This window comes from Ictalurus punctatus, chromosome 17 (assembly GCF_001660625.3).
Source record: "Ictalurus punctatus breed USDA103 chromosome 17, Coco_2.0, whole genome shotgun sequence".
NCBI classification, from domain to species: domain Eukaryota; kingdom Metazoa; phylum Chordata; class Actinopteri; order Siluriformes; family Ictaluridae; genus Ictalurus; species Ictalurus punctatus.
This window is the reverse complement of record NC_030432.2, coordinates 23,583,395-23,718,394: the sequence shown is the minus strand read 5'-3', so window position 1 is coordinate 23,718,394 and position 135,000 is coordinate 23,583,395. Positions and strand designations below refer to the sequence as shown.

The window sequence follows — 135,000 nt, the reverse complement described above, 5'->3', positions numbered from 1 at the left end:
GAGGAGTTTGCTCTTTCTGGTTTCTTGGTAACATGAAAAGCTGCATTTTTTTTTCTTCAGGAGAGAGAGAGAGAGAGAGAGAGAGAGAGAGAGAGAGAGAGAGAAGAGAGGATGGTGAGGGAATGACCACGGAAACTTATTTGTCATATGCACAGTATGCCGGAGACGATTGTACATAGAAATACTTGCACACAGACCCAACAGAAAAGAACACACAGACCTTCTTTAAGAGAAGTGAAAAGATCGATACCAATAAAACATATAGAATAGAATACAATATTGGAATGTGGTCAGGTGGTAAATGTCCTATCAATCAAATTAAAGTGAATAACGCGCTTAAGGTGACATGCAGGTGTTTACTAGTCTGATGGCATACCAATAAAAACTGTTCCTTAAGTTGAATCGAAGCTTCGAAAGCACCTACCAGATAGTAGCTTGACGAACAGGTTGTATGTTGGATGAATGCAACGCACCATACCATTGTGAGCCTTTATCAGACAGCAAGTCTGGTAGATGTCCTCTAATTCCGTGAGTTTACTGCCTGTTGTTCACTTTAACTCTAACTTTACCACACTCTGCAGGGTCTTGCGATTGGTAGCAGTGCGACTGCCAGAACAGACAGTAATCCGGCCACTCAGGATGCTGTGGTAGACATCTAGTGTGAGGATCTTATAGGGCAGACCAACTTTCTTCAGCCTCTTTGGGAAGTAAAGTCTCTGGCAGGTGGACCCTGCGATCTGGTCTAAATGCAGAGTTAGAGTAAGGTCTTTGGTGACGTGCACACCCAGGAACCTGAAGTATGTGACTATATCGATGCCTTCTGCGTCTTCCGAAAATCCACGATCGTCTTCTTAGTTCTGCTGACTTTGAGACGGAGGTTATTGTCACAGCACCACTGTGACAGCGCTCTGATCTCATCCCTGTTGGTTGATTCATCCTTGTTGGTGATGAGGCCTAGCCTGGTAGCGTCATCATCAAATCTCAGGATTTGAGCTGTGCACCGTGACACAGTTCTGAATGAAAAGGGAGTATAGAAGGGGGCTGAGCATGCATCCTTGTGGGGTGTCTGTGTTTCGAGTCAGCATGGAGGACATAGAGTGGACATTCTTCACTTCCTGAGGTCTGCCAGTCAGAAAGTCCAGTATTCAATTAAACAGGTGTGGGTCCAGGCCTAAAGCATTAAGCTTGATGATGCTATAGCCAATGAACAGCATTTTGAAATAGATGTTCATACATAGATCTGTTTGACCGGTATGCAAATTGTACAGGATCAAGGATGGCCATAAGTACTAAACATACGTCGGCCTTGACTAATCACTCGAATCGTGTGACTGTTGGCCATGGATCCCAAGTCCTGGTGCTTGGACGGGTTGGAGGGTTGGCAGTTTTGAAGGCCTTGATCACATCTGGAGTAGAAAGAGTAAGTGTGTGGCTGTCTGTGTTCTATATCTGGGGTTCTCCAGGGTTCTCTAGTGTCCTCCCACCTCCCAAACACATGACAGGTGTAGATGGAATGGTGACTCTACACTGCCCTTCGTTGTGTGTGTGTGTGTGTGTGTGTGTGTGTGTGTGCATGATGTGACTGGTGTCCCATTCCCATCTCATGACCTTGACCTGGATAAAGCTCTTACTGAAAACGAACGAATAACGACTAAACGTTGTAGCGTTAAACAAAATATAAATGTTATTTATCTCGTTTAAATCACATGACCTGATAAATATCGGTGGTGGAGGATTAGAATGTGTAATAAGTCCGAGATTCGGCCGTGATGAGATCCACCCAACCTCAGTGGAAGTCATTTCCCATGCCACTTTCCCTATTGAGTACTGCATCATTAGTGTTGATGGATGTTATTACTGGAAAAGCACTAAAAGCCTGGAGATTATGGCTGTTCTTCCTTTTTCCATATTTCTCTGTCTTACAAGCAAACGGTAAAGCAACAATTCATCTTACAGAGAATAATAACATCATCGTACGAACATCGTACCGTAAATGAAACTGAACAGGTACGTTAATGCGGAAAGTATGTGAAAATGATTAGTAATAATAATAATGATTATTATTATTATCGATGTTATATAGATAAAGAAGTGGAAAGAAAGGAAGGAAGAAAAATAGAAGATGGCTGTAGAGAAAAGCGCGACTATACGCTACACGTCAATCAAATGGGCTGCCAAATATTTTATTTATAAGCATTTTATTTGCATTTCAGTTTAAAGCATCCGATCAAATTCATCAGTGTAATCGTCTGTGGTGAGCTGCCTAATTGAACCCGTCAACCCGTAATTATGCTTTAAAAACGAGCACCTTTTGGACTGTCACTTGAGTACATTCCACTTTTAACTGCGTTACATTTGAACACATTGTCAATACTTTCCTTTAAGTATAATCTCTCCGTCCTTTCTCCACCACCGCATACAGGTGATCTATCCATAGCTAACGAATTCGTGAGTAACTGTATTTGAATTGTACCTACAATGTGGTAAAGACAAATTTCTGACATTTACTTGTGGGAGATAAAAAGAAAAAAAAAAAAAATGCTGTAGCCTGAAGCTGAGATTTGTGGGGTGATTACTTATCTTGATGTGCTGAACATTTGCACTGCTCTTCTAGACACGAACGGTTTAGACGCAGGAGACACAGAGGTTATCCGATGGCCTTTGTTAAGGAACGTCTGCTGCCGATAGGTCGGTGTGTGGTACCTGTTACTGTACTGCCCTTTTTTGTTTTTCCGCAATAATGCCTTCTCAGCAAAATGGTGCTTTTAAATGAAAATACAGTGTGAGGTTGTTGGAAATAATTCTCTATATTAACTACTCTTTTTTTTTTTTTTTTTTAAACACAGATTGCTTATTAGGAGCAGTTGTGGATTGGCGGTTAAGGCTCTGGGTTAGTGATCGGCAGGTCGGGGGTTCAAGCCCCAGTGCTGCCAGGCTGCCACTGTTGGGCCCTTGAGCAAGGCCCTTAACCCTCTCTGCTCCAGGGGGCGCTGTATCATGTCTGACCCTGCACTCTGACCCCAACTTCCTAACATGCTGGGGTATGCGAAGAAAAGAATTTCACTGTGCTGTAATGTCTACACGCCCAATAAAGACTCATCATCATGATCGTTATATATCCGAGACCGTATTAATTGGAAGTGGAAGCTCGGTGGTTCAGGCTCTGCATTAGCGACTGGAAAGTTGTGAATTAAAATCCCAGAACAGCCGTAAAGCTCCTGTTGGAAGGCGAATATCAAAAGTCTCTGCAAGTCTCTGGAACATCTTTGTACAAGAACAGCCTTTTTGTTAGGAGAAAAAAAAAAAATCTGACATGATGTGTACACCATAAATTCAAATATATTACACTGTTATTTCACTTTCATGTGGTTTTTGAGCTCGCAGTGCTTGTTTAAACGATTAAAACGATTTCATAAACCAAGCAAAATATTTAATATATTGCCGTTGTCACCTGTATTCAGCCCTACTCTGGGGCTCGGCAGTGACTTCCCATACTCACTGCCATTTAGTTGATCTAACAGGGAATGTCAGTTCAAACGGCTACTCATAGACCATACATAATGGATCAGGAACAGTGTGTGGAGTAAGATCTGATATGTCCTCTTACTGCTTTGCGCTTTCTTCAGTTATCCTAGGTGCAATGATGCAACTGAAGGACATAGGGGACAGTACAACAGACCCAAATGCAGGTTAGTGTCGATGAATGGGTGTGTACTGTGTGCACAGAGAAAAGCCTGTCCTGCACATTGTATGCACTTAAAAGGCAAAATATTTCATTTTAATAACAGAATCTGCTCAATGAGCAAAAGCAGAGACCATACTGCCAACAAAAAGAAAGAACGAAATAGCGCAATATTGGCATTTCGTTGTGGTCGACATCCAGCAAAGGGACTGGAATTTGTGCATTGGGAATTTTAATGTTATGACAGTTTATTTTCAAGAACTTACTCCATGTATATTGCTATTGGCTGGAAGTGTACATAAAAAAATAGACTTAAAATGGTATAATGTCATCCATCTTCTACCGCTTACTCCTTCTTCAGGGTCATGGGGAACCTGGAGCCAATCCCAGGGAGGATCGGGCACAAGGCGGGGTACACCCTGGACAGGGTGCCAGTCCATCACAGGGCACAATCACATACACACTCACACACCCATTCATACACTACGGACACTTTAGACACGCCAATCAGCCTACCACGCATGTGTTTGGACTGGGGGAGGAAACCCCCACAGCACGGGGAGAACACGCAAACTCCACACACACAGGGCCACGGTGGGAATCAAACCCCCGACCCTGGAGGTGTGAGGCGAACGTGTTAACCACTAAGCCACCGTGCGCCCATAATGTCAAACTCATTAAAAATCCACACTCAAGTAGATAAAAAAAAGTACAAAACAATAACAGAGAAAGCAGAAAGAAGTAACGGCATTTATACAAAAGGAGAACAAACTATCCCACACTGTTCTATGTAACTGAATTTAAGACAGCATCTTGGCCACTTACAGCTTATAGACGTGAATGTTAAACGCATTACGAGGAATAAAACAGGATGGAACATCCTCAATAAACAACAACGGAGAGGTGTGATACAACCTGACAGAGTGTTTCAGTCCTCTTAAACCTCAGCGATATATCAGTGCTTGCATTTATTGGAATTAATTGAATAATTACACATAATATACATCTTATCTATGTATAGTTATAAATGTTATAATGTTATAAACAGTCATTCCAACACGCACCGGCTTCTTAAAAAGCGTCTTAAAACGTTAAAAAGACAAAAAAAATAAAAAATGCAACTAGTTACTAAGAAACCACGACATGCAGCATTCGATGTCCGCTGACTTAAAGTTACAGCTTTATCTGCGACTGTTACAAAGCACTGACACTGGAGACTCCTTCCATAAAGTTTTAAAAAAAATCTCTTTACACAAAACTTCAGCGTATCAACAATATATATATATATATATTTTTTTTAATTAATTAAAGTAAAACATACTTTTTAACCACTTATAGTTACATTTACTGTTGTAGACCGCCCAAAAAGCAAGTTTGTTCCTATGATCACTTGCGCTATAGCAGCTACTGCATGGCCATTTCTTCTCTCTTTTTTCTCTCTCTTGAAGTTAATAAGGCAAAAAAAAAAATTAAAAAAAAATTGCAGCTTGTCATGTTATTTGCCATGAGCAAGCGCTAATTATTATGTCCCGAATACTTTCTCATGTTGGAAAATGTAAAAAGTTACAGCTTTAACGATGACTCTTACCGACACTGGAGACTCCTTCCACAAAAGGTTAAATAAACATCTCATCACAGAAAACGTCATCATATCGAAAAAAAAAAAAAAAAAAGGTACGCTGTTACTACTAAAATGATTATAATCGCAAGGACGGTGTTAGAACAACCGCCTTTGTTTGGCCTTTTTTTTTTGTTTTTTTTTCCTGCGTTGTTTTTATTTTCCTAATTTTATTTCTGCTTCCGTCATTTCATTAATGCCTGCAACTTGCATGGAGGAGGTTGTCGGAAATGAACCGTCATGTTGGCTGACAGCATGCTCGTTTCCCCGGCGTTTTCAGAACTAATTTACAGTTTAGAGTTTTCAAGTCGGATCTTTTCTCTTTGCTGGAGGTAGCGATGCTGTGATGTGCAAATGTTGTGACAGTCAGTCTTGTGCTTCTCCAGACAAGAAAAATTACAATTGTCTACATTTTCCTTGAGCACTTGCTCAAGGCCCAGCTGGACAGTGGCTATAATTACGAGTGCAGCCAGCATGTGGTAAACAAGATAAATTTAGGTGCTGAAAATAGCCTCACAACTGCTTAGGAGTTTGTCATGTTGAACATTCTCACACTTCCTTTCTTCTGGCTCTCAGTGTGTAGATGTATTTTGGCATGGACACATTTGGTAATATGTTCCCAGTCTCCTCCTCATTGAATACCTGATACTGACACTGATTATCTGCTCTCTCTCTCTCTCTCTCTCTCTCTCTCTGTTAGAGGAAGAAGTCACTGAACACCTTTGGCTGAATGAGCAGAAATTTTGAAGGGGAAAGCGGTGGCGGGGTGGGGGTGGGGGGGGTTGGGGGTCTTAATAGCTTTCAAAACGGTGTTACTGTGAATGCAGACTTTAATATACTGTATATACTTAATATAATGGAAAAAGACCTCATTGGAAATTGGTTTCACTCCGCCCACATTTGACATTTTTTCCTAGCTTCTTTTGAATGTTCGTGGAATAAAATAAAATATCAGATGCCACGAGCGTACCTTCTGCCATCATTTACACATTTGAATGACGATGTAATACAAAGCAATGTGAAATTCAAAATGACCTTATATGGCCGTGGACGTTGTTTCGACTCGGGACAGCTGTCGTTTGCTGCTTTTGTCAAGCAACCGGGTAAAGCGGTATAGAAGATGGATGGATGAGATGAAATAAATTGTAATCCCAATAGTATTCCCATTTTTTTTAAAAACGTACCTGTAATCGGACGTAGCTCTAACAGTTACCGGTATTTTGTATCCAGATTACCGAACGCCATCGTATTCCGTATTGTATTTATAGTATTCCGTTACTTCCCAAGCCTGGCCTTCCCTGTGGTTCTCTGCAGTCTCATAGCCTTTGACTGATGTATTTCAATCACATTGTTCCTCATGATTTCTGGAATTTGTTTCAGTTTTGTCACAGTGTGTTACTGGGTAAGACCTTTTAACCAACTTCATGCTGCTGAAAAAGTTCTATTGAAGTGTCGATGTGATTGAACAGGGTCTCCGGTAATCAGGCCCGGTTGTGTCTAGTCCAGCCGAACCCCATTTTCACACAGGCCCAGTAGGTATGGGATAACTTTTTTGCCTCGATAAATAAGTATCATTTAAAGCTGTATTTAGTGTTTACTCCGCTCGCCTTTGTTTTATGGTAGATTTTGTTTCAATTTCTGAAACAATTTAGTATGAGACGCACAAAATCAGATGAAATCAGGACACACAAAAAAACCCCCCCAAAAAAAACAACTTTTTCACAGCACTATACCTAATTAAAATAACAAAGGGTGCATTTTTGCAGTTAACGATGGCAGAAGAGTTCAAACAATTAACAATATATTTTTGTTAATAACCCTTTTGCGCTCCACTGGTTCCTAATTTCACAAACGCACCAACTATTCCATAATGCCATTTCAATGAATGTCTACACATAGTAGAACGGAATAAATACTTAAAACATGTATACTTGTTTGGTTATTTATTGGGTATTGCTTAATGCATGGAATGTCTCTTTTTATTTGATCAATTTAGGCATATTGTTAAAATCTGTATATAATGTACAGTATACTGCGTCATCCATGAAAATGTTCATACTTTGATACAAGTTGAAGTTTGTCGTCCCAACATCTGTGTCCAGTCTGTCTCGCTGGATAGAGAAACTGCATAGAGAATAAATTTACACCAATTTGGACTTACACAGTGTTTACAATCTGATCAAAGTGTCCTTTTCCAACAGCTCCTGCCAAACCCTAGCCCACGGACATATGTCAGCAGCTGAGAGCAATTATGATGATGGGAAGAAAGAACCATCTCACCAACAAACCATCACCAAATAAAGGAGTTTCATTTTAACTCGTGGGAATCTGGAGCAGCGCTGGTAAACCATGTGCAGTTTTTTCCCTATAAGGTGATCTTTTTTTGTCCTTATCAAAGCTTCCCGTACCATAAAAGAACCCTTGTGTGGTGTTTGCATTTTTGTTACTCACACGGATCTGGTGGAGCCGCTGCGAGATCTGTCTTGGGAAACAACATATTCATATCATATTCTGCAGAAATACACAACAAATCATATCTCTACTCATCTCTTTTACAAACAGTACAAGCAAAATATGTTGTTCATATTTGCTCATTCTCTTATTTTTGAGAATATATGGAAAGGACGTAGACAGTAACAAGCCCCAGGCCCCTGGAAGGTATTATGGCCAACTCCTAACTCATCAAGACACACATCAATGTTGCAGGGCTTCACTGGTACACACATATGCACATGTAATGGTTATGGAAGCTGTTCAGTGTTCAGCTTTTCTGTAAGAAGATTTAGTTTTGATAAAAGTTGCTTTTCGAAAGAGAAAACACGTTTTCATCGGGCAAGCGGAACCTCTACTGCGCTTGTTAAGAACTGGTAACTAGCATAATGTAACAACGTTCGGTAAACTAGTTAGCTTGTTCAGCAAATTGATACAGACTAAAGGAAACAAAGATGTATATTGTATACCATCAACTAGATCATGCCACAGACAATGTGTGTAGTGCAGCAGGCTTGTAGGATTTGTAAACATGTGCTATATTTACAGCACTGAGGTGTGTCACATGACCGTGAGGTTCTTTTGTACAAGTCAATAGGAAGTATAGTTTATTTTTCTTGCTCTGGCTGTCGATCTTACTGAGCAACTGTGAACAAAATTCTAATAGTCAGGACACGAAATCTGCTTGTCCCCAGTGCCGATCTGTCCACCCTTGATATTGGTTTAAAATCTTAATGAGCTTGCTACGGCAATCTGTATGTTGTGGGTTACTCATAACTAATTACTCATATGTTTGCACTCAGTGTAACCTACTGGTTACACATATGCTAATGTTATCGTTTATGAATCATTTTGTATGTTTAAATCTACAATCATTAAATGAGATGATGTCCCTGACTGTCTATACAAAGCAGAGGTGTGATTCACATCCAGATAACTGCACTCCACTGCAAAAAACAAAACAAAACAACAAGCAAGACGCATTTAAATCTAGTCAAAGTGTACTAAAATCAAGCAAAAAATAAACGAAAATCTGCCAGTGGGGTAAGCAAAACATCTGGGTGATGCATGTGAACCTGTTCCCTGAGAACAGGTATCTGAAGCTTATGTAACATCATGCCTATTCATAGGCCTGCCGTGATCAGGTGACGTGGCAATTAGGTGCGTCGTGTGATATATAAACGACACCTGTGAACCGCGCCATCAGCCTCTATCATCTGAAGCGAAGATGCAATTCACAGGTATGCCCCGGTATGACAAAGCTACGCAATGTCTCGTTCCCTTATCAGGGAACAGCGTTACATGCATAACCCAGACGTTCCCTTTCAAAGGGAACTCCACATTGCGTTAGCTGAACGCTGTGGGAAAGAGAGTACCCACTCCGTCATACTGAGGGTACGGCCTGTTCAAAAAGATCCGAGCCGAGGGTCACTGCAAGACACTCGAAGGTATATCCAGGCTGTAAAATCGAATGAATTTGTGCATCGTAGACCACCCCGCCACAGTATCCTGTAAGGATACCCCTTTGGACAAAGCCTTAGAGGAGGCAACCCCCCCCGAAGTGGAATGAGCCCTTACGCCTAGAGGTGTAGCGATATAGAGGTTGCTTCCACTATCCAATTAGAGATGCGCTGCTTCAACACAGCATCACCTTTACTGTCGCCACCAAAGCCGACCAGCAGCTGCTCTGACTTACGCCACTGGCCGGAGCGGTGGACGTAAGTACAGACAGCCCTTACTGGACACAGCAGGTGCATTCTCTCTTGTTCCAGCATGAGGAACCGAGGAGGGCAGAAAGCCTGCAACACTACTGGCTGGGCAGCAGATGCAGGCACTTTAGGAATATAATCCGGCCTAGGATCAGGGAAGGCCTTGGCTAATCCAGGGGTAAAGTCAAGACTGGAAGAGGCAACAGGGAGCTTGTAGATCTCCTACTCGCTTGAGAGATGTCAGGGCTAGCAGAAGAGCTACCTTTAGAGTCGGAAGCTATTCAGAGGCGGACTCTAAGGGCTCAAATGCAGTTGCCATACTCGCCTTCTGCGCCTCGCTCGCATTAGAGCTGGCCGGGGCTCCACTCGTGGATGCCCGGGTGAACTCGACTCGACAGGGAAGGAACTGGCTGAATGCCGCGATATGTCGAGCTCACTCAGCGGGTCTGCTTGGAAGGCCTGCAACACTGTCATTGTCTGCAGTGACCCACAAGCAAAACCCAATACAGCATAGGCCTTGCCCACCGGCGCCGTTGTGGCCTTACATGGTTTGGATGGCAAAGCCGGCCCCCCTAAATTACTTGCCGTCGATGGAGAGAGGTGGCTCGCAAGCTCCTCCAAAACCTTCAGCATAGCTAAATCGCCATGGCGCTCATTCCCCATGATGACCGAATAATCCGACATTGCGGGCTTATAAATACGGCTTATGCATGGTTTTCCACCATAAGCCTGATATTTTGTCATGGAAGAAAGGGGAGTTTATTGCTGTGTAAGGAATTTATTTTCACTGGGGAAACAAACGCTCATCCAGCCTTAGTAATCACTTCAAGCAGCTCTTTATGTGCTTAATATTATGCAAACCGTTGCTGTAGCTTGTACTGCTTAAATCTTTCTCAATAATATCTGGAATATCTTATTAAGAGAAAGTTAGATATATTTTCTTAAAATGAGATCACTTTTCTCTAATGCAAAACATGTTTGACAAGATTATTCTCATTTTCCCAGAAAAAAGGCTGTATTTTATTATTATTATTTTTTGCTTTCTTGAAATTCCTTTTTTGCAGTCTCCAAGTGACAATCATTTTTATCACTGATCAACGGTTTTTTATCACAGAGCAAACCCCGAACAAAGGTTCCTTTAGGTTAGAAAAGAAAAACGCTGCTTACCATCACTATAAAAATGCAAATCTGCTCATCAAGTGCTCCCAAAGACAGCCACCCACATTGTCTATGGAAAGAATGCTGTGGAATGTGATTCAGAGGTACTCACATCTGCAGGAGGAGGACAGGTAAGCTCCAACCTCCCTCTGAAAATAATGTGTCAGAGTCTAAAAATAGAGCTGGACTGGCCAGGCAGACAGGCATGGGTTTTGATGTCTTTGGCTTTTGACATATTTTGACCAGATTGTTAATTATTATACAAACTGGGAAAATCCTGAAAAGGAGCTGAAAATCCCTGGTTATTATGCCGCACGTTGGAGTGTAGTATAATGGAACGTGAACGCTTTCAGCTTTCAATTTTCATGTTTAAAATATAAAGAGTGAAAGTGATGCACAGATCTGTACATGTGAACAGGGATGGCTAGTATAATCAAGCTAGCATTGCTAAGCCCTCCTGTCATTCAAAGATAAAAAGACATCAGTGTAGTTTTTTGGCTTTGGCATCCACATCAGCTTATTTACTGTCAGCAAGCTTTACAGCAGAGATTTTAATGACAGCAGCACCAACAACAAGACAAGGCTGGGGCTGATTTCCTTCTAGCCCAGACTGTAGATTCATATATATATATATATATATATATATATATATATATATATATATATATATATATATATAGTGCATCCGGAAAGTATTCACAGCGCTTCACTTTTTGCACATTTTGTTATGTTACAGCTTTATTCCAAAATGTATTAAATTCATTATTTTCCTCAAAAGTTCTACAAACAATACCCCATAATTTTTCACAACGTGAAAGAAGTTTGTTTGAAATCTTTGCAAATTTATTAAAAATCTTAAAACTAAAAAAAAGCACATGTCCGTAAGTATTCACAGCCTTTGCCATGACACTCAGAATTGAGCTCGGGTGCGTCCTGTTTCCACTGATCATCCTTGAGATGTTTCTACAACTCGATTGGAGTCCACCTGTGGTAAATTCAGTTGATTGGACATGATTTGGAAAGGCACACACCTGTCTATATAAGGTCCCACAGTTAACGATGCATGTCAGAGCAAAGCCACGAAGTCCAAGGAATTGTCTGGAGATCTCCGAGACATGATTGTATCGAGGCACAGATCTGGGGAAGGGTACAGAAACATTTCTGCAGCATTGAAGGTCCCAATGTGCACAGTGGCCTCCATCATTCGTAAATGGAGAAGTTTGGAACCACCAGGTCTCTTCCTAGAGCAGGACGTCCGGCCAAACTGAGCGATCGGGGGAGAAGGGCCTTAGTCAGGGAGGTGATCAGAAACCCGATGGTCACTCTGACAGCGCTCCAGCGTGTCTCTATGGAGAGAGGAGAACCTTCCAGAAGAACAACCATCTCTGTAGAACTCCATAAATAAGGCCTGTATGGTAGAGTGGCCAGACGGAAGCCACTCATCAGTAAAAGGCACATGACAGCCCGCCTGGAGTTTGCCAAAAGGCACCTGAAGGACTCTCAGACCAAGACCAAGACAAAGATTGAACTCTTTGGCCTGAATGGCAAGCGTCATGTCTGGAGGAAACCAGGCAGCACTCATCACCTGGCCAATACCATCCCTACATGGTGGTGGCAGCATCATGCTGTGGGGATGTTTTTCAGCGGCAGGAACTGGGAGACTAGTCAGGCTCGAGGGAAAGACGAATGCAGCAATGTACAGAGTCATCCTTGATGAAAACCTGCTCCAGAGCGCTCTGGACCTCAGACTGGGGCTCAGGTTCATCTTCCAACAGGACAACGACCATAAGCACACGGCCAAGATAACGAATGAATGGCTACAGGACAACTCTGTGAATGTCCTTGAGTGTCCCAGCCAGAGTCCAGACTTGAACCCGATTGAACGTCTCTAGAGAGATCTGAAAATGGATGTGCACCGACGCTCCCCATCCAACCTGATGGAGCTTGAGAGGTCCTGCAAAGAAGAATGGGAGAAACTGCCCAAAAATAGGTGTGCCAAGCCTGTAGCATCATAGTCAAAAAGACTTGAGGCACCTTTGGCACCAATTACAGCCTCAACAAAGTATTGAGCAAAGGCTGTGAATACTTATGGACATGTGCTTTTTTTTAGTTTTTGATTTTTAATAAATTTGCAAAGATTTCAAACAAACTTCTTTCACGTCGTCATTATGGGGTGGTGTTTGTATAATTTTGAGGAAAATAATGAATTTAATCCATTTTAGAATAAGGCTGTAACACAACAAAATGTGGGGAAAGTGAAGCGCTGTGAATACTTTCCGGATGCACCGTACACACACTCATATGATATAACTACAATATCATGAATTGTAACATCTTTTTTGAATTGTAACACGGTTACATCTCAATAACATCAAGATCATTCCTATTTTGGGACTGTATCTATCCCTATCAACATTGAAAACATCTCAGTCTGTTGTCTGGACCGAGTCCCATCCCATCTGCAATGAGAAAGCAAAGCACAGGCTTCCCATGAGTGAATATGCAAATGGGAGCTCAGGGAGAATTTCAATTATTCCACATTTGGCACAGTGGCATGACAACTGACATGAAACCACAATCGATTCTACACCGTGATAAACTTTCTCCTGGATTAATCAATATATGAATGTTCTTTTTTTAAAAAAATGATCTGATACATTTTTACTACTGGAGCCATAAAAGAATTTATTTGTGTGTGACACATGTGCTAAGTGGTGTGTTGTGGTCGTATAAAAACAGCGCTAACCTCTCTAGTAGCTACAGCGGATTTATTACAAATGTCAGAGAGGATTACAGACGATTCTCCTCGTTGCCAGATTCACAAACCTGCAGCGCTCTGATTCCGGTCACTATGTAAATATTATCCACACTGAGGTTTATATAAAGCATTGCACATTGGTTTTGCTTACACAACATGAGCTTGGGAGTTTCGTGCTCACGGACGATCTGTCAGCACCGTGAATCACAGCATCAGAAAAGAAACCGAGACCTAAACAGTTGTGAAATGGAACCACTTCTGAAGATGAAGCTGCATGTTGTTCTGCGCAGATTAATGTTGTCGTGAATTCTGACCTTCACACCAGTACGATAGCACGCATAGTGAAACCGAGAGGTGGTAAAAGTACTGAAATTCCTCACTCAGGTGAACGTATAATTACCCTAAACACATCCTCTGGTAAAAGTACGGCTTCAGATTCTTTATATGTATTCAAATATAAAAGAAACTCTTTCAGGTATCAAAAAAGATTCATGAAACCACATACTGATGTTAATTTAGTGACGGTAAATTAGCAAATAAATATCTTTTACAACAAGAAACCAAGATTAGCTAAGGCTAATTATAATCCTCAGCCGTCCAATACGAATTATTGCGATAAATACAAAGTGCGACAGATAGATTACACTATTAGGTCTCGTGCTTGATGTTACATCTGATGCTAGGCGTTACAAATCTATCATTATAGTCAAAAATAATGACGAGAAAGTAGAAAAGCAGTAGAAAGTAAAGTCAGAAGTTCAACACCGGGGAATAGAAATGCGCAGGGGTTGTATGATTGGTCCCCAGTCCGATGATGAACTCAGGTTACTGTCATTGCTCAGCTTCGGTGCATGTTCTTCCGGTGTCTGTGTGGCTTTCCTTCCACCTTCCAAAAACATGCCATTAGGTAGACTGCTTTATAGAACGTTTCCCTAAGTGTGAATAACGAGTGTGCATGGTGGTCTGTGATAGACTGCTATTACGTCCTGGGTATGTCCCCGCCTCGTGTCCAGAGTTCCTGTGAAATGCTCCAGAACCGTTACGTCCTTTTACATCCACTGAAAGTGAGTGAGTGAGAAATTCAGAATGCATGCGCAGAAATGGAGAAATGTCTATGAAACAGATCAAAGAAATCAAACAGTACCATGTTTGGTGTTTTGAACAAAGTCATGAAGCCTTCGCCAACTTGAAACGTCTTCATTTAAAAAGAATTAAAACGTTTTTAAATCACCGGTGTAGTCGCCTAACAGCCTTTAGGCATCGGTATGTGCGTGTAATACAGTAGGCCGCGCTGTATAATTCTTACTACATCATCAATGAATCCTTGTGATATAATTAATCCCTAATCCCTAATATATTCACTGTTGAGCTACCGATAACTTAATTTAGCAGCTCTATTAATACTGTTAAAGAAAAAAAAAAAAAATCATTCATAGAAATTACGAGCAGGATTATCACTCAAGTACAATATGTAGGTAAATAGTACAAGTAAATAACGTTAAACGCATTTAATAGAAATACATAGATATAGGAACTTTATTCTTTATTTATTGTAGTAACGGACGTTATATTGCCGTGTATAAGTGAAAATTTTTCGGCTTAGTTTAAAAACATTGATCCATAATTTTTTTTTAAAATGTCATTTGGTATCTCTTTTTCAATATTGACATACTGTTACCTTCTCTCTCTCTATCTCTCTTTCTCTCTCTCTCTCTCTCTCTCTCATGGCTCTTCTTATTATTATTTCATTACTTCGTTTTCAAGAGCAAGGTAAAAAAGTGTGTATTCCGTGTAATCCACTTCAGAGGATCCCTGAAAACATCCCTTACAGCTCATTCACAGCTCCCTTAAAGCCACCGTCTTTTATCCAGCATCTTGACCACCGAAGTAGTTGAATTGACCGCTTTTCACTCTGTATTTTGCTATAGACAAGTGGAGGAAATTACACAGCCTGCGGTCACCGTGTCCTTCCCATAATCATTGTATTGATCTGTCTTAAGAACCTGTAGAGCGCAAAAGCGACTATCAATCACTCATCAAGTCCATATCCGCTAACCTGCAGCACTCTGATTCAGGTCACTGTGTAAATATTATCCATGTCGTCATAGTTTATGTAAAGCGTTGCACGCTGGTTTACACAAGTATCTGTCAGCATCATGAATCACAGCATCAGAAAGGAAAATGTGACCTAAACAGTTGTTAAATAGAAACGCTGCTGAAGTTCACTGGAACTGAGTCACCTGTAGCATTTAACCCTGAACTGTTATCCGGAATTACTGTTCATTGTTCATTTATTTATCCTCAAGCGTATTATTTAAAAAAAAAAAAAAAAAAAAAAGGCCAATATAGTTCCTACGAAGAATTAGTCGACTTTCGCGACAGTGAAAGTAATCCCTGTGTATCCTTCGACATGACACCGTGTCATCAGGACCGAATGTGGCGCTGACTACATCAGTGTTATTGTTTCTGAGCTTCATTCAGAATATTTTTCATGTATACTGTTAATCAACTGCCCGGAAACACTTCACAACATACATCACATCTTCAACAAGCAGCCATACAGCAGACCGTCTCAGTCATGCTGCCTCATAGTTGTGTTAGCCAGTTGTGCAAACCGTTACCGGACAACTGGGTAGTTTATCTTGGCAACGAGTATTTTAACAGGTAGTTAGCTGATATCGACTTTTTAAATCCTGGTATCGTTGACCCACGGTGAAGTGAATAGCCGCCTGTGTACTTGAATACTTCGAGGCGATCTAGAATAGGAACAGGGGCTGTGTATGAGATAAAGATACATCAGGAAAACACAAATTTGGTGAGTTTTCTGCGAGTTTAAGTCGAATCGGCAGTTTGGGCGAAAGTACATGTGCATCACAGTCTGTTCCGTTTCAAAGGGAACGCACGAGAGGCGCTTCCCATGGTGTTATGCTGAACGCAACGTCGAAGTTCCCTTTGAAAGGCGACAGGGTTACATGCGTAACCCGGACGTTTCATTGACCTTGTTGATGTGCTGTTTATTCTCTTCTGAAGTAAAGATGAGTCATTTTAGCCATCTGTCACTTCTAGTTACATTAATATTGTGCAGCAAAGCCAGAAATTCTGTCTCAATACAAATACAAAACTCACATGACTGAGATGCTATTCAAGGAAATGTAAAGCCTCATTTGAAAGCCTTATATCAAGAATCCTTTAAGAATCTATGTAGAACCCTACTACAGGGGATTTTCCTATTGAGGGAGTTCCAGTTAGGACGCTTTCAGGACCCCAAGAACCATTGCGATATAAAAGACGCACAAGAAGCTTTATTTTTTCGACGAAATGTCTGTAAAATGTCCAATTTTATTTTATTTTTTCATTTGGTGTAATTTAGATCCCCCCTTGGATGGATGGATGGATGGATGGTACTTTACTTTTCATCTATACTTTCATAATATACAAAGTGGAGACTTCAATAAAAGAATAAATGAAAGCTGTAGATTCTTAGCAAGAAGGTTTCCATCGAGCACTGACTCATTTTACCGTTTTATTCACCAGGTAAACTCAACCGGACTCTGTTTCCAGGTTTCAAACACAATAAACTATTTCATCCGAATACAAAATGTCACAGCGGTGTAAGTTACAGCATTACCTGGTACTTAACATGTAGTGCTTTTACACCGTTAATCTGCCCATGTTGCTTAGATTGAGATTCTTATTTGTTTTAAAATAATGAACACGGTGAAATGCAGTGTAGTCCTTTATCGCTTTAAGATCCGTGTGGACGAGAGCTGACTGTGGAACGGTTCGAAGAGCAGTCTGTTTCCCTGACATTTAGAATAACAGAACTTCAACGTGACATAATTGAGTCAATTAATTCAGCATTAACGATCCGTCAAACAATGCCAGAAGGAAGATGAGGTCGAAAAACAACTGCTCTGAACACTGGTGCACAAAATCTAATTTATTATAAAACAACATGAAAGCCTCTGGACTGTAATCATTGTTGTTGTTGTAAGAGCTCCAGGGCTAATATTGTCTAACCTTCCAGCATTGCACTTATCAATTAATCAGATTTCAGTTGCTAAGTAACTTTGGGCTTATTATTGTTGCACACAAAATAAAATAAAGGTTTTTTTTTTTTTTTTTTTTTTTTTTTGGAACTCAAGAGCTCCTTCCCATGGTGCTTGTTCATGTTTATGAACAAAACACCTTTTTTTAAAAAAAAAACAAAAAAACAAAAACAAAAAACGATTAATAGTGAGAGCTTAAGGTTATTAAAGGCTTTAGTTGAGTCAGTTTAGATGGGTTCAGATGTTTCGAGCTCAACCAAAATACTTCTATGTATAATTCAGTCGATTCCATATTAAATACACTATGTGGCCAAAAATTTGTGGACACCTGACCGTCACACCCATCTTCCCCGAAACGTTTGAAGCACACAATTGTATAGAATGTCTTCGTATGCTGTAGCATTACAGTTTCCATGTGGAACTAAGAGGCCCAAACATGTTCCAGCATGACAATGTACATGGGCACAAAGTACGCTCTGTGAAGACACGGTTTGCTAAGACTGGAGCGGAAGTACCAGAGCTCTGACCTCAACCCCACTGAACACCTTTGGGATGAACTGCACCCCAGACCTCCTCACACGACATCAGTGCCGGACCTCACTAACGCTCTTGTGGCTGATTGGACACAAATCCTTTTTGGAAAGCCTTTTTAGCAGCTAAAGGAGGAGTATGCAATGGTCTGGCGCCCACATACTTTTGGCCACATAGTGTATTCGGCAATGAGGAAAACAAAACTGGCACAACATTTTGCTAATTTTTGGTTTTCCGTTCATCCTCCTAAACCCGTTGAGATAAGACCAGAAGTTCAGAAGTTTTCCCTTTTTTTTTTTTTAAACGATTGTAAAATCCTACTTTAATGTATTAGTTAAAGAAAAGTTAAAGAATGAAACAACCCCCCCCCCCCCCCCCCCCCCCCCCCCCCCATTGTGATTCTTGTTTCTTTTCCTCCACAACACGTCTCCAGTTTCGTATGCTCTTATGCTACCTTGTCAGGAGTTAATCCACCACAAACCGTGTTCCGACAACCTTCCAGATATCTGTGTTAGACTTCTGAAAAATGTTCAGATATTACAAAAGAGTCACTCAGGAAGAATCAGCATGGGAAATCAGGAGAGTATAAATGGACCAAAAATTGTTCTCTGATAATAATATCCACCTTCATGTCCGTTTCTCTCTCTCCCTCTCTCTCTCTCTCTCTCTCTCTCTGCAGTGAGCCGCATTTTGGAGATCTCCTGCAGAAGCAACAGAGATGAAACGTTACACATGTAACAGCACTAGTCGATAGCAATTATACACATCCTCCATCTGAATTGATCAATAATTTCCCACTGGATATTCACAAGCTGTTCCACTCCCATCTGATCCTGATGGGAATTAGATCAATATTTCATTTACATTTAAATATCCTCATTTACAAAGGATTTTACCCAACGTGACTTCCAAAGGAGGCAGTATCCGGTCCAGCTCGCTAATGAGCTAACTGTGATTATAAGAACTGCGGGACTGAGATCTGACTGATTTGTAGGAACACACACACACACACACACACACACTCATGCAACACAATGACACAGCTAACATAAAGGCTGGAGTATGTGCTATTACTTAAAAGAGCTGCAAACTCTATAGTAACAAAGCAATTAGTCCAAAATAAACGCTAATCTTCAGGTTGCTATAAATGGCCTAGCAGGGGTTTTTAGTATCCACAACGTCAACCATGCTTGCTATTGGGCATGATTACGGACTTGAAAAAGCATAAATGAATAGCAATCCTGAATGTTGCTGCCTATCGGTCTGCCAGTGAGTGTGCTCCTGTGTGCACGGATTCTAATTGTATGCCTATGATGAGGCTCTGTACTTCAAGGCTCAACCATAATAATCAGAAGAGTAACACAGCATTAGTGATCGACAGTAGAATTTTTAGCGCTCCCATTCAATATTGTCATCAGACGTCGTTGCTCATCTTAGGAGCTGAAGAGAATTTAGATTGCAGCAAAGCCCAAAGAACAGTAGGTCTTTTCCTCAGGTTTTAAAGACCCTGTTTAGAGCTCGCTGCTTTATGTATGTTGATGATCAAGATTACAGCGATCAGCCATAACATTAAAACCACTGATAGATGAAGAAATTCAATGACAACGTTAATGGTGGTTATGATAGAAAGGTGTCGGAACACACAGTGCATGACAGCTTGTCGTGTATAGGGCTGCGTATCTGCAGACCGGTCAGAGTGGTTTAATGTTATGGCTGATCTGTGTATATAGTTATAAATGCACCTAGGATGTATTTGAAACATTTATAACCAACTTCAAGGTCTGAGAAGTACAACCCGAATTCCAAAAAATTAACCTCCGGCTGTTTCCATTTAGTAACACTTACTTTTCCAGCCTTTTGTTGCCCCCGTCCCAACTTTTTTGAGACATGTTGCAGCTATCAAATAAAATATTACTTATTTATTTATTTATTAAAATGGTACATTTTCCTCAGTTTAAACATTTTATATGTTTTCTATGTTCTACTGTGAATAACATCTGGGTTATGAGATTTGCAAATCATTGCATTCTGTTTATATTTAGATTTTACACAGCGTCCCAACTTTTTTGGAATTGGGGTTGTATTTTCCCAACCACGTTTGACAATACAAAATCATCCTAGTACGTTATGTCCTAACGGTGAATGACCACTGAAGCTGGTCTTTTTGAAGAGATCAAAGACAGACCACAATATCACAACTACAAACAAGAAACAACACAGGAAGCTGGTTGTTAAACACAGGAAGCTGGTTGTTAAACACAGGAAGCTGGTTGTTAAACACAGGAAGCTGGTTGTTAAGCTGGTTGTTAAACACAGGAAGCTGGTAGTTAAACACAGGAAGGTGGTAGTTAAACACCGGAAGCTGGTTGTTAAACACAGGAAGCTGGTTGTTAAACACAGGAAGCTGGTTGTTAAGATGGTTGTTAAGCTGGTTGTTAAGCTGGTTGTTAAACACAGGAAGCTGGTTGTTAAACACAGGAAGCTGGTTGTTAAGATGGTTGTTAAGCTGGTTGTTAAGCTGGTTGTTAAACACAGGAAGCTGGTTGTTAAACACAGGAAGCTGGTTGTTAAGCTGGTTGTTAAACACCGGAAGCTGGTTGTTAAACACAGGAAGCTGGTTGTTAAACACAGGAAGCTGGTTGTTAAGATGGTTGTTAAGCTGGTTGTTAAACTGGTTGTTAAACACAGGAAGCTGGTTGTTAAACACAGGAAGCTGGTTGTTAAACACAGGAAGCTGGTTGTTAAGCTGGTTGTTAAACACAGGAAGCTGGTTGTTAAGCTGGTTGTTAAACTGGTTGTTAAACACAGGAAGCTGGTTGTTAAACACAGGAAGCTGGTTGTTAAGCTGGTTGTTAAACACAGGAAGTTGGTTGTTAAGCTGGTTGTTAAACACAGGAAGCTGGTTGTTAAGCTGGTTGTTAAACACAGGAAGCTGGTTGTTAAACACAGGAAGCTGGTTGTTAAGCTGGTTGTTAAACACAGGAAGCTGGTTGTTAAACACAGGAAGCTGGTTGTTAAGCTGGTTGTTAAACACAGGAAGCTGGTTGTTAAGCTGGTTGTTAAACACAGGAAGCTGGTTGTTAAGCTGGTTGTTAAACACAGGAAGTTGGTTGTTAAGATGGTTGTTAAGCTGGTTGTTAAGCTGGTTGTTAAAGTTGTTAAGCTGGTTGTTAAACACAGGAAGCTGGTTGTTAAACACAGGAAGCTGGTTGTTAAGCTGGTTGTTAAACACTGGAAGCTGGTTGTTAAACACAGGAAGCTGGTTGTTAAGCTGGTTGTTAAACACAGGAAGCTGGTTGTTAAGCTGGTTGTTAAACACCGGAAGCTGGTTGTTAAACACAGGAAGCTGGTTGTTAAGCTGGTTGTTAAACACCGGAAGCTGGTTATTAGTAAATTTACATGTTAGATGCTATACAAAAAGAGTTGCACACTTGGTGGAATTCCAAAGCATAACTGTCCACTATTCAGATCAACAGTGCTATCAGTTATCATCCAGAAAGGGCTGCGTTCCCTTTTGATTCTGGCTCCTCTGAAGGTTTCCCTGCATGTCGTCTTTGATGTCTTTGGTTTGTTTACCAGGAATTTCTGTAAAGCTGCTTTTCGACTCTATTGTTTAAAGGCACCATACAAATAAAAGTGACTATACTTGAAATGAATTGACGTGAAGAGGAGCGCCGTGATATGCGCTGTCGCCTCACGGTTTCATCTATTTGTATTTGATTTCATACTTGTACCGCTGCCATGCAGTTCAGCTCCGGCAAAAAGTAAGCACATGCTTCTTGAAAGCCCAAGCTGTTTTTCACCGAGAGTCAGAACGGGAGCAGGAACACACTGTGTAAACGAACACTGACTAGACTCGCTTTTCAGCAAGTGACATTTGTGTTTGAAATGCTCCAGATGGGACCAGAATGACAGACTGCACACCGACACTAGATTCAGCTTTTCACAGAAGCCCGTGACAGTTCTTCAGAAATGAACATCACCATTCTGATCTCATGAGAAATTTGCATATATGCACTGTACCCTCCCCCACCCACCCCATGAAAAACAGTCGTAGCAATTTAATAGTGCGCAAACACCTCCGTATTGTAACCAAAAACGGCTTTGTGGACAGATTAGCAAAGCACGCTAATTCTACTAGCTACGTACACCGATCGGCCATAACATTAAAACCACCTACCTAATATTGTGTACGTCCCCGTTGTGCAGCTAAAACAGCTCTGATTCATAGAGGCATGGACTCCACAAGACAAGCTGCGATGCACTGTGTGTTCTGAAATCTTTTCTATCATATCCAGCATTAACTTTTTCAGCAATTTGTACTACGGTAAATCTTTTGTGGGATCGGAACAGACGGGCTCGCTTTCGCTCCACACGCAGTGAGCCTTGGACGCTCGTGACCCTGTCGCCGGTTCACCGGTTGTCCTTCTTGGACCACATTTGGTAGGGACTAACCACTGCATATCGGGAACACCCCACAAGACCTGCCGTTTTGGAGACGCTCTGACCCAGTCGTCCAGCCATCATAATTTGACCCTTGACACTTGCCCATTTTTCCTGCTTCCAACACGTCAACTTCGAGCACTGACCGTTCACGTGCTGCCTAATAAATATATCCCACGCCTTGACAGGCGTCGCTGTAACGAGATAATCAATGTTATTCACGTCACATACTTCCTCCCAAGATTTATTTTGTCTAAAAAGCTATCTTTATATCCGTTTTTACGCACCAAATTATAAACGGGAACAAAATTCACAAGAACCGAATAAATAGGATTTTTCAGATGAATCATTCGAGCCAATGGTTTGAACTTGTTGCTTTGCCATGATATACCAAATCTGCACAAATTAAAAAAAAAAAAAAAAAAAGATCTCAATTCAGATCCACTCGCTAGCGTAAACATATAGTAACCCTGACCCTTGCTAACTTTTTATATGAGTTCTGTGAATTGTTACAAATCTGCAATCGTGAAGCCAGGTTGCGTATCACAGTGGTCCAGAAACGATGTTATTCTCGAGGTTTTTCCTATAGAAGCATGTTGTTCAGTTACAGTTAGGAACATTTTAGTAACTACAGTAAAACTATTAAAATCAGGGCTGCGATGTAATTACAATAGTGAGTAGTGTGACTTTGAATTCACTGGCAGATTGAAATGGGAAGCTTCATTTGAATTTTCCATAACTGAATTCAAATTTCTTTATCTTGATTTGAATCATTTTCTATAAACACAAAGAACCGGGCAGGTTACTGCTGTCTGGAGGTTACTGGCACGTTCTCTCTGTGTCCATGTGGGTTTCTTTCACACCCTCCAGTTCCAACTTCCTATAGACATCCTCGTAGGGGAATTGCCTATGCTGAATTGCGCATCTGTTTGAGTGTGTTTATTAGTCTGTGCACCTCAGGCCAAGTTTTCCCAGAATACACTCCAGGTCCACAGCGACCCTGAACAGGATAAAGCGCATCTTGAAAATGAAAGAATGAGCGAGTTCTTCGAATAGTCTTAAAGCACAATTTTTTATGTTTTTGTCTTTCATCAGGACGAACCATGAAAAAAATGAACGCTTACACCTGGGGCTCCAGGTGTCATTTTCTCCGGATCCGCTGCCACCTGTTCGTTTCGGGACATATTGTTCGTTATACCAAGAACAAGAATAGTCTCGGCAACAGAAGGTATTCAGAGAAGCTGGTTTGCTGCATCATGCTGAACCTTTAAATTCATTCAGCATTCTCGATGCCACTTAGCAGAGGTGCCTACACGTCACCCTCTGTAGTGATACTAAAGCGATTAAAGTCAGTATTAAAGTTTCTACAGCTGTAGTTTTATATTCATGAAGCAGTATGAGGTCTAAACAATCGCTTGGTGTGATTTCATGAGTCAGCGACATTTGCGACGCACGGACGGTGTAGGTTCTTTCTCCGGCTGCCGTTTGTCAAATCCGAGAACGCCCTGCGGGTATTGTTACCATGAATGTAATACTTTCAAAGACAATATAACGCCGCATCAAATGGAATTCAAGACCAAATTTGCGGCAGTGAGAAACCAAATCGAAAAGAAAAAAAAGAAAGAAAGAAAAAAACAAAACGCCCACGTTCCCAAGCATTTCGAAAAGAATCGATACAAAACGTTCACTCGAAACACATCTATAAAGGAAGCCTTGACGGCTTGACGCCGTGACTCCTTGTCCTAGTGAGCCAGCCACAGCGATGACGACAACAGAGACAGGTGCTGCTCCTGAACCTGATGGATGGCCTGTTTTTATTTTCTGCTGTAGCATTGTAACTGAAAAAAAAATAAATAAAAAGAAGAAAAAAAAATCAATCAAGAGGAACTCATCCATTAACAGGAAAGACATTCAGAGGAAAGAGGCCAGTGCTCACCTATAGGCTCTGTAAAAATCCCGTAACAGCCTTATAACAAACTTACAAAATAAATAAGTTGTGTATAACTAGTATAGACATTTGATACTAACATTATCGTAGCTCCTTAATATCACGTATGTTCTCTTAGCTAGCTAATTTGCAGACGCTAAGCTATATCGATGCCTCATGTGAGAACTTTGCTAACTAATACCATTATTATCCATCCATCCATACATCTTCTATACTGCGTATCCTTTTCAGGGTCACGGGGGAACCTGGAGTCTATCCCAGGGAGCATGGGGCACGAGGCGGGGTACACCCTGGACAGGGCGCCAATCCATCTCAGGGCACACTCACATACACACTCACACACACATTCATACACTACGGACACTTTGGACAATCAACCTACCATGCATGTTCAGTACACAATGCAAACATGAAGCTCCATTTAAGCTAAATGGAAAATGAGTAAAGTATTTGTATTCTAATCATTAATTTGAGCAAGTATATACACGCACTGGCCATTTTAATAGGGGGGAATTTCATAAACTGGGCAGGTGATGTATTTCTAATCTTCAGCCGCCGAGTGTCGGTGATCCCGTGCCCACTGCAGCCTCAGCTTCCTTTTCTTTTCTTTTCTGACATGATGGAACTTCTGCTGTCGTAACACGTCTGATTCAAGATTCGGCATTGTGTGTTCTGTTACGCTTTTCTGCTGACCACGGTTGTAAAGCGTGATTATTTGAGTCACTGTAGATTTCTTGTCATCTCAAACCAGTCTGGACATTCTCCTCGGACCTCTCTGATCAACAACTCGCTTCCAAACGCGGAACTATCCCACACTGGATGTTTTTTTTTTTCTTTTTCTGATCATTCTGTGAGAGCTCTACAGAGAGTGGTGCATGCAAATTAGCAGTTTGTGAAATACTCGGTCCAGCCTGTCTGGCACCAGCAGCCACGCTATGGTCAAAGTCAGCATGATTAGATTTTTTTTCCCCCATTATGATGTTTGATATGAACATTAACTGAAGCTCTCGCCCTGCATCTGCATGATTTTATGCATTACGCCGTTGCCACATGATCGGCTGTTTGGATAATCGTATGAAAGGGCAGGTGTAGAAAGTCCACATGTAGTCCTCACTCATCTTCTAAAAACAAAGTTGGACCTCTCTCAGATCCGTTTCGAAGAACACAATGATCAAGTATGTTTAAAAGACATGAAAAAGGTTTGAGTCACAGTGACAGCTGAAAAGATGACTATTGTGGTTGTAGCATGCTGTATGTAACACATGATACTGAACATGGACCTCAAATGATGTGTTTTTAGCAGCCAAATCAGGGTGGCGCAACGCTGACTTCAACTGGCCCTTAACATTGATACAAGTCCATTGTAAGTCAACCAGGCTGTTCCAGTAATGAACTTTCCAATTTGATTATGGCACAACTTGATTTCCTGGGAATATATCAGCCTGCATGGCAAGTTACTGACAATGAAATTCTAGCGTCTGTTATGTAAGCGTGGTGTCATGGTCTCAGGACAGAATTATTTTATGAGCGTTACAGTATTTAAATCCATCTTCTACACCGCGTATCCTTTTCAGGGTCACGGGGAACCTTGAGCCTATCCCAGTGAGCATCGGGCACAAGGCGGGGTACACCCCGGACAGGGTGCCAATCCATAGCACTCCATTCATACACTACGGACACTTTGGACACGCCAATCAGCCTACCATGCATGTGTTTGGACTGGGGGAGGAAACCGGAGTACCCGGAGGAAACCCCCGTAGCACGGGGAGAACACGCAAACTCCACACACACAGGACCACAGTGGGAATCGAACCCCCGACCCTGGAGGTGTGAGGCGAACGTGCGAACCACTAAACCACCGTGCCCAACAGTATTTAAATGTCCGTAGAAAATCAATACAACTTACTATGTCCAAGTCAGAACTCAATAATAAATAGAATAGCGGATAATAGTAATAGTGGATTGTGATTTCTGCCACTGTAACTATACAAAAAAATTAAAAAATTAATTAACAATCAATCAATCAATAAAAAAACAAACAGATCCCATTGAAGCACTTCACCTAGCGTCATGGTTGTCCAGGAGAAGCATAGAAGATCATGTTTTTCCACGTTCAAGGTCGCTTCAGTTAACTTAATTCACTGGTTACTCTAAAGCTGTAAACAAACAAACAAACAAACAAACAAGCAAGCAAGCAAGCAAAAAAAAAAAAAGATTATAAATAAATGACTTTAGTGCTTATACAATATATGGACATAACAGTGATTGCAGTAGCAGCCAGGTAAAGGGTATAGTGGTGAAGGTAAAAGATAAATAGCCTGCTAAAGGTACAAAAGATGTTCCATTAGTGGTACCACCACACTGACAAGGAAAGGAAAAGTTCTCCTTTTTTTTTTTTTTTCTTCTCCTGAGCATGTACAGGAGGTGAAGTACATGCAGAATTGTTTAGTGTCATGTGTTAATGAGGTCTGAGCTTCAAGGGGAGTTTCATTTACTACAGCAGTGAAATCCTGTTTATTTATCCATAGCCATTGAGATGCGTTTCCATGGTAATGCTGGTGCTTGTGTATGTATGCCTGCTCCGAGTTCACGCATTCATACACGAACTCATTAAACACGTGATTTTATTTAATTGACGGCGACGTAACACTAAATTTAAAATACACAAATAAATAAATAAATAAATACACGCTCTTGGTGAGCAATATTGGATGTGGATTCACTCAACAGGGTTAATGTGCATCTTGTCAGAGTTTGAACTCTTTAATTGTATGTTTTATACATTTATTTATTTATTTATTTCCATCATTATGGGCATGAGGTGCCAACAAGTCTACACTCTACGTAAGTGCATTAAACCGAATGGGTGGATGTTATTTCCGTGTCTCGTGCGCTGCTGCGTTTCACTAACCGGGTGTTTATCCGAGCACCACCACCAGTAGCACTTCTCCTCTTCTCCCTCCTCCTCCTCCTGTCCGTTTCTCAGATGCTCAGGATCCCGAGCTGACCGGGTGCGATGGCGCAGCTCTACTACGGCGGAGGCGGCGCGAGCGGCGGCGGCGGCAGAGGGAGCGCGTTCGCCTCGCGCCGCGATCGCATCCGTTTGCGCGTGGTGCGCGCCGAGCCGGAGCTGTCGGCGCTGGAGAAGGCGTACCTGAGCGCCGTGGAGAAGGGCGACTACGGCAGCGTGAAGCGCGCGCTGCGGGAGGCCGAGATCTACTTCAAGATCAACGTGAACTGCGTGGACCCGCTGGGGCGCACCGCGCTGCTCATCGCCATCGAGAATGAGAACCTGGAGATGGTGGAGCTCCTGCTGGCGCACGACGTGCATGTAGGGGACGCGCTGCTCCACGCCATCCGCAAGGAGGTCGTGGGAGCTGTGGAGCTGCTGCTCAACCATAAGAAGCCCAGTGGAGAGAAACAGGTCAGGAGCTCCACTTCATCTCACCTGGGTGTTTACTCCTTTACTTTTAAACTTTTATTATTATTATTATTATTATTATTATTATTATTATTATTATTATTATTGACACAGTAATATCTAATCCATTACTACCCTCTTAGAAATTAAGGTGCTAACTGTACTTTCCCCTGTCTCTGGAATGGTACCGGTGTGTATCTTTAACTTGTGAAGCTGCATACTGTATAATGTACCTTAAACAATTAAACTACTACTACTACTACTCTCTCTCTCTCTCTCTCTCTCTCTCTCTCTCTCTCTCTCTCTCTCTCTCTCTCTCTCTCTCTCTCTCTATATATATATATATATATATATATATATATATATATATATATATACACACACACACACACACACACACACACACACACACACACTATACTGCACTACATTCAACTTTTCAAGGTTAAAGATATATACTAAATGTACAAATCTATCGATACTGTACCAAACAAGAGACATGAAAAAGTCCAGTCTGGTACCTTTATTTCTAACAGTGTGTTGCAGTACACTGTACAGGCTACACTATAGCACTTATTAACTGATTAAGAGCGGAAGTTGTAACACTCGTAGCCCCTCTTTAGAGTATTCCTTAATGAGGTAATAATGATATAGGCCTATTTATACACAATAACGTAATAAACTAAAGTAATAACCACTAACGGGAGGACGTTGAGTACCTCGATTAAACTAACAAATGGAACCTTATAAGTCACAGCTTTCCCAAATTTAAGGTCTATGATTAAACCTTAACTTTCACTGTTCACAAAGCTTCGGTTTCTGAAGGATTCAAAAGCAATCGTGTATATAGTCATAATCTAAACAATATTTGATTTGAAAGTATATACTACCATACAGAATAACATGTTCATATTAGTATTATTATTATTTTTTAAAAATAGTATAGATTAATATATTAAATTCAATTCAATTCAATTTTATTTGTATAGCGCTTTTTACAGTAGACATTGTCTCAAAGCAGCTTTACAGAAATATCAACACGGTATACAGATATTAAAGGTGCGAATTTATCCCAACTGAGCAAGACACTGAGTGGCGACGGTGGCAAGGAAAAACTCCCTAAGATGTTTTAAGAGGAAGAAACCTTGAGAGGAACCCGACTCAGAAGGGAACCCATCCTCATCTGGGTAACAACAGTTAGTGTGAAAAAGTTCATTATGGATTTATATGAAGTCTGTATGGCGTTAAGAGCAGCCGTAGTCCCAGCAGTCTGGAATTAAAGAAGATTTGAGCTCCATCCAGAGGCAGAAAGGATCTGGATCTCTAGTATCTCCATAAATTCGTGTGGGGCTCGGCGAAAGGAGAGAGGGAGAAAAAAGATCATTATGACTGAATTATGATATAGATTAGCAATACCATATGTTTAATGTTTTGCATTGAACTGTCGTCTGAACTAAAGTGAATGTTAGTGATTAGGGATTTTTATTTTTTTTTTAAAAGTGACCCCCTTGTCTTAAATGACTAAAAAAATCATTAATCTAACTACAGTATAGGTAGTGAACTCTCCAGCGATGACTATGCTCTTACTGTGATGAATTAACACGTGCGTAGATGGACAATTAATGTAAGAGTTATACAATTCTGTACTGTGAGAGATATATTTAAATGGAGGATTTGGCTGTGTGCTTATTGTTAATACCGTTCAAATGCTGCGATGATCTCATCTGACATAAACACGCACGCATTATGATATATCCTCTCGGTTAGTACAATTCCCTAATGCCCTCCACCATGACTATCTGTTATCAGCTACACATCTGAAGTACTAAATATGTCCATTTCCTCTCTGAGTAACTCTCGGTTTACTCTCGTGCCTTCGATTAAAAGATTAGACGGCAAGGGAATGCATCGGTGATGTACAGCAGGTCCGGAAGCATTGTTTTTCTCTGGAGGTTAGACAAGAGCCGAGTGGGTGATTCTGAGAAACGGACAGGAAGGAAGGGAGGACCACTGAACCACTGGCGATTTAGAAAGACTGCAGATGTGATGCAGACCGTGTCCTCTAGCTCTGTGTCTCGATCGGATCCCGTCCCCCTGCTATTCTGGTGACCTTTTGATATGCAAATCGCCGTAATTAACATGTCTATAAATCACAAGCAGACGGATCGGTAGATGGTTTGTTCATTTATTTACTTATTTATTTATTTATTTATTTATTTATTTTTCAGTAGTGGGCGGATACGGAGGAACATAGTGACCGTCATGTGTGATATACCACCTCACTATGTGGCCTTGAATTTAGGCTTGCACATTTCTAACAGTCTAACAACAAACTGTCTCAAGCCGGTAAACACTTCCTACAACCCGGTAAACTTTGTATAATTCATATAAAAATAACGATCCATTTGGTAATTAATTCCGTTACCTTGTGACCCATATTGCAAATAAATACCCATGCTGAATTTGGATCTCCTTCTTGCCCAGGTACCAAGAGTGCCTGTTTGTAGCTATTTAAGCAAGACTATTATATGTACTGTTTATTTATATTTCATATCCAGCTTTGGTATGATACGCCTATGTCGGATTCAAATTGAATACATTCAATTAAAGTTTGTATAACGAGGCAGTTCCCAGAAACTGACCGACCACGTGATTAAATTTCTGGGAAATGCCTCCTTACTTAAACTGCATTTACTTTCTTTATGTCGCGTAACGTCATGTATTTAATTGACTACATTTCATAGATCTTAGAGCTGATTAGAATTATGCCGTTGTTGTTTTGGAACGATTAATCATCATAAAAGTATGAAGGGAAACCTTGACCTCTTGGAAGTATGTGCCAAATACTACAGACACCACACTGCCAAAACATGCGAATATGGGTGGAGCTACAACTCATAAGGATCACTGATTGCTCAAATACAATCATCAAGGAATCGTCATTATGATCTCGCTGGATATGACGGCGCCCAGTTTTGCCAACTTAGAGACTTTGTCGACCCCCGTAGAGACTTTAATTCAATAGAATGTGCCTAGCAACAAATCTGGAGACTTTTTGAGCAGATTCGACTACCTTGAACTCATCACGTCTCTCCAGCTCACATCACAGCTACTAATATACGAGGTGAGAGAGCAGGTTCGCTCGACTCATCGTGAGCATGTGATGCCTTGTGGCCAATCACCGACCACCATGTTTCCCAACGACCAATCACGGATCAGCACTGTTGATCCTACCCACGCACTTCTTTGTTCTTCAGTGTAAACTCTTCTTGGAGTTAGAAATAACATTGAGGGACTTTTAGAAAGTAAAGTATTTTGGTAATGCATAAACGTTTCGTCTGTGATGCCGTGACCGACGCTGACTTCTTTCTGTAAGAAATAATATATTTCTGAAATGAATTATAATCTGTTATTTTCTATTCTGACAGATTGCTCTGGATTCAGATTAGTAAACATAGTGCACCATACTGCATTGTACGGTGTGGGAAAAAAACACTAAAAAACATTAAAAAATATATATATATAATGCTTATTTGACTACTTGTTTACTGGCATAATTTTTCACCACGCTTGGTCATGCTAGTCTGGAAAGAGTCGTCATTATATTGTGCTTTTGCTTGCTAGATTGTCCTCATCTCTCTGGGAGTTCCACAGCTTGGGCTTCAGGATGGATATTGCAGAGAGATGTGCTAATCACCCCCCGTCCTCTAATCACCACTTGTCTCTCAAAGTCACAGCCGTGCACTCTTGGGGGTTCTGACATGCACACGCATTAATAACGTTTCTCCCACACACATTCCCCAACCTATTCTCCTCCATTTTCATTTCGTATTGTTCTATATTCAAATACCGTGTATATCTTTAACATCTCCACTGCTCCACTCTCCATGTGTCTTACAAAACTTTGTATTCGGCAGCACTGTTGAAATAGTGGAGCTTATTTATTTGAATTATTATCATTTAAAGGAAGGCAAGAATCCCTTTCTTTAACGTTCAAGGGTTTTTGGATATCCGTCAATCCATCCATTTTCCGTACCATTTATCCGACACAGGGTTGCAGGGAGATGGATGCTGTGTGGTGGGCGTTCTGGTGCACTGTGGCTGTCGTCGCATCATCCAGGTCGATGCTACACACTGGTGGTGGTTGAGGAGATTTCCCTCATACAATGTAAAGCGCTTTGAGTGCCTAGAAAGGCGCTTTATAAAATCCAAGGAATTAACGAACGTGCCATCAATACATCATGTTAGAGGATGGTGCCAATTACTCAAACTGGACAAATTGCGTAAAGTACTTTTCCCAGAGTATTATAGTGGTACTCTCTCTCTATCTCTCTTTCTCTCTCTCTCTCTTCTTTTTAATTTAATCCAAATTTCCTCCAATTGATTCACTGTAAAGCCCCACTTACTATCTTGCACTCTGCTATCACATACCATTTGCTCATTTGTCTAATGCTATCCAAAGTGACTCGCCTTACAACTGAGACAGGATATAACTGAGCAGTTGTAAGTTAAGGGACTTGCCCAAAGACTCAACACCGGCAGCTAGGGAACGCTGGGATTTGACCTTCTCATAACATTCCGAGCAGTAGTCCAGAGCCTTAACCAGTGAGCCAACACTTCGCATAACTATCAACCACATTGTTCCCATAACAATGTGGGAGGGTCAGCGCTTTCTCCAAGACACATTAAGCCAGCCACTGGATCTTTTAGAGTTCATTTCAGTTCATGCTGTATGGCTGCTGAACACGTCTGAAGGAGATTTCTGTCTGTGGTATATACAGTACATAAAGCAATGATTATGAATGTGATTGGATGTTATCTTTATGATTGACAGGGTGAGAGGTTGATTGCCATCCTTTTCATCCACAAACCACAAACAGTTATTCTCTCTTGGATGTTATTGTCCATGTGGGTTTGAACTCGCAATTTTACTATAATCCATCCATCCATCCATCCATCTTCTATACCGCTTTATCCTTTTCAGGGTCACGGGGAAACCTGGACATCCCAGGTTGCATGGGGCACAGGGTATTTTACTCTAATGTTTCAGAATATGCTTTAAGTTGCAGGACCTGTTTCAGTTATTTCAGCATAACTGCTAAGCTTACTGTAACTTTCCTTCACTTAATGAGTATAATATCTTTGAAACTTGTGCATGTATTGAATCTCCATCGATTTTTTTGGAAACTTCAAAGTGCAGCTAAGTGAGAGCACTTCAACATGATTTTGTGTCAGAGTCACGCCTTTTAAGATTGGCCTGCAACCTTTGAACTTTTCAGAGGAACATTCAGAACGCCGCTGGTGAATATCTGCGGCTGGAGCGAGACATTATACGCATATGTATGACACTTTATAAATGTTTTACCCTTCTGAGAAACTTTCAGGATAGGCACGGTGGATAGCGAAGGCTGGAGTGTGCAGTGATATTTAAATAGCGTGTACCTTTCAACTTTACTAGCGCACTGCAGACCTTATTTGTATTTCAGGAGTGCGCATTATCTCAACCAGCCTTTTATCAGCTTGCTTAGAGGTTTGGCTCGAGTTGTTTGAATGAACAGGAAAATATTTACTATGTATGCTGGCTCTTTGTGCTGATCTGTGTGTATACTGAAATTGGATTTAACAAGCATTCCAGAGGTGACATGACACCTGTGACCATACTTTAACTCATCGTGTTCGATCTAGAAAACCGCATCACGGTGCAAGTCAGGTCAGGAGTTTCGTGCGAGTAGTTTTTGGGGGTCTTGGGCAGTCATTTCTGGAAGTAAAATGTGTCAGAAAGTGTGAAAAGTAATACGGAGACTACACTTTGAAACATTCGATCTTGTGGAAAATTTGCAATCTAGATCCCAAAGCTGCTTTACAAGGACCCAAGGGTGACCGTGGTGAGGAGGAAACCATTTTAAGAAAGACTGAAGAGTCAGCAGGTCATGCCTGTCCTTTTCTGGCCAGCAGTGGGAATAACGGGTTCTTCCCGTTAGATAGAGCAGGAATTTTAGATGATAAAGAATATACATTGGTTAGCAATGAGTCCAGCAATCACTGTATAAAGAGGGAGCAAGCTTGTTGTGCTCTGGAGGAGACCAGGAGCTCATGGTTCATGGGATGGGAGAAGGGGCTTGTAGTACTCTGGATGGAAGAAGGTCATTATGGTCCTCTGAATGACAGCAAGCACGAGTGGTCCCCTGGATGGGAGCAGGAGCATATTGTGCCCTGGATGGGAGGAGAAATTTGCAGTCCCTTGGGATGGGGGGAGGAGTTTGTTGTCCGCTGGATTTGAGCTGGAGCTTGTGGTCTCTGGATTGTAGGAAGACCCTGTGGCGTCCTGGATGGAAGCAGTAGTGTGTTCAATTCAATTCAGTTTTATTTGCACAGCACTTTTACCAATGGATATTGTCCCAAAGCAACTTTACAGAAATATATAAATTCAGGATGTAGATGTAAAATGTATGAATTTTCCCTAGTGAGCAGCCAGAGGCGACATTGGCGAGGAAAAACCCCCTGAGACGATATGAGGAAGAAACCTTGAGAGGAACCAGACTCAGAAGGGAATCTGGGTAACAATGGATAGTGCGGTTATAAATAAGTAAATCCCTTCTATAAATGTCCTAATACTACATGCTGGTCCCTTGAGAGGAGCAGGAGCTTGTGGTAATTTGGATAGAGCAGGAGTTTGTAGTTCCCTGGTTGTGAGAAGGTGCTTGTAGTCCCCTGAATTGGAGCTTGTGGTATTTTGGATGGAAGCAGGAGCTTGGGGTCTCCTAGATGGGAACATGTAGGTGTGCTACTGAATGGCAAGAGTTATGTTGAAGGAATTTGTAGGCTTCAGTGTCAGAAGTGAGTAGTATAAACTGAAATGAATCAGTGTATTAAATGCCACAGACGGACAGAACACAGACAACCACAGCTTAGAAGTAGTCTTTTTTGTTGTTGTTGTTGTTGGAAGCTAAAAACAAGTCCCACCTTCCATATTACAACACATCCATTCACCTGCTACAGTATATACTGTATTGTATAAGCATTAAGTGTAAACCCATGCAACATTATCATCACGAACGCATCCCAGAACAGATTTTTACATCATCTTGTTACTCTATTTTTACTGTCCCCGGGATGACGGGATGGTGGTAGTCTGGAGCCTTGATTAAGTCTGTTTCATATAAGCGATTTCTTTTAAAAAATCCATAGGCAATTTGTGAAATCATGTGGCGTCACTGTTTTGCCAACGGGTTATTATTAAATGTTCAAAACACATGCTTGCAACCTGGCTAATTTTCCAGCTAGCTAGATAACAGTGTAAATCAAACATGCGAATTAGCTTTGAGTTTAGTGTCATGGCGTGGGCAGAGGAAATAACTATGAACTCGGTATTTTAAAAGAGGTAAGAAGATGGCGGTCTTCAGTTTGACTGTGTCGTTTGTCTTTACCAGAAAGGAATCAAATGATATATTTCATGTTAACGTTTGATATCGTACAAAATGTTCCAGGTCATATTAAGCAACTATATAAAACAACCAATGCTGTGTTCTATCCTCCAGCTCTTTTCATATAATTGCCCATCTTTCTTATTTGTAACAGGTTCCACCTATCCTGCTGGACAAACAGTTCTCTGAATTCACCCCAGACATTACGCCCATCATCCTCGCTGCCCACACTAACAATTACGAGATTATTAAGATGCTGGTACAGAAAGGTGTGTCAGTGCCTCAGCCCCATGAGGTGCGCTGTAACTGTTCTGAGTGCGTATCCAGCTCAGATGTGGACAGTCTCCGCCACTCGCGCCTACGCCTTAACATCTACAAGGCCCTGGCAAGCCCGTCACTCATCTCACTGTCTAGTGAGGACCCGTTCCTGACCGCCTTCCAGCTCAGCTGGGAGCTCCAAGAGCTCAGCAAGGTGGAGAACGAGTTCAAGGCAGAGTATGAGGAGCTGTCTTATCAGTGTAAGCACTTTGCAAAGGACCTGCTGGACCAGACACGTTCCTCACGCGAACTGGAGCTTATCCTTAACTTCCGTGATGACCTTAGTCTTCTGGATGAAGAAAGCAACAACGAGCTGGCTCGGCTTAAACTGGCCATCAAATACCGACAGAAAGAGGTGAGTCCCTTCTTGTAGGAACAGAGCATATCTGTGTTTCTGATATAACCTTATTTATTTATTTATTTTAAACCTTAACAAAAATGCTTTCGTGAGGAATGGGTGAGATTTGATGATGTTTTATTATTTATTTATTTTTATCAGAGACATGACATTTCCAAGATAACAGTCATACACAAAGTCCAAAATATAGTTATTAACAAAAACGATTTGAAGATGCTCACATGGGCGCGTCAGCCAAATATCTCGCGGAGGTATGCCATAAACTGTTATGTTAAAACAATCAAGAATAATGTATCGATCAGTAGAGAAGACGAACTGAGGAAAATTACCAAGAAATCCAAACACGCCTTAAATAAGAAATGACAGGACACAAATAACAACCTAGCGAGCAGCCAGGAATCGTGGAATGGAATCGTATCACATTCATAACACACCCAGAACTGCGAAGGGAAGACACAGATATTTTGAGAAATCTATATACCTTAAAATGATAGATATTCGCTGCCCGGTTTTCAGCACTGATGAAGTTCTTTAGACGAGTGCAATTTTAGGAAAAAAAAAAAAAAAGATTCAAATTAGAAACCTAAACTGTTTATTGGTTTGTCGCTCTAAGTGAACATTTCGTCTTTGTATGTAGTATCCTACCACAGATGGCTTCCTAGCTCAGAGGTTTCCAAGCAGTAAAACGAATCCAGGTCATTCCAAATGAGCTGAATGGCCGAAAACGTTTAGATACAGCGAGGCGGCAAGATAGAAGCTGACGAAACAGAAAGAAAGTCTGCATTAGAAATAAAATGTTAGGACGAGTAAGTATTGAATTTTCTTTGGCTCCCTCAGAGGGAACCCCTTAATGATGTGTGTAGATTTCTGCAACATAACGCATTCTAGCAGAGAGCATTTTCACGATTTTGTTTTTTATGTAATGCAGGTACACAGTATATGCGATCGGACCTGCGACCATACGTTCTATATACATGTATAATAAAGGCGGAATCGGTGGCTGTTGTAGCTCGTTTGTATGAGCAATGCAAAAAGTCATTTTCGTCACCAATGGTGTGGTCTTAAGATCAGGACCTTGGAGATCACATAATGGGCAGTTATTCCCTTCAGTCTCTTCTGACTTATTGCTGTGAAAACTGACCTCGCTCTAAGGTCTGACACCATGTGTGGTCATACTCAGGTCTTTTAGGGACAATTCTTCATTTCTTTCTTTTTCTTTTTTTTTTTTTTTTTTTTACATTTATGTAGCCTTTTTAAAGCCACGTCTTCACTTCCATAACTCCCGTTTATAGATTATAGTGTTCAGTGGGTAAAGAAACTACAATAAAGAAGATTTTTCTCTGTCCTCTGTCTGTATAATGGAAGCGATAGGCATTTTTATTGCTTATTAGTACAAATAACCTGGTAATTATGTCGAACGTGATTTTAAAAAAAAAGCATTGTTTAAGCAAGTACATAGGCACAAGCATATTATGTGGTTAAATAAACTCATTTGGAAAACCGCATGATGGGCCGTAGAGCTTGTTTATGTTTGCACGGCCCTCCTGTCAGTCGTTTTATTGACACGCCCTACACGCCCTTTACTCTCACACCATCTCAATTGGTTTGGGGAAAAAAAAAAACATGCCAGAAACCAGTAAGTGTCCAGTACAGCCACATAATTTTCCTGTAATCCTTTGGTAGTGCTTTTCCATGATGGAGAGACTTATTACTGGAGAAGGGAGTGAAGCGGGATGCAGAGTTAATAATATTGCTAATGGACATTGTGTAAATACAGAGTGTTCCAAAAGTCTCCATATATAGGGGACTACGTATGCTAGGATCACATTGGCCGTGCTTTTGTCGGTGGATGTTCGTACGTAGACGTCCACCTCACACCTCCAGTCTTTTTGAATTTGTCAATAAGATTAGCAACAGTGTCGAGTGTGACGTGCTTGCCATGTTTCTCTGTTAAAGTCCAACAGCTCTGCAACAGCTTCCTGATGGTAATGGATAGCTAAGATAAGGATAGATAATGCTAGCTAAATCCCATAGAACTAACAAGGCTAATTAGCTAACACCAGATGTGGCAGTCAGCTTAAAAGCTCATGAGAGCTCATTACAAAGAAAACAGGACAGCAAAGACTCTCTTAACCATTCTAGCTTTGGGGTTCAGTGTTAGCGAGTTCACAGTCTTATCTGCATGGGAGTTAGCTAACGATTCTAACTAAGAGAAGAGGTCGGCGGTTCGATTTCCGACCCACACGACTCCACTGAACTCCACCGAACCCCAAGTCGCTCCCGATGGCAAGTTAGCGCCTTGCGTGGCAGCTCTGCTACCACTGGTGTGTGTGTGTGTGTGTGTGAGTGTGTGTGTGAACGGGTGAACGAGACACAGTGTAAAGCGCTTTGGATAAAAGCGCTATATAAGTGCAGACCATTTACCATTTAGAAACCCGGCTGAGAAAACAGGATAGCAAAGGCACTCTTGACTATTCTTATAACTATGTGGTGCATTGCGCATGTTTATAGTGTGAGGGTATAGCAACACTGGGAGACAGACATACTGTAGAGTGCTTGGTTAATATGATGAGACAATAATTTGCTGGGGGTAATTTAAACGTAATGGCATGTCATACATTTTCAAATGTAATTGAATGAATAATGAACAGTCTATAGCCACAGTATTCACTGTTAACAATGTTAGGTATGTTTAAAGTCTGTTGATAACAAAGTACGGCAATGTCCATAATAAACAGCTTACCTCAAGACTTGAAAGTGATGGCATGATAATCATCGGTAAAGCTAATTCTCAATAAACCTTCTGGCTAGTTTCTGGGAGTGTGGCTTTGTGTTCAAAAGGATTCAATCGTTTCAGTGTTGTTGAACTCCTCCGAATGAATTCTGGAGACCCAGTGATCACAGATTCTGACTAATCTCAACAAATCGACCTTTAAGCACTAAATGTATTGTCTAGTTAAAAAAAATTCTGTATCCAGTTTATTTTACTTTACATTTAGAGCTAAATGTAAACGTTTTAGTTGATATCTTAGTTTGTTGAAAACACCCCCCCCCCAAAAAAAAAAAAAAAAAAAAAAAAAGTTAAATACTTACTAGGTTTCCAATAAAGTTTTCTCAGAAGTGTACTGAACGCTGCAGAAGTTTTAACATTCTCCCGAGTCGGGGCTCATTTGTTCCGATGCTTGAAGGCGGGACGGTTGATTTCCTTTCTCTAACAACCGTACTAAGCCAGGGAATTAACTACTGAGTTGAATCGTATGTCTTTGAGCAAGGAAATCAACAAACTAGGCTGGATTTCCAGCCTTCCAGGATCGGAATTGATGACCCCTGGTCTAAGCCATATGCTCTGCTGGTGAATGGCCCCTTTAGGGTGCAGATAGCTATTGTACCATTGAATAAAGGTGTTCTTTCACTGAAAACCTTTAAGAACAAAATGTTCGGGAGAGGAACAAGCAAAACTGTTTTATTTTGGAAACAAAGGGCATCGTTTTATCTTCATGTAAAGTCATAATAGCCAGTGTGTAATGATGGAAAATGGCCACCACGTTGTGATTTTTAATCAGTGTAGACTTGCAAATTTTGTCCACACGAGGCAGTCCAAGAGAATGCTCTTAATGCTTTCCGACAGGGAGTAGAAGTAGAAAGCAAAAGCCCACCTAAAAACAGCCTAGTTTCCAGTCTAGTCTCCAGCAAAGCACGTCGTAACAGAACAAACATTCGGGAGAGGCTCTGGACTAACTCATGGCAACCGTGAGAGCTTGGCACCTAATCCTGAGAAACATAAGGACAGAGCATGAATCCTATATTTGCCACAGAAACAGCTGCAAGAAATAAATAGGCTTGTTTGGGAAATTAATCAGTTCCATCATGATTATTTCAGGACAAAATGCAATGGCAATGCTGCCTGAAAATATACTTGACACGACAATCAGTATACTTAATGCACAATGGGGATATACACGTATGATGTAAGCTCTCTAAATCACTGCCAGACAGTAATAGTCTATAAATGTAGCTGTGAAGAAGTGCAGAAATAACCCCGGCGCTAGGATAGTCACTTCTACTCGTTTCCGCATGAGGACACACCCTCTCATATTATCACGTTATGGATCAGCAATGAAATTGCCAGAAGCTATGCTACCGACCACCATAGGAAATGAAACCTATTTTTGCTGCTATTTCGAACCCTTAAGTCTATTTTTCCTACTCCAAGAACATTTTTAATGCGCAAAAATAAACGTGTTTATAATGCTAAATCTTTTTTTTTTTTTTTTTAGAGCTCATCAGAAACTGTATTTTGATACTTTACATAATTTGCTTATTGCCTTTTTTTTTTCTTCCCTTGTCGTGGAAAGAACATCAACTGTCCCGACACACCAAGTCTAAACTCTTGTGGACTGTAAATACGGCACAGACTCAGTCCAAATCAATTACAAATACTGGGAAAAACTTTATCTGAATAAAGCTGTGCAGCTTATGATGCTTTGCATAATTATTCACCCTTCTGGAACTTTTCCATGTTTTTTTAGCCTGGAACTGAAATGAACTTAATTGGGATTATATGTCATGAATCTACACAACATAGACCATAATGCTCAAATGAAGGGGACAGACAATATTGGTCGTTAAACCGAAATATTTTATTTATTTATTTATTATAAGCTGGGCACGCCCCATTCTGGTGATACCCTTAAATTATTTCTGATGCAACTAGTTGCTAGCAGAAGTCGCATAATTAGTTGAATGGAGTCCACAAAGTGCTGTGTTTGCCAGAATCTCAGCATGGGTCATCACCCAAAGAACACTTTCCATACAGTGAATCATGGTGGTGGTAGCGTTGCGTTGTGGGGAAGTCTTTCATCAGCAGGGACTGAGAAACTGGCAAGGGTTGAGGGCAAGATATACTATGTTGCCAAAAGTATGTGGACACCTGACCATCAGTCCCATAAGTGGGCCTTTCCCAAACAATTGTCTAGAATGTTGTTGTATGCTACAGCTTTAAAATTTCCTTACACTGGAATTAAAGGGCCTAAACCTGTTTCATCATGAGAATGCCCCTGGACACAAAGCAAGGTTCATAAAGACATGGTTTGCCAAGGTCGATGTGGAAGAACCTGAGTGGCCTGAAATACTAGGTTTCTAATAAAGTTTTCTTAAAAATTCTCCCGAGTCAGGGCTCATTAGTTCCGATGCTTGAAAGCAGGACGGTTGATTTCCTTTCTCTAACACCCACACTAAGCCAGGGAATGAACTAGTGAGTTGAATCGTGTGTCTTTGAGCAAGAAAATCAACAAACTAGAAAAAATTAGAAATTTCCCTACACTGGAACTAAACTTGTTTAAGGTTTGTGAAGGTTGCCGTGGAAGAACCCGAGTGGCCTGAGCTCTGACCTCAACCCCACTGAACACGTTTGGGATAACCTACAACTCTGACTGCGCACCAGGCTTTCTTACTTGTCATCAATGCCTGACCTCTGATTCTAGAGAAAAGCCTTTTCGGGTCAGCAGGAGAATTAAGACGGGCGGACATTCACCTTCCAACAGGGCAGAAGGTGCCCTATCTGATTTAGAATCTGTGGCCCGTGACAAGAATTGAAAATAAATCACCATTCACCAGTGGTCTCCATCCAGTCGGACAGAGCTCGAGGAAAGATTGGCAAAAAGGAAAAAGAAAAATATGAGCTATTGGGCCAAAATATCCAGCATCCAGATGCGCAAACTGATCGAGACATATCCCAGAAGTCTTCCAGCTACAACTGCAACACAAAGAGCTTCAACCTAGTATTACCCCAGGGGTGAATACTTATGCAATACCTATGCAAGGCACATTTAAAAATGGCAACTTGAAAAAATGTCAACAAACCTGGATTTCAGAATTCTCATGTAATTCGGGTGCACTGAAGAGTCAAAATAGAAAAAAATAGAAACAGCTCAAATTGTGTGTCCTTAGGAACAGAATGAATAGGGCTTTTGGAGGAACTACACACATGGTTCATCTGTTTGCTGTACTGTTGTTGAGTGTTGAGTGTGCTGTGACAGATTAAGAGTACCATAAAATGAACATTTAGCGTCGCAAAGCAGACCCCTCATTTCTGGCCCTCACCCAATTCAATTACACTTAGCCATCTCCAGGAAAATCACAAAAGCAACGGTCATTAAGTTTTTTAATATCCATCAGTTATACATATAACAACACAACGGTTGTTGTTAAAAAAAAAATAATGAATGACTCTATATTACTGAATTAAATACTCTAATAATTGTGTAAAGTTTTCTTGCCTTGCTAATGAATGGATATGAAAGTCCCAGCCTAGGGGAAAGTCAATCAGTTACAAGAATGACATCATTCCAGTTTTTACCATCCATCCATCCATCTTCTATACTGCTTATCCTTCCGGGGTACACCCTGGACAGGGTGCCAATCCATCACAGGGCACAATCACATGCACCCATTCATACACTACGGACACTTTAGACACACCAATCAGCCTACCGTGCATGTGTTTGGACTGGGGGAGGAAAAAGGAGTACGCGGAGGAAACCCCCGCAGCACGGGGAGAACACGCACACTCCGCACACACAGGGCCACGGTGGGAATTGAACCCCCTGGAGGTGTGAGGCGAAAGTGCTAACCACTAAGCCACCGTGCGCTACAGTATTTACTGTTAGTTTGTTTGTCTGAGACAAAGCTCTAAGCCTTTGTAAAATTGCATTGAGGGGGATGCATTGAGATACTATTGGTTCTCTCTCGCCAGTCGTGACTCATGTGAGCAACCGCCTGGTGCATGCGCAAATAAATTTTGCACAAGGTTAATTTGGTAGAAATGAACCGAATTTTTCTGAAACGCTTTTGTTAGCGTGATCATACGTCATCTTTTTCCCGAACATGTCCTCATTTTCGGATTTCTACATTTGAGAAAACGTCCGGGATTCGTCTTTAGATTCATTATGATGCGCTTATGGTCTAATCGTCACGCCTGTAATTCCCGCCTTCTCACAACTATTGGTCAAATTCCTGCTTCTCAACCGTTAGCCTACTCTCAGCGACACGTGAAAGCGAAGCGCTGTTGTGTACGGCGTCGAATGGTTGCTCGACAATAGCTGCACATGACGATATCGAAACAACGCCCACGGCCATACAAGGTCATTTTAAGTTTCGTGTTATCATATTGCTTCGTATCACATCGCCATTCAGATGTGTAAATGATGGTAGAAGGTACACTCACGGCATCTGATATTTTATTTCATTCCGTGGAACAAATCTTAAAACGAATCCAAACATTGAACACTTTAAACATTGGATTTTATTTACATATGCGACCTTGAAATAATCCAAAAGTAATCAGATTACATGACTTCCATATTGTGATACTTGGATTACGTCACTGATGACATTTTTTATGCGGTAATTTATAACTGTAACGGAATATATTTTTATAGAAACCCTCCCAACCCTGCAGATCACCCAGGACGCATACCGACGCCAGGTGTGAACAGGGCCTCAGTTGTTCTGTCAGGAGTAGTCTGGTGTAATTAAAAGCTCGACACTGTACTTCTTCGGCATTAGCTTCATGTTATGGCCAAGAACATCCTTACCTCTGTCAGTATAACGCCTCAGATTGAGTTTCTTTGTTTTATTACGTTGTTAAATGTCACTTCCATCACAACAAATTGTATGGAAGAGTCGCGTAAAAGTAGCCTTTCCTTGTAACGACCCATAAAATCCATAGTTTGTCCACGACTGTGTGCCATGGTCAGATGATACCAAAACCTCTATATAAAGGTAAGCTCCCCCATCTAAACTGAAATATGGTTGTGGATCAGTGATGCTCTGGTTTTGCAGCAGCTGGTCTTGAGGTTTTTGTGGAAATGAACGGCAACATAAACTCTACCAGTACCAGGACGTATTAAGCCGAAACCCGGTTGCCTCTTTCAGTAGGAAACATAGCCACACGAACAAAGAAAAGGTTGTGGGAAGAGAAAATGTATGTTTTATCTGTCGTTTTGAGACCTATCGTAAATGATGTGCATGGAAGAGGACAGTCCACATGTGCAAACTTAAGAATATGAAGGAGCTTGGAATGGAGGACTGGCCCATTATCTCGCTATACGTTTTTCCAAGACATTGCAGAATGCGAATGTGTCATGCTCTCTATTGGGGGCTTCAGTATATTAATTGAGAGCTTGTTGATCATTATGAAATGAGTTTTTGTATATAGTAATAAACCCATGAACGGTAAATCTGCATTTTAGACAGCATGTGAAATTGTTTTTCGTAAAAACCTACTGATAGGTTCAGAGTGAATGACTATTTAACTGCCTACAGACACAGGGAATTGAGATGATGGAGCCTTTATCACTCGTGCAAGTCACACAAACCCTCTATATTAGCGCCGGTCTTGTTAATGTAATTGTTATTCACTCGAGAAATGTTCTTGGACTTGTTTCATTGGGCTTGTTAGAACCCATCTCCCACTCCATGTGTTAATTTGATTCTGAGATTAGCAGCCCTAATGATGTTGTCTTGAATGAGATTGTGAGACTCGTATTAAATTAAAAAGAGATCGTTCTTCGGGATCCAATCAATATTGTGACATTAGTGACACATATAATAATTGTAGGCATTTTTCACACAACCTGGTGTAAATGGCATTAACGCCGGGCTGGTTGGATGCTAGGCATGCTTTATGCTGGGCTTGTTAGCTCTCAAGAATGCGACTGGTTCATTAATATGTCATGTATGTGATGTGCTATCAATGTTTGTTTGTTTGTTTGTTTTTGAACAAAAACATGTTAATAATAGAGATCAGGAGTTGGTGGTCATTGCATTTGATTTTTTTTCTAAACATATTGTTATGACATCCAAGCAAAATTGTCCAAGTTTGTTGGAGGCTTATGAATGCTGCATTAAGTCAGAGTTTTGTAAAATTGCATCAGCAGAGGATGTTATATTCCTGTCCAAGGACAGAATCCTACAGCGTGAGATGCAATAATCAGACAGATTCACAGCGGTACAGGCACACTATACGTATACGTATTTGTACTTTTCAGTTTTCACCTGGAGAATCCCATCAGCAGCAACCCAAAGATGAAATAAAAAAGAAATGACTCAGTGATCGATACCGATTCGTTCACCATAAGTGACTCGTTCAAAAGGACCGAATCGCGTATGAACAAAACAACTACTTTATGCCGAGGTCATGAGACTTTGTTATGTTGAGATCACAAGAAAGGAAAAAAAAAAAAATAATAATAATAAATTAATAAATAAAATAATAATAATAATAATAATACATGACCTCTTAGGGCTTCTGTATATTTTACCCGTGAAGTCACTTTTAATTAGGTTTTAGAGGGACGCTTTAAAAAGGTATATCAGTAATCCTCAAGGTCCAATTATGTATCTTAAATGATAATGTACATTGTAATGTACATTACAATTACAATATACATTATTATATTCATATTATAAAAAAAAAAAAAACCAAACATACTAAACCAGGTGTCCGATCTGATCGGAAGCCAAGTGGCCACTGGTTGGTTGGAATGAAAACCTTCCCTTTGCAGATAAAATTGGACACCAAGGCACACAAAATGTACCCTTGATGGTACCATACCAGTGATAAGGAAAGGTATGGTTTGGTACATTTGTTTCTGAGATTGTAGGGGAATTTCCTTTGGAGCTTCGTATCAGTGATTGTAAAGTTTTTCTTGAGTGACATCGTTGAAAATGACCTGAAGCCATTACTTGTGTTCTAACTGAACGACTAGTCTTATTCGTTTTAAATTACGGATCGTTTCTTTCAAGTCATCAATACGAAACATGTGAGTGTCACGAGATCTTTACGACATCTGTGCGTATAATTGAAACACTGAAATAAGTGATTCAAACTTGTCACGTGACACGTATACGACGCCGAGCTGATCCGTTGAGGCTCGAACGTGAGTGAGTGTGTATGAATAGTTTCCACGAATGCCGCAGTTATCGTGTAAACGTTCTGGCAAATGGTTTACGGATCAACTCATTCTTATCCAGCTTGACAAATGAGGCACAATGTTTTTAAAAGACCTGTCTAATGGTTTCAAAGCGCTCTTGGCCGAGAAGGAGATTATGATTACGATTTTCCGATCCCTTATCGCACTTTCATGCCGCGAATCCATCACGGAGTGATGCACAACCCTTATTTTTGCGTTTGACGTCGCTCATGTTGTTCTGGGATCGTTTCTGTTATTCAGTCGTAACTAAACAATGCCGAAACGGCAATTTAAAGCGACACGTAGCCGCGTCATGTAAAATGATGAAAAGGGGGAGAAAAAAAATAAATAAAATACATCCGTGCACTCTCTCTGAGGAAGTGTTTATTTCTGAATCAGACCCACGAGTCCAGGCTCACGTCATCTAGCCGTAATCAGAGCTGATGGAGAACACTTAAAAGCGTGTTAGCTTTGACCCCATTACCCAGAGAACAACTGGCTCGGGTCTAACGAGGAATCGTTCGATGTAATTTACTTAGGCTCCAATTCACTTCTCCTGGGCTGAGCAGCAGCTCGGTTAATGCCTGGAGACAAATCTCAAGGGAGAAGTGATAAAAAGACATGAGGAAGAAATGGAAGGGATTTTTTTTACATTTCCTTTTTCAAAGATTAAGCCTACTTTGGAAGGAAAAAAAACACAAAAAAAAACCAACCCACAGTTTCTTTTTTAGCAGCGTATGTTAAGCGCTCATTCCTTCAAAATGTCATTTGATGGAAGTGAGAGGGCAAGGTGACTTCATCACAATGTCAGCTGTAATCGCAGAGGCTCAGCGGGGTTGAAGGGCAAAATGAATCAGCGCGGAAAAGACAGACCTCCTGCCTACTAGTCCATTACCACTTCATCACTAGTCTTATCTAACATTATTATGCACAGGCCATGCTGTTCCTGAACACTCATGTTTGAGAGAGAAAACAATTTTACCACAAAGACCCCCGTGTCTGTGAACAAGAGGTCCATTTTGTATCTCCGATGTGTGCAAAACAGCAGTAAGAAAACATGGAGGCAAAACTCTTGTGTAACGCTAGTTAACAATAAGCAGCTCGTCTAACTAGCAGCTCATTTAACTAGCCAAACGTAGCACAGTTCTGCCTCCTTGGTTTCTACTGGCTCGCAAAACTGCGGCTGATGAATTCTCCTGGATCAAGGGTCATAAACTGGGGGATCGACCTATACAGACCCAGCTACACTTTTCAGTAGTTTAGACTGAATGAAGAAGAAAGAAATGAAGCAGTATCATGCAAGCAAGTGTGCGGTTATACTGAATATTGGCACAGCTGCGATTCGGTGTAGGCATGTAGCCACAAGGCGAGTGCTGAAGCATTGCCGTTAAAGGTGCTCCCGGTGAAATGAGCGTCTCTTCTTCCCTTTTCACTTTCATCTGAACAGCTTTCATATTCAAGTCAAAAATGTAATTCCTAGAAAGTATATAATAGTAATAACAATAATAATAATAATAATAATAATAATAATAATAATAATAATAATAATAATAATAATGACAATAATAATAATGACAATAATAATAATAATAATAATAATAATAATAATAATAATGACAATGATAATAATAATAATAATAATAATAATAATAATAATAATAATAATAATAATAATAATGGAATAATATTATTAATAATAATAATAATAATCATAATAATAATAATAATGACAACAACAACAATAGTAATAATAATGATAATGATAATAATAATGATAATGATAATAATAATGATAATAACCACAATAATAATAATAACACCAACAATACTACTACTACTAATAACAATAATAATGATGATGATGATATTAATAATAATAATAATAATAATAATAATAATAATAATAATAATGGTGATTGATGATGGTGATAATAATAGTAATAATAATAATAATAATAATAATAATAATAATAATGATAATGGTGATTGATGATGGTGATAATAATAGTAATAATAATAATAATAATAATAATAATAATAATAATAATAATAATGGTGATTGATGATGGTGATAATAATAGTAATAATAATAATAATAATAATGATAGTAACAGTAATAATAATAATGATAATGATAGTAATAGTAATAATAATAATGATAATAATAATAATAATAATAATAATAATAATAATAATAATAATAATGATAATAATAGTAATGATAATAATAATAATAATAATAATAATAATAATAATAATAATAATAGCAACAACAGCAACAATAATAATATGATTATTTTATATAGTGTCTTTCTCAGACCCAAGGTCACGTTACACAATAAAATATTACAAACTTGAAACAACATTAAGAACAAAAAAGAAATACAATATAGAGAAACAGCCTAAAAAAAGACACGTGAAATGAATAGGCAGTACAGAGAGTCTAAAGGAAAACAGGATAACCTGCCTGATAGGAAAAGAAACTAAGCAAAAACAAAACTAACATTTTAAATGCAAGTGATTGGAAAAAAGATATGATAGAACGATGGAAGAAAGTGGGACTGAGGATTTACCGAGGGCTGGCAGTATGTTAGTGTAGTGTGAAGAGGTGGGTCTTAAGTTTAGATTGAAATGATAAAAAGTTTTAGCACTCCAGAGTTTCAGAGCAGCGGCGCTAAAAGAAGTTTCACCCGTAGAAGACTTGCATGGATGAGCGAGGAATAGAGAGTAGACCAGTATCAGAGGGACGGAGAGAGCGACTCAGTACAGTAGGTAGAGATGGAGAAGTTCAGAAAGGTAGACAGGAGCAAGACCCTGCAACGCTTTATACGTTAAACTGAATGCGGGCAATTATGGAAAGCCGGTGCAAATGGAACAGAACTGGGGTCATGTGGGCAGAGTTTGTTAGTGAGTCAGTAACCAGGCTGCCGAGTCTTGCACATACTGTAGCGTATTTAAGGACTGTGATGGAACAGAGGACGGTGGTCATCGAAACGCAAGGTAATGAAAGTATGGACCAGGGTTTCAGCGCCAGAAAAGCTGAGGGAAGAACGGAGGCGAGCGATATTACGGAGGCGAAAGAAGGCGGGATTTGTTGAAATATGAGAATTAAAGTTCAGTGATGAGTCCAAGGTTACGAACTGTGTCCCATGGAAATATGTCAGTGCTGTCGAATGGTCAGACAGAGGTCATTAATCTTACACGGAGTAGCCTTTGTTCCAGCAGTAAGGATTTCTCACTTCGCACTGTGTAGTTTAAAAACGTTAACTGACATCCAGTGTATAATATCACAAAGACTGTATATTAGGCAAGAGGGAGGAAGTGAAGTAGAGGGTTTGGAGCTGAAATTCATCTGGGTCTCATCTGCATAGAAATGAATTAATGGACCCGAGTAGAAGCATCAACAGTAGATCATAAATATTATATTAGCCAGTATGATTTGCCATGTCCATGACGTGATGCGCACGATGAAACGTCCCAGCGCAGATATAGGAAATATAAGCTCTCTTGGAACGCTGCTCGTCCAATCAGATTAGTCGGCCAGAAATAACTGTTGTATAATATAGCACCCTGTCCGGGGTGTACCCCGCCTTGTGCCCGATGCTCCCTGGGATAGGCTCCAGATTTCCCCGTGACCCTGAAGAAAGGATAAGCGGTATAGAAGATGGACAGACGGATGTATAATATAGCACAAGCGATAAAGACGTGGAAAAAAGAAAAAAAAAACAGGCTGTATATCAGTGCATCAGTTTTTTTTTTTATTTTTTTTTAAACATCTGAATGGCTCATTTTCTGTAGAAGATCTTTATTATGGTTTATCTAGTCACATGCGTTTATGTAAATGATTTAGCTGAAGGCAGCTCATCAGACCAGAGATTAGATACAGGGCTGGAGACATTCGCTCAGAAAGGAACGGAGTTTTCAGAGATTTTATTTCAGTTACACTGTCTGGTCTGATTAGACGATGAAAACCACGTGTAAAGACCAAAGGACAGAAGAATGTTTGACAGATGTCTCATCTGTTCAGGTCAAAAGTGGCCAAGTCAAATATGTGACTGTAGAAAGAAAACAGATTGAGCGTTTAGCGATTAATTGAATCATTAATGGTATAGTTTTATGTAAATGAACCGTTTCAGAGGGAAGCTCGGGTACGAGCGAAAGTAACCGTTACCTGAAGCAAACGCATCAATTACGTCTCGCATCATTTCCTGTTCAGTTACGTGTGGCGTTTGGCGGACGCCCTTATCCAGAGCGACTTACATTTATCTTATTTATACAACTGTGCAGTTGAGGGTTAAGGGCCATGCTCAAGGGCCCGGCGGTGGAAGCATGGCAGTGCTGGGATTTGAACTCACGACCTTCCAATCAATAGGCAGTTATTGCTTTTCTGCTTTTCAGATAAAGCAGTGGTCACACAACAGTGAATAAGAAGCAAGTTTTCAGGCGTTCCCTTTATCACCGTCAAAAACCGTACATGCTATGAACGAACCGTAGAGGTTAGTACCTCTGCCACGGTGATAACGTGCTACTGATGCCACATGTTATCATTTAGTAATATCAACGTCCCATTATGTTCATACACCCCATGCATAGGGTGTATAATAAGAAGGTTAATAGTGTACATCGTTAGCATAGCATTAGTACTTTCAAAGTCAAAGTACACGAAAGAAAACGTCGTGTGCCTGAAAATCGCACGCCGTCGCTATCCGTGACGACTCAGACGTGAGCTCGCTCGTTAGCTTCGGCACATGCTAGCGGCCACAATACGAACTGTACAGATAAATACAGAAGGCTACATAGCAGCAGATGGATTGTACGCCACTGTAGCAAATAAAAACATATCAGATTTCACCCAGTTTACATTTAAAGAAGCACTAATATTCAAAAACAAATCATTATTTCAATTGCAAGGATTCTCATACAAAAACAAACAAACAAACAAAGCCTAACAAACAAACAAAAAATCGAATTAAAACTCTACCGTACACTCATCAAAAATGAAATAAATAAATACATACGTGAAAATTAAATCTAGCATCCTAAAAGGTTCATTTTTTTTTTCTTTCTCTGGAAAACCCTCCAAGTAGAACCCAAAGATGCCTTAGCTATGGAAAAACCCTTGAGGAACTCTTTTCCCTCTAGGACCACATACACTCCATACACGCCACCTCTAGCTTTTAGACGGGACTATTTATTCGGTGATCCATCCTCATCTCAGCAGGGAATTCAAGTCGATCGGTGTGATACACTTCTCCTCTGCTTGTGTGTTGGTCAGTTTGTAGCCCAACCGAACTGTCAGCAGCTCCTGGCTTCACGATGGTACGATGAGTTCCCAGGCTGGAGGAGGCGCCACTGGGCGGGCAAGTTCATCACGTGCATCTTCATCGGCCTCCTCTTCCCCCTCTTCTCCATCTGCTACCTGGTGGCGCCTAAAAGCCGCATCGGACTCTTCATCCGAAAACCCTTCATCAAGTTCATCTGCCATACGGCATCCTACCTGACCTTCCTCTTCCTCCTCCTGCTGGCCTCGCAGCGCATTGTTCCCACAGACCCCAACCGCCAAGGCCCCAAGCCCACCACTGTGGAGTGGATGATCCTGCCGTGGGTTCTAGGTAAGACTTCATCCTCAATATCTAGATCATTCAAAGCTGGAGTCATCTCATTTCGGTGAATACCAAATCAGTTTCATTTGCTGAAAGGCCCTGAATTAAAATGTCTCCGGTGAGCATTTAGTATTTTTGGAAGGAGTCTCCAGTGTCAGACCTAACAGTTAGAGGTAAAGCCGTACCTAATTTTCTGACAAGGGAAACTGGGTAACATGACAACTTGAATTGTTTTGTCTTATTAATTTCAACAAAGATAAAGAAAAGAAACTGGTGAGGAAACAGCTGTATAACGTAATAGGACTAAATTGTTTTCAGGGAACTTTCAAAAAATTAATATCACTATAAACAAGTGTCATACTTATAAAATAAGGAAAAATGAAATCACTGGCAACCATTGCTCATTTGTAAGTATATATTTGTATGTATATATTTCTTAATGTATATTTCAAAATCAAAACGCACAATGAATACGATAAGGTGCTTTTACTTCAAATAAGTCTTTTTTTTTTCTTCCTTTTTTTTTTTTTTTTTTACTTGTGTACTTTTTTTTTTATTTGTTTCTACCAATCAAGCAGTTCATGTAAAACTTCTCCTAGGTGAAACTCTTTCAGGAAGCTGTTTGGGAACATGGCAAAAGTGTCCAAAAGCTTCATCAGGAATACTGTTAATAATTTAAAAAAAAAAAAAAAAAAAAATAGCTTTGATCCATTGAAGACGTTTCTTAGTCACTGCCTAATTTATATACGTGCTTGTTTTTTTTTTTTTAGTAGTATTAATACCTTCATTGTGAATCTAAACGAATAAAAACAAAATAAAAACAACCCACAGACACGAAACCCTATATCCGTTTCCTTGCGCATTTCTTTAACAAAAACGTGTAGGTTTTTTTTTTTATTTTTTATCCATCACAGTCACATCACAGACATACTGAGAATATTCCACATCCATAGACACCAGTGCCTCAATCTCGTGCCTTTTATGTTTGTATTACTATTACAAAAAATGACTCTAAGGGTTGATTTACCCCTGGAAGTACAAACTGAAGCGGTACAAGGATTTTGCAGCGCCTTCGCGTTAAACACCTGAAGCCGACAGTTCATCGATATCAGGCTATACTTCTGACAGCGTCACGAATCTCGCAATCATGACAGAAACCCTTCATCTTCTCAGTTGTCTTTCTCAAGCCTTATAAACTAAAATGCCTCTCAAAGGGGTTCAGATCTACTTTCTATGGAAACCATACGTTCAGATATATGTATGTAAGTGCTAGACCTTTTAGACACACACTCACACACACACACACACTGACCTAATGCATTAAATTGTTTGGCTCCTCCAATAGGTTTCATATGGACGGAGATCAAGCAGATGTGGGACGGTGGATTTCAAGATTACATCCACGACTGGTGGAACCTTATGGATTTCGTCATGAACTCTCTCTACTTGGCAACCATTTCACTGAAGTTGGTCGCATACATTAAGGTAAGTTGTTTTACCGTAATCATAGCCAATGCTAGGAAGACTAGTGACCCAGATAGCGAATGAGTGATGGCCCAGTGGCGGCCCAAACTTACCACATTCATCTGGCCTACATACAGCCATGAGCTCATCAGAATCAGGATGCCAGGACACAACCACAACCCAGCTTGCATGAAATAGACCAGAACCTATAACTGGATTGCTTTTGGCCTAATTTGAAATGCTGTATGTGAAGCAAATAAGGTTTCTTGTCGCGGAAGCACAGATTTCAAATCGCCATGGATAACACTTTACGTTAAGGTTCCATTAACTGACATCATTTCACTCATTAGTTCATGTGAATCAAACCTCAGCATTAATACAATATAAGTAACGTTAGCAAAGTAATTACGTTACATGATAAACCAAATAAGCCGAATGATGATCGACCGCATCGACGAATGTTCATATTAGGGATGCGTCAGTACTGATACCGATATTGGGTATTGGTCCAATAACGTGCTCATTGACTCATACTCATTAGAATGTCTCCAATAGCAACGTCCGATACCATATGATACCGTTTGATGTAAGGATAGTGTCCCTTGGTTATGCTAATGAACAGATGATACAAAATGACAGCGTATCTTACAATTAATCATGGCAATCAAAACAAAGCTGACTGCAAACTGTTCTACTGTCAGCTACTATTGGTCCTTGACAACCAGGGATTCTGAGACAGCGATAAAGCATGTTTTATTTACCTCGGTGCAGAAACATGTGTCCAAAATGGAACAAAACCCCGCTGGTCTCCATTACAACCCCACTGGATCCAACTTAGGTAGCTAGCTAATATGCTTCATGTAATATCTACTTGTTAATGTTATAAAGAATGAGCCTAGTAGATTAAGTGCATGAACACACACACACACACACACACACACACACACACACACACACACACACACACACACACACACGTGCACATTTCAAGGCCCGTATTTAAACCAAGGAAAATACAGCGCTTACGGGAGCGCTCCATGACATCCCTGATTGATTAATACCGAGTAGGTTGGTCATCTTGGTATAGGTATTGACATCGACAAGCATTTCCTATCTTCAATAAAAATATTTACTTGTACTTGGTCTGAAAAATAAAAAAAAAATGTTATCAATACATCCCTGGTGTATACGAGACTAAAGTGAAGGCCAGAGTGATAATGAACATGAACAAAATTCACTGATTTCCAGTGTTTACAACTGGAGATGAAAGTTCAGTAAGTTATCAACATTTTGCTCATTTACATGTGTGTGAACTTTTATTTAGTCGTGTCAGATGCGTTTGACTAAATCTCAATGTTAGCGGAGTGGGACATGGCGGTTTAGTACGTTTACCTCGCACCTGCGTGGTTGGGGGTTCGATTCCCTCCTCCACCCTGCGCTGAGCTTGCGTGTTCTCCCCATGCTTTGAGGGTTTCCTCTGAGTACTCCAGTTTAATCCCCAGTCCAAAGATATGTATCGTAGGCTGATTGGCATCTCTAAATTGTCCGTAGTGTGAGTGTATGTGTGCGATTGTGCCCTGCGTTTGGGCACACCATCCTGAGCCCCCCTGGGATAGACTCCAGTCCCCCCACAACCCTGTGTAGAAAACGTAGTACTGATGGATGGATGGATGGATGGATGGATAATGTTAATGGAGAGTGTTACCTTGCCAGGAAAACAATAACCTTGTCACTAGGGTGGTAACCTCAGTGGGTTTTTTTTTCTGGATCTATAGAAAGGTGCGTCTGTAGCAGACCTGTCTCTCAATTTCTGCTCTGCATTGTATCAATGAGACAGAACTAAAGATATGCTGTGTTAACCTATAAACTATCGACACAAAGAAAAATCCGTTTTGTTGCAGTTCACGTCCATGAACAAAAAATTCTATTGTGACAAGTAACATAAATAAATCTGAAGATAAACAAAGACTGAATGTTTTCTGGCTTCAAAGGTAATTCTGGTCTATTTATGTACCTTAAATCTTAAAGGTACACTTGATTCACATTTCCAGGTGAAAGATACTTATTAAAGGTACAAAAGATAAAGAACCACCCCAGCAACAAGGAAAGGTACAGTCTGTAACGGCCATTTTTCCCTGAGATCGTGTAGAATGCTGAAAACTTCTTTACACTCGAGCAGACGTTTCCAAGCTTAAACCGAAAGTTAAGGATAAGACTGACTGTAATAAGACAATCTACACCTTATTTATTGCAAATGCTAATGATGGTGATGATGATGATGATGATGATGATGATAAGACCATTCACAAGCCTTTCTGTCCCACAACAGTACAGCGAATGTAAATCCAGGGAAAGCTGGGAAATGTGGCACCCCACACTGGTGGCCGAGGCTGTGTTCGCCATCGCTAACATCTTCAGCTCTCTGCGCCTCATCTCTCTCTTCACGGCCAATTCTCACCTAGGCCCTCTGCAGATCTCACTGGGCCGAATGCTGTTAGACATCCTAAAGTTCCTTTTCATCTACTGCCTGGTGCTGGTGGCCTTCGCCAACGGACTCAACCAGCTCTACTTCTACTACGAGACCAAGGGCATCGATAACTGCACGGGCATCCGCTGTGAAAAGCAGAACAACGCTTTCTCAACGTTCGTATATCTACTCGACGCAAGAATAACACATGCATAAATTAGAGTTGGTGCGGTAACACTTTAATTCGAGGAACTTTAATTATAACCTTGTTCTATGTCTAACCCCAAATCAAACACGTATTACATTTACGGCATTTGGCGGACGCTCTTATCCAGAGCGACTTACATTTATCTCATTTATACATCTGAGCGATTGAGGGTTAAGGCCCTCGTCCAAGGGTCCAGCAGTGGTGGCTTGAACTCCTGACCTTCTGATCAATATACCCAGAGCGTTTAACCACTGAGCCGCCGCCACCACCACCGCTATACACGGCGTATTCGTTACGCATTAAACAATCGGTCTTACTGAATTATGGTTTAACGTCTCTTCTACACTTGTAGAACAGTGCTGATGAGAACTAGTGATGATTACAATCTACTTTAAAAAATGAACCACGTCTTGAATTATTAGTCACTTATTGGGCTCTGAAGTAGTAAACTGTAGAAGTTACTTAACACTATCTAGCACAGATAGGACTGATGTGTTGCCAGTTATACCTTAGGAAGATGTGCATTTACATGATGAATTTGCATAACAGTCTTAGCAAAGTGTTTATTGTGCATTAACACCAGTGGTTGAAAATAGTTGAGTAAGTATTATTGATACTTTATCTGAGTATTATTGAAATTAAATACTTGGACTCTTATTTAATTACATTTCTTGGGGGGGGGGCTTTCAAAGTATTCATTGTAAATCATGAATCTCTTCTTCTATCATCCAGCCAATGACTGTATGCTATATATTTATATATATATATATATATATATATATATATATATATATATATATATATATATATATATATATATATAGTTTAGCATCCAATCAAGTTCAGCAATGTAGAAAAAATACATTTAATAAAAGTACTCGTATAACATGAGGCGCCTCATTTTATACAAATTAGAACTTCATCTAATTTGAAAAATAATGTTGAAGTAAGTATCACTAATCTGCTAAAATGAACTAGCTCTATATAACAACGTTAGCTTGTTTTCTTTGCTAATGCCAGTTTAGACTAGCATACTGTAGAATCACTTTAGAAGCATAGAAAACATAACTGGCCGGGCAGCAAGTCAAATACATTTTAACCCTTAGTTATTGACGTATTTTGATATTCTACTACTGTGCATTAATTCATTAGCAAACTATGTACCATTAGCCCTACAATGTGTTGGCACCCTATCCAGGGTGTCCCGCGCCTCGTTCCCCAAGTCACCTGGGATAGGCCCCAGGCTCCCCGTGACCCTGTGTCGGATAAGTGGTACGGAAAATGGACGGGCTAGGTGTCATTAATCATGCATGTGATCAGTGAGGTTACAGATAGTTTTAGATACATAATAAAAGTTACTTTTCATATAAAAAACACAACAATTTCATCAGTAGAAAAATATATACTTTTTAACACTTGAATACATTCGAAACTTCATTTTTTTTTTTTTAACTTCCACTTGTGTAAATTTCTGGCTAGATACTTCCACTTTTTAACCGAGTAGGACTTTGATCCGTTATCCATACTTTTATTGAAGTCTCAATTTTCGAATACTTTTCCCACCCTGATAGAATTATTAGTCGTTTCCTGATATCACGTATCCGAGTTTGTGCTAACGTAGGTGGTAATGAATAAAGCCGAATGCATCGTCAGTTTGTGTTCCTTAAAATAAAGTGTTCCAGACTTGGTTGATCATAATTGATTTCTCTACTTATAGGTTGTTCGAAACATTGCAGTCTTTGTTCTGGTCCATATTCGGTCTGATCAGTTTGTACGTGACCAACGTTCAGGCCGACCACAAGTTCACCGAGTTTGTAGGAGCCACGATGTTTGGCACTTATAACATCATCTCCCTGGTGGTGCTCCTCAATATGCTCATCGCCATGATGAACAACTCGTATCAGCACATTGCAGTAAGTGCTATAGCCGACCCTATCTCAAATACTGACTTTATTGTCTTGACTTATTGCCTGCTTCCATTGAACGGGCCGAATTCGTATTGGATGAGCATTCTGCAGCATGATTTACCACGGTCTTTATTCACTATAGGATCATGCTGACATTGAGTGGAAATTTGCCAGGACTAAGTTGTGGATGAGCTATTTTGAAGAAGGAGGTACACTGCCACCGCCGTTCAACATTATCCCCAGCCCCAAATCTATGTGGTACCTCATTAACTGGATTAAGTTTCACATTTTCAGAAGAAGGTTGAGGAGTACAGAAACATTTGGCATGTTAGGGGTGAGCTGAATATCTTTTTTAAATAAAGTAATTGAAACTGGAGTACGCTCGCGATGGTTTCATAGATTATAGCGCTGTACGTTATTAATCATTTGTATCATGACACGTTGCATAAATTTGCTTGTCGTAATCGAATGCAGATGAGTGTAAGTAATAAATCAACTTTCGCATCCTTAAATAACCCGACGTAACGGCTCGGTGTGATCATTTGATGCTCTGCTTTAACGTTAGCACCGAATACAGGAGACTTGGAGCTATGTCCAGTTTTGAGTTCTTGCATTTGCATATCTACGTTTCTGTTTTTTTTTTTTTTTTTTTTTTTTTTTTCAAAAGCCAGACGAATCACTTTTCATGCAGATGTTTCAAACTGAAAAATGGTCAACAGCTGGACTGTGACTCCTTTCCGTAAGGAAAATGCGGGTGCGAGATGAGTGTAAATAACCCGTTGTCAGTTTCTGTCAGGAGTGATGAAAAACCTTCTATTAAAGACTAGACCATCCAAATTTCATTCCATAAGAGATTTAAATGGAAAAAACATGTGCACCAAATAACTACAGATTTGTTGGGTTGTTTTTTTCTTTTTTCTTTTTTCATTCTTTTAGAGAAGAGCTGCTGAAAAAGTAAGACTCAGTCACCAATATCAGGTATGTTAAAAGGCACTACTATCAGAATAAGAGGTGTTCACATTGACATGCCTGTGAATGACTTTTTTTTTTTTCATTTCCTTATGCAGGAGGTTCTGAGAAACCTGGTGAAAAGATATGTAGCGGCTATGATCAGAGATGCCAAGAAAGAGGAAGGACTCACGGAAGAAAACTTCAAGGTGATGAACGTACTCTCGTTACGAATGATCTGTTTTAGCTTCTTTTCAGGGGGGCAAAAATTATATTCGTGCCATCCTGGGAAAACCCTTCACCTGCTGAACCTTTGACATTTTCTACTATATATATATATATATAGCTCTGAAGACGTTCCTAAAGTGATTTTCTTTTCTGTAAAACACAAGTAAAGATCCAGCATTTTAAAATCTGCCTGCACCCAAAAGTGAAACGGGACAAAAAACACCCTTCTGACTGAGGTGCAGAAGCAATTCTGACAGCGGGTGTCTGACTACACACTAAATTTCGCTATCCAACAACTTGAACAACATTCACAGTGTCAGGAAATCACACTCGGCTAGCCAGGCTTTACACGTCAGCGTAATCTTTGAGATCCTGAGAGAGGCTAAAAAGTGAATGAAAGCATTTCCGCATTATTTTACCGAGATATATTTACGGGTTCTTAAAATCGGAGGTCTCAAAGTATGTTAAACGCTAAGGGTTGTCCACTAGCAGACAGCGGTCCAGATGTGGCTCCGGCGATCCGAGTGTTTCTATGGATTGGACCGAGTACTTAATAAATACTGTAGCAGAACCAATCGATGTAGGAATAAAGCTAAATTAATTGGCATAGCTCAGAGGCGAATACTGCAAACGTGAAGCATTGAGGCTTCCTAGGATAATCTCTGTTGTGGCTAATGACTTGTATTTAAGTAAACTGAAAGCAGGAAAGAGATTCCACAGGCTTTCGTCATGTATTATTTCCCTTTATCCTCTCTGCTTTACACAGATCATAGTGTATATGTGTGTGATGTCCCAGAAAAGCATATTGTGATGTAATCATGAAGATTATATTGTCATATTGCCCAGCCCTAACGCCACGAATGGGTTGTGAGCATAATCACCTGTGGATAATCACTAAGAACATGTAAACCACTACAAAATGATCACCGGTCAGTTTTATCTCCCTGCAGGAGCTGAAGCAGGACATCTCCAGTTTCCGCTATGAGGTACTGGGGATGCTGAAGGGCAATTCTCTGCGTGGGACCAAGATGGTTTCAGGAACGTCAGCCTCTTCACATCCAGGCTGTTTGCACCAGTTCAAGATCAAGCCAAGTTCATGTGAGCTGAGCTCCGAATGTGTGCTGGAGCCTCGGAGCAGCCTCCTCAACGGCTCGATCGTGTCCTTGCCTGAAACCTCTGCCAAAGAGAAGCACAGGAATGACATTTCCAATGACTTTGGTCTGTTCCAAAGCTCTAAGCGAAAGACAAATCACTGTTCCAACACAAATATCTATGCGGTTTTTGAAGAGGACCGGGAATTAGAGATCGAGCAATCTGATCGTGCGAAGGAGGACGGACGTGAGCGTCCGCTGGCTCAGGGACATACAGACGACGGGGATGAGTCTATGGAGGGAGAGGAAAGAGAGCCAGCTCCAGCTGAGACTGCAGATCAGATCTGCTCTCTTTCACCAACAGACACATAACGTGAAAACAAGTTGAGAGAGTTGATGAGTAAGATCACCTTTTAAGGTCAGAATCAGGTCGCTTCTCATGCTCGTGTGCCGAGGCGAGGTACGGTCAGGCTGGAACTGGCACACGTCCGAGAATAGACATCCTTCTAATCTGAAGTCTCAGGGAAAGGCCAAAGCCTGTTGCAATTTTCAGCTGTCTTTGAATGAAGAATGAATATCCAGCACCTTCTGAATTCAAGGCCAACACGGCGCTATCGCATGCTGTGTATCTCGGCGGAAAATGCTCGGTTTAATTACAACAAAAGTAGGTTGCGTAATCCAGGAACAATCCCATGTACTTTTCATTAAGCTTCATTGTTTGTCTTTTTAGCGTGTGCAAAAAAAAAGTACCCCCCACCCCCCATCAATCTCCTTTCATCTTCTGAGCACTTAGATAGCCGACTGTTTAAACAGTGTCGAAATTTCAAAATGCAAACGATTTGAGACAATAACATTGAATTGTGTCCGAACCATTTCTCATGTAACGTTATGCAGTGTAGCATCATCTACCTTACATTACATCACCTAGCGATGGCTCAACACGTTAGACTAAAAAAATAAAAAAATAAAAAAAAAAACCTTGATGCATATTTAGAGCTGTATTCAGAGTTGACTTTAAAGGATTCATGCCTGGAGGGTTGCCAGGTTTTTCTCATGCCAAGCTTTTAATGCAGGGTTTTTTTTTTTTTGTTGATGTTGTTGTTGTTGTTGTTGTTGTGTCTAGACCACTCTTTAAACGTGATAAAGCAGATTGCATTTCATGGGTTTTAAAATATGACGCGGTGGATAGACAGATACAATAATACGCACTTGAGAAGTTTCCCAGTATACAGTACTGTATGTATTCAGACTGATGGATGTTACAGCTGCGTTTGTTAAACTGGCTACTAAAACAACACGATCTTTGGAGGAGGACAACCAAGGCAAGGTTAGAAGACAACCTAAAAGAAATATGATGGTTTCCTAAAGTAGTGATGTCACAGTAAATTATACTGACACAGAAACTCGATTTGGTCAAAATTTGGCAGACTTTTTTTTATTTTTCTTCATTTTCATCCGTTTTCAGAATTCAGCCACGGGGTTGCCTGATGGAAATTTCCCAGACTACCGTGCAAAATGTGAATACCTTCAGGTTTACTGATTAATTGTCATGTCCTAATCGTGATAATCATATTTGTTTGCCATGTTTGCAGATTTGTTCATCAATTCAGTTCCCACTCATTGCAATAATAATAATAATAATAATAATAATAATAACAGAGAAACAGGACAAATGAAGAAAAGCTCAGTTTTATGCATGATGAACTAGAAGTTCTTATTACTTTCTAAGAAGTCCACTAAAGCACACAACGCCAGAAAGTGTGATATTTAGGGGTTAAAATGCTGCAGCTGTGTGGACCATCCATCCATCCATCCATCTTCTATCCCGCGTTATCCTTTTCAGGGTCGCGGGGAACCTGGAGCTTATCCCAGGGAGCATGGGGCACAAGGCGGGGTACACCCTGGACAGTGTGCCAATCCATCGCAGGGCAAAATCACACACACTCACACACCCATTCATACACTACGGACACTTTGGACACGCCGATCAGCCTACCATGCATGTGTTTGGACTGGGGGAGGAAACCGGAGTACCCGTAGGAAACCCCCGCACACACAGGGCCACGGTGGGAATCCAACCCCCCCGACCCTGGAGGTGTGAGGCGAACGCGCTCACCACTAATCCACCGTGCGCAGATGTGTGGACGATTCATACGATTATTATATATTTCCTAATTGCAGTTTTATATATTTCATATAATGCAGTTTAAATCCGATGTAGCTTTTTGTGCGTATTACTTTCAAAACACGGCTTTCCGTATAAAAGTTGGCACTGGAGTCGGTATAGCTACATGCCAGAGAAAAGAACACACGCAGCATTCTGAGCAACTGAGACATGCTTCCATTTACGGTCCAATAAATTCAACACATTGAAATTAAGAGTATAGACCATACCGAGCTCTGGATACAGATGTGCACAATTTCATAATAATAATAATTGAAGGTGTTCTTAACTCTGAATACAGGCCTCAGTGAAACAATATTTGGATTCTATCTACACTGAATATATCAAAAATACATCTTTTTTTTTTTTGTCCCTTTAAATTATTTTATGCTCGTGTTCTCTAAACAACTGTAGCACTGTATAACACCTGGAAGTTAGTCTACACACTAACATTTCGCATTATGAACTATACCTGGGTTTAGTATGTTATGCCTTACATATTATGCTCAATGGAAACTAATAAACATTACATAACGTACTAAAACAAATGAGTAGTATATCTTTTAACCTGTTTTCCAAGTCCAGTTTTGTAAGGTCTCAAACACTACACACTGTTTTATTCCTACTTCAGGACTCTGATCGTACTAAAGATCCATATTTGGTAACATTTCCTTTTACAGTCCCCAAGATCTAGGTTTTAACAGGGTTAATTTTCATCTTGTTACCTTTTTAGGTCGAATAGCGTGCAGGTTATCCAGATGTTATACAGTTTATCTTCCCGCTTAAACATGCGGTATTACAGTGACATTTTAGGTGAGGATGTTTCCACATACCACTTTGGTACTCTAAATAACCATCCAGCTGAGATGTTTTATGTTCATTTCTAGACCCTGTACGACATTTCAGTGTACTATTACAAGGTTTTGGTACTTTCCAAAAATAATAAACCATTACCAGAGTTTGGAGCACACACTTACACTGTTAATACGTAGAACTTATGAGACTATAAAAACAGGCATTAGACACACACACACACACATATATATATATATATATATATATATATATATATATATATATATATATATATATATATATATATATAATAAAACAATACGGCACATGTAGTTTATGGTTCAGCTTGCTCTAATCCTACAGATTTACTACCACCTGGTGGAAGCTGTATAAAAAATAAGGCTTTTCTGTAATGGAGGGCTTTCAATGCAGGATGTGAATTATTATTGTACAGTAGAAGTGATGGACCCCCGCTCCTGTCTGCTCCCAAAAGAATTCTAAGCAAGAATCTCACCTGTTCCCTCAGAAAGTTGACTAAACCCACGTGCTCCCTCAGAAAATTTGACCAATCTTGCCTGCTCCGGAAGGAATTTTGACCAATACCACCATTCTCTCAAAACGTTTGACCCACTCCCTTAAAAAAAAACAAAAAAAATCGACCAATCTCACGCAGAAGGTTTCACCAACCTCGCCTGCTCGCTCAGGATGTTTGACCAATCTTGCCTCAAAAAGTTTAACTAATCCTGTCCACTCCAAAATAAATTCAGACCACTTCCACCACTTCCGAAGAAACTGACCATTTCCACCACTTCCAAAGAAACTGACCATTCCCACCACTTCCGAAGAAATTGACTATTTCCACCACTTCTGAAGAAATTCAGACCAATCCCTCTTGCTCCCTCAGAAAGATTAACTAATTCCACCCACTCCCAAAGAATTTCTTAGCAACCCCTCCTTCTCCCAAAGGAATGGTATCACATCCCTCCTGTTCCTGAAACATTTCTGAGCAATGTCACACAATTCCTCAGGAAATTTGACCAATCCTGCCTGCTCCTTAAGGAACTCTCAACGATCCCACCCGCTCCCCAAAACATTCTCACAAACGACCAATCCTACTGTCTCCCTTAGAGAGTCTGACCAATCTTATCTGCTCACAAAGGAATTATGAGCAATCGCGCTTGCTCCCTCAGGAAGTTTGATCAATCCCACCCTGTCCTTCAAAAAATCTTGACCAATCCCACCCTCTCCTTCAGAAAGTTGACCAGCCAAATGTCCCCAAAAGTTCAAAACAGTCAAGTGTGTTAGATATGTCTGTGTGCGCATCATCTTTTATGTACATTTTAGCTTTCACTGACATTATAGCAGTCCTGTTATATTCTAGTCAACTACTGTTGAATAGTGCTGCTAAAACCACCCTGTCAGCACCATATAAACTCCTCTGTTTCGGAGGATTAGCACTTTCAGACCCGGATTTGTGATGCCAGCGATGTCAAAAACCTTTCCAAAGAGATATGTTGTGAAAATGTCTGGCAGAGCCAGATACCGAACCGTTCTAGATGAAATACTCCTGTCACCTTGTTTCTGAAATCCACAGGGTTTTAAGCACAATTCCTCCAGGAAAAGTATGACTGAGAGCATTATGCAGTAGGACGTATTGTACGCGGTGCCGTTTTTCACACGTCCTAAGATTTATTCTTCCATTCATCCTCTGTGTGTTTGTCATCCAACAGGCTCTTGTAAGAGCTTAAGTTTATCTAGCGGTTGGTCTCGTGGAGATATTTACTACCAGGGCCTTCATGTACAATCCCTAACATGGACAATGACACAGGATGTGCTGCATTCCAGTCCAAAATCAAAGAGAAACGCAGAGAAAAGGAGAAATGAAGGATCGGAAAGAAAAAAAAGGAGAGAGTGCTCCGGAGTTGCAAACGATTGAGCAAAGAGTATTGTGCATTTGTGTTCGAACATGTATACATTTCTAAGTGACAGATAATAACAAATATTCAGTGTCACTTTTTCCTCAAGCCTATCATTTAGCTGTAAGTCAGACACGTTCTGCATGACAAGGATTCTGGAAACAGCTGCTGGCAAATTTCCTCGAAATGTTAGCTTGGGTGAAACTATAGCTTAAACACATACAACCATTATATATATATATACAGGATAATGTACAATGTACTATTTTTTGTTATTATAGCCCTTATAGAAAAATTACACCCATTTCTCACGGTTATCAGATGATTATTTGAATAAATATGTAATATAGTGCATTTCAACACGTAATGCGTGTCTCACACATCTTGCGACATCTCATAATCATTAATAATCAAATATATGATATTATTATATAAATAATCATGAATAGCAAACATTTCATTGTAAAAATTGTTTTAAAAAAATAAAAAATAAATAAATTAATTGACCATAATCATGTAATAAAATCACGTAAAAAATACATGAAACATTAATTGATTGCGAAACAACAACAACAACAACAATAATAATAATAATAACAAAAAATGATAATGATAATAATGATGATAATAATAATAATAATAATAATAACAATAATAATAATAAGAAGAATAAGAATACTATTATTATAACTACTATATACTACTATTATACTATTATTACCAATAATAACAATAATAATTGAAATCTTAAAATCTGAAAATAAAGGAATGATTTGTAAAGAAAGAAAGAAAGAAAGAAAGAAAGAAAGAAATAGTATGTGAAAATAAATTTAAATGTGGAAAATAAAAGCAAATGCCCTGTACGTGTCTGGAAATAGATCATGAATCATGTTTAAAAAAAAGAACGATGATGTCAAAAAAATGTGAAAATGTAAAAATGTATGCTCTGTGTGTGATTGTTTAACATAACAAATAACACAAAATACATGAATCAGAATGAATGTGAATGATATGATGTGAAAATATGCAAAATAAACATATGCACCATCTGTGAAATCCTAAATGTCTGAAAATGAACTGATAATTAGTATAAGTTAAAAAATAAACCTGTAAAAAAAAACAAAAACAAATAAACATTTGAAAATAAATGAATTGCATGTAACATAAATGAAACCTGAAGTATTCAAAATAATAATAAAATAATAACTTTTCATAGACGGACAGTTTTACTGCCTACGTTTAAAACCCTGTACTTCTTGGTTTTATTGTTCTTTCCCTCGTCACTCGCGCTCGTGGCTGGAAACCTTACCAAAACTTTGCCACAAGAGGGAGCCGCTAGTTTAAGCCTCCCGTCTCACCTACAATCCTCCATCCTCACGCTTCTCAGGATCCGAACCGATCTCAGGCTCCTCTCTCCATCACATGCTGACGTCTGGTAAACAGATTTTCATCTTACGCAAGGATTTCTTCTCAACCTCCGCAGCATTGCACTTACAGGAGTCAACCTCACTCCTGCTTCTGCTCGGTATTTGCATGGAGGGTTTCAACACGTTGCCAAAAGGACAGATTTTCTTTGGGGGGGGGGGGTGTGTGTGTGTGTGTGTGTGTGTGACGGGACTGTCATCTATTTTCCTGGCAAAAATGAACAGTGTGAATGAAACAGTGCCAAGCTGGCAGATCAAGAGAAGCTCTTTTTCAGTGGCCACAAAAAGATTGATGGAACACAAACAAACTCGTAATATGTTATTACGAATATCCATTTGCATTTCTTGGAATGACCGTCGACCTCTTTAATCACGAGCAATCGTTTCTAATGGAGTTAAACGAAAAAGAAGTACAAAGCTTAGAAGAAAATAAAGAAAAAAAGTGGGGTTTTTTCTTTTTTTACTCCATAAATCTAATTTTATCCCATTTAGCCCTATTGAAGATAAACTAGCTCTAAAACAACCCCCCCCCCCCCCCCCCCCCACACACACACACACACACACAATTCATTTCCCCAAGGTATAAGTTTTTGGGCAAATCCCATCAAAATTCTGACAACCTCCACCCCTGTGTTCATTCTTGTCAGCCCTCTCCTCAGGGCACGACATATTATAAACTCATAGGTGAGCGTGAGCTCCAAAAGGCTCTCTGGTGAACAGGGGAGGCTGGTGGAGTCACGCTGAGCCAGACTATATAAGCGCCTCTTCTCCCGGCTGAAACCACTTCTCTGTCTGAGCTCCCTCTAAAGGAGGTGTCAGGATGAAGCTCCTTTTTGCAGCTGTCTTTGCACTCTTTGCGCTTTCTACCTTTGACCAGGTAGATTCCTCTGCTTATGATAAAATAGTGAGCCACAGCCGCATAAGAGCAAAGAAAGAAGGGTAAGAACTGATTATCATTCATCTTTAAGCTTTGTTTCTTTTTTCTTTCTTATTAATGTAACATTAATAAGATGTATGTAGTGATTAGTAGTTTTTATTTTCGTGCATTCATTCGTGAATAAAAAGTATATTTTTTTGCATTTTCTCTTCATATTTTTGCACTTTTGTCTCATTTGATCATCTTTACATATCGCAGTAATGTTCCTTTTTTAACGATATTATCTCATGATGCGCGGAATTAACGTTCCAAAATCCGCTCGCAATGTATAAGCCTTTTAATTTGAATGCCGTACCTTATCAAAGTAAAATGATTTTAATGAACGCATCCATGCATTTCATGCATTCCTAATGCATCTATTGTAGTGGTTTGACTCAATATTTAATCTTTCCTTTGCCATTTCCGCTCAGACCGAATGTGTGCGCACTCCAGCATGTGTTGGGAACCAAGAAGAAGTACTTCAGTACTTGCCGTAATTGGTACCAAGGAACCATCTGTGGAAAGAAAGCGTAAGTGGGACAATTTTTATTACTCGTTGGGCCTGTAAAACATGTCTGCTGGAACTTTCCATGGGTCAAAGGTTAAAGGTTCCAGCAGACCAGTTGTTTTCATACTGCAATAAAGAGCTGGGGATTCAAGCACGCTCATGACTTTCATGAAACCTAGGAAGACGTTTTTATTACCGTTATGATCTGATAACTAGATGAAATATCTACTAATATCGTTCGCTTTAAATGATGTGCGATGTTATGAGTAAGTGTTGAGAACAGGACTTGCTGCTAATGATTAAAACAAACCACACCACTGGCTTGGAGCATTGGGGCTATGTTCAAACAGCTCACCTTAAATTTCCACCCACAGGCAAAGCGCACATCTGGTTGCTAGATGTGAATGTAACCTTATATATATATATATATATATATATATATATATATATATATATATATATATATATATATATATATATATATATATATATATATATAACCAGAGCATTGGCTTTGTATTACCAATTAGGTGTTTGGGAAGCATCTCTGATACAGTAAGCTGATTGGCAAACTTCTCAAAAATGATGAAAAGGAAAAGCATAATCAAATCCATTATTGCAAAGCGTTCCTGTTCCAGCCATCGTGACATTTTCTCATGATGACTCTTTGATCGGTTCTGGTTTTTGGCCCACAAATATCGGGTCATGTCGAGTCTGTGATGCTTCTGGTTTCCATTTCTTTTTCCATGGTTGGAAACGGGGGGGAGGGGGTTGGGGGGAGGGGGTAGTTATGGGTTACTGAAAGAGAGACAACCTCACGTGCCATGAAGCAAACTGGCCGCAAAGAACCAGGATTCCGGCTCCCCCAGAGCTCTTGGTCTTGCCTCGGCGCCGCTCCTCAAACATGGAGCTCTGCCAGACCAGACGTTCTCATCAGCTTCAGATGTTCTACAGCTTCTCCGCTGGTCTTTTTCTGTAGACTCAGCAACCCTTCTTTTAACAGCGGAAATAACCGCATCTGTATCCACAACTCGATTATGAATATTCCCCTTATGTGCAGAGTTCCTCCAGAGCTGAACATGGTCCAGCTTTGTTGTAATACTACTGTACAGCAGCACCTACAGGGTTCTTGTTTCTGTAGATTAGTTTCATTCCCCATTTGACATATTTGGTCTACCTAATTAGCATCTTCAGACAATGCTAATGAGTTGGATCAGATTTTAAAGTTTTGATGTAGAACCCTGCAACACATAGTTTCTCTTTCAGAAAAAAAAAAAAAACTAGATTCTTTAACTATTCAAAGAACCTTTAAAGAACCTATTTTACTTTATGAGTAGGAAGGTCCTCTATATCAAGAGAGTTGGTGACTAATTTGAGAACATTATGTCCTTCTGGATAAATCCTTGGAAGTCTGAAGTAGAACCCTATTATACAATATTTTAATCTTTTTGAGTTCAACATAGAATCCCTTTATAATGCTAGATCCCTTAACTCTTCAAATAACCTTTAAGGAAGCTGTTAAGTTTTTTAAGAACGTACTTACTATTAGGAGGGTTGGAAACCACTGAAGTCCAAGAAAGGAAACCCTTAAGGGTTCTTTCATTGGTCCTCTGGGGGTACCCCTTAACTTTCTATATAAAACTCTACGACTGTTTCCCTATAAAGGGTTCTAGGAGGCTAAGAACCCTTAACTATCCAATGAACCATTAAATAACTCTTGAAAAACCCCTTGTTTTCTAAGAACTCACCAAGAACCATGAGCTAAATATTAAATACCTGACAGGTTCTAGGTTCTAGAAAATAAGTGTACCAATAATTTGGACTTTTGTACCACACATTTACCTGGAAGAAAAATGGTTCTTCAAGGGTTCTTTAAAGATTTGGAGAATTAAGCATTCTTAGCTGCCAAAAAGACCACCCGTGGAGCTTTTTTGAAGTTGAAAAACTTTCTGAGCATACTTCAATGGTTGCCAGTCATCCTAATAGAAAGTACCTTTCTAGACGTCTCAGATAGTTCATTCATCTAGCTTTAGATCAGAGTGTGGCTTCCGGTGACCCAAGAATAAATGCACAGACCGTTTGGTAACCGTCCGAAATATTTTGACATGTGCATAGAATATTTCACTTTAATACTTTCTGTAATTAAATGAAGAATAACCACTGCTTCCATTACTGACAAAAAAATAAAATTAAAATCTTATAAGGAAACTCAAGTGTAGCTGTGACAAAAATCCTACAGGTTATCAAAACAACAGTCAGGCCTTCCTCCTTGCATGGGAGAGATGTTTAAAACAGTCTTGTTTTCTTTTGGCAAGTCGCCTAGAAGCGTAACAGATACTGCAGTGATCTCATCACTGAGCCGCTTTCCTTCCTCCCTGATTTCTGTGCTACAAAGCTCTTTCCACAGTGAAGACTGGTACTCTGCCATGACTTCGGTGCTCTTGTTCCCAGACAACAACAAAAATAAGAATAAATGTTGCCCGATTCCTGTCTGTTGCTTCTGGTTCCTCTTTGAACCGCTCACTAATTTCTTCTCAACTCATGATTGGTGTTCTTCATGAAAGGACCCCTTGGTTTCCACTTTGTCTCGTAGACACAGGCCATCAATGGACCTTTTTCCAGGTTGGCTTGTATGCTTTCGTCTAGCCAGGTGTTCCAACACCCAGCCTGAGGAAACATATGGAATCATTTACAGATGTGGGGACTTTCCAGAACTGCAGCCCACTAACCCTCACCTCCTACGACCCCCGTGCACACACACACACACACACACACACACACACACACTATACTCCTTATGTTCTCATATGTTAATGTTTCTATAGTAGCAACTCATTCACAGGGACTTGTATAGTGGAGTATTTAACAAAGAAAAACATGTAAGCATTGATATGATGAGGTTTTTTTTTTGTTAGAAGTTGTTCTTGTAACATTTCTTTGAACGCTTGATAATGTTTGTTACATTTAGTGGCGTTTGTGCTTTCTGGTTTCTCTGTAACATGACAAGTTGGGTTTTTTTTTCATTAATTCAAATTAATTATTTTTTAGTTTTAAAAAGGTGTTTGTCTTATAATGTTTGAGAGAGTGAATAAAAGAGAAAGGGAACAACTGTTCATAGTTGCTGTATATCAAGGGGGGGGGGGGGGGGGCTGTAAAAGCTGGGCTAGACAAAGTAATAGGGATGTCAAAATATCTTGGGCGTTCGATTCCCGCCACTGCCCTGTGTGTGCGGAGTGTGCATGTTCTCCCCGTGCTGCGGGGGTTTCCTCCGGGTACTCCGGTTTCCTCCCCCAGTCCAAAGACATGCATGGTAGGCTGACTGGCGTGTCCAAAGTGTCCGTAGTGTATGAATGGGTGTATGATTGTGCCCTGTGATGGATTGGCACCCTGTCCAAGGTGTACCCCACATTATGACCCATGCCTCCTGGGATAGGCTCCAGGTTCCCCGTGACCCTAAAGGACAAGCGGTATAGAAAATGCATGGATGGATGGAAAAGCTATCGCAAACAATATACACAATTACAGCAGGCTAATTCTAAGCAAGGCTTGGTTTATATTGAATATTAATGTCAAGAGGGTAGGTAGAAAAGATTATGAATGCAGATTTTTATTATACAAAGTGCAAACAAATAACCCAAACACCAAAAACAACCACCATAATCCTGAACAGAAGATACAAGGCAAATCATGCAGGATAAAGACATGGCAACGCACAAACATAACAACACAAGCTTGTGAGACGGTGAAAACCAGGAACTCATATATTGGTGTCTAATCATGGTGAAACGAGACACAGGTGCGAATGATTGAAAACATGTGACATGCTGGGGTTGATGGGAAGTATTTCCAAGCCCCTTTGGTGCTATCATGACAATTCGCCTTTTTTTTTTCTTTCTTCTTCCTGGCATTCTACCTAGCAATCTGACTTCCAAACCAATGTTTCCTTTGGTTGGAAATTCGATTTTAGAACACAATGGCAAAAATAAATAAATTAATTAAATAAACACTACCCCTGTTGTTAACCACATTGGCTAAAATGCTAGAGTGGGATAAATGTTTTGCTTCAAAGAACTGTTGCGTGAAAGTAATGCTAGTCTGGCATGCTTGCTCAAACCACAGAGCCACGGGTCATATTTCTATAATTATACAGAGAGTTGACGGTTGATGGACAGCATATTCAGAAACACGGAACATGCCGAAGTGTCCATAAAGCTTATTCCGCTAGTTTATAGAGTCTGTAATGTAATGGGATTACGCTTCAGGGCTTTTTGCTGCATTATGATGAATTTACAGGAAAGAGGTTGCACAATTAAAGGGTCTTTATTTCTTCTTTTGTAGTACTGTAGTCTATGAATGCTGCCCAGGATACATGAAGTTGGACGGTATGCGTGGCTGTCCTGCTGGTAAGCAGCTTTAATTGATATAAACACAACCTCTTAGCCTGTAATGATACATCTTACACCACTGTTAAATTCTTGAATCTGATTGGTCAGAAGGTGTTGATTTAATTTTCAATGGCAGTAGTGCTAAGGTTTATATGAATGCACTCGACTTGTATGGCGGACACTCGAGACGATAAGTATAACAGTAAACCGATTTTAAAATGGTGCTATTTAACAAGTGTTCTGTAAGGAGACGTTTGTATAACATTTATGGAAGGAATATCAGGCATGAGCGTGTTGTAACGGCCGGTAAGTTTTCCACCAGAGAACCATCATCAGGATTTTGACACTTCAGCCTCTCTTTAGCAAGGGAGCGACAAAAAGACAGACTGTTGAGGGAATGCCTGTTTATAGCTGCTATAATGCAAGTGATAACACAAACTAATTGGTCTCTAATTGACTAATTGACTTCAGGGTGGTAATAGGTCTCTGCATCACACCTCCACGTCATGGTTATTTCCCGATAACTGCACGTCACCGACTGCTTATTCCTTACCCAGCCAAATAATCTATTGATGTATTGATGTATTTTATATCATTTCATTATTCTCAGGAAAGACATGAATCTGGCCAATGTGAAGAAATAGAGTTGTAATGCATATACGTGTGTTTTCTCCACAGTTGCTCCCATTGACCATGTGTACGGCACCCTTGATTTGGTTAATGCGATCACCACTCAGCAGTACTCGGCCTTGTCCAAACTGAGGGAGGAGATTGAAGGACCGGGATCTTACACCTTCTTTGCCCCCAGTAATGAAGCTTGGGATCTTTTAGATACGGTATTACTAGTATATTGACTTCTTTACTCTAAGTCCTGTTTAAAACCACAAGGTTTTAAAACAGGGATGAAATCCAGTTGGAATGTCCAGTGGCTTGTTCCTTCAGTTATCAGCTTGACATTTTCTGAATTTAATGAAAATCCTTAAATCTCCCAATTTATTAGGTTATTAGGTTGAATCCAAGCCAAAGTACGACCTGTTATCAATGTGGTTCCTTAACAATGATTTCTTCTTTTCTCTCTCCAGGAAGTGAGGGGTGCTTTGGTGAGTAATGTCAACATTGAGCTGTACAATGCTCTGCACTACCATATGGCTAACAAGCGCCTCCTCACCAAAGACCTGAAGAATGGACTCACCGTCAAGTCTATGTACAATGACCTTACTCTCTTCATCAACCACTATCCCAATGGTGTAGGTGTTTCAGAGACTTCTTTAAAAGGATGTAACAAAGTCAATCGATCAATTGGTTCACTAAATATGGAGTATGAAGTGCTTCATTCCTTCTCTGTTGTTCAGGTGGTGACTGTCAACTGTGCCCGGATCATTCATGGGAACCAGGTTGCCACCAATGGTGTGGTGCATGTCATCGATCGTGTCATCACTGCTGTTAGCAACACCATTCAGGATGTGCTTGAAGTTGAGGATGATCTGTCTTCTCTGAACGTAAGTGACTGTTTCTTCATCACAATCAGCAGAAACGTCTATATACACTCGAGAGAAGGGTTCTTGAATGGGCTGGTTCTATGGAGTCCCTGTTCAGAAAGTTTCAATCACTGACTATACGAAGAACCACCGACGAACCCGTTCAGCAGAGATCTTACTATACTGCATCGAATTTGATATTTTTCCTTCTTAAGGAGTAAGATTGACTAAATATTATTTGGCTTTGGCTTCGTTTTAGACTGTGGCTTCTAACGCTGGCTTGTTGGAGAAGTTGGGCAAGCCTGGCCACTTCACTCTGTTTGCTCCCACCAATGATGCCTTTTCTAAGCTGGACAACGAAGTAATGGACAGACTCATGGGTAACAAAGGTGCCCTCCAAGGTAAATTGGTGTTCTAGAATGCTTTTACATCCTTGGAATTACTCTTCCAACAAAGCCTGGACGGCAAAAAAAAAAAAACAAGTCTGTGTATAGATGGCCTTTGCACACTGTGGTACTTTATTCCTTTTTAATGAGGTACAAGCCGAAGGAAAACAGTGTGATGACTCCCACAGGACATGTTTGCTGATCTGAGTGAATCAAGAGTGCTGATATTACATCAATCATCTTTTTTTTCATCCCCATTCTAAACAGATGGTGACACTAGCCTGTTCTGAGCACTGGGAATTCTCAGCCAGTTCGCAAACAGCAGCAAAGCCACATTTAAGTTTGCACTGACAATTAGATTGAGTTATTGTTTTATTTGAAGTACCTTGGTGAGAAATATGGTCATACACTGTTATTTGCATTGGACTTCAGGACTATTTCTTCAGCTGTTGCTCAAGTAAAGAAATATTCTCTCTTCATATACTAATCTCTTATTTTAATGTCTTTGCAATGGGGCGACTGTCCAAAGGAATGTTCACGGCCCAAACGGTGCACGTCCCCCCCCCCAACATAGCTCCAATGTGAACTGTAGGCCTTAGAGAAAGATCAAATGAGGCAAAATGAGCAATGCAATCTCTGCTCAGTGCCAAGTGCAGTGAAGCAGGAAACAGCTGCTGATTTTACTATCCAATAGGCAGTGTCCAGATTCTTGCATTTTCAACAGTCCCTCATCATCCATTTGACAGCCATTTGAACGTGTCCTCCACTTGAAGGGGAATGGTGCGGAGTTGTTGAAAGGCCCATTCTCAAGACTTCCAAGGGCTCTTAGGGAGACTCTGGTTCATTGTGGTGCATTTACTACCTGGCGGAGATACAAATTACATCATAGTGAGTTTGGGAGGTTTGTTCATGGAAAGAAAATATTACAGGAAGGAGAAAAATACCGAGAAGACAACTACTAAAAACAATCCATGATGTTACATATTCAACAACAAAAGATCAACCAAAATTTGATCTCAAATAAGGGTGTAAAACACCAACACTAGGCTCAATTCGAGTTTAAACTTAAAGTGGGTGTGGCCTAAACCTGAAGCGTTAAGCACACATGAACCCTATGAGTATTCCCCTGGAAACACTGAAAAACACTGGGGAAAATACCCAGAGGTAGAATGTCAGCATGATGTGTGAATTCAGGCTCTGACAGTTCCTCGGCTACCTCACTCAAGTTCATGATTTGTCTCAACTAGATATGTGCATGACAGCTGTGACTGTTCCCTCATGGAACCATAAAAGTACATTTACATTCATGGCATTTAGCAGACGCCCTTCTCCAGAGCGACTTACATTCATGTCATTTTTATTTATTTATATATATACACAACTGGGCAATTGAGGGTTAAGGGCCTCGCTCAAGGGCCCAGCAGTGGCACGTTGGTGGTGCTGGGATTCAAACTCTGTCTTAACCACTCAGCTACCACTGCCCTATATCCCAATCATGCTAAGTTTTTATTATAATCCTATTCTCAATCAGATGTCCTAGGAACCTTTCTGGCAAACCAAAAAAGAAAGAATAGTATGGCTTCTATACACATGATCTGTTCATTCCAGATAACATATTGGTGTTCAGTTACATCCCTGATATCCATTAATTGGTTTACAGCGATAACAAAATCTATATTTTGGTTCTTAAATCACTTCTAGAGCTACTAAAAGTGTCCTCAAATGCAGTTCCATTCTCTTCCACAGCCCTGTTCAATTACCACCTCTTGGACTCTGTCCAGTGCTCAGAGGCCATAATGAGTGGCACCGCATATGAGACTGTGGAGGGCAGCAACATTGAGATTGGCTGTGATGGAGACAGCCTCACTGTTAACGGCGTCCAGATGGTGCTGAAGAAGGACATTGTGACCAGTAATGGAGTTATCCACCTGATTGACCAGGTGCTCATGCCCGACTCAGGTTAGCTGCATCTTATATATCCGGTTCTAATTTTTTTTTCTTCAAATATTTAAATGATTTTAACAGCTAATTAGCAAATTCTGCAAATGTCTCATGAACTAAATTCTGAACATCCCAGTTGGCACTTTTCCCCACAAGCTAAGCAGGTGTTGGAGCTGGTTGGCCAGTCACAGTCCACCTTCGGTGATATGGTGTCGGAATTGGGTCTGACAGCAGCCATGAGACCCAAGGCCGAGTACACACTGCTGGCTCCCATCAACGCAGCCTTCAGCGGTACGTTACTCTAAACGAATTCCTCATGCGGCTATCACTTTTGGCAGGATTTGACTGTGTCAATAATTCTCGCTGAATTATTGCTTTAATGTTCTGTTTCAATCAACCTTTCTCATTCTTGGCACACTCTATTTTTCTTTTCTTTCACTCCCATTGCTGCTGCTCATGAAAAGGGTGATCGAGTGTGTAATTTTTTTTTTTTCTGCATGAGTATAGAAAACCAAGTTCTAATGAAGTTATAATGAGGATATGCTATTAGTTGACGTGGTAGTAAAATAGTAATATGCCTTCTATCCGTAATATTTTAGATTGATTTAATGATAAACGTGGGATTAAATAACCAACACGTGGACTAGTAGCGCATTGACGTTTATTATATAGACCATTAAATCACATAATGACATGGAATCCCAAACAGGCTCCGGGATATCATCACAATAATTACCCGATGCCAAGAATCCTTACAGACACAGACTAGAGAATATACAGATAGTAAAAGAGAACTTTTTCCTTGTAAAAGTGAACGTACATGTTTCAGTGGACATAATTGGCCATCTCCAGTATGAAACATTATAGTAATTTCATTTAATCAGATAATCATCACACAGCGTCCTTCCCCAGGAATAAACCTATAGACCACCCAAGTGGTGCATCTGGTTCATTTCACACTTCCATATAAATGTACAGTATTTCTGATTAAGAGTGTGTGGAAACATTGTTGTTTGTCGTTAAAGGGTAATTTATCTTATTTATGGAGCAGATAATTAAGAAGGACGAGGCTCCAGGCAACTATAAGTGAAAATGCTGTCTGAGAATATGCATACCAAAGGGAGAAAAGAATTTCTTGATTGGTCGGTCCTCTAGAATTTTTGGATTCAAATACATCTGTTTCTTTATCCCGGTATGGGATTTTGTCAGAACGGCCGTTCAACCAATTACAATGTTATTGCAATTTTGCAGTTATTTAGCCGGTGAAATTAAAAGTTGGTACAGGATGAAAAATTGCGACAACAAAAGGTCAGAAACAAAGAGTAGGAAGTCTTCTACTGGAAAATAAACGCAGACCCATTTTGAAAAAAATATAATTCAGTTTATAAAGTGAAATATTATAAATTTATAAATTTATTTATAATTTATAAATAGCGATTTATAAAGCCAAAAAAGTAAAGAAATAAATTCCTGTAGGACTAAAGAATTAGTGCAAATCACAATACAGAATTTAAAACATTGCACGGAATTAAAAATAAATAAATAAATAAATAAATAAATAAATAAATAAATAAATAAACATAATTACGTTCGATTTGCAAAAAATTTAAATAATAAAAAAAAAGGTGCAGTCACTAATTCCGATTCCAACCTTTGTATTTTGTTCATAAACCAAAATTATTAACAGTTTGCAGAAGACCGTATACATCCTATAAGAGTGTCACAGTGCAGTGAAATAAATTTCCTGAAACTCAGACTTTCTTCTTGCTGATGTTTGCCATAGATGAGGTCATGTCCATGGACCAGAGTATCCTGAGAGTCATTCTGGAAAACCACATTCTGAAGAAGAAGATTGTGTTGAGTCAGCTGTTTAATGGCCAGCGCCTGGAGACTCTGGGAGGAAAATTTCTCAGGGTGTTCATCTACCGCACAGTGAGTCTCGACAGTTACACCAACCACGGCACGGTAGCAGGGAAGAACTTCATCGAAACATTTTCACTTGTTTGGTTTTGTTTTAAGAGATGTGAAATCTCAGGGTTGTGTTGAAATCATTGTTTGCATTCTCTGCTTACAGAAACAAATCCATACATGTCCCAAGTCAGCCTACTTGCCTATTATGATTTAACGTCATTATAAACCTAAACAGTTATGTTCTTTATAAAATCACCAATAATCGGCAATTACCAGTTAAGCTAAATATTGGAAAATGGAGCAATAAAAACCAAAACAAGCAGCCGATCGTGTAAAAAATATCACAATATTGAACGCACAAGCTGGTAATGCGACAAGGACAAAAGAAATTACAGAGATATATCACATACTCCAGTGCCTATATTCCAGAGTTCAAATGACTTATGTGTCTCAAAAGGCTGTCTGCATTGAGAACGCCTGCCTGATTCGAGGAAGCAAAGAGGGAACCAACGGCGCGCTCCATCTCATGAAGACTCTGATCAAACCAGCTGAATCCAACATGTTCCAATTGCTGACTGAACATGGAGGCTTCAAGTAAGAGACAGATATTCAATTCAGTGTTTTTTTGTTTTTTTTTCGGGTAGGATTTTCATTCGCGGTAAAAAGTCTGGACACGCCCATTCGAAGAGTTTTCTTCATATATGCAAGCATGGCAACCCTGGTCATGTTTTTATACCACATAGGGGTAGATTTGGAACGAGTTTGTGTGTGGAAAAGAAAGTCCATTGGGTGCATTGCACAAATAGTCCACAATTGCCAAGGTCTCATTTCGAAGCAAGTAATCAGAGTCAAGTCTAATAAATTTCTGTGAACACTGCTCGGACAAAGGGGAAAACGAAGAGTAAGTGAAATACAGACAGTATCTACTAGGTACAAGATTTCTGCTGTAGGTTTACTGCAAAGATTTGGAGAGGGAAAAAGTATTTATGGAGCTGTGCATGGTGAACTGCTGATACTGCAAAGAAGTGTGTGCTCACCATGGTGAACTCCTTTTCCATGCAGAGGCTGACATTTTCCTTATCCAATGCCCATATTTTAGGGCTAGTTTCTGGTCATTTTGTGAGATTTTGAGAAGTACTTCGGCTGTAAATTTTTCCTCAAACACACTGCGTATGTGTCAGCGAAAGAGAGGGGCAGTCTTTGAAAACCGCAGTGTATGTTGAAGTGATTGAAATCCGGCCAAAATATATTGTTTTCCTTACTTACTGCAAAACAAACAAACAAACAAACAAAAAAAACAACAAAAACACATGACATCTCAACAAGTTAACATATCAGATTTATTTAGTATTTCCTATTATAAAAACGCAATAAATCAAATATAAGACTAGTAATCCTGTTTCTTAAGAATAAAGTTATTTTCCTGGTCACTACATGAATCCCATATGTGTTACATAGTGCTGCTGTCTTCATCATTATTCTAAAATAGTAAGAAATTGTAAACATGAAGAAAACTCTTATGGACAGGTATGCCCAAATTTTTGACGGGTATATGCAACCATCAGCCAATCCGATCCGTCTTTTATTTTTTAGAAAGGAATCTGACCTCACTGAGAAATGTCAAGAGGTGTGTAGCATTTTTGGTATTTTAAAGATGGGGCCAGTGGATTTTATGACAGCCAGTTTTAAAAAAAAAAAAATATATATATATGCATATTAAATATTTGAACGAGTTCATCTAACATTCTTCAGTAAAACATCTGCACAGAGGAAAACCACTGGTATATGCAGAGCCCCAGACTCTGTAAATGGTTGAGGGAAAAAAATAGTGTGGCAACGAGGCGTCTATACTTGCTGTTCGTCATGTTTCCTGTCAATTCAGAAAGCTCCTCCTCTCGGATTATATTTCAGACAGTGCTGTGGCAGTTTTAGAAGCGTGTCTCTGGCGGTCACCCTAGGGGTTGCTGTACAGTTTCAAAATCGGACGTATGGAATGATTTTACTGCAGTAGAAATAATGAGAATAAATAATAATCTACATTTGAACTTGTGATCTTCATGGTTGCAGGATCTTTTTGTCTCTGATGGAGGCAGCTGGTCTGACTGATTTGCTGAAGCAGGAGGGAGATTTCACCTTGTTTGCCCCAAGCGATGAGGCTCTTGCTGGACTCACTGAGAGAGAGATCTCCATTCTGAAGAGTAAGTCTCCAGATGTTCGTTCTCTTATATAACGCCAGAGGTTTCCAACGATTGTTCTGTAGAACCTGAGACGTCTCTGGTGTGTCAGGGCAGAAAGGACATATTCAAGATAGGGGTACTACAGGACCAGGGTATTTAACTCGTACGCATCACTTCTGTTTTTTGTGATCAGGGGATCCCAATGCCCTCAGAACCATCCTGCTCTACCACTTCAGCAAAGGCATCTTCATTGGCGGAGGCTTGGAGTCCGGAGTCACTAATCTGCTCAAATCTCTCCAGGGCAGTTACCTCAAAGTCTTGTTTGTAAGTGTTTAAAAACCCCCGACAGTCCCCTCCTCACTGGTTCATGCCTGTTAATACCCCTGCAGGCGTTACTAAAGTGTGTATGAATAGATTGATTTTAAATGAATGAGGTTCAAAAGTTGAACAACTCTGTAGGTTTTATGGGAGGGTGAGGATTACTTGATCATACATGCCAACACTGTTTCACACAGGATGTTACAATAGACTACTGTTTCTACTTGCAAAGCTTTTTTATCCTTTTCTCAGGTTTCAAAGGAATAAATATAATATTTGTACACTTTTTAGGGTGAAATGACCTACAGGGCAATATGGTGTACTACAGTAGAATGAACTATTTAAATATTTGAGACTTGGAAAGGTAATCTAAGATAATACGTGTAAAAATGACTCGACACAAAATAAATATACAAAAGTCGATTCCAGTTTCTTACAAACACAAACACGTTTGTGAATTCCTTTTCGTTTTGAAATGACGTGCATTATTTCACAATTTAACCAATACTTTCTCCCAGGGGAATGACGGCGTGCGGGTGAACTCTGTGCAAGTTCCCAAGTCCGATCTCATGGCTTCAAACGGAGTCATTCACATCAGCAAGAGCCTTCTGTACCCTGAAGGTGTGGAATATAACACTCCATGCTACATAATAGTAAATACAATAGCATTCAAAAATAAACAAGGGCTCCAGCAACTTTCAATCCTCGACGGATTTCATCTAAAAACCTTTTTTTTTTTTTTTTTTTTTTTTTTTTTTTTTACAGATGTTCCTGTTGGAAACCAGGAATTCCTCTCACTGCTCAGAAGGTTCATCAAGTACATCCAGATCAAGGTACCGATATTTATGCGATAAAAATAAAAACATGTATGCACCCTTATATGGAAATCTCATGTACGGCTATTGCCATATATGAAGTAAGGAATAAAACGTTCCAAGCTTGTGCTGTTTTAGGAAAATAATCAGCAAACGGTGTGGTGTGGTGTGGTGTGGTGTGGTGTGGTGTGGTGCGATATGGGCCAACTGTCATCACCGTGAAGCTGATTCATTTCCAATAACAGCATGCTCTAAAGTCTTTTATTCCTCGTTCAGCACAGGAATGGCTGCAATAAAGAATGACAAGTTGTATGCTTTTTATTTATTTAATTTTTATTTTCACGCTTTAAATGTTGCGCAACATCCACAGATCGAGGCACTTCCTGTTAATGCTTAAGGAAAACAGCAATGAACAGCTCGCTCTTAATAATCTAATGATCTTAATAATAATGATCTATAATAATAATAATGATCATTAAGATTAATGATCTTAATAATACAAAAAAAAGAAGCTCCTCATATTACTGAAGAACCACAAAGGTCACCATCATAGAGATGTTTTTCCCCCCCTTAAAGTTACAGCTTTACCTCTGACTGTTACAAAATGCTGACACTGGAGACTCCTTACAAAAATACTCAATAAATCTCCTCACGGTAAACTTATACTTGATTACAGGGGTAATTCCGGTAGAAACTTCGCAGGTTTTATCCTTGTAAAACACCGTACATGGATTTCTAATGTATAACATCCATTATAGTTTATAATGCCTAATATGATCTTGTATAAATGTTTAAGTAGTTGATTACATGCATGACATGATTGTATGAAGCAAGAGTTTGACTTCATAATGTGAGGTTGTTATTATAAATTTGTTATTATACCACTGTCTTTTAATTGGTATTTAAGCTAATAATATGTGAGTGAGGTACAGAGGTTTATTTCAAACGTGTACAGATTACTCATGAATGTATTATTTCCTTTCACACAGTACGTATCAGGCTACAGATTTCAGGAGATTCCACTGACATTCATGAGTAAGTTCCGTTAAACAAATTCCATCAGTGGACCACGTTGCATTTAAGCTGTCGGATAATACGAACAAAGTTCTGAGTGTTTTCTCAAAACGCTTTATTTTTATTCTTTTTCAGAGAGAGTCATCACAGGTATCGCACGCCGGGGATCACTGTTGAAGCATGCATTTGCATCAAATCTAAAGTTCTTGTTTTTTTTTTGTCACTTACACAAATTCCATTGCAGTTCCCGAAGTCACCAAAGTGACCCGAGTTGTTCAGGGACAACCCTCTGTTACTACAGTTACACGTGTTATTGAGGGAGCACCAAGCGTTACTAAGGTGACGAGAGTCATCGAGGGAGACCCAAGCCTGACCCATGTCACCAGGGTCATTGAGGGAGACCCGACCTTCACCAAGGTCACAAGGGTCATCGAGGGAGAACCAAGCCTGACCCATGTCACCCGAGTCATTGAGGGAGACCCGACCTTCACCAAGGTCACAAGGGTCATCGAAGGGGAGCCATCTCTTACCAAAGTGACCCGAGTTATTGAAGGTAAAATTCCATTTCTATGTGATTCAGTAGAAGAATGTTGATTCGTTATTTATTTATTTATTTATGGTAAAGTTATATATAAATGTTTTCATGCACAAAACTGAACAAAAAAAAAAATGACTGCTATAATTACCAAGCTTTGTCAATCTCTGTACTGACGTGTATACAGAATGCTGATCAATGCCGAACGCTTGCAAATTACGAAGCACGTTCATGGCACAGCTGGTTTGCAATTACTGCCGACCACAAATCTGCATTAAAGACAAAGTTCACAGAGAGGAAAAGGCAGAACGAGGACCGAATGGTGAAAGAGTGCCTCCTAAATGTGGCATGTGCTAAATCTTCCACTAACGCAGCTCAGCCATTGCAGCTTCTCAGCTACCATATAGACACACTGACTCTTAATCCTTTTATAGGGCGGCGTTACACCTGTCCTACCCGAACGGCTAGTCTTATCTGCCTTAATTTATTGATGATTTGGATTGTTTTACAACGACCAGAATTAAACAGTACCTAAATAGACGAATGAGTGAGTGAATGAATGAATGATGGTGTGTAATACACTGTCATCGGTTTATAAAATTGAAGTAACTCATTGCCAAATATAAGATTTCAGTACTGGGGAATGTAAATGTATACAAACCCAGGAGCTCTTGTAGGATACAAACGTTTTAACAAACGGATTTTCATGAATACCACACTCTGGCGTTTAAACTCTCCTGCGAAAGTCATTCGTACCCTGCTTGATAAACGAGGCCCTTGGGTAATATGCATATAACAAAAATTATAGATTAAAAGGTGACGTAGATTCATAGTTTCAAAACCCACGATGGCCCGACATTTCTAAATTGTTTATGTCCTCTTGTATAACCATTCAAACTGTAGATGAGGAGGAAGCCAAGCTTGGTTAACCAAGATTAAACAGGTTATACCAACCAGAACCCATGAATTTATACTTTGGTAACGTCATCATTTAGCGCTTCTGGTGTGCTTTGGGAGCATGGAAGCAATTAACCATGCTCAATGTTCTGCATCAACAGGTCCTGAGATCTTATTCAGCAGCTTTGCCGATACGGAGCACAATGGTAGTGCGATGTCCCGAGCACAACTTCTTTAACGCATGCTTTCATACTAGGGCTAGTGCTAGAAAGATTTCAACCTCTCCTTCACGCTGTTTTCCTCTTGTAAACTTTTACCATCGACCCCTTAAAATCCCAGCATGCAGATTTACAATTATACCTCTCATAACTGCATACTTTCCTTAGTTTTACAGCAGTTACCAAATAATTCATAGTAAAACTCAACAGTATGCTTGGAGGTCAATCCGTGAATAATAAGCTGAGACTCTAAGGGGTTAGCAACTCTTTATCCTTTCTTTAGCACTCTTCCTTCAACACCGGTGTACAATTCATAGGCATGACAACAAGAGATTATGATTTCCAGTTGTTTGGATCCAAAAACTAAAGCAGCAAAGTGGGGGTACGATGACATGCAACCCTAACGTTAACCCTAAAGTATTAAGATTCCTATGAATTGAAATCCTGAGGTGTTGTTTTTATTTTGGGGTCCTGAAGTTAAAAAGACCCGGTGCCGTGTACCAAGACCTTTCTGTTCTTTCCTTTCTCGGATTTCTCTCCCAGTCTCTTTTATTTTGGAAAACCTGTATAAAAACCCTTTCGTCCGTAACTATATTTATCAACTCCTGATTTATTCCTATACAGGGCCTCAGACAGAGTTCTTTAATCTGGAGACGGACGTTGAGAAAATCACCCAGGTCGTTCAAGGTGAGATTCTTCAAAACTTCAGAGGTTTTCCTCACTATATCATGCGTTATGGAGCAAGACATAATATCAGAGTTATTTATTTACAGATGGAAGACGAGTGCCAGGAAGACGTGTGCCAGGTAAGGCCTTTGGATAGAGTGTATCTTGGCTTCAAGGACACTGGAGATCGTTTTTTGACAGTCTAGTCAAGGTCATAGGTCATAGAACAAAGGGCAAAAAAAAGAGTCTCGAGGTTTTTCATGGCATAAAGAGATTAGACTCTTACTACCGTAATAACAAGAGCCCATTCGGTTCGCCAAGCGACCGCCGGACTCCATCCTGATTTTATTTTATACACTTTCAGAAGAAAGACTCTATACAGCTCATCCATCTGTTATTTGGTAAGAGTATAAAGGAAATCTTGTAGCAAACTAACACGCACACATGTCCTTGAACATCTTCTCTAACACAGGTCGCCTTATCAGTACTTGGCCTTTTCGCGTACGACATTCTGTATTTTTTTAACTTCAGCAGGTTGAACAATAGAACACTCATAAAGCTCGCCAGTGATAGCGGATACACGCTAAGAAGTGACGGATAACAAATTAGCAAAGAAAGAAAAAGATACAAACTGCAAGTGAGAAATGGGTGCTCGGTGATTCCCCAGAAGCCGGAGTTACATCGATTTGTCCTAGTTTCAGCTTCATGAATATTCACTTCTTATTGTCTGATTAAAGAAATACCCCATGTACTATTCAGCTTTTGATCGGACCTGATGGATTGCATAATAAACGCATTTAAACCCAAGTCTGATCAAAGAAATTCTTCTATAGCAAAACCACAACGGGCTTGCACAGACTGACGTCGCGATGTCAGCATTTTAAAAAGCATACGTTTTCAAAAACAATGAAAACTGGGTGAGTTTTAATGGCACTTTCATGGACGGCGGGCCAAAATGCTGTCAAAAATATCCGTCGACTTGCGAACAGGGCCTATGAATCATATTAAATATCAGTGCCACCAATATGTTGTTTTAGGTTAAACACACACACACACACACACACACGTATGCACGCAAGATGAAGAAATGAACTTATGTCATTTCCTCCATCTGTGTTTTCCAGCTGGAGTCAGAAGGAGAACCAGGATGACCAGCCAACCCAAGACCAAGTGAGATGGGAAAAACAAATGGACCCTTCAGTGTTTAAAAGAAATCAGGGGTTCAAGGGAATCACTTTAAAAAAAAAAAAAAAGAAAGAAAAAAAGTGGCCTCTCTTAATAAGATATTTGGATGAGTCCGATTGGAACTTGGTTTAAACCAAACAGAAATTAAATTATACTGTCCAATGTATGTACATATTTTTTTTTTTTTTAAGTTTTTTTGCTTGTTTGTTTGTTTGTTTATTTTTTTTTTTTAAATCTTTGTTGTTGTTTTTGTCGGGTTACATTTGGAACAGACTGTTACTGAAAATTCACTCGGTCTTTTAGGAAAAAAATAAAAAAGGTCAGAGGCAAGATGTGGAAATGACACACATCTGTGTATTTTTTTTTTATTTTTATTTTTTAAGCACCTCAAATTCCATTCAGTTCGTTCTGTAAGTGGATCTGTTTCTGAGAATGTGTCTACGCATATGGTTAACTCCTTAAACCAAGATGGAACATGAATCCAGATTTTGTTGGGTTGAGGTTTACTTCTGCATGGCCAAAGATTTTATGGTGCTCATCTTCCGTAATTTTTTTTTTCTTTTAAAAAAAAATAAAGATTTGCAAGATTTTGATAAAGGAACGACTCATTTTTCATTCATGTTTTGGTTGTGCATAACATTAGGACCACTGTCTGAATCCGTGTCATGTACAGGGGATATAAAACGTCTACAAACCTGTGTAAAAACTGCAGTGAATGACACTAATATAACTCATGTCAGATCTTTCCCCATATTCAAATGTGACATAAGAACTAAGAAGATTCAATCGAGAAGCAAAAAGAAATGTTTTAAGGGGGATCTGTCAAACTACAGGTTGTTGATAGGATTTAGATCTGGGCTCTGACTGGACCATTCCAAAATGTTGATCATCTTCCTCTGAAGCCATTCCATCGTTGACTTGGATTTAACACTTACTTTTACAGCCTTTTGTGGCCCCGTCCCAACTTTTTTGAGACGTGTTGTAGCCATCAAATTCAAAATGACCTTATTTTCCCCCTTAGAATGGAACATTTCCTCAGTTTAAACATTGGATGTGTCTTCTATGTTCTATTTTGATGAAAATCTGGGTTTATGAGATTTGCAAAGAGTTGCATTGCGTTTTTATTTACAGTTTTGCACGGCGTCCCAACTTTTTTGGAAATGGGGTTGTATATCTATTGTAGATAAAATATCAGAAAAAAAAAAACAAATAAATAAACAAACAAAACAAACAAATCTCAATTATGAAATGAATAGATAAATGATATGGAATGATTTATACACATCTATAGTCCTAGCTAAATAAAAATGCATAAACAAAAGAATATAATCACTTTAAACATACGACTTTTTTATTTATTTGAAATGACTGTCCCTTTTTTTTTTTTTTTTTTTTTTTTTTTTTTATAGAACAGTTGGGACAGTATGGGAAATGCTAATAAAGAGGAGTGATGTGTAAATGTACTGTGACTTGAATTAAAAAAAAAAAACGTATAAAGACGAGGTATCTGATGCTTTACCAAATCAACTGCATAGTTTTTTGAAGGTAAACATTCATTTTGAAATTGATGCATGCAACACATTCCAAAAACCTCGGGACGGGGCAATTTATGATCAATAGCGGTGTGACAAGTTACAAGAAATAAGAAGGTGATGTGAAACAGGTGAGGCGATCGTGTAATCATGGTATATAAGGAGCCTTCAAAAAAGGCCTCGTCCTTCAAGAGCAAGGACGGGTCGATGCTCGCCAATCTGCCAACTGATGCGTCAGCGAATAATCCAACACTTTGAGAAGAACATTCCCCAAAGACAAATCGAGAGGATTTTGGGCATTTCACCTTCTACAGTACACAATATAACTAAAAGATTAAAGGAATCCGGTCAAATCTCGGTGCGTAAAGGGAAAGGGCGAAACCCACTCCTGAATGCGTGTGATCTCCGATCCTTCAGACGTCACCGTCTTAAAAACCGTCACTGTCTGTAATGAGATCCTGACATGGGCTCGGGAATACTTTGGTAAACCTTTGTCAGTCGACACCATTCGCCGCTGCATCCACAGATGCAAGTTAAGGCTTTACTATGCAAAGCAGAAGCCGTACATCAGCACTGTCCAGAAGCTCCGCCCACTTCTCTGGGCTCGGGCTCATCTGAGATGGACAGTAGCACAGTGGAATCGTCTTTTATGGTTCGACGAGTCGACATTTCAAATAGTTTTTGGAAAACACAGCCGTCGTGTTCTCCGGGCCAAAGAGGAAAAGGACCGTCCAAGCTGTTATCAGCGTCAGGTCCAAAAGCCAGCGTCTGTCATGGTATGCGGGCGTGTCAGTGCACATGGCAGGGGTAACTTGCACAACTATGAGGGCATCATTAATGCAGAAAGATATGCACATATTTTGGAGCAACATACGCTGCCATCCAGAGCAGGACAACGCCAAACCACATTCTGTCCGGATTACAAGCGCATGGTTGCGTAAGCAGAGAGTGCGGCTGCTAGCATGGCCGGCCTACAGTCCTGACCTGTCTCCGATCGAGAACGTGTGGCGCATTATGAAGCGCAAAATAAGTCAACGAAGGCCGCGTACAGTTGCGCAGCTGAAGAAATGCATAATGGATGAATGGGGGTAAATTCTGCTTGCTAAATTTAACCAACTGGAGTCTTCACTCAGCGTCCGAACGCTTAATAAGTGTTATTAAAAGAAACAGCTGATGTTACACAGCGCTAAACAGTCGACTGTCCCAACTTTTTTGGAGTGTGTTGCAGTCATCAGATTTGAAATGAGTGTATATTTTCAAAAATAAATTAAATTCACAAAGTAAAACGTTAAATAATTGTATTTTCATGTGGATCTTTGTTTATTTTATTTATTTATTTATTTTTTGCATTTTCCATACTGTCCCGACATTCTCAGAATTGGGGTTGTATATCCTTCACATCCACACTGACAGCTTCCTTGGAAAGTAAGCATGACTCTAGGCTAAAGCTGTATATAATGAATGATCCATTACTTTTTTATTTGATCAATCACTCATCCTGGAGCAAAACAACAAGAATCTGCAAAACTCTTGGCACTGCAACAGGATATTTCTGCCATTGGGTTAAACTGTAGTATCTGTTCCTATGCACATTTGTGTAATAGTTTCATGCTTGTGCTCAGACCTTATGCTACAAGGCTCAAATGTTCATGACAATACAGCCGAGTTACTGACGGGTAGAGGATTTTTTTAGGCCTCCCAATCAATATTGCGACCAGCTGTCACGACACTTCCTAGTCCTAACACCTTGTGTAACAGCCTAACCTTACCTACAGGGTCTCCACTTCAGACCTGACAACCTTTATGTATTTTGCATAATACCACCGCGTTTTAACTTTGAAGTACGCTGTTATTAAAAAAAAAAAAATATATATATATATATATATATATATTTATTTATTTATTTCGAAAAGGGACAGTGTACATTAATCAACATTCATAAATGTAAATGTACCCGAGTTAGCCCAAAGGCTAATTTTCATTGGTAGTCCCTTTGCCAGATGTCATTAGGCATGAAACAATAATAATCATACTACCAGAAATTATAACACTTAAACAACACGTGTTATACAATAGGTTAAAAAACATGATTGATATGTATTGATATGGGTTAAAAAAACAAATCATAATAATAATAATAATAATAATAATAATAATAATAATAATAATAATAATAGGAGGAACATCAGTCTTAACATTGTTGATAGTTAAGAAGCCATTTCTTAAGATCATACTTAAATGATTGCGGTAAAGAATTGCTACAAGATATCCCTCAAAACTATGCTTAAAGAGCCTTCTGTCCAACCCCCACCCCCAATAAAAAGGGCAGATAAGCCAATTCATATAAGAATTTGCAATGATTGACAGTGGCCTAGGTGTTTTGAACTCTCTGATATTATTATATTGCCACCCCTTGACTCGAATTTCTCGACTGAAAGCTCCATCTTTTCTTTCTGTCAAGAGAAATGGAGAATGTTTCGATGTAAAACTGAAATATCTCCATGTATGTCTGACTTGTTTTTGTTGACTTGTAGATTTCTGTTACCTTGTTTAGCTTTAGCATCAGCTAACCCCCTCATTAACCTTTGCATTAGCGTTTGCATTAGTGTTAGCATTAGCAATATAGCGTTAGCCTCATCTATCTGGCCCTGTCTTTGTCGTTCCTGTTGTTTATTTCTAGTTGTGTTTCTCACTCCTCTGTGTGTTCAATAAACCCCTGATTGAGTGTCTTTCAGTGTCCTGGAGTGTTCCTTGTTACGTACTGTCCATGTGGGTTTCCTACCGCCTCGCAAAATTAGGACAGAGTGTATTACTGCCTCACTTCCGGCGTTCCCGGGAGAGTATCTTGATCCAGCGTGACCCAGAGTACGATAAAGCACTCACTGAAGAGAAATGAATGAATGAATGAATGAATGGGGGTGTTATTACTGTGTTCTTTTTTCCATCAAATCCATTTGGGAGAGCACATACGTTGTGATTTATGTTAAAATAACAGTAAATAGTGTCAGAACTCTTACAGCACTTGTGGGGTCTGTGAAGCATAGCCTGGGTCTGTCATGTTTGTTTGTATTTAGTTACAGTAGTGGAAATCACAACTCGCTATTATCAAAGAAGCATTTAAAAGCATTATTGAGTTCTTATTGTTATTAGCCTACATCACCGGTTACTTAAATCGAATGGTTTTCATCCAAAATGCAATCGCTAAAAAAACTAGTAACTTATAAATAAACGTTTATAAGTTTCTTCAACTTGGACCTAGTATGTTCTGTTGATGAAAATTTCCGAAATAAAAAAGTTATATTGCTGCAATAAATTAGCAAAAATATTTGAATCGTTTAAATCCAGGACACCGGGACTTTGGACATTGGACCAGGATATTGTGGGTTTGGAAGCACTGGTGATGCTACTGGCATAATGCAGGAAAAAAAAAAAAAAAAACTTGCCTTGCCTAATTAAGCAGCACAGCAGCCAGCATTCAAGTTCACTTCTGTGCCAAAGTGTATTCACACGGTCACATCTGCACCACATACTAATCAGAGAAGGGACTTTTCCTTCCTATTTTCTTTAAAATAGTCCCAAATCCTATCATGAACCCTATTCTGAGCCTAACCATCCATCCATCTTCTATATCGCTTACTCCTTTTCAGGGTCACGGGGAACCTGGAGCCTATCCCAGAGAGCATGGGGCATGAGGCGGGGTACACCCTGGACAGGGTGCACAATCCATAGCAGGGCACAATCACATACACACTCACACACCCATTCATACACTACGCTTGTCTTTGGACTGGGGGAGGAAACCGGAGTACCCGGAGGAAACCCCCGCAGCACGGGGAGAACATGTAAACTCCTCACACACAGGGCCACGGTGGGAATCAAACCCCCGACCCTGGAGGTGTGAGGCGAACGTGCTAACCGCTAATCATCTGTATGAAATCAGGTATCACTGTATTAGTCAGTGAAACGCAGACAGATTGATGTGGTATACAGAATACTGTGTACACATTACTGCATTTGGTGAGTTTAGGGAAATGGTGCATGTAGGTTAATAAACGCAAATGAATGAATTCATTAAAAATGACTGTTTTTCAATTTCTTAATTCTACACGACTGCATATGGATTAATCCTTTAGCCTTTACACCATATGTAGTGCACCACATGCCCAGTAATGAGTGGTTTGGGATTTAACCTATGGCTTGTATGGTTATAATTAACATCTTATGAGCAGCTGCATTAGCTCCATGGGTAAACATCTGTATGATGTAAGATGTGGCTTGTCATGTCAGATAGTTAACCAGTGAAGCTGGTGTTAGTTGGGTAGGTATCTAGTTTTATTCTATTTATTTATTTATTTATTTTTGGGCGGGGGCAGGGGATTATATTCCTTTTTTTTTTTTTTTTTAATTTTAGTCATTGCCAATTCATACCCACTGGCTAGTTCTGTCCTTTTACTGATCAGAAAGTCAGGGGTTCAAGCCCCAGCACAGGCAAGCTGCAACTATTGGGCCCTTGAGCAAGGACCTTAACCCTATCTGCTCCAGGGGCATTGTATCACGACCTACCCTGCGCTCTGACCGCAGCTTCCTAACAAGCTGGGATATGCGAAAAAGGATTTCACTGTGTTGTAATATATATGTGACAAATAAAGTCTTCTTCGCATGACAGCTACCAATGAGGGAGGGTGAAGATAGTATGTACTTCCTCTAAGGAGCTGACTCACAGAGGAATCCATCTGTTCTGAAACTGTTTGCGTGTTTTCAAAACTGCTGCTGGTTTATCACATGGCAGCTAAACACACTCAGATGAAAGTTTCTCATGGCCTCTTCCGCAGATATGAAATGAGTGTGTAAAATCTGCGTGAACTTTATTGAGGACAAACCACAAATCGCCGGAAGAAATGAAGAAAGGAACGCCACACTATGAGTAAGCAAAAGAACACAAAACAGGTGAACCCAATCAAAGCGAGGAACACAACCGACAGGAGCTGTTTTTGAGCCATTCGCACCTTGTCAACCTTTTTTTGTTTAACACCAGTTTCCCACGGGGAAGGTGAAGGCACGAGCAAGCTTAGAGGCCTTTCGAAAATGTGTATTCATAAACTGGAAATTTTGCCTTACTGGCATCTCGTTTAATGGCATTATGCTTGAAACAGGTTTTGAACTCACTTCTCGTTTGTAAATGAATAAATCTGAATGTAAATGTGATACTCCAGGTGGTTAATCCCTCCCATTCATGGGTAAGGAAGTACATTCTGCCGACAAATGTCTTTTTCACGTTACTCATTATTTGCTTATTCAGACCTTGCCTACAGCTGGTGCTCGTTTTCAGTAGTTAAGAGTGTTTATTGCACTTCTGAAGTTGTGCAATGCGTGGCGTTCAAAATTACTGGAGTAATTATTCAAAATTTCTTGCATCAAACTTCTGGAACTGCTTTATCCAAATTGTAACCTCAGGCTCCTCTTCCATAATGGACCGTTTAACGCCTGCACTATTAGTTTATACAGTAGGTACAATTTCCAAGTCTTTGATTTGACATTATACTTTCTTGCTTTTCCATCAGTTCCCAAAAGCTTCTTTTTTTTTTTTCCCCAAGAGCTTTTTTTTTTTGCAAAAGGTTGAAGGACGGCTTTGCAGATGAACCAGATTATTGCAATAAAATCCGGTTGTCTTTAATTCAATTCAATTCAATTCAATTTTATTTGTACAGCGCTTTTTACAGTAGACATTGTCTCAAAGCAGCTTTACAGAAATATCAACACGGTATACAGATATTAAAGGTGCGAATTTATCCCAACTGAGCGAGCCACTGAGTGGCGACGGTGGCGAGGAAAAACTCCCTAAGATGTTTTAAGAGGAAGAAACCTTGAGAGGAACCCGACTCAGAAGGGAACCCATCCTCATCTGGGTAACAACAGTTAGTGTGAAAAAGTTCATTATGGATTCATATGAAGTCTGTATGGCGTTAGGAGCAGCCGTAGTCCCAGCAGTCTGGAATTAGAGAAGATTTGAGCTCCATCCAGAGGCAGAAAGGATCTGGATCTCTAGTATCTCCATAAATTCGTGGGGGGCTCAGCAAAAGGAGAGAGGGAGAAAAAAGATCATTATGACTGCGAAGTAGTAGAACAGAATCTAGTCAGGGTAGGCTTGAGTAAACAAATACGTTTTAAGCTTAGACTTAAACACTGAGACTTACCAGATTTCTTTCGAGACACGGAATATCATAGTATGCTGTTATCATATACATTTGAGTAATCTGGATATTGCTGGTTGAAAACTGAACAAGTTGGTTTATTTATTTATTTATTTATTTATTTTTTTTATAAAGTTGTCTGATCTGTTCCCAGTCATCAGCTCTCCAGTTTGGGTGAAACTGCGCCTACTGAATCCTCAGATCCCTGTTCTTGGCTGACAGGAGCGGAACCCAAGGTGGTCTTCAACTGTTGTAGCCCATCTATCTCAAGGTTCGAAGTGTTGTATGTTCTGAGATGCTTTTCTGTTCACCATGGTTGTAAAGAGTGCTTATTTGGGTTACCATAGCTTTCCTTTTATCGTAGCCTTCTTATATTACATATCTAATTACAAGCACAGTGAATCACACATCCTAGCTTGTTAGGAAGCCGGGGTCAGAGTGCATGGTATTCCATGATATGACACCTGTAGAGCCAAGTTAAGGACTTGAGCCACCACTGCAACAACAAATGCATTCATTTGTGCATTAGCATTTTCATAACAAATTCGTCAGGTTTACAGACAATTTCACATGAATCTTTAGTTAACAAGGCTTACACTTATTAATTAAACAATACTGTGTGAAATGGGAAAATCGGGAAACGCCCGATGCCTCGGTACGCCATTGAACCCGTTTTACAAGCTCCAGGCATGAAAACACAGCATCAGCATATCTTCACGTCGTATGTTGGTAAGCATCTGGTTTCCACAGTGAGAATCTGATCCGTTGGTAAGAATCGAATTTCCACAGTATGCCTCGGCACGACAAGAGTAACAAATTTTGCTTCTATCTGAATCAGGATCTTCTCCTGGAAAATGTTGAGAGGAGATGTGTAATCCCGTTGGGGCTATGAGTCTAACAATCTATTGATTATTTACATGAATGACGTAAGAGTCTTGGTATTGTTTATCAATGTTTTCTGACAACAGAAAATGTTCTGCACAACATCTGCCTTCTCAGTTTGATCGGCATTATGATTATAAAGGACAAGTCAGCCATCTGGTGTTGAATAGCTGATGACAATTATTTTCTCTTCAAGATGAGCCAGAGCCAAAACAGGATTCTCTCACCACTGAAACGTGGCTGGAACAGACCTAGCGTATCGTTCCTGACATTTTTTGTTGTTGATTATTTTATTTTTTAAATAAGAGTGCAGACAATTCTCCAGAAGTCACTTGTAAATTACTGGAATTGTGCGGGCGCTGCTAAACAAGCCCCCTTGCTGTGGCTCATTTGTTCTTACAGTGCCAGTCATATTTTAGGAAAAAAAAACATACGTCGTCATGCAAGAAAATCCCAGAAGATCATATGTTTCTTAAATATTATAACCAGCCTCTCTGGCACCAACAAACATATCATGGACAAAGTCGCTGAGATCACAATCCCTCCCCCATCTCCAATTCTGATGTTTGGTGTAAAAGTTTATTGAAGCTTTTGACCTATATCTGCATGTTTTTATGTATCATGCTGCTACCGCATGATTCGCGAATAGTTTTGAATTAGTGAATGAATACTTTTCTAAGATTCTACTCTTAGGCCTTACTCTTACTTAAAAAATCATGATGTCTGTTGCAGATTCATCCATGTCTTATCGGGTTCACACTGAGACCTTTACACATCGACAGCCTGCTAAGGCGTAAAGTATGTCCTGAGGCTAAATCTGTATATAGTGATGCGTTAAGGTTTCAGCACTTACTGGGTAATAAATACTAGAAAGTCGAAGCATCTCAGAGCAAAATGATAAGTGCCTGCATTTCATTTCGCACTGTATTTCTGTCATGAGGTAATAGCACCCGCGCTTGTAGGCACTCAGAGAGAAAGAATATAGAGCAGCAGCTGATATACTTATGATATATGAGCAGGAAAGTACAGTCTGGGCAAAAGTTCTGGAACCAAGATTGACCTTTAGCAAAGTGATAGAACGGCCAGAGTGTTTAGAAGGAAAGGATCTGCTCATGATCCAAAACATACAAGCTCGTCTGTGAAACATGGTGGAGGTAGCGTCATGGCTTGGGCTCGCGTGGCCGCTTCTAGACCTGACTCACAAATCTTTATCGATGATGTAACTCATGATGGTAGCAGCAGAATGAATTCAGATGTTTACAGGATTATTTCGTCTGCTAATTTACAGAGAAGTGGAACTTGATCATGCAGTAAGGCAATGATCCAAAACACACTACCAATTCAATAAAGGACTTTATCGGGCGTGTGTGTGTGGGGGGGTAATAATCCATCTTTTGATCTCAAACCCAAACCCAAATGTCTTTGGTGTTTAGCACAAACAAATGAATTGGCCTTGCCGTCCCAGTAGTTTCAGAGAGGACTGAAAGTTATGAAGCTGGAGCCAAGTTCAAAGAATCTGGAGCCAGCCTCAAAGACTGCAGGTTCCCCAGTTCGATCCTGACCTCGGCTTACTATCTCTGTGGAGCTTTGCATGTTCTCCCCATGTCTGCGTGGGTTTGTTTAGGGTTCTCCGGTTATCCCCTCCCTCCCAAAAACATGCATGCTGGTGGATTGGCTATGCTAAATTACCCCTAGGTGTGAATGAGTGTGTAAATGTCTTTATGCATGGTGTTTAGCCCCGTGATGGACTGAAATCCCATCCAGCGCGTATTCCCAGACCAATGGACCGGTAAGATTGTTTTTACTTTCGCAGCCACAATTTTAATGTCCTTTACTATCTGATCTATACGGTGAAGTATAAAGTAGGTGCGTTTTATATGTATCCAAAATGTTAAGATTTAATATATGGATACAAACTGGAGTTGAGAGTTTGTAGAGAAATAGAGACTTCTGTCAGTCGTCTTTCCAGAGGAACCAATCGTTCACTTGCAGTGGATTCGGGGAAACTGAGTGCGAGGACAGCGTACACCCTGGATGGGATGCAGGTACATTGCAGAGCATGCACATGCATGTACGATTACATACTCATTGTGTTTTTAGGGAGGTTAAAGAAAACTAGACGTCTGAGAGAGAGAGAGAGAGAGAAAAAAAACCCCAGGGAGAACACCCTGAAGCAGTCTTTTTTTTTTTTTGGACTTGATTAATTGCTGTGGTGACTCTTGAAAATCCGATTGGCTCCTGTTCGGTAGATCACGAGCTCTTATATAATAACCGTCATGACGAATGAAGAAATCAGTGAAATGTAATTTTCTCTTAACAAGTCACAGATTCCATCTCTGGAGTTTGTAGCGCTGTGCTAAGATGTTTTTGTGCTGTTCCTTCAGCGATTCCATCCAGGGCAGCGTTTGGGACAAATCCTTTGAGCACTGACACACCAAGCTCTGGCAATTCATTAGCAATTTCACATGTGTCCAAAAAGTTCATTTTCATTTGCAGTGCACTGAAATAAGAAGTTCTATTTGCACAAAATCTGTCCGATGACTCTGAAAACAGTTCAGTGAATTTATCGTCTATAACCACATCCAAACGAGTAAGTGTATTCATTACAGTGTGTATTCTGGTGTATGTTTTGTTCATCCTTACTTGGAAGGACATTCATTTTCCTTTGGAAGAGTAGTTTGCCGTCTTGAATGCATTACTGAGGTATGAACACACAGACAATTTGTCATTTCGAACTTATAGAAGAGAACAGATGCTTCTGATTGTAGTAAGTTATCACAGATGAATGGCAACGATTGTAGTTTAAAAAAAAAAAAAACTAAAAAAAAAAAAAAAACATTATTTAATGTTTCCTATATCAATCGATAAATATGTGAGGAGGCAAATATGTAACACTTTGGGTTGTTATTTATATAACTGCCTGTCTGAGTATGATGGATAATGTTACACCTTGAACTTTAGTCTTATTGCACTTTGTACTTTTTCCCCGTTTTGGTTTAGCCATGCTATAAATGTATGATATAAAAAGGAGAGCAAAATTGCAGGGCTTGCAGCTCTTGGATCTCATTGATGTATTATAATAATAATAAAAAAAACAATCATATGGATATGATTAATGTTTATAACCATGTTTTTTTTTTTTTTTAAGAACCTTAAGAAGACCTCTATGCCAGATATAACAACTTTTGCAATGAGAAAGCACACCGATAAACAAGAATTATGAGCTTTTCATCATTAAAAAGGCTTTTGATGATTAGCGAGTTGCATGCTATGGAGCTAAAGCAAAACATGATCTTATCACCCGGGACCACCGGAGAACTGGGGCAAGCTGGCATTTCACAATTTTCAAACTGCTGGGATGGTGACCCAGCAGTTCAGGCAATTACGGACGGGACTGACGTGGTTGGGGGGGGGGTTCAGGTTTCCTCCAGGGTCTCTGCTCTGCTAGTCCCCCTGGGAAAGGCTCCAGATTCCCCCACGACCCTTTGTAGGATATTTGCTTAATTTGTACTTTAAGCAAATATCCTACATGTTGTACTTGCAATATTTGTTGGGGCACATGATATCTAGTTTAACAATCCTTAGTAGCTCATATTTGATTAAATATCATTAAAAACATCAGCCACTTTTGGTGCCACCTCTGCTATCATCATCAGCGGTCCAATATCTTTTACTTTATGTGCATCAGGTTTGAAGCGAGCTTACTAATGAGGCATTTAAAGGAAAACTCTACTTTGAAACACATTAAATAGGTTTTTATTGAACTATTTGTGATACGAATAGTGAATCTGGTACTGATTACTTTGTTTGGTGCTGTATTCGAGAATATTCCTGTGAAAACTTAGTGGTTGTGTGCTACTCTGATGTAAATAGGATAAATAATCCAATCTCAAACATAGCAGCAGGGATATATTGGTCATGTTTTGCTCTCAGAGCTTCTTTTCCTCAATCATTTTCCAAAGCCATCCAATGTCATGTTAATGAGAAACCCAGTGAGTGTAGAAGTAGTGGATGGACTCGACGTTCCAGAAAGCAAAACAGATTCGTGGCACTGAGTCACGGGAACGACTCGACTCAGCTGGATCTTTAAGATGACGAGTGCGATGGGATGGCACGGCGGTATTAGCGTGAACGTTTACGTTTTGGAAGCTGATGTGTTTGGGCGTAGTGTACAGATGACGAGTTGAGAGCGCTGGACAAACCGAAGGATGAAAGCGCTGCTCCACTGCTTTCTTTATGTAAAGATAACGTACCGGGCAAAATCCCAGTCAGGAGGTAGTCGAACAGCATTGTGGGTAATGTAGCGAACTGTTGACCAAAAGAAAAATATACATACGGTATGTGTCAATGAAAGAGGTTCAAACTAAAACGTATTTACAAAATCTTGGTAATCTTAGTCATTACATAAACCTTGGACGCCACTGAAGATCATGTTAATTATAAAGATTAATACGCAAGTGGTTCAGAGTGGAATTTCCCTTTAATGTAAGTTATTTTTCACAATCCGCACAAGTCCTACTTTTCAATAAAGAGTTCTCCTATTAGCACATCCAGAGGACATTTATTGGCTGGATGCTATATGGAGGCATGGAAATATTCAAGGCACACGTTAGAATCCATAAAACAACTTAAAACCTAATGGAAAAACATTACTTTCCACGTCCAAATTTTTTTTATTTATTTATTTTTTTTATTCCGAGGACTGATTTGTACAGATACAGTACATACTGTGGTGATCTCCCCACCAAAACAAAAGCCTCCTTTACTCCAGCTGCCAACTGCAGAAATCTGTCAGCGTGTCATCACTGAATAGCTTGGCGGTCTTTAAAAGTAAAAAAAAATTTAAAAAAAAAAAAAAAAAAAAAACCTGCTGTGGTTTTCCTGTGCATTTCTCGAGAGCTGCAAGGAATCGCGTTTTAACGTGCTGTGCGTTCTGATTCATTTTGTGACGCGTTTTTGGCTGTCAGCTCGCGGTTGTTGAGAGATGCAGCCACACACATGCTTTCTATAAAGTGTGCATTTCCTCTGATCGCTTAAAAATAGCTTTCCCACATGACTGCAGTGCCACCAAGCCTCATGCTGGAAGATTAAAAGCTAGCATATCAGATTTGACAAATTTTGTCAGTTGAATTTAAGAGGAGCTACTTTTTAGATTCCGAGGGTGGATTTGTGTTGATGGCAAAAAAAAATTTTTATCTGATGTGAATAAACGAAAATGAACTTGAAATCTGAAAAAGTTTATAACGATTATATTCCCTCATTATTTTGCCTCATTTTATGCTTAAGCAAGCAAAACAGTTTGACCTTCCATAGTCCGTGTAAAGGCTATCATGGGGTTACTGCGAAAGACATACACCTTTATTTTATTTCTTTAAACACTAAAAAAACAGGCCACATCATGTATTAGCTATTAGCACTGTCTCGGGTTGGATTATGAAATGACATGCTAATTAATATCTGAGTATCTAAGGATTTTTACCAGTGCTAGACAATGCTGATGCACATGTTTGGTTGGATAATCCCATATCTTAACCATTAAGCAGCGAATCAATTTCTTAAGTGTAGGATAACAATGACAACAAATGGATGTAGCATTCTCTCTGCAGCATAACGTCGAGCTAATCGACTAGTTTTGTACTATATAAAAACATCGTACAATTCCATGATAACTCGAATTTAGAAATGCAGCCAGGCAGATTCAAACGTCTGCAAAGAATCAGAGCGATATTCATACACCGAACGACTGAGCCACGATTAGACGAATTACAACGACGCACATGAGACACGGGCGCAAAAATGATTACCCGAACCACGGACAAGGTGAACCTGGGACACGAGGTGAAGCCAAACAGGACACGATTATGTTCGTTCATATTGTATAGTTGAGTTTAAAAGTGTGCACACGCTGCCAACAAAATGAAGACAAGGAAATTTATATTAAACCGTGGAGCTTAGGACGTGCAATGAGTCGATTAGCATATGTTGCCATTTAACCTCTTGAGGACAATGCAGACAAAGGTTAAAAGCTCATTCTTTGATTTCTGTTTTAAACGCACAGCAGTCTATCAGTGTTATGGATGGGACAGCAAAAGAACAAACCGCTTCGGGGAGACACATTTTCTACAAACTCTGTGAATTTCAAAGGCCGTCGTAGAACGTATCAAACGTGGAACAGGAACATGGAGGAGAGTTGAATGAACACAAAATGTACAGATTTGAAAATGGATTTCTTGTTTTGGGAATGCTTCATTGAGGAGAAACTGGTGTTATGGAAGTGACATGGGTATGACCTGTTTGAACAATCTCTATAATTCAACAGGAAGTTATACAATACAGTGATATACAGCACAAACATCCATCCATTTTAAGTGACACTTATCCTACACAGGGTCATGGGGAGCCTGGAGCTTATATCAGGGCACCATGGATGGGGTGCCAACCAATCGCAGGGCGCAATCACACACTACAAACAATTTGGAAATGGCAATCAGTCTACAATACATGTCCTTGGACTGGGGGAGGAAACCCCCAAACCCCCGACCCCGGAGGTATGAGGCGACCGTGCTAACCACTAAGCCCACCGTCAAATGAACATTTTAGAATTTGGTTTGTTCCTGTCCTCGCAACTTTATTTTTCCACGATATGGTTGACATTTTCGTCGAATTGCCCATCTATGAGACAAAAAATAAAGTCTCGCAGGTGTTCTAGCACTGACACGACCAACAGACCAGCACGTTATGATAACAATAGTGAAACATGATCTAATTGATGTCAGTTTAGATGTTTGCAACTTTATAACAGCTTCCAGCCTCGGAGCAAGGTTCGGAAAGTAACAGGAAAACTTTCTTTATTTATTTTGGGGTTCTTGTACATGGAGCATTTATATTAAGCATTGTATCAAAAAAACAAACAAACATATTTTTTGATTTCTAGATAAATTGTATTATAGAGGAAGACAGCAAAAGCCCCAGTGTTAAATTAACACCTACAGTGTCCATTTGGTCACAAATGAAAGAGTTGGGTCAACACTCTAGGTGTTAATTCAACACTGGGGATTTTACTGTGTGTATTTCCACTTTTCTTCCTCCCAGAAACCACAGGGGATGTAAATATTTGCATTCATCTGTATATACTGTGTGTGCTGTATATACTGAATTCACCCTTATTTCACAGCAGTTAATGTTAGCACGTGCACTGATAACACAATCCTGGAATGACTTGTACTTAGTAAATATTAAATATATATTTATAAATATAAACACATTAAGTGACATTTGCTCACATGCAATTTACCATTAATCAATCAATTTCAGGTTTTAGTGTGTCTGCACACTTTCAAGATTTTATAGTGTCACTGATAGAACATCCATCCATCTTCTATCCCGCTTTATCCTTTTCAGGGTCAGTCTATCCCAGGGAGCATGGGGCACAAGGCGGGATACACCCTGGACAGGGTGCCAATCCATCGCAGGGCACAGGGCACAATCACACACCCGTTCATACACTATGGACACTTTAGACACGCCAATCAGCCTACCATGCATGTGTTTGGACTGGGGGAGGAAACCGGAGTACCCAGAGGAAACCCCCGCAGCACAGGGAGAACATGCGAACTCCACACACACAGGGCCACGGTGGGAATCAGACCCCCGACCCAGGAGGTGTGAGGCGAACGTGCTAATGCTAAGCCACCGTGCGCTGACAGAACATAGTAAATGATTATCAAACCTTATATTCCTTCTCTACCTTCTTTTTTCAGGGAGACTGCAGCGGTAAAGGGCAGTGGAAAAACTGGACTTCATTTATCCGTATTTGAATTAGGTTTGTATGAATGTTTTGGCCAAACTGGACTAAAAATATCCAGCAGATTTATATATATATTTTTTTTTTTTAAAAAGGAAAAAAAAAAAGGTTGAAGTAGTCGTGGAGGTTGTTGGGAAATTGTAATAGCGCCACGTGCATCGTGCATGACAGCCAATATTAAACCTTTGAGTCTACATAAGCTCGTAAGCTTGAAAAAGTGGTTTTATCTTCATGCAGTCCTCACAGTCTCTGCACTAAGTACGCTGAGACCTTGACTCTTCCTCATTTTATAGGGTGCCATTTCTTTGTTCTAACTGACCGGCCAGTCTACGTTTGTCCATGACTATGTTTCAAGTATGGAGTTGTTTGGGATTGTTTCATTACGTTATTTAAACTTATAAAACTGCGGTAATTCATCTGTATTTATACAATTTCAAGCCAATCGACCAATGTGCACAGTAGTGAGTCTCGTTATACTTAAATGTACACAAACTGAGGAGCGCTCGGTAAACACTCCTGCAAACACTTTGAGGATAAATGTGTATGTATCCAGCGTGACACATGAGGCCCATTAAGTGAAGAGAAGAACGTGGGTTAGAGGAAAAATAGAACGAGTCGAATAAGAAGAGCGGCGCATTACTCAATCTGTCCTCCGGTCCAGGTGTGAGGTGATGTGAGGTCCAGTTTGCCAAATCACACTGCTGTGATATTTGCCAAAAAGTACTACGGCGTATCTCATGGAGACTTAGGATCAATTTGTCTCTGTAAATATTTCACTTTCATGATTTACGTAAGAACGTTGCTATATATATATACAGTGTATACTGTGTGTGTGTGTATATATATATATATATATATATATATATATATATATATATATATAAAGATATACAGTATGGAATTTAATTAGAATATTCACCATTTTAATAATGAAGAGCATAATTTTTTCCATACTTATTAGAGGCCAGAGGTTGAAAACCAGAGTCTCCCTGCACAATACAGAAGAGGATCCTTTTTATGACCGCTGTCCTCCCTCTGTGAATTATAAAGGGTTTTAACAGGAACTTTGTTGTACTCTGAGCAAAGATTAAACTTTAAACTGTGGGAAACATATATCCAATCCATTCCGTGGATTAAATAAATGAATACGATGAATAATCAGGATAAACGATGCCAAGATAAAACACAGAGGCAAAAGTAACACGTACAGTTTAAGGATTAGTTCTGTTTCCGTGCAGCTGGCCATCTTCCGTCCGCTTCCCCCTTACAAAGTCCAACCTGCGCACACACACACACACACACACACACACACACACACTGTAGCTGGCTATCTTTCATCCGCTCCCCTCTTACAAAGCTTAACCCGCTATCCACAATTCTGCGCGGATACACACCCACCCCCACACACACACACACACACACACACCCACATGGCCTTTGTGGGGCGGATTGTATGCATCACCTCCTGCCTGGCAGTATGGGATTTCCTGCTCTGACATGCCATGGCAGGAGAGTTCTTGCTTGCCTTGGGTCATGAGGATTATTTAAGTCATTTCTGTGCCAAAAAAAAAAAGAGGCCAAGAATAAAAAGTGGGGCTGGGGGTTGAAGTAAGCCACATATAATGTAGGTTTGCTTGCCTTTTTATTTATTTTTTTTTCTTTCAAATTTTTAAATGACCGGTGATAATATCAGTCCGTCTGTTACTTTTTATATTACTATATTACTGAGGCAAGTTACCTTTTAATGCGTAACCATTGCTGATTAGTTTATGGCTATAAAACACACATCAGTTTGAAGTGATTACGTTTTGTATTGCACTTTTTTGACTAGCACCATCAGCTCTAAACAGATGAGGCATGTGTTTTGAATCTGATGCAGGGAGAATCCAATCATCTTTCAACCCTCTGTTTTAGTCTTGGGCTTTTCTTTAAACAATCCATGTTGGCCGTTTGCTAATAGGCTAAATGAAATGGAAAATCTGTGAAAGTCTGAAATGCTCCCCTTTTCTGATATATACTGTAATGTTTCTAGCGCCGTACGAAGAGCTGTCACAGAGTAAATAATTTGCATACAGGCATGTAATTGGATGAACCACAATAGAGGATCTGGTACAGATGTTGAGCTGGTTCATTTTTTAGAAAATTAAGTCACTGAGCTACAGTTTTGTTTTGATTGTTGTTGTTTTTTTCTACATATGATTATCTATTAGGTAGCTTAGTGGTCAGCACGTTCGCCTCACACCTCCAGGGTCGGGGGTTCGATTCCCACCGTGGTCCTGTGTGTGCGGAGTTTGCGTGTTCTCCCTGTGCTGCGGGGGTTTCCTCCCCCGGTCCAAAGACACGCAGTAGGCTGCTTGGCGTGTCCAAAGTGTCCGTAGTGTATGAATATGTGTGTGTTGTCTCCCAGATGAAGAATTCATAATGTCCAAGGGGCAACAAGTTTGCTGATGACTTTATGAAATTAGACATATAGATAGCTGACATCGAACGTCTATTCTAAACTTCGGAATACTCGACACGTGCATGCGATGCCCCAAACCCTCTGGATCAACTATCATATCCCAGAACTGAGGAAAGTCAATGAGACATGAAGGATTCACTTTTATTTTTTTATAAAATATTGTTTAATAAAATGTTCTCTACTCCCCTGGTCTCGCTGTTAACTGGAGTATTCAACGGAGCTTTTCATGAAGGTTCTCTACCCCGACCAATATTGGATATATCAATTCCCATACTACCCAAAAAAGAAAAAACGACCCCATCTCTGGAGCAGCTACATGCTGATACGTCTCTTAAATGCTGTTGTTATAATCCTCGCCATCTTATCTGGCTGTCAGCAGCAGTTAATGCTTGCTTAATCTCTCCTGTCAAGTCATTCTTTACAACCAGAAGACTACTTAACATTCTTTTTTCTTCTAGTTCCATTTCCACTGAAGTGCTGGTATGGCTGGATGCTGAAAAGGCCTTTGACAAGGTAATATGGGAATACTCATTTTTATGATAGACAAATTTGGGTTCAGTTGTAATTTTATATCATGGGTCCTGTCGTACCAGTCTGCACTAACACCATGCAGACAGCGTATTTTACACTTCACTGCAGTACAAGACAGAACTGGCCCCGTTCTCCTTTGTTATTTGCTCTTTCTATAGAGCCCCACGCTATCCGGCTCTACAGTCAGGAGAGGTTTCGGGAAAATCACTTGATTTGGTCTCGCCCATAAACTCTATGCAGATAACCTTCTCCTTCATATTTCCAGCCCTGCCACTTTTCTTCCAGTTTGGAAACATCTGTTTGGAAAGTGTACATGTTACAAATGAAGCCTTTCCTTTGAATCGGTCCACAGAGGGTTTTGTGTATATAGGGGTGTTTATAGGGAAGTCACATCATTACCTTATATTTATACCCCTGTGTAACAGGAAGTCCTAGTTGAACAATTTCCTGTTCCTAGTCACACAGCTGTACTAAAAGTTTTTAAATATCAATGGGAATATACTTTTTTTATGAGAAAAATATATTTTTTCTCATATAGATTCATAGGGATCCCAATAATTGTAACATATATATATATATATATATATATATATATATATATATATATATATATATATATATATATATATATATATATATATATATAAGCATGCAAGAATTGAATATGCATAAATTACAAGATAAACATGAGACTACCAATTATGAAACAGACACAGATAATCTGTTATTATCATTCAAATAATTAAATATTCGCACGCCAGTGCAGCTGTTGGAAAATTCACCAAAGCTCAATGAAGTTGGAAAGTGTAATCATGCGGAGTCAAACAGATGCTTCGCGGGAATGGCATAATCTGGAAATCCCCGGATGAACATTCATCAAGTCGCCTTAAAACCCGTCTGATTAACACAGCCATCACAAGAAATTTCCTCAGATAACGCCCGATTTTTGCAGACATCCTACAACTCCAGATATTCACATTCCTGAAGGGATCGTCCTGTCCATAATGATAGCTTTTCATTTACAGTAACTGCTGTTTCATTCATCTGCGCAAAACATGATTCACCTAAGCTGTAGAGTCTCATAATGCATGACAAATAGATTATGCACAATCAATGCAATTATATATATATATATATATATATATATATATATATATATATATATATATATATACACACATATATAATATTTCCATATGAGGAAATGCAGCGGTTTATTTTAGGGCAATTTTCATCTCTGGTTTATTCCAGAGTGCGAGTGCTTCAGAGTATGGAGTGGTTTGTTGACAGTGTAAATCAGGGTAAATCGATCATTCAGGTAAATTTGACCATACAGAACACTGCTTATTGCTCAAACTCAAATTTACTAAATGAAATACCTGCCATTAAAAAAATAAAAAACAACCCTGCATATAGTTAAGAAAGTTTGGTAAATTGCGCACTATATAACAGAGGTTGCACAGAGTGTAACGCAACGCCACTATCTGTATCTGTTCAGTGCCCCAAATACAGTGTCTGTATTTATATTCTGATGTATTTAACCCCAAAATGGGAACTTTTTATTATTATTATTATTATTATTATTATTATTATTAAATAAGATGGGGCTGGTAGGTGGTAATGAGAGGAGAGGAGAGGTGGGTAGATGAGCTGGGGAGGGTAGAAGGGATGATGAAGTTGGTACCAGCCAAACAGATATAAATATTTGAAATTTTACTTTTAAAGAAATACAGCAAAGAGCGGCTGGAGGTCAGAGGAAGCAGATAAATAGATTTCAGGGGGTCTGAGTAATTTGTTGACAGTTCAAAATGGAGAATGAGGATAGAGATGGACCGATGGGCAGATTTGACGGTAGAGGGCATTTCTGTAGACAGACACGTGTTCTTTATAGGCTTCTGCATGGGCTGAGTGTTTTGATTTCTTATAGAGTCTTTCCAGTCGACAACCAGCTTGAGTCATGTTGCGAAGCACACAGGCCAGTGAGAGACACACAGTAGCGCCATAGTTAGCAGCAGGCACGCTGGTGAGCAGCAGCAGAGTTAGCAGCAGGAAGACCAGTGAGTGGCACGTTGCGGCGGAGGAGTTAGCAGCATATAGGCTGGCAGGCAGCTTACAGAGTTAGTAGTAGGCAAGCTGGCAGGTGGCACACAGCAGTGGCAGAGTTAGCAACAGGCAGTCCAGCTAGTGGCACACGGTGAACGGCACACAGCAATTGCAGAGTTAGCAACAGGCAGGTAGCTGCACACGGTAATGGGCAGACGATGACAAAGTCAGGAGAAACAGGCGCATAAATCCACCAAATGGCACACAGCAGTGGCAAGAAAACAGAAGCTGGAAAAAATGCAGAAATAGTCCAGGTAGGACATGTGGATAAGCAGCAGTCGAACAGCAGGATGCCAGATGCACTCTCACTGAGAAGTGATAAATAAAGTTTTGAGTAGAATTGAATTGGTCTGGAGCGTTGTGGTGGGAATGCAGGGCAAGATGTCAAAGAAAGACTAGGGGATTCGTAAACATGTAGTTTAAGAGTCGGGGCAGAAGTAAATGTCTGGCAGGTCAGGTGAAGACGTTGAAGGAGTAGGAGCTGGCAGGTTAAGAAAAGAAGAAAAGGTGTTGTGGCGATTGCGAGGGTCTTGTTCAGAAGCTTTCCCTTGTAGAAGGAGGTCTTAACAGAAGTTACAGCAGATGAGATGAGGTGAGATCAGTATCGATTTGTAATGTTCTCCACTTTCTCTCTGCTGCTCTTAACTCTCTCCCATCGCACATCCAACAGCCAAGGAACAGGGCACGGAAACTTGCTGGTTTTAGGAGAAGGCTACAAGAGGTTGATGGATGAGGAAAGTGAAGAGAGGAAAGTGTTGGTGGCTAACTCCAGCGGTAGAGGGGAAAAGGAGCCGGGGTCTGGAAGGGTTGATAGGGTGAAAGAAGTCATGGAGGAAAAGGTGATAGAGTGAAGATTTCAATGAGTGGAAGAGAGGTTAATAGTTGATGTTTGGCAGGATGATGTGGAGTTGGATAGCATTGATGTCTATAGCTGAAGAGGGGCGACTGGAGGACATTTCTTGCCTTGTGTGTGGGAGGCCAGCTGTTGAATATCAGGGGGTAGGAATGCAGACACGAGAGGGCAAGTAGACTGGAGCTTGTTGAAGGGGAGGTTGAAGTCTCTTAGGAGAGTGAGATGGGTGCTGACAGTAAGGAAAAGATTGATGGAGCATGTCCATTTCTTCAAGAAAGTCTTGCAGGAGGGGAGCAGGAGGGTGGTAGAGGACAACGATGAGATAGTTGATCAGAGAGGTAACTGTAACTGCATGGAAGTCGAAGGATAAGATGTTGAGATGAGATGGTCAAAGAGGTGTGAAGCACCATCTCTGAGAGAAAAGCAAACCTCTACACCAAGAGGTGAGAAAGAGAAAGCACAGGCAGACCAGCCAGTGTAGATCAGTTCTGTGGAGTGATCCAGGTCTCGGTTAGTCCCAGAGAGTGGAGAGAGTGATGCGAAGCTAAATCTAGGATGAACTCAGCTTTCTGACTAGCAGTTCCAGAGCCCACCTACCACCACTGTTTGGGATTGAGACAAATGTGGAGGGTAGAGGAGGCTACCGGTAGTTAGGCCTCTGGTTTGTAGAGAAGAGCATCTGGGTCTGTAAGACGTGATGCCAGAGATTCGAGGTTTGATGCACATGTCAGCAGTCTAGTCTGGAGTGACATCCGTGATTTTAAGTATGGCTCTGGGAACTGGTAACAAACACGTTCTAACTATTTTCCTCTTCTAACCAATACACCTTCAATATATCTTATTAAGCCCTGCCTACTTTTCACACCTAAAGCTAGACTGAAACTACCCTTGGTTAGACACTTTTAAACAACACTACAGAATCAACAGTACTGAAGTCATAAGACTAGATCCAAAACAGCCAAGTAGATAGTACACAATGATCAGAGTCCTACTTTTTCAGTAAATAATACAACAAAGGTGTTCACACAGCAGGCAAAAGTGGCCCGAATACAATCTTTTTCTTCAAATGTGACACGCATTTGTTATTTGCATGGCTGTTTGAACAGAAAAAAAAAAAAAAAAACACATCGAATATGACATTTTCAATTCGGATTTGGTCCACGTTCATATGCGGTACTGAAATCCAATATGTATCTGATATGTGACGATGCGATCTCTGTCTGAACAGGCAGATCGTCATTCACGCAACTTTTACGTGAAGCCAGATAGACATTCGTCCTGCTACCGGGAAGGAAAGATGGAGGATAACACTGAAGGAGGATTTCACTGTCGGGATTGTGGCATGATTTTGCACATATTGCAATAAACCCGTTCAGACCGATGTCAGATAGACCACGATGAAAACATAGTGTGAACAGCCTAACGAAAAAAAATTCTGATTTATTCGGTAAATTGCATTTGAGCCACTTTTGCCTGCGGTGTGAACGTAGCCTAAGATAGAACACCTTAACGCAAACTTTTGCATCAGATACCCAAAAAGAAATATTTTCACTCACACAAGCACTTTCTTTTGCTGTTCTGACCCTAGACTTGGACGTAACAGTGCACGACAATTCAATTTACAGTAAGCAGTTCGGGACAAATCCACTCTCATATCTAACCACCTTAGTTTCCAATCAAAAGTAAGCATCGAACCAACCCAACGCTTCATCCGATATTTAGAGGGTTTGAAAATACCCAGTGCATTGGTTGACTTCTTTTTGGAAAGAGTTTATAGTTAAGACACAGTTACCACACATGTTCTCCACTTTCAAGAACACATATGTCAATCCTGGCTTACTTTCCCACAGCTGATTATCGATTCAGTATTGATTCATTAGCAAATCAACACCACCTGGAACTGCAGGCACGATTTCAGGACGATTTGCTGATAGAAAATGCCATCACATTGCATTACAAATTGTCAACAAATTGCGAAACAGACATCAACGCATGTCTTTTCTAGCCAAACACCCGATGCTTTTCAGAATAGCAGTCCTTTTTTTTTTCAGATCCTTGTGAACATTTATCATTCTGCAATTCTTATTCATTTGTTGGAAGTAAACAAAGCATCTCTTGTGGCACGACTACAGTATCTGTCAACTAGGATTCTAATAAAAAAAAAAGATCCAACGATACTGATAAATAGTCAAGATGTGTCCAGCACAGCTGGTTAAAAGGGGACATGTTATTTTCCCTCACATTCTTGAACTTGCAATGAAAGTTCAGTTTACTTGTAAAACTTGCAAATATATAGTGTATGTCATTGCTAAATCATTGCCAAGCCAAAAAATGACACTCCAGTGAATAGGTGTTATGGAAGACTATACAAACCCCTAAAGTATACTAAACTAATGACTCAATCACATCCCAAATGGAGCAGGGTAGCCAAAATGCATTACAGAACCCACCTTGAAAGAAATACAGCGCATAAAACCATTGATGGAAAATTCCTGTGGAATTTTTTTGGATTTCCTTCTGGAATACAGTCAGCTTTTATGGAGACTTTTATTGGGTTTTTTTTTGTTGTTGTTGTTTTTATGAGTTAGATATTAATGTGTCGTTGCTGTGAAATATAGATTGCATTCTACAAGCAAAATGCGCAATGCGAGTAATGATTCTTTATTATAAGTTCAGGTTTGAATTGATTAAATGTTATGGAAGTCCTTTAGCGTAATATGGATTTTATGGGAATCATTTTGGGTTGTCATGTGTGCTTCATATGAGTTGCGTTGGTTTTCCAGGGCAGGCATGTTACACATATATAATCATAATCATAATCAGTGACTGCTGGTCCTCGTATTAGATAGACAGCTGCAATCTATTATCTGTCAATGACAGATATTTAGGGTTGAGCAATGCAGTCCAGCACAAGGTCTCACCGATGGCATAATAAGAATTACAGTATGTGTCAAATTATTACAGACACACACACACACTTAAGCCAAATAGTGTTTCAAGAACATAACGCTCTGCTACATTCATGCCGTGTTTCCTCTGAATACCAAAAATGAAAAACGAAAAAGTTTTAACCCTTTCATTCAAACTGAAAATGCTAAATGTACAGTTCGGCCATCTGTTGTGTCCATAATAAGACCGCATTTTTACACGAGCTGGCGAATCTCACAAAAGAGCGTTTAATTAATTAAAAATGCATATATTAACTCGCATATTCATTTGTGTTTTTATTTTTTATTGACATTTTTTTTTAAAATCATAAATGAATATTCTCCATTCTCACCAAAAGAAAAATCATACAGGCATTATATATTTAAGTGCCACTAAAGGGACTCCATTTTGACTTGCAGCAGGACTGTGTCCCATAGTGCAGTCTGAGGGTGTGTCCAGAGAACTTTTCTGATCTTTTTGGCATGTTTGGAAAGTTTGTCAGAACGTTCCAGAGTACATCTGGTTGAGACTGATTATGAACTTGAATGATGTTGCTGCAGAACTGTACACGTTCAGGAGTTGAAAGAATTCTGTTTTGCAAATCACCATTTGTTGTTTGAATTTCTGAGTGAAACACGACTCTTAGGGGGTTTAGTGGTTAGCACGTTCGCCTCACACCTCCAGGGTCGGGGGTTCGATTCCCACCGTGGTCCTGTGTGTGCGGAGTTTGCGTGTTCTCCCCGTGCTGCGGGGGTTTCCTCCGGGTACTCCGGTTTCCTCCCCCAGTCCAAACACATGCATGGTAGGCTGATTGGCGTGTCCGTAGTGCCCTGTGCCCTGCGATGGATTGGCACCCTGTCCAGGGTGTACCCCGCCTTGTGCCCCATGCTCCCTGGGATAGGCTCCAGGTTCCCCGTGACCCTGAAAAGGATAAAGCGGGATAGAAGATGGATGGATGGATGAAAAATGACTCTTTCCTTTCCAGCATATCTGCGGGTTTCTCAGTGTTCCAGGGGGCCTAGTGGAAGTATTCACACTTCTAGTTAAAACCTGACTGATGATATTTTGAGCACTCAACAGACACAGATATCATTGCATTACACCCTTAATGCTGCGCAATGATTCAAATCAAAACGGATCACATCTCACCAGTCAAAGGTTAAAACAGTAAATACAGGACATAGATAAACAGCAGACAGGCATGTACAGCTGCGGTAAACTGCTGTAGTAGAGAATAAGTGGAGTAAGTTGTGGCAGAAGCATGAGTGCCTGTAGAGAATAAATCTGAAAGAAATACGACAAGGAAAACTGTTACAAGTGCCAAAGCCTTACACCAGAGACCTACATGTTTGTTGTGCTATCACTGTCTCCTAGTAATGGGGAAGCACGTGTTTCTGAAGGCGTTAAAAATATAATTCATAGACCTTTTGTGTCGCTTGAAAGAAAATGGTCAAATGATGGATGGTAAGCTATTAAGATGTTAAGATATTAGCAGTATTAATAGTGGAAAAGCTAAGCGATGTTAGTTTACACTTCCACATCTCAGTCGTATAAATATTCCCTAATAAGTTTTATGCCAGCCCTTTGCTTTAGTTACTCCCCCAAGCCTCTTTTGTACAGCTTTTGGACTCTCTCAGTTTTTAATATTCATCTTCAGTATTGGATCTGTTCTCTGGTTGTGTGTTGTATTATTTGTAGCAAATAATCTGGCTTTTTTTTTTCCCCAATTACTTTTCCCATTATTCTATTTTTGTGTCTGTTTTTTCCAATTGACTGACAGTTTTTGGACACTGGAAATGGTGTCCTCAAGCCCAACATGATGAAATGTTTTATCCCAGCTTCTCTAGCTGTGTGGAAGATCAATATTTTTTTTTTTTTGGTTTAGGTCTCAGGAAAGCTGTGTTGAGGTTTGGTAACAAACTAATTATAATCAAGTCTCTCAATTATTTTTTTATATTAATAATCGATTGATAATGAATCGTTCGCGTGTACGCTTAAACACATCTTATAATGAATTAATATTTAGGTATCACATTAAAAAAAAAAACTTTAGTTTAATTTAGTTCATAATAAAAGTAAAAAAAAACGTTGAAATGATGACATTTTCAGTGGCAGCTGCGCCTAGGACTGGAGCTGCGAATTCCCGCTTATTTTTAAATATCGTTATTCATTTATATTTCAATTCGCTCCTGAATTCATGTATTTACTCATGCTAGCCAGTATTTAAAATTGATGTGATGTTTCATTATTTACTTTTGAACAGATTCGTTAATTTAAAATAGGAATAATGTCACCGCACTATTTTCCTGACACCAATTGACTCTTTAACTGCTTACAGAAAACTGCTTGGGTGGTAAGGCCTGTTTGAACTTTTCATTCTTATGCAAGACTTAATAACATGAATATGTTGACTGTTTTAAATTGTTACTATCGTGGATTTCTGCCACTCAGCACGCATGAACTGCCCAAAGGGCGACAGCGTGTGCTTCTGGGTTTTCACTGGCTATTTATTTTTGACACATGTGTTTGTTTTGGTTTCTGTCCCGTCTCCGCCCCTGTTATGTTATTGGTTCCTCGTCAGCTAATGTCTCAGCTGTTCTTTTTCCTTCTTTGATTAGTTTGTATATTTAAACCCCTGTGTGTCTTTGTTCCATGCAAAGTATTGTGTGTTTCTGTATGTTTATTGCCAGAGCCTTTTGATCTTCATGGATTTGATCCTGTTTTATCGTCATGTCTGTGTCGCTTGCCGATCGGGTGACCCCTCGCCTGTTTTCCGACTGTGATATTACCCTACATTTTGGATCTGTCTGCTTGTCTCTTTAATAAAAGCATTAACTGCATCTGCATCTGTCTCCAACCTCATTACATGACAGAATACTTCACCGACATCATGGAGTATCATGCTGGGATCTTTATGCCGATGTTTGTTTGATTCTGTGCGATTTCCCCAGGGGCTTAACCTGGAGGTTCCGGCTCCCTTCGAAGGTTTTGAAAGCCCTCTGAAGGGATTTTTCCTCCAGTGCCAATTTTATAATTTTATTTTGAGAGCCTGTTCAACCCCAAGCCCAAGGAGAGACAGTGACTAGTGTTCATGTTATCCTGGTTCGTCGGTCCGGCTCGCCAATGGGCGGAGCTCCTGATCACAATGGGAACCATAGGCCTAGGGAGTGTCTGTGTGTGTGTAGGGAGATGTTTCTTCTGTGACCCTTTAGTAACGAAAAGCCTTTTAATAGACCATCAATTTACAGATAGGGGGTATAATTACTTACAGATTTCAGCTGGTTCCTTGCCTTATCTTGCCTTGGAGGACTTTTTTCCCCGTGTCATTCCACTTTATCACGCATAACTGGACTTTAATGTTGTGAATTCTTTATATTTGTGGATTTCTTGAGTTAATACTGATGTCTGGTGAAAATATATATATACATTTAAGCCTATATATTATAATATAATTTATATATTTTCTGAAAAAAATGTTGATGTGTCCAATATTTATTTCCCCCACTGTGTGTGTGTGTATATGTGTATATATCTGTATGTATGGCATGTATGGCATCCAATGGGGAGGAAAACTTTTACACTAAACTGTATACATGTGCATAAAATATTTTTTCTTTGCATTCACTTGAGGCTAATATTTATGGCTAATGTTCCCATTATACCATTTAAAAAAAAAACCCATGATCATCCTTCATTTTAACAGCACAGCTTAGTGCCCAAGTCCTCCCCCTTCTATCGTTCCTTCAGCAGCAGCAGAGGCTTCAGAGCAAAGAAAGCCACGTAGATCGGGATTCCTGTTAAGCCCGGGGCCAACTTTCCACTGTGGAGTGTGTGTTGAGCCAGTTCAGGCCTGCAGCCTGCCACAGTTCAACACCGCTCCAGCTCTCTAGCTCATCCAGGTCAATAGGCAAAACAGTCTGTTCAGGTAACTGCACAGACATAATGAAGTCTATGACTGAGGGAGCTGGCAAAAGTACAAATTCTAATAAATCTCCACGGTTCAGCTGTTATGACTCCGGGCGAGTATTATTTAAGCATAATTGGAAGGGTTGATTTCGCTTAAAAAGCCACACTCATTAGGATTAACCTGTTAAATCATTTGAGGAGCATCATACCGTTATGTTCTCAAATGTGATTATATCCCGAATCACTGTTATTACAGAACACTATGTAAATCATTTAATTAAAAATGTATTTGCCTACAGCACAAAGGGCTTATATCTTTATGTTTTATTTTTTATCTTAATATCTTTAGTATCATATAGATTTATGTGACATAGTGTACATGTCACGCTATAAACATGAAAGAATTAACTTTTAAGGTGTTTTAGGAGACGTTTATCTAGACACTTTTGGTAAAACCTATAGCCTAATTACTACAATGTGTTCATTCACTGACAACAATAATAATTCATTCACTTCAGTAAGTGATTTGTCCGGGTCCGGGTCCGGGTCACAGTGGATTTTGACCCAGTGCTGGGAATACTAGGCATGAGGCAGGAATAGTGTCTGGTTGAGATGGCAGTTCACAGCCCAATGACCACTAGACTTTCAGAATGGTGTGCCATGGATCCATAGCTCAGAGCAAACGTCCTTGGTATGGACAAAAGCAAGAGACATTGTTCCATAGTCCATTAAATTTTCCAGCATTCAACAAGAGCAAAAATGGAGAGTACCTGTCGCTTCATGCCTTGTGCAATTATAGGCATGCACAATATGAGGTAAGTAGTCTTTCCATTTATTTTTTTTCTCCTCCTCCAAAGTCCTAAGCATCTGAAGGACTGTCAGATTTAGCCTATCCTGGAGAGTTGCACTGGAGTGGTTCCTGAGTGAGCTATTCCTGAGAGTTCTTGTAGACTCTGAAACCGGTTATTCTCGAATTCTCGTTCTTAGTCATGGTGGAGTTTTTCGGGATCACCAAATTGAGGGATGAAGTCTTGGAAGATATTTTCTGCTTTTGTCTTACCTGACTTATTCTTTGTTGGATATGCCTCTGCAAAATGGGTAAAATGATCTACCCGGATGAAGATGCATTCATAACCACCCTTACTGGGCTTGAGATGTAGTTAGTCGACACTTACGAGCTCAAATGGAGTACTGGATGTGATCGAACCCATCGGTGTTCATTGATGGACATGCGGATGCTTTTGTTTTAAGTAGGCACACTTTGTTGTTACAAACTCCTCAATCTATTTCCTTATTGAGGGCCAATAGAAGCGTTCATGAGCAAGATGAAGCACCTTTTCGACCCCTACATGCCCCATGTCATCATGCAACATCTTCAGTACCATGACTTTTAACTTCTCTGGGAGAACTCATTGTTTGTTTTGTCCTGTTTTCCTGTACAAGGTCCCATCCTCCAGCTCCAGTTCATTCCACTCGAAGAGGAGTCTCCTTGTTTCTGTCTTTAGGTTAGTTTTATCGCTCTCCTTTGGTGTCCAGCCTTGTTCTTTCAACTTGACCACTTCACTTATTGCTGAATCCTCTTGCTGAGCAGCTTTGATGTTTTCAGCGATGGCCATAGCAACACTGCTTGCTATTGATTTGGCTTCTTCACTTGGAGTACTAAGTTGTAATGCATCTGCCCAAGGTACATCACCAGTGGACAACACTTTACTACCCTGCCAAATAGCAGACACTGTTTCTATCTCGGTGTGCTCCCCCATGGACTCTCGCAGTATCAAGGGGTATCTTGACAGTGTATCTGCATCAGCATTGTTTTTTTCAGGTCTGTATCTTATGTCAAAGTGAAAGTCTGCTAACACACCCACCCAGCACTGCCACACAGCATCCAACCTTTCAGTGCTGAGGACATAGGTCAGCAAATTGTTATTTGTGTAAACTGTGAACGCTGGCGCATATTAGAGATAGTCTCTGAATTTATCACAAATGGCCCATTTGAGAGCCAAGAATTCCAATTTACCAGAATGTAGACGGCAGTTCTTTTCGTTTCTTTTCAGTTCCAAACCATTATTTGAAGCATCAGTGTGCAATACAAAGGGCAGGTCAAAATCTGGGTAGACGAGGATTGGAGGGCTGGTTAACATGTCCACAAATTTGGAGACTACACTATGATGTGCTGCAGGGCAGACACTTGGGGTTCTGGAGTAAAGCTGCCCGTTTCATGTTTCCTTACTCTCCCTTGCCTGTTGAGAACCTGGGATGTTTGCATACCTCCACTTGGTTCAGACTGACTTTGGATTAGCTCAAAGAGAGGCTTTGCCAGCATAGAATAGTCTGGAACAGTTTCCTGTGATGTTCTACATGGTCGCTAAAGGTCTTAGAGTAGCATGATATATCGTCCAAATATAGAGCACAGCACTCAACTCCAAGACCCTGCAGCACTCCGTCCATGCATCTCTGAAATGCATCTGGGGCATTCGTTAGCCCGAAGGGAATACACACACATTCGTATAGCCCCCATGGAGAGCTGAATGCAATAACATGTCTCGATTCCTCACTTATAGATCCCTGGTGGTAAGCACTGCCTTGATCCAAAATCAGGAGTTTCCATCCAAGCTATCCAGCAGATCTTGAATTCTGGGTAAGGGATGTCGAGCCGGGAAAATCTTGCAATTAGGGTCTCGAAAATTATCACACAAGTGCAAGCTGTTGTCTTTTTTCATACATACACCACTGGTGATGAGTATGAGGATGATGAACTCTTGATCCGACCTCTGTCCGGAAGGTTCCGCACATAGTCTTTGACTTCCTAGTAAAGCAGTTTCGGAACGGCATTATAACACTTATGAACTGATGTGTTATCTGATGGACTTACTTTTAACTGCAATTCGGGTATACATCCAATATCGCCCCCTCTCAAGCAAACACATCCGACTCCTTAAACAACATTTTTCTCACCACTTCCTGCTCCTGTTTATTGAGGGGTCTCAGATCAACAGGTGGGTGCCATTTATCTCCACTCTTACACCTGTAATGGCTTTCAACTTTACGATTATCATCTTCTTCTGCGAGCTGTGAAGAGCACGGAAATGTACTACTGACTTGCTTATCTCAATCCCGACCATGAGGTGGTGCGTACACTGGTCTCGTTTCTCTGATTGGTTCAAAGTTAACCAACGCCAGTTTCTGGGGGAAGGAGATGCTGTGCCGTGGAATTCTGAATAGGAATTTTTACAGTCTTTGAAGCACCAGGAGGCACATTCACAACAGCAGGAAATAATTCCAAACCTTCTGGGATGCAACTTCCTGTTGCTGTTTCAAACATCATAGTTCCACCCTTGTGCCATCTTTTTTACCTGGCGTTTTACCTCTAGAACCTGACCACAATGGATGATGGCTCCTACCTTTCCAGTCTTTACTTTACAGATGCATTACAGTCTCGGAGGTGGAGCCCCCGAGTTGTTACCCATCTCAGGCCACTGAGGCACGGATGGATAATTTAAAGTTTGCCAAGTCACTGTAGAAACAGGGGAAAATACTGAGATGTTGTGGGTGCAGGCTCTGGCAGCGTTTTATTGAATCTGGCCAGGCCGTGCTGCACCTCTTAAACTCCAGCGATAAGCGCCCTCTACAGGTCACAATCACTGGATACCAGAGGTGGGTAGTAACTCGTTACATTTACTTTGTTACCTTTATTTGACTAACTTTAATAAAATACTTTTAAAATTTGTTTTAACTGCCCATACTTATTCTCTTACACACACACACACACACACACACACACACTCTCTCTCTACACACACTTTCTCTCCTGTTCCTTGCTCTTTTGTTCTCTGTTGTCTTGTTTAAATGCAGATGCTGACAAAGTTTGTGTTGTTAACGTGAAAATAAAGACTGTTGGGATGGGTTCCCCTTTGAGTCTGGTTCCTCGTGTCAGGTTTTTTCCTCATGTCATCTCAGGGAGACACTGGTTTGCTCGTTAAGGATATAAATATACAGTATACAAAGTTGTCTGTACAATTTCTCTAAAAAAATAATAATTGAGTTGAGTAGAAATACTCTGCTGCAATGCCAACTAAAAGTATAAAGGTATGTATAAAGGTTCTGAGAATTATTCTCAAAAACAGTATTAGACCAAAAAAAGAGAGAGTGAGAGAGAGATAGAGAGAGAGAGAGAGAGAGAGAGAGAGAGAGAGAGAGAGAGAGAGAGAGAGAGAGAGTAAAAAAAGCTGGGAGTGGAAAGAAGTTATTTGAGCAGCTCTTACAGAGGAGCAGGAGTTAATCCTTGGAGTATGATGTATGACGGTTACACTGCCAAACATCAATTATCCAGACCCCATTTCCAAAGTAAGGGCAAAGCGAAGTGCACAGGAAGTAGGATGTATGCTTGGGAAATCACACCAATAGAGAGGTCTAACTTATAGAATACTGTTGAGCAATGCGAGGAGAAGTATTTGGCTTAAATTGTTCACTCTGTGATCAGTCACTCCAGCAAGGCCACACAAAAACACTATCTGTATCTCTTTGTTGTGCTCCAAATATCCATATCTGTATTCCGATTTAAACCTGAAGTTGGTTTGGCTTAAATTGGAATTTTTTTTTTTTTTTATTGCATCCTGTGGGATCCCTGTCTAGATTCACATCTTGAGTCGCAACCAGATGCCTTGTGAACATTTTTGGCAAGGTTTCTGACAAAATGATAAAACAACAACAACAACAAAGGAATAGTCAGTTTTTCCAAATAATGTACATGTTTTTTGCTTACATCTCTCCTCCGGCAGAGCCATCCTACATTACACTGTAAAACCAGATGAGTTCATTTAACTCCAAAAATTTGAGGAAAATAATTACCTCAAATTTTTTTTTAAGTGGATAAATCAATTTCTTTAAGCCAAATACACTTAAATAGAACAAGTTTGAGTTTTTTAGCACATTCGCCTCACAGCTCCAGGGTCGGGGGTTCGATTCCCGCCGTGGCCCTGTGTGTGCGGAGTTTGCATGTTCTCCCCGTGCTGCGGGGGTTTCCTCCGGGTACTCCGGTTTCCTCCCCCAGTCCAAACACATGCATGGTAGGCTGATTGGCGTGTCTAAAGTGTCCGCAGTGTATGAATGGGTGTGTGACTGTGTATGTGATTGTGCCCTGTGATGGACTGGCACCCTGTCCAGGGTGTACCCTGCCTTGTCCCCGATGCTCCCTGGGATAGACTCCAGGTTCCCCCGTGACCCTGAAAAGGATACGCGGTATAGAAGATGGATGGATGGATGGATGGATAGTTTCCTCGAATTTTTTGAGTTAAATGAACTATCCGGTTTTACAGTGTAGGTATAGAGCCAGCCCAGAACCCAGCACACCTGAAAATACAACAAATAAATCTAGTAATACTGCACAATATGTGGTTAGCATGTGCGTAAATGCTGAGTAAGGTGAAAATGTAACTTTTCTTACATCCCAACCCCGGTCTTCAACCTCAGGGTGCCTGGGATCCTTGAACTAGGATTATTTTTTGCAAAAGACCATCTGCTTAATGACTAATGTGAATGTAAAAAACCCATACTTCCAGTGCTACTTTGAAAAATCTCACTCCAGTACCGTCTGTGCAATCATTCCAAGCCACTGATAACCCCCTGTCCTGAATCATGTTTTGACCACCGCCTTCTTCACGTTTACTGATTAAATCATGTAGATTAAACTGTGTGCTGCTCGTCTCACCGTTTGCTTGCCTCACATTTCTGAGAACTGCCTATGCCTTTGCTTTGTCTGCCACAAAGGCTTCAATAAAACCGTCTGTCCACTTCATGACAGTTTATCCCTTTTCCATCCGCACAATAAGGAAAGGAAATGACCAAAGCAGATATACTGTTCGAATGTGAACACTGTTAGCTGATTTTTCTCTCTATTGGTATCTCATTATTAAAGCCAACTATTTTATTCTTGGTTTCATGCCAGGCACCAAAAGAAAAAGAAAAAAAACACTGATATTTTCTCCAATTATCAATCATCGGAGTTTTTTTTTTTTTCTTTTTTTTCTTTTCTTTCCATAGTACAGAATATAAATAAATATTCATTGACGTGCTTTAGACAATTATCTCAACTTCATTCACTACACATACAATTCTGTTGTATTTTAAAAGGGTAGGAAATTAGGTCGAGGTTCAACAGCGTCGTCGGATCTGAAGTCGGGTTAGGGTCTGTGCGGGGTTTCACATGACCTCCCTGTGGGTTTCCTGCCACCTCACAAAAACCTGCATGAAGGTGGATTGGCGACTCCAAGCTGCTCCTACTGTAGTTGCAAATTCGTAGCATCCCATAATATGTTCCCAGATTGATAACTTTTGACCTGCACTGTGACCCTGATTAGGATAAAGTGCATATTGAAGATGAATGGATGAATACTGCCACAGCATGAGCATTTACGTCTACGTGAATGGGCATTAATTTATTTGTGTATCAGAATACAAGAATTGTTTGCCTATACACACACACACACACACACACACACACACACACATACACACACACACTGTATGCAATCATATCACTCATCAATTCTTTAATATTTATGAGATATGATGATAACAATATTACTTCTGATCATCAATTAAGAGTTCAAGTAAGGCTCTGCATGTTGTAAACGGTTATTGAATACATAAACCAAATTCCCTGGGGTGTCAAATCTATTAAAAATAAACTCCACTGATTATGATGTTCAGATAGCAAATTAGAAGTCACACCCAGTCATAAATGTCTCTTTGGAGTTTTTTTTTTTTTTTCTTATCTTCCCTTTCTCTGCTGCATGTCGAAACTCAACTTTCAAAAAGAACAACACGAAATATAAGGGTACGAATCCAGCCCGAGGTGCCACACTTTACTGCAGTACCAGAAAGGTCCCAGCTTAGCCTCGAGGGTTTTTTTCTTTTCTGGCTCGGAATAACTCATGAGAAAGAACAACTTGGTTGGCTATCAGCTTTTTACTGGAAGTGTTTTGGTACGAGATCTGTTGAAAGCTCAGAGATACAGTGCCTTTGACATTCTCTTCTAAGCTTAAGGCTGTTCACATCTGTTTGGATTTACACTAATATCAGTCAGTCCCTCAGCACAAGTGTAACGCCTCATTATGTAGAAAAATAACCTCACACATCCTCCCGGGGAGCAAAAAAAAAACAAACATACGGAGCGAAAAACAGTGTGTGGCATATGATGGAATAGATCCAATTTGTATTGGGTACAGTACAAATAAGTAATAGAGGTCATGGAAAATGAACTTGGTTTTAAATACAGTAATATTTTGCAACAAACGGCTGATATTCTTGAAGTAGCATGGAAATGGTTTTGGACCTCAATTCCACATGGACGTTCTCGCTGTGGTCGCTGGAACGACGGTTGCAACAATGGCATTAGGACTGCGATTACCACGTGCAGTTCTACACTCAGGTCTCCTTTAGTGAACGGTGGACTAGTTCAACAAACAGACTTCATATAAACACCATCATGAACTTTCTTTTACTCTCACACTATCCGTCGTGACCCAGATGAGGACGGGTTCCCTTCTGAGTCCGGTTCCTCTCAAGGTTTCTTCCTCGTATCATCTCAGGGAGTTTTTCCCTCACCACCGTCTCCACCGTCTCGCCCAATAGGGATAAATCCACACGCTTAAAATCTCCATCCTGTGTTTATATGTTTCTCTAAAGCTGCTTTGAGACAAGGTCCGTTGTTAAAAGCGCTCTACAAATACAACTGAATTGAATTGAATTGAATTGAATTGAATTGAATTGAATTGAATTGAATTGAATTGAATTGAATTGAATTGAATTGAATTGAATTGAATTGAATATTCCAACCAGAAACGAACAGATTCATTTTTCCCCATGCAAAATTTTGCTTTGTATGCTCACAGTATATGGGTGTCGAAGGACACGAAAATTACAGACTTTCTCTGAATTGAAACATGAAAATGCAGCAATGGAATGTTTACCAACGTGTCTATGTCATTCAACCCATCAATATCTTATCAGATCAAATGATAAAATATCTCACTGCGGTATCGTGCTGTTCATTCATTCATAAAATTGTTTTCGGTGGACAGCGCAGCATGTGTGGAAATCTCCTGTGAGAAGCCCCAGACACAGAGCTGATAGAAACCGTGCACTGGAGTGAAGCCGTGCTTCTATGGGCTTCTACGTCAGATTCAAGTAGACTGTGTTGTAAAGGGAGCATATATTAATGCTCATTTGATGATATGCTTTTAGTAAATAATTTGGGTCCCACCTGTAAGGTGTGTGTCTCTGGGAGCGACTGAGAGTGTGGGTGGGGATCACAGTGTTTACTGGACAGACGCATGGCTCCTCCATCCGATGATTGGGAGATCTCTCAAAGGGGTGGAACCTCGCAACCAACCGCCAATCACTGAAACAGTAATGAACATGACTGACATCTTGATCTTAATCACATTGGCACCAGTCACAATTACTGGTCAAAAAACGGTTTTCTGCAATGTCACATAGTGATGACAATTTGTCTACTGTTAGACAGAAAAAAAAAAAAAAAACCACATGCCTTTACATATCCTTTCACTGCAACTAACTTCCGAGGTTTCTATGAACAGGATAAAGCAATTACCGATAGATAGATACCAGACAAATAGACAGATAGATTGACAGACAGACAGACAGACACACACATACACACACACACACACACACACACACACATATATATATATATATATATATATATATATATATATATATATATATATATAGATAGATAGATAGATAGATAGATAGATAGATAGATATAGATATAGATAGATACCAGACAAACAGACAGATAGCTAGACAGACAGACAGACACACACACACACACACACACACACACACACACACACACATATATATATATATATATATATATATATATATATATATATATATATAGAGAGAGAGAGAGAGAGAGAGAGAGAGAGAGAGAGAGACCAGACAGACAGACAGACAGACAGATAGATAGATAGATAGATAGATAGATGGATAGATAGATACCATATGGATGGATAGATAGATCAATAGATAGATGGTTGGATGGATAGATAGATAGATGGATGGATAGATAGATACCATAAAGATAGATAGATGGACAGATGGATGGATGGATAGATAGATAGATACCATATAGATAGATAGATGGACAGGTGGATGGATGGATGGATGGATAGATGATAGATAGATAGATAGATAGATAGATAGATAGATAGATAGATACCATATAGATAGATAGATGGACAGATGGATGGATGGATGAATGGATGGATAGATAGATCGATAGATAGGTGGATGGATGGATAGATAGATAGATGGATGGATAGATAGATACCATATAGATAGATAGATGGACAGATGGATGGATGGATAGATAGATAGATAGATGGATAGATGGATAGATAGATAGATACCATATAGATAGATAGATGGACAGGTGGATGGATGGATGGATAGATAGATAGATACCATATAGATAGATAGATGGACAGGTGGATGGATGGATGGATAGATAGATGATAGATAGATACATAGATAGATAGATAGATAGATAGATAGATAGATAGATAGATAGATATGGCTGCTCACAAATATCTACATTCTTAGAAACAAATGTTTTAGGGTTCATTGGATCATTAAGGGTTCTAAGTCTTCTAAATTGGTTTTCTTTTTACTCCCACTAGTCAAGTCAAGTGGCTTTTTATTGTCATTTCAACCATACACAGCTGATACTGAAACAACGTTCTTCCAGGACCACGGTGCTACATAAAACAACACACTAACCACATGAGACGGCACAGAACTAAATAAGACCTTCACATTTCTACATAAGCACCATTTTAGAGGCCGCTGCATGCTACTGCCATGCCGCCATGAACGTTTTAAGGATTCCTCCTGAGGGACCAACAAAGAACCCTTAAGGCAATTTCTGACTGTTCCCAACGTCCACGATGCATCGCCAAGACTTTTTACCCGCATTCAATCCAGCAGATGTCACTCTGCATACCACTGCATCACTGCTGGAAAAGATTAAAGTGTCCCTTTAAGTTTATGTGCTAATGAACGGAAGGCTGTGTGTTAAAATTCCACAACTGCAAAATAAAAATAAAAACCCAAACCCTCATGCTGATGTTCTTCCACCTCATTTGTAAGTCATGGCTGCACCCATGACTCAAATGGAATAAAAAATATATATATATATATAATATCACTTCTGGTGTTTATTTGAATCAGTGCTAATGACTTTATTGCTTCTAAAAGACAGCGATGTTTTCCAGCTGTGCTGGTGATGATCTTTTATTATCTGTGAATTATCAAAAGCAGATGCCTTTTTTTATCTGGTAGTTATTAGTAGCTCAGAAAACATGAGCTGGTCGTGATGCATGTTCCTGTGTACTAGCAGCGGAGGAGGGAAACTTTAGGATGTTTTTAGGCTTGCTTTAATATATATAGTGCATAACATATGTTAAGCAGTCACGGCTGCGTTGCACAGTGACCTCCACTACATTTATATACGTTTTATTCATAAAAAATACCAAGCATATGTATAATTAATGAACATACGGTGACATCCATAATTATCGGCACCCATGAAATGAGCGTATGAAGTAAATATTATACACTGGGTGTGTAAGGCAATCCGTATTTAGATTTAAACCCAAAGTAGGTGTGGCCTAATTCATGTTTTTTTAAGCCCTAAATACCCATGAAACACTGGAAAACACTGGGGGGCAAAAATCCAGAGGTAGAAATGCCAGCTCTGAGAGGATGTTCTGTGAATTCTTGCTCTGACAGTTCCTCGACCTCAGTTCTTATTTTTGTTTGTACCTGAGATTGATATTTTCTTATGAATTTAGTCCTAAAGTCTAAACAAAACCAGGCAGTTACTAACGACTGCTGAACATTCACATTAATGAGCATGCGCTTTACTTCAGCTTCATTCAGTATCTGACAGCTCGCTCGCACCAGCATGAAAGTAAAAACCTCACGCTCACGGCGTCAGTAATGATAAACACCTCTATCTGTAGTTGTATCGATTTAATTTAATTTCCCCTGTAATAAATGTCATCATAGGAATATTGTCTACAAAATAAATAGCATTTTATCTCTATTACATATGTAGCAAAACCTACCCAAGTCATCACGAAATAATATTTCATGTTTGCTAATTGATTCAATTAATATTTATTTTAATTAATAGATCTCAATCTCCAGAAACTGTGTTGTTGCCATGTCCTCCACGACCAAACCCCTTCTTGATCCGCCACCGTGAGGAAAAGCGAAGGTCTTTCAAGACGAGAATGACAGATGCTTATCGATCTGGAAGACTCAATTTGGGTCATAATAAAGGTGTTAAGACGTTTTTTAAATGTCTGCAACAATTCAAATGCACCAGCAGTTCAACTTAAAACCGTTATGTTTTCCAACTAATTGTTCCACTTTATTACAAACCCTGGTTGCCTCTCCCAGGAGGTTAACACCTGGCTGTAGATCTTTAAAAAAAAAAAATAAATAAATAAATAAAATAGATAATGATCCCAAACATACACCCAAAATCAATAACAAACGAAAAAATAGTTTTATTAAAACTTTATTCAAAAGACTTGAAGAGGACGCTCGTGTGCATAAACGTAAGCATATAAATGAAATGTGTGTGGAGGAAGCTCCACGTTCCTTTACAAGTTTCCTCTTGTAAGACTTTACACGAACAGGCTCAGCGCTGTTATTTTGTAAAGAGGAGACTACAACAAATCTCAACTGTGGGATTGTGCAGGTGGTCACAATTTGTTTTTTTTTTTTGCTTGTTTTTTAATCCACTACTTCAGACAACTATTGTTTTGAACAGGGAATAAATCAAATAAAAATAAATAAATCGAATTATCCCGCACAAAATATCACGGATTCCTTCATTCTAGCTCATTGACTGTTGAAGATGGGCCACAACAAAGCCCCGACATGCTTTTAAATGTGTGAATGCTTCGTTAGATATGTGGAATTCATGATCGCTTCGGCCAAGTAAGATGTTTTCCACAGAAATTGTAGAATGACAAGTAACTATAATAAGACATGCTTCTTATTGGAATTGTATAGCTTGTATAATTCATAGTTCACGAAGTTTTTTTGTTTTATTTTGTTTTGTTTTGTTTTGTTTTGCGTAAAAATTTAACATCGATGATGGTGATGATTGCGATGATGAAGACGCAAGCGGGTCGGTAGCTCATTTAAGTTCACAAGGATTTATTCATGTTCGTCAATGTATGAATTGTTTTTATCTGAAAAGAAAAGGATGAATTTTTTCAGCTCTGTATGTTTCATTAGTTGGATTGAGCAGCAAGCCAGCTGCTCTTTAATAACCAAAAAGGAGGGGTGTGTGTATGTGTGTGTGTGTGTGAGAGAGAGAGAGAGAGAGAGAGAGAGAGAGAGAGATTGAAGAGCACATATGGGTGGAATTCTTTAGATCCTGGCAGTTGTTTTTATGCCATCTGGCAACCTGATGTCTACTCTACAGATTTGTGAGAAAACAACGGATGTGGTCTGACTGAGCGATTCGTGTCTAGCATGTATTTTAGTTGTAAACAACAAGATCATCATTAAAAGAGTAGTTCGGGCAAATATGAAATTGACATAATTGTCCATTTTTACTTTATTTATTTATTTATTTATTTATCTTTGCAAAAAAAAAATAAAAATGTTTTGCACTGGTGCAACAAGTCTAATCTGCAAAATGAATTCGTAGCTACCCATTTAGAAACGTGCACCGTGCTCGCCTCGGTTATTCAGCATCGTTGTTTGGTATTTGTGACACTGTACATCTAGCTACACTTTTGTCTATAGAAATGAACAGAAGCATGTCGAAGAGCTGAAAAGTCAGAGATTCCCTCTCAAAACAGAATCACGCTTCACCTCAAGCTATAATTTGTTCAGAAGAACAGGCCAGCAAAAATAAAACTCGGATAACCCATAATCAAAATACGAGGAGAATGGGACAAGGTTCGAACCGGGAAAGAAAGAACATGGGAAATTAGAAAACAAGGTATGGACTTAATGATATGGGTGTATGATATGCTTTGCAACAAAACACAGAAACAATGAGGTATAAATAGACAAATCAATCAATGTGTTAACACGGAACAGGTGTACACAGTCAGGTAACACGCCGATGACTAGACAGGGTTGGAGACAGCAACAAAGGCGCATGGAACTGCAAACCAATAACACATGGAGCGAACTCAAAACAAAATGAGATGAAAGCAGCGCTTTCCCAGCAAAGCAGGTCGTTCTGGGAAACACCCGCTGCTCTCAGGTCACATGACATCTATTGAGGTGATCGTGTGATTTCGATATGCAGCAATCTAACAGTTAAACTCTTAGCTATGAGGATTGCAAGCAAAATTGTTTAGATACAAAATTATCATTCAAGAACTGTCTGAACTGCGATTCTCTGTGATGTCACGTTATTCCCTGTGTTTTCCTTTAGACTTCCTTAATGACCATCCTCGACCCCCCACCCCCACCCCCACCCCCCCGACATGAACTGCAGCAGAATTAATTCGCAAGTCTGTTGACAAATCATTCCGGCACGAACTGAGCCAAGGGACAGGGCTGTTCTGGACCAAATGAAAAATAAATAAATAAATAAATAAATAAATGAAGAGACGATAAACACTGAATGTGATACATCAAATGTGTTAGACTAGCTGTTTATATAATTATCTAATCATTTGTTTAGCACTAGCTCCGTGATCTCTGTGTTCTGGTGGGTTTTTTTTTTTTGTGATTTTGTGATATTCACACTTGGGAAAAGTTTGCTTACATTTTTTTGACCAATGTATTTCTGTCAGATCAGTGAAATAGCTTTACAAGTATGTATTATGATAGTGCTCTCATTAGCACTCTGCAAACAATGTAATAGGTATGACGGTGCCCACAGGCATGCAGTTTGCATCATGCTAAACTAGTTAGCTGCTTGGCTCCTGTACGAAATTGGCAACCTTCAGACACCTACCTTATCTTAGATAATGGGCTCCATTCTGACTGACAGCAACGTTGTAAATTTGCTTTTTGGCTGAACGTTTCCTTTAAGAAATGATATCCGTCCTTCAGAGCAGACTTTTCTAATAAGGCCTATGTGGAATATTCTGGCTGGGAGCATGATGTGTGCGACTGGGTGAACGTGTGAAGTTGATTGAAACGAACAGTGGCTTGAAGAGTTTAAACTAAAGCAAGTTTAAATGAAAAGAAATAAAAATGACCCTAAGAACAAATGAAACAAAGCTTTTCAGAGGTAAATGAACCATAGTTCAGATCATGCTACATTTAAGGCTCGCTGTGTTTAAAAGATGCAGCGTTAGCTGGATTATGGCTTTTGGAAAACTAACTGAAACCAGCCGTCCTGCGAGACCTGCTGCTCTGATGTAAAGTTTGGACAATATTAAGGCTGAACCTCAAGCCTGGAAACAGAAGCAGGCATTGAGTTTGAGAAATAATGAACAAATGATGATTGGTAGCAGCTGTGGTGAAAAGAGTGAAGAGGTCACAAACACCTTAACACTTTTATGATTAGTGCTTATGATTTTCTGTAATTGTTACAAGAGGTCAGAATGTTTTATTTTATTTTAATAAAGGATATCACCAAGTGTTGAAGGGATATAACCAAATATGAACATATTGTTTGATATGTAGAGATTATGAACACATACAAATAGAGATATAAATTAAAGGCTCACTAAACTATACTATACTATACCATACTACACTATACTATACCATACCATACCATACCATACTATACTATACCATACTACACTATACTATACCATACTATACTATACCATACCATACTACACTATACTATACCATACTATACTATACCATACTACACTATACTATACCATACTACACTATACTATACCATACCATACCATACCATACTATACTATACCATACTATACTATACTATACTATACTATACTATACTATACTATACCATACCATACTATACTATACCATACTATACTATACCATACCATACTATACTATACCATACTATACTATACTATACTATACCATACTATACCATACCATACTATACTATACCATACCATACCATACCATACTATACTATACCATACTATACTATACTATACCATACCATACCATAATATACTATACCATACCATACTATACTATACCATACCATACCATACCATACTATACTATACCATACTATACTATACCATACCATACTATACCATACCATACTATACTATACCATACTATACTATACCATACTATACTATACCATACTATACCATACTATACAATACCATACAATACTATACCATACTATACTATACCATACCATATTATACCATAATCATCCATCTTACTCCTTCAACCGCTTACTCCTTTTCAGGGTCACGGGGAACCTGGAGCCTATCCGAGGGAGCATCGGGCACAAGGCGGGGTACACCCTGGACAGGGTGCCAATCCATTGCAGGGCACAGACACATAAAAATTCATACACCTGGATAGGCTCCAGGTTCCCTGTGACCCTGTGGGATAAGTGGTATAGAAAATGGATGGATGTTTGCAGAGTGTTCATGTTTTATCTTGCAGTCTTCATACATTAATGTTTCCTTTTGGCAAGAAAAGATTCCTAAAAGACATTTAGGAGGAACCGCTGAGTAAAAATGCAACACCAAAAATTCATCGCGTAAAAGAAAACGGGGAAATATGACTCACATGCCGGCTGTGTCAATATAACCAGTTATATTCGCACATTGCACTTAAATATGTCTAAACATGAATTGCTGGCTTAATTCAGTACCTCGTTCTGTTCTCTGTGAATCATATGGAAAATGTGCTGCAAAGGTCTTTAACTTGTATTTTTCTTGGCCTTAGGTTCTTGCATGCTAAACCTTCATACTGCAGAATAGAGCTGCTGTACAGAAGACATGCAGCCTCTCTTAGAATCTCAAAAACATCACATTAACCTTTAGCTCAAATCAGAATTACTCAGGTTACAACTGGGTTAAGTGCTACATCAATGCTAATACCAGGTGGTTGCTATGGTATTCCAGCTGGTTTCTAGGGTGCTTCTAGGTGGGTCTTGTATCACTCCACGTGGTTGCTAGGTGGTTGTTAACCCAGGTAGTGGCTGTAGTGTTAATACGTGGTTGCCAGGTGGTTGCCAAGTGGTTGCCAGGTGGTTGCTTTGGTGTTTTCTTGCTTATAGTGTGTTAATTGGTTGCCATCAGATTCCAGGAAGTTGCTAGGGTGTTAGTGGGTGGGGCAATGTAGTTTTAATAGCCTTCAGTATCTTTCCAAAAAGCACCAGCACACTAATCCTGTGTAGGATCTACATCTCTTCCAAATTTCGTGGTTCTTCGTCTCAAATGTGACCTGTTAAAATAGTACAGATTTTCGAAAAGAATGATCTTTAAAAGAAGAATAGGATGTTGTTTCTGTCAAGGCAACATAGCAAGAAATACTCTTAGACTGCACCTCTGTCCATTGCCATGCAACGCGAGGAACAGCAGATCCGTCTACCAGCATGTTCTTGGGAAATGGGTGAACTCTGAGGAAACCCTCATGGAGAATTTACAAAGCTTCACACTGATAGAAACCCAAGATTAATCCTGCACCCTTATCTATTCATAGCATTTATACATGGCATGAAGGTGCAGGTATAAAAAAAATAAAATAATAATAAAAAAAGTGTACATGCACTAAATATCTCCATTATTAGACTAGAATCCAGGGATGTTTTCTTCAAAACTAGTGGAGTATTCCCACTAGGTTTTCCTACAGAGTCATTACCTCATGACCATGGACGTACGTATGTGTACGTATGTGTGTGCCTATAAAAGGTGACCTTTGAGTGACTATTCAAAATGGAACGATTTTTACCCTCGTTGGAAAACGATGTCCGAATTTTCAGAAATTGTTATCTTCCATGGAGATGAGAATGAGAAATATGAGATGATAAATATGAGAATGTTTAGTGATTCGCATCCCCAATAAAGAACACCAGCACCTTGAGTGTTGATCAACTGTCGTTGATCATCCAGGTAACGACACACAGTATTAAGAATCCAGCGTATGGAAACTTTTGAACGGGTTCATTTGCATAAATTCAATTATTATTGTATCTTGTGGACTTGATGTAAACATCTCTTATATGAAATATCTTATTCAGGGCAGGAATAAATAAAAAAACTAAATGCAATTTTTATGATCCCTCTTATTTTTCATTACCACAATTAAAGTGCACCTATTATGGTTTTTCAAATATTCCCTTTCATGTAGTGCGTTATATACGTAGCTGTTTGTGAATGTAAAAAAAAGTTTCAAAAATCAAAAGCACACGACAGACGGAGTTACCGACTCCCAAACGAAGGAATCGATTCTGAACAGCTGAATCGACTCGTTAGTGATTCCAGACTTTACTTCCCGTACTAATCTACAACCTTTGTAACCAAAAACCCCGCCTCTGGTCTTCATCGGCTGCTCGCTGACAGATGGAGCTGAAAGTCGTTATGGTTGTGGGTGTTTCCTTTTCGACACATACGGATAGCTGTAAACCAATCAGAGCAGAGTATGCTCTCTTAAAGGAGGAGTTTAGACGGAATCCTTTCAAACGGATCATTGAACGAGTCTTTTGTGGAACTGGGAAAAAAAAACATAACGCTGCGGTTTAAATTATGAGCACGTTAAAGTGTTTTTTGACCTCGGATGCACGTAAATCTATTGTATGAGACCTTTAAAACAAAATTAGGCACGTTTCAAAACCACAATAGGTGCGCTTTAACATTTTGCGGATTCTGTAAGGTGTATGTTAACTTATGACCTCAACTGTAAATGAACACTTTCACTGTGGTACCTAGCATAACACCACAGGTGTGTTAGTTGGAACATGTATGGGCATGCAGACTCTGACTGTATTCAGAAGAGTAAGAGTAACATAAGGGTTAAGAGCAGGGTCAGCATAACAGCAGTTATAGTGTCTCGCTCTAAGATAGAGGATGTGTTCTGAACTGTTTTTAAAACATTGTTCCCTTCAGTTCAATTCAGTTTTATTTGTATAGTGCTTTCGATAATAGACATCATCAAAAAGCAGCTTTACAGAACTTCAGATGTGGATTTAGTTCCCCAGTGAGCAAGCCAGAGGCGATGATGATAAAAGAGTCTTTATAATTACAGCAACAGTGCTTAAGTACTACAGTATCCAGGAGAGAATATCTCAATCCCTGCCTGCTTCCACAGTTATTCATTTTGTTTGTACTTGCCTGTGATATTTCCTAATGAACCTAGTTGGTTCTTTTTCCCCAAAATGTAATCGAATGCGTAATTTGAACCATAGATAGCATACCCAGGATGGAAAGTCTTTACTGAAGATTAATGAGCACCTCGTCACGTCCAGCTCACTCCCGTGTTAATTAGAGTGGCTTTTTTTTTTTTTTCTTCAAATCTGCAAAAAGCCTTCCAATTTTTTTTAAGTTGGATCCTGCAGGAGTGTTGACCTCAGTCATGACCTGGAAGTTGAACCACTAGTGTTACACTCACTAGGCCTTCTGTATTGTATCCTAATTTGGACAGTAATCTACCTGGGGATTTGTGCTTTTTTTTATTTATATATTTATTTTCTTAAACTAGAAAAGAGGGGCATAAAGACTTAGTGGTTTGCACGTTTGCCTCGCACCTCCGGGGTACGGGGTCTGATTCCCGGATCCGCCCTATGTGCGGCGAGTTTGCATGTTCTTCCCATGCTTTGGGGATTTACTCTGGGTCCTCTAGTTTCCTCCCCCAGTCCGAAGACATGCACGGTAGGCTGACTGGCATGTCTAAATTATCTATAGTGTGTGATTGTGTGTGTGTTTGTGCCATGTGATGGGTTGGCACCCCCGTCCAGGGTGTCCCCCTGAGTCCCCTGGGATAGGCTCCAGGTTCCTCGCAACCCTGTGTAGAATAAGCGGTACAGAAAATGGATGGATGGATGGATGGATTAAACTAGACAGTGATGATAAATTCATGTGCAAACTGCAGTTACAGTACATTGTACAAGAAACCAGAAACGTATGACTGTAGGTTATTACGAGAAATACTTAGCAAATTTGAATCAATAAACTTTTTTTTTAAATCTGATAATTCATAATTAAACCTTTAACTTCTGCTTTTGTATGAAAAAAAGTGAAAACCATCATTTTATATTTGCATGCAGTACTGTACATTTGTTTGAAATATTATATTTCTCTCACCACAGTTTCTCTAAGAGCAGCTTTTTCAATCTTTTTTTATTGTTCTCATGATTTTTTTAAGATGATAAAAATTTTTTTTAACATTTTTTAGATTTTCAACACTCTATTATGAAAATATTGAAGAATGTGCTGTTTATGTATAATTATCTCTTATTATTATTATTATTTTCCATCCATCCATCTTCTATACCACTTATCCTTCCTTCAGGGTCACGGGGAACCTATCCCAGGGAGCATGGGGCACGAGGCGGGGTACACCGTGGACAGGGTGCCAATCCATCATAGGGCACAATCACATACACACTCACACACCCGTTCATACACTGTGGACACTTTAGACACGCCAATCAGCCTACCGTGCATGTGTTTGGACTGGGGGAGGAAACCGGAGTACCCGGAGGAAACCCCCGCAGCACGGGGAGAACATGCAAACTCCGCACACACAGGACCACGGCGGGAATCGAACCCCCGACCCTGGAGGTGTGAGGCCACTGTGCGCCCCTTATTATTATTATTGTTGTTGTTGTTGTTGCTATCTATTATTTTTTTAAGATTTAATCTTGATGAGATGCATGCTCTCGACTGTATCGCGTGCCTTCGGTACGCTGCAGTGCGCCACACAAGCCCAGTCCTCTCATTAAACTCAGTGAGCGTTGATTGTCTGCAGTTGTGGCCTCTTATATGCAATGGCTTATAAACACACTATTGATTAAATGTACAATCGTTCCCTCTTGGATGTACAGCAATTAAGTTTTTAATGATTTCTTAAGATCCGTTTAAAAGCTGGGGTATATTCCTTGAATCCTTTAAGCATTAGCCTGTTCTTTCAATGATTAATGGGTTTTAAGATAAGATTTAATCATCTGAATCACTGTTTGTCAGCTCCTAAATATGTTAATCGTTCAGACTAGCAGCTATGTGAGGATATGAGTATTAACCATGGTGATATTTTTACCTATGAGTCACAGAGCTCTCTCACCATTTCACACCCTTAATCTATTCAGAATAGCTTGATAAGGATCTTTTTTTTTTTTCAGTCTAAAAAAACATGCTGTACTCAGTGAGAGTGACTAT

The 135,000-nt window shown here is 39.9% G+C and overlaps 2 protein-coding genes and 1 long non-coding RNA gene across 6 annotated transcripts; 2 read left to right on the top strand and 1 right to left on the bottom strand.

Moving 5' to 3' along the window:
* Positions 1-27,214: 27,214 nt before the first annotated feature.
* Positions 27,215-62,979, top strand: trpc4b (transient receptor potential cation channel, subfamily C, member 4b). 2 transcript variants are annotated; one of them, XR_006983906.2, is made up of 10 exons: positions 27,215-27,810; positions 35,386-35,904; positions 51,157-51,493; positions 52,830-52,969; positions 55,278-55,591; positions 57,341-57,536; positions 57,673-57,739; positions 58,467-58,508; positions 58,598-58,687; positions 59,657-59,672. XR_006983906.2 is itself a non-coding variant. In XM_017490858.3 (10 exons), exons 1-10 carry the CDS (start codon positions 27,403-27,405, stop codon positions 60,167-60,169), a joined length of 2,751 nt encoding a protein of 916 aa, XP_017346347.1. In that variant the 5' UTR covers positions 27,230-27,402; the 3' UTR covers positions 60,170-62,979. The 2 variants fall into 2 exon arrangements, 1 of the variants encoding a protein (XP_017346347.1); XM_017490858.3 differs by having other exon boundaries at positions 27,230-27,810; positions 57,673-57,864; positions 59,657-62,979.
* A 3,838-nt stretch (positions 62,980-66,817) lies between these two features.
* On the top strand, positions 66,818-86,043 carry postnb (periostin, osteoblast specific factor b). 2 transcript variants are annotated; one of them, XM_017490860.3, is made up of 22 exons: positions 66,818-67,035; positions 67,444-67,542; positions 71,859-71,923; positions 72,584-72,741; positions 72,988-73,152; positions 73,258-73,404; positions 73,643-73,784; positions 75,516-75,728; positions 75,867-76,001; positions 77,494-77,642; positions 78,079-78,215; positions 79,689-79,819; positions 79,992-80,122; positions 80,635-80,737; positions 80,882-80,949; positions 81,921-81,966; positions 82,081-82,095; positions 82,190-82,498; positions 83,539-83,583; positions 84,220-84,282; positions 84,369-84,401; positions 85,386-86,043. In XM_017490860.3, exons 1-22 carry the CDS (start codon positions 66,917-66,919, stop codon positions 85,433-85,435), a joined length of 2,523 nt encoding a protein of 840 aa, XP_017346349.1. In that variant the 5' UTR covers positions 66,818-66,916; the 3' UTR covers positions 85,436-86,043. The 2 variants fall into 2 exon arrangements, with proteins under 2 accessions (XP_017346349.1, XP_017346350.1); XM_017490861.3 differs by lacking the exon at positions 83,539-83,583 and having other exon boundaries at positions 66,821-67,035.
* A 6,619-nt stretch (positions 86,044-92,662) lies between these two features.
* Positions 92,663-103,330, bottom strand: LOC108277519 (uncharacterized). 2 transcript variants are annotated; one of them, XR_008398257.1, is made up of 3 exons: positions 103,064-103,330; positions 102,775-102,890; positions 92,663-98,359 (listed from the first exon to the last, which is right to left on the bottom strand). It is a non-coding gene; the product is annotated as an uncharacterized LOC108277519 (long non-coding RNA). The 2 variants fall into 2 exon arrangements; XR_001815129.3 differs by having other exon boundaries at positions 102,810-102,890.
* Between the last annotated feature and the right edge of the window lie 31,670 nt (positions 103,331-135,000).

Excerpts from the sequence above, each read along its gene's own strand:
- trpc4b (XM_017490858.3), top strand. The coding sequence starts at position 27,403 with ATGGCGCAGCTCTACTACGGCGGAGGCGGCGCGAGCGGCGGCGGCGGC. Across the intron at positions 55,592-57,340 it reads CAGAACAACGCTTTCTCAAC|GTTGTTCGAAACATTGCAGT; the intron begins GTTCGTATATCT and ends CTCTACTTATAG. Across the intron at positions 57,537-57,672 it reads ACTCGTATCAGCACATTGCA|GATCATGCTGACATTGAGTG; the intron begins GTAAGTGCTATA and ends TATTCACTATAG.
- postnb (XM_017490860.3), top strand. The coding sequence starts at position 66,917 with ATGAAGCTCCTTTTTGCAGCTGTCTTTGCACTCTTTGCGCTTTCTACC. Across the intron at positions 71,924-72,583 it reads TATGCGTGGCTGTCCTGCTG|TTGCTCCCATTGACCATGTG; the intron begins GTAAGCAGCTTT and ends TTTTCTCCACAG. Across the intron at positions 80,950-81,920 it reads TCAAGTACATCCAGATCAAG|TACGTATCAGGCTACAGATT; the intron begins GTACCGATATTT and ends CCTTTCACACAG.